Below are 144179 nucleotides of genomic sequence, written 5' to 3' on the forward strand. Positions count from 1 at the left end.
TAATGCAAGATCTCAAGAAGCTTTCAAGTTCAACCTTAAGATCTCAAGAAGCTTTTAAGTTTGAACTTCATCGAGACTTCAAGCTTCATTACTTTCAAAGGTTACTTGTCTCTTATGTTCAATGTCCTTACTTCACTATTGAGGTATGACTGACCTTAGGTTGACCTTTAGAGTAGGTCATTCTGGATACATAATTCATATGTTTTATATATGTGAGTTTAGGCTGTTCTAAGACTAGTCCTGGACCTTGTTCGACTAGTCCTAGCACTGCTTTGACATGTCTAAGAAATTCCTAGATATGTCGTAAGTTCGTTGCAAAATTTGAAAATTTTCTATTAGGCTTCGACTAGTCTTAGGGACTGTTCGACTAGTCGTATGAACAGTGTCGACTGTTGCTTCGACCAGTTGTAAACCTACGACTCAATGTACAGCGTTGAAATTCGGCTAGCTTCGACTAGTCGTGTGCAACCTACGACCAGTCGAAGGAGACCTTCGACCAGTCGTAGATCACCTACGACCAGTCGTGAAACTGCCAGATCTTATCGCGCCTGAATTTTCAAATATCTGTTGGTTCTACGACCAGTCGTAGAGGTCTTTAGACCAGTCGAAGACGTGATTTCTTCACCTATAAATAGAGCACGAATCTTAGAATTAAACAATGAATTTCAAGCTAATTTAATTCGGCCTTCTAAGAGATAAGTCTGTGCTCCATTTTAAGCTAAGTGTGCATATTTAATATTCTCTTTCTTTAGCTTTTCTTATTTGATTTTGTTTTTATATTCCAATCTTATTTGAAAAGAGGAATTGTTGTATTCCGTATTCTTGGAATCAAAATCAAATAGAACTACGCCCAATTTGGTTTAATTTAAAATCTATTAGAATCTAGAACCATTATAAAGTGAGTATTGGACATTGAACTTTGACATTCAAATCTCTACTCCAACTTGGTTCTTCTGGGCTGTTACAACGAAGGAGAAAGTCAGGTATTTTACGTTTGTGTAATTTACTTTCATTTAGTTTTCTTTTGGGATTTGCCAGAAAAATCTCATTGTATTGGTTATCTGAGGAGAGCCAGGAAAACTCAGAAGATGGGTTTTTTTAATTGTGTAAGCCCACAGAGAAAAACACAATTGTGAAGATTTTGGGTGAACCTGAAAAACCTATCTTTGATAGTGAACGTTGATATCCCATGTGTGACGATATTAGGAGTGGAGTAGCGCTGTGTGGCTGTTGTTGAAAAGTTGGTGTACACACAGGCGAACCACTATAACTCTGTCTTGTGATTTGAATGCTTGCTTAAGTTTTATATTTCTTTTCATTCAAATTTGTGGAATGTCTGTGTGGATGTGAATGTTGTAATATTTACATTTCAAGCACAATAGGAATGTTGTAATAATTTAGTTTTAAATTCATGCAATTTATTTCAATTCCACTCTATTTATTTATTCCTCTCCGGTTTGAGTTATTGATACAGAGGACGTTCTAGAAATAAGGTTATCCTGCCATAAACCCTTGGTTTTTATGGTGTAAGGTTGTCCTTAGAACTAAATTCATATCAACCTCTTAATTCTTGTTTAGTGAGGTTGTTTTTATTTCAGCATTGTGATTTGATTTAGTTTATTTGGCTATCTATCTTTCTTTATTCCACTGTTAAAGTTTTATTTTGACATCGTCCTTTTCACCCCCCCCCTCTAGGACGTATAGCTAGGCCATTTCAAGTAGTATTAGAGCCTAATAGCTCGCTCTTATTGCTTTTTATTTAGATTTATTTCCTGAGCTAACGATCTAAGCTATTTAAAAAGATGTCAAATTTTGATAGCCTATCAGTCACTAGGCCTCCACCCTTTGATGGCTCCAATTATGCCTATTAGAAAGCCAGGATGATGATCTTCCTCAAATCAATGGATGAGAGTGTGTGGCAAGCCACAATGACTGAATGGAACCCACCTACCACTGAAGTGACTGGTATCGATGGTTCAAAATCAATGAGAGTAACTCCTTATTTCTCTTGGATCACCCTTCAAAAAAATGAGAGTAGTGCTAATGCAAAAGCACTAAATGCAATCACTTGCGCACTATCACCGAATGAGTTCAAAAGAATCATATCCTGTGATACTGCAAAGCAAGCTTGGGATATATTAGAAATGACACATGAGGGTACTACAATTGTTAAAAAATCTAAAGTCCAACTCTTCACAACCAAATTTGAAGAAATTCATATGGAGAAAAATGAAATGTTCATGGACTTTTACACAAGATTAAATGACATTGTAAAATCAATGTGGGGTCTTGGCGATAAAATCCCAGAAAGTAAAGTGTGTGCAAAGATACTACGCTCACTTCCTGAATGGTTCAACTCTAAGGTAACCGCGATCCAGAAACTTCGTGATACGGATAATATGAGGGTAGAAGAACTAGTTGGTTCTTTACAAACCTATGAGTTAAATTTTAAAGCTCCTAAAAATAAATCTATCACTCTTAAATCTTCTAAAGACAACTCTGATTCTGAAGATGATATGGCTCTTTTAGTAAAAAAGTTTTACAAGATTTTCAAGAGTAAAAAGAGGGTTGATTTTGAAAAATCAAATGATAAGAAAAGATCAAAACCTAAATCTAAAACTTGGAAGTCTTTAAAAGATAGTCAATGTTACAATTGCCAAGAATATGGGCATTTAGCAAACAAGTGTCCTAAAAATGACAAACCCAAAAGGAAGGGTATGTTAGCTACTTGGGATGAATCGTCTGATTCTGAAGCTTCTTCTGAATCAGAAGATTCTGAAACCGAGTCAGGCAGTGAAGTTAAAGCCCTTATGACTCTAGCCAAATTCACTTTTTCAGATCATGATGATTCAACTAGCGAAGAAAATCTGAATAGTGATTATGAAAATGAAGATGATCTTCAAGATGCTTACAATGTCCTATACAAGGAAAGTTGTAAAATTGCTGTGAAATTGAAACTTCAAAAAGAAAAGTTTTTTAAACTCAAAAAATGTTTTGAATCTCTTGTTTTATAAAAATTTCAAATTTCAGATTGTTTTAAAAAATCAAAATGCGATTTAGAATTCAAAACCTCCCTGATTGAAAATTTGAAATCTGAAAATGAAAAACTTAAAAATGAAGTATCTTCTCTTCTGAGTTTAAAGGATACATGGAGGTATGCCCAAGGAGATCCAAAGTTAGAAAAACTTTTATCCGGATCTAGAAAATGTGGCGACAGATTTGAGTTAGGCTACGATAAAAATGTTCCTCCTAAACAAAAGAATACTCCTCCTAAGTTTGTGAAAGGAGAACCTCTAACTCAAAAGGGAAAAATACTAGTCAATGTTTTTCTAAAAATTCAAAAGCTTTTCAAAAAACTAAAAGCAGCTATGTCAACTTAAAAAATCAGAACAGAAACCCACTAGTTGAAAAGATAGTGGATATACTCAAGGAGCTCTTAAAATCTAACTCAGTAGGTCATCCTTATAACAATAGACAGAAGAAGACCAACTATATTTCCAAACCCAAAACAGTTTTAAAATGGGTCACTAAGGTTGCCTACTTAGTTGCCCACACCGCTTTCAAAGCAACAAGCCATTCAAAGTGGTACCTAGATAGTGGATGCTCCAGGCATATGACAGACGACAAGGCTTTATTCACCGATCTTAAAGATATGACTGATGGGTCAGTTACTTTGCGTGATGGAAGCAATTGCAAGATTATGGGCCAAGGTACGGTTCAACTCTATAACCTTCCTTTGTTTAAAAATGTTTTATATGTTGAAGGACTGAAACATAATCTTCTAAGTATATCACAAATTTGTGATAATAACCATGGTGTTCAGTTTTCTAATCAATGTTGTGACATTCTAAAGAACAAGGGTTCAGTAATATTAACTGGACGTAGAACGTCTGAAAACTGCTATATTATTAGTGAGTCCAGCTCATCTAATCAATCGCGTTAAATGGTCCATACAGACGAGACTGATTTGTGGCACAAACGTCTTGGACATGTACGCTACCGAAATCTATATAGATTAAGCAAACGAGAACTTATAAGAGATCTACCCAAACTACAAAAATTAGATAAAATATGTGGTGAATGCCAGATTGGCAAACAAACGAGGAACTCACACAAAAAGGTGAATTCCAATACCACATCAAGACCACTTGAGCTTCTCCATATGGATCTTGTAAGACCTACCAGGATGGAAAGTCGAGATTGCAAAAGATATCTTGGCAATAGTAGATGACTTTACCAGATATACATGGGTTGTCTTCTTAAGTGATAAATCAGAAACCCTTGAAGAAGTGAAAAATGTTCTCAAAAGGATTCAAATTGAAAAAGGTTCTCAAGTCAGTAAGATTCGTAGTGATCATGTATCTGAATTTGAGAATAGCGGTTTTGAGAAGTTCTGTAGTGACCAGGGAATATTAAATGAATTCTCAGCGCCCAAAACTCCACAACAAAATGGTATAGTTGAAAGGAAAAATAGAGTACTTCAAGAAATGACTAATGTCATGTTGAATAGTATGAAGCTCTCTAAGAATCTTTGGGCTGAAGCAGTCAATACAGCTTGCTATATCATTAACCGGGTTTACACTAGTAAAGGTAATAATAAAACGGCTTATGAAATGTAGTTTGATAAAAAGCCTACTGTCAAATACTTTCGAGTTTTTGGCAGCAAGTGCTATATTTTATAAGATTGTGAATATCTGGGAAAGTTTGATACGAAGAGTGATGAAGGGATCTTTTTAGGATATTCTTTAAACAGTCGAGCTTATAGGGTTCTGAACAAAAGGACTGGTGTGATTCAAGAGTCTATCAATGTAGTCATTGATGATCACTTAAACATACTAGTCTCAAGTTCAGATAATGATGAAGTTCTAGTAATTGATAAATCTGATACTTCATCTAATCAGACTGATTCTGAACTGAGGACTGTTAAAGATCATCCAACTACACAAATTCTTAAAAACCCTCTCATTGGTGTTCGTACCCGTAGACAACTAGAGGATATATGTAATTACGTATGTTTTACATCCCAGATAGAACCATCTAATGTAAAAGAAGCTCTTGCTGATGAAAACTGAATTGTTACGATGCAAGAAGAACTTAACTAATTTGTAAGAAATGATGTTTGGTATCTCGTACCTAGACCTAAAGATAAACACATCATTGGAATCAAATGGATTTTCAAAAATAAGTTTGACGAGCTTGGCAATATAATTAAAAACAAGGCTAGGTTAGTGGTACAAGGTTACACTCAAATTGAAGGTATTAATTATGATGAAACCTTCGCACCAGTAGCATGTCTTGAATCAATCAGACTCTTTATATCCATTGCATGTTTTAAAAAGTTTAAGATTTGTCAAATGGATGTGAAAAGTGTATTTTTAAATAACAATTTGCATGAGGAAGTCTATGTTGAACAACCGATGGGTTTTGAAGGCTCCAAAAATGCTGATCATGTGTATCGCCTTAAAAAGGCATTTTACGGTTTAAAACAAGCTCCTAGGGCATGGTACGAGAAACTAACAAAGTTTCTATTAAGCCATAATTTTCAAATGGGATGTGTTGATAAGACTCTATTTGTTAAAAAACATAATAATCACATTCTAATAGTACAAATTTATGTTGATGATATCATTTATGGATCTACCTGTGCTGACATGACTATTGAGTTTGCAGATTTGATGAAATCTCAGTTTGAAATGAGCATGGTTGGGGAATTGAATTATTTCCTTGGGTTGCAGGTAAAACAAAAACCTGATGGAATGTTCATTTCTCAATCTAAATATGCTATGAATTTGATTAAGAGATTTGGATTTGAGAATGATAAAAACTTTGATACTCCTATGAGTACAACTTTGAAACTCTCAAAAGATTTTAAAGGTAAAAATGTGGATCCGAAATTATATCGGAGTATGATTGGTAGTTTACTATATTTAACTGCTAGTAGACCCGATATCGCTCTAAGTGTTGGTATTTGTGCTAGATATCAATCTGATCCTAAAGAGTTGCACTTAATTGTTGTTAAGCGGATTATGCAATATGTCGCAAGTACTGTTAATCTCGGTCTCTGGTATTCACATGAGACTAGTGTTCAATTAGTTGGGTACTTGGATGCTGACTGGGCTGGTAATCTTGATGATAAAACATCAACCAGTGGTGGTTGCTTCTATATTAGAAACTGTTTAGTCTCTTGGTTTAGCAAGAAACAAAGTTCTATATCACTTTCAACAGTTGAGGCTGAATATATCGCAGCTGCTAATGCTTGTACACAGCTAGTTTGGATGAAACGTATGCTAAGTGATTATGGAATTAAATAAGATTCTATGTTATTATATTGTGATAATTCCAGTGCCATAAATATTTCAAAAAATCCAATTCAACATTCTCGTACTAAGCACATTGACATTAGATTTCATTATATTCGAGAATTAGTAGAAGAAAAGGTTATATCCTTGGAATATATTCCTATCGAGAATTAACGTGCTGACATTTTCACTAAACCACTCGACAAAAGTAGGTTTAACAAAATGAAATTTGATCTTGGCATGTGCATTTTAAAATGAGTATCTATGCCTATTTATATCATATTGTATATATTTATTTGATTAGATTTCAAATTTTGTATATATTGCTTGAAATCAGATTTTTTGGCCGGTATTTGACCAGTCGTGAGTATACACGACCATTCGTGCTACGACCGGTCGTGTACATCCACGACCAGTCGTGAATCACGTGAATCACTTCTTCTTCATTTCTTCTTCACTCTCCAACAGGCTGACGCACGACCAGTCGAACCCTTCCTTCAAAATCTTCAAGGTTAGTGCTCCATTTGCATTTTTCTTGTAGATTTGAGTCTAGATTTCTTCTATTTTTCTCTTAAAGTTATCTATTTCAAATTTTATTGAGATTTGGAATTTTTCTTAGGTAAAATCTGATTTGAGAAAACCCACTTCTTAATCCTTTGCAACTCTCTATTTCCTTAAAATCCTTGTTGCAAATGGCATCTAGAGGGAGAAAGACAACATCCCGTGGTCCATCTTCTTCCTCCAGATCAGCCCCTATCACTAAGCGTCATCTTCAAGCTCCCGAGGACGATCCATCTTATGTTCGAGACATCAGATTGGGTAATGTTATTGTTGAACATCCTGTTGATACTAATCATGTTGCTCCTTTGATATCTTTCTTATGCTCCAAGCTGTAAGTTGGAATAACTTATTACATTGGGGTGGGCCAGCATACCGGTCCATTGTTCAGTCCATTTTCGCATGCATATGTGATTTTTCATTGGAAAATTTATCTTTTAAGATACCCACAAGAGAAGGACCATTTGATGTTGATCGTCATTTGATTTCAGCTCTTATGGAAATTCCTGTGAATGATGAGGCATTCCTATCCATAACTTATCTGAAAAACCCTCAGTATCTGAAAAACATATGCTCACAAAAGATTTATGTAATTTAGATGTTCAATGGATACACAAAGGGAATGCGCTTCCCTCAAAGTATCTGTTACCCAAATACAGAGTTCTTCACAAAATCTTTGTGTCTAACTTGTATCCTCGATTGGGTAATAAATCTGAATTGACTTCCTTCATGGTCCATGTTCTTCATGCTGTTGCTAGCGGTGCTCATGTTTGTCTACCATCCTTGATTTGTCACTCTATTATTCAGTTTCGACTCCATCCTGATCACAGTGACATTCCTTTTAGATATTTGATGACTGTGTTGGCTACACATATGTTAGTCGATATGCCGGTTGGAGAGGCCCCTATCCATCATCTGATATTTAACAATTCCAATATCAATAAGCTGAAGCTTGATTTCCTTCCTGGTCAAGGTGTTAGTGGTGGCAATGCTGAAGTTGAACATGAGGAAGAAGCTAGTGATCTTCCTCCTGATGATATTAACATGAATGATATTTTTGAAGAACTTGAATTTGATTCTACAAATGACCCAGATTATGAGCCTTCTGAGTTTGATGCACGTCTGCATGCATTGGAAGATAAAGTTGAGAATATGAATGTTAAGATAGAAAACATGTCTATAGCTCATGATTTACAATTCAAGTATATGCGCAAATATCTTAGGCGCTTGAACGAGGGCATGCATCAACTTGATCCTTCCATCCCGACTCCTTCATCTGGCTCAGATTAGTTTTTTTTATTAGCTGGTCTGTTATAACTTTATTACTCTTGTGTTAGCTTAACTGGTTTTGAGATTGTTATTATCTTTGACTTAGCTCTGTTTATGAATTATGTGGGCTGTTTTTGCTGGTTAATCATATCTTGTCTTGTTTTTACTCATATATCTCTTTACTTATTTCTCCTCTGCCATTTGTTCTATGCTTCCTTTGTCCTATTGTGACAAAAAGGGGGAGAATGGATATGGATATGATGTGTCTAATGATTATGTTATGAGAAGGGAGTAGCATTATATGTTACTCAGGGGGATGTTACTTAGGGGGAGTAGTATGTGTAATAGTGGACTGTATGTTATGTTGAATATTGATTTACAGGTTTGCAGGATCATGTTAGTATATGCCGGTTGATAACAACTGGTGCATGATTCTTTAATCAGATATTCTGTGTTATATAACATATTTTGTAAGTGTGTTTTGTCACTAATTTGACAAGAGGAGATTGTAAGTGCTATAGTTTATAACCCCCTTTTGTTGTCAAATTTATATTGTCAAAGACACTGTTATGAAGCGTGCATATGTGAAGAATAATGCTCTACTCAAGCTCAGCTTTGATTGACAAGCACTGTTCACAAGTCAAGACTCGAGCAAGTGAGATTGTTCGACTTAATTCAAAAAAAGGATAATGCAAGATCTCAAGAAGCTTTCAAGTTCAACCTCAAGATCTCAAGAAGCTTTCAAGTTTGAACTTCATCAAGACTTCAAGCTTCACTACTTTCAAAGGTTACTTGTCTCCTATGTTCAATGTCCTTACTTCACTATTGAGGTATGACTGACCTTAGGTTGACCTTTAGAGTAGGTCATTCTGGATACATAATTCATTTATTTTATATATGTGAGTTTAGGCTATTCTAAGACTAGTCCTGGACCTTGTTTGACTAGTCCTAGCACTGCTTCGACCTGTTTAAGAAATTCCTAGATCAGTCGTAAGTTCGTTGTAAAATTCAAAAATTTTTTGTTAGGCTTCGACTAGTCTTAGGGACTGTTCGACTAGTCATATGAACAGTGTCGACTGTTGCTTTGACCAGTTGTAGACCTACGACTCAATGTACAGCGTTGAAATTCGGCTAGCTTCAACTAGTCATGTGCAACCTACGACCAGTCGAAGGAGACCTTCGACCAATCATAGATCACCTACGACCAGTCGTGAAACCGCCAGATCTTATCGCGCCTGAATTTTCAAATATCTGTTGGTTCTACGACCAATCGTAGAGGTCTTTAGACCAGTCGAAGACGTGATTTCTTCACTTATAAATAGAGCACGAATCTCAGAATTAAATAATGAATTTCAAGCTAATTTAATTCGGCCTTCTGAGAGATAAGTCTGTGCTCCATTTTAAGCTAAGTGTGCATATTTAATATTCTCTTTCTTTAGCTTTTCTTATTTGAAGAGATGAATTGTTGTATTCCGTCTTCTTGGAATCAAAATCAAATAGAACTATGCCCAATTTGGTTTAATTTAAAATCTATTAGAATCTAGAACCATTATAAAGTAAGTATTGGACATTGAACTTTGACATTCAAATCTCTACTCCAACTTGGTTCTTCTGGGCTGCTACAACGAAGGAGAAAGTCAGGTATTTTACGTTTGTGTAATTTACTTTCATTTAGTTTTCTTTTGTGATTTGCCAGAAAAATCTCATTGTATTGGTTATTTGGGGAGAACTAGAAAAACTCAGAAGAGGAATTTTTTTAATTGTGTAAGTCCACAGAGAAAAATACAATTGTGAAGGTTTTGGTTAAACCTGGAAAACCTATCTTTGATAGTGAACGCTGATATCCCCTATGTGAGGATATTAAGAGTGGAGTAGCGCTGTGTAGCTGTTGTTGAATAGTTGGTGTACACATAAGCGAACCACTATAACTCTTTGTCTTGTGATTTGAATGCTTGCTTAAGTTTTATATCTCTTTTCATTCAAATTTGTGGAATGTATGTGTGGATGTGAATGTTGTAATATTTACATTTCAAGCACGGTGGGAATATTGTAATAATTTAGTTTTAAATTCCTGCAATTTATTTCAATTCCACTCTATTTATTTATTCCTCTCCGGTTTGAGTTATTGATACAAAGGACGTTCTAGAAATAAGGTTGTCCTACCATAAACCCTTGGTTTTTATGGTGTAAGGTTGTCCTTAGAACTGAATTCGTATCAACCTCTCAATTCTTGTTTAGTGAGGTTGCTTTTATTTCAGCATTGTGATTTGATTTAGTTTATTTGGCTATCTATCTTTCTTTATTTCACTGTTAAAGTTTTATTTTGTCATCGTCTTATTCACCCCCCCCCCCCCCCCTCCTCTAGGACGTATAGCTAGGCCATTTCAAGTTCATCCCAATGTAAATGACCTTACGAATGGTGTGGATGGCATATATAATATCATGGTGGACTCGGGATAGGTTTCAATGCTACGCATCTCCCTCCCCACCTTTTCCTGTTGTATGGTACACTTAAAGTGTGGGATCTGCTTCATTGTTGGGCTCATGCCACAAACTAGTTGGAAAAACAAATGGACAGGATGGATTTCTCACAAACATTATAATGAGCCCCACCTAGCTTCTAATTGCACTCAGGTCACAATCCACATCCCTTGGATGGCGAGTCCTCCAAAAGCCTTCTAGATTGGACGACCTTTTTCATTTAAATATAACCCATGTATTTGTATCTAGTAAATAGGAATTTTAACATTGTACCCATGGTCTCGTCCATGTCGGGTGCAACTCGTCCGAGTCAACTTAGACTTAGTCGAGACGACTCAAGCCAGCTCGGACAACTTGCTAGATAGCTAGTTAGAGGTATTAGTTCAACTCAGTCCTGAACTAACTTGAATTCTATTAATCTCATGTTTATTTTCTTAAAATCAAATTTGCTCAATTTCTCCCCTAAGCTTAGAGATCTAGGTTTATAAAGTCTGTGGAGATGATTTACAGGCATTTCATGAATTTATTGGTTTAATAAAATAACTTATTAAAAAATAAGTTAGATATCCATCATGCAAGTGGATGTGGAACAATAACACAGCAAATCGCTCTAATATTATTCAATCCAAGCTTTCAACTACTCTCTCTAGCTGCTTGTAAGTTAGATCGCTTCCTCTCTCTCTCTCCATACGCATTGCACAATAATAATTTTTTTTACTAGGCTTAAACAAAGGTTGCTAATAAAATAATGAAAATATTTGCACGATTATAGATAGCCACATAGACCATTAGGGGTGTACATCGAGTCGAACTGAGTCGAGCTGGCCTCAGCTTAACTCGGCTTGAACAGTGGCTGACCTCAGCTCGAACTCGGCTCGGCTCGGTCCTCGAGCCTGACTGGCTAACTCGGCTCGGTTTAGTTAGCAACTGGGCCAACTCGGGCCGAGTTTGAGCTAAGATCGAGCCGAGTTCACCATTGAGGCATTTCCACAAACACCTGAACTGCAACTTCAAAATCCCACTATTTTACAAACAGGGGCAATGGTTTTATAGGTATTTTCTCAAACACCTTCTAAGTAACATAAAAACAAAAAAACAAAAAAAAATGTATTTTTTTCAGGTACATACCTTCCTTGCCACATTTCGTTGAGGCATTATATCAAATAGTTGGTGAGCAACATCAATGGCAAAGTAACCGAGTCACCGAACTAGTTGGATTCAAGCTGGATTCGATCTGATTCAAGTCGAGTCGAGCTGGGGCCTACTCGAACTTGGCTTGAACTCATTTTCGAGCTCAAAAAATCAGCTTGACTCGGCTCGAACTCAGCTTCGAACTGAGTCGAATCGAGTGAGCTAACTGAGCTAGCTCGATTCGAGTACACCCCTATAGACCATGATAATTATGTAGATGGAAAACTTCAATGTGGGTGAGATTTACCTGTCCATCAAGTGTATCACACCATGACAGGTCTTGATGTCGAACATCATGCAGTGATCTGGAGTTTAGGTGGGCCTTACTACAGGAAGTAATGTGAAATCTACCTAAAATTGTTAAAATCATGTAGTGTGGTCCACGAGTTTTGCAGAGTCCTTCGTCTTGGTGAGAAGAGCCATGTGAATGGACTGGATGGCGTATATAAACCATGGTGGGATCCTAAACACACAATGGGTGTCCCATCCCATCTCTTCCGTATGGTTTTGCATATATAAGTTTTATCCTATTTGGCTTGAAATTTGGTTGTTGGTAAAATGTATATGATGCTGGACATGCTAGAGTCTAGAATCTAATGCGGCTTTATTCGAACCTAACACCTTTGACCCTAATGCCAAGATAGACAAAGAGACGGATGATGGCCGTCTATGACCAAGAAGTTTATAGTTTGATCATCTATTCAACCACCCATGATAGAGACCAGGTGATTCGCGTATAGAATGGTTCATCCTTTTAATGATTTATATTTACCTTTCTATTGTAAGGACTTTTTCTCATCGTAATAGTAGAGATTAACTAATTAAATCAATGTGAGAATAAAACGTAAGAAATTACATTTATAAAAGATAAACGCTTACAAAAGAGAAAAGCTCTGCCAATCCAACGACTACAGCGTAGATGGTGATGTCTTAAATCTAAGGTCTTTTTGGTCCAATGGCTCGGGTGTAGACGATGGGAATTACACTAAAAAGAAAAATAAAAAGGGTCCAGCATAACAATGTACACGAATTGGATTATACTAAAAGTGAAACTAAGAGCTAAACTATATATGAGAAGCAATGTCGCACTTTGGAGTTGTGTTGGGTTAATCTGGCGAGGGGTAGAAGCTCTTCAATCTTCATCTTATTTATAAAAATTTTAGGCGGTAGCTAGAGAGAGATCTTTGTAGCCACTCATCACGTTTACTGATGTGGAAATAACCATCTGGGCCTATAAATGGTTGTGACTTAGTATACAAAGCCATGTGTGCTAGTCGTCATAACGCCACGTGAAGATGATCGTTATTGTGCGTTGTGAAAATCGACTAATTTAGCGTTGCTTCAGAACTCCTTAAGCAGTTTCAGTGATAAGAGTTTCTTATGTACAATGTTATGGTGCATTAACCAAATTTGTCACTAGCTATTGCAGTTCAATCAAACATGAGACCATATGTGTTAACAAACGACCTGTATTTCGTCAAACATGCACAATTAAGATAGTGTCAGGTGTGTCAAACTCATACTCGACTTGAGTTTGATTGAACGCTAGCAATCCCAAGTGCCAAATTAACCATAGGATTAGACCCTTGAAGGTTAACTTGGCTGTCTAGCCATCAATGTACAACAATCGGGTGATTTAAAAGGGGGGTTAGTGCTTCTAAATGGGATTTTTTTACCTTTAGCTAAGGACTTTTCTTTCAACGGTAATTGTGGTCCTCAGTTTTCTCAGTAATGCAATAATGGATGAAAAGAGTTAAAAATAAAGACTTATCGTTGGTTTTATTACTTTGGAATTAAGAACAGTATAATTAACGAGAACATAAAATAAGTAGAGAAAAATAAAAGATAAATACATGCAATCCTCTACATGAACAAACCTCTACATGAACAAACAATTGAGGCAAATGGTCAACAGGATGTGACCGGCTGATCTTCCAAGTATGGACTCAATTAATTGAGGATCCAACAATGGTAATCTTGGATATTTAAACTACTCATAGGTGTACTACATCAATGGTGCTAGACATTAGCGACCTAAGGTATGCTAAACACCTGACTTTCTTAAGTGAGGCTGGACAAAAGTAGAGGTCTTAAGGATAAAACCAAGATAAGACAACATTATGATGTAAAAGAGGTTGTGTAATGGCTCGGTTTGTGTCTCGAGTTGTTCATCGTGTGCTCCTATATATATGGAGAGTTTGATGCATTTGTAAATGTCCGATCTCCTCCAAATCTCCTTGTACTGAGAAGACACACAATTGAACTAAGACTCCCATTCTAGGAGCGGCTTCGGCCACGTCCTGGGATTCTTCAGGGCGTTGGCTGCATCAGGGATCGACTTAGATTGGATCATCAGAGTTTCCCAGGGGTAGAGACGAAACATAAGATCCATTGCCTGAACCTCACTCACATCCGTTCAAGGGGAAAACACTGGGCCCAAACACATGTAATTGCCTAGAGGCAATTCAAATACTGTCTTCTCGACACACTTGTAGATAAGAGCATCCATCACAACCATTAGATCGGTCAGGTTGAAGGTGGGAGCAAATGAAGAAGGGGCAGTCATTGTTGAAGATCGGATGAAGGGAATGGAGTTTTCAAAAGAGGAAGTTTGTGTTCACTCCCCAAGTATAGGGTTGTGATGTAGTAATAAACTCGGTAAGACCGAGGTCGAATCCACAGGGACTGAAACTTGTACGTTATCTGAAACCAAGTAGAACTAGAACTAGACTAAGATGCTATCTAAATCAAATAAAACTTAGGGAATAATTTGTGGAATAATTATCTAAAACTTAAGTAATTCAAAGGAAGGAAAACTAGGGATTCAGAGGATCCACTCGTAGAGATCAGGGAGATCTTTTGCCTGCATCAGGAATCATGGAAATCAAACTGAACTTACTTGATCTGGTTTTCAAGAGATGAAAGGTGTATGAATTAGAATGGATTCCATCACCAAACCATGCCCAGGAGACAAAGCAAACAACAGAATTAATCTAATTACCAATCAATCAACATGCCATGAAAGTTAGAAAGAGTACCGTCATCCGACCATGCCCATGAGACGATGGTGAACAATAGGGCTTCGACTTCATAAACATGAAAAGGAGAAAAGGAACATGCTCAAAGCTATCACGGACCCATTGTAATTTCAGTCACAATGGACCATTAAAGACTAGAAAAATATTCCTTTAATAATCAAATATATCAAATTCGGTTTATGAATTAAAGACACACAGGTAAAATCTCCCATCTCACTACAGCGTCACCTCTTAGCCCTAGCTAAGAGGTTTAGCCACACATGAAGGGGCTAAGTCTTAAAAAATAAAAGAAATATCAAGGAAGAGAAGAAGAAAAAAAATCAGGCTGCGTCACTTCTCTCTCTCCATTCCTTAGCTTTTTCTTCTTTTCTCCTTCTTTCTTTCTGTTCCTTCAAAGCCAAGCTCCTCCTCCAGCCACATCCAGCTTCTCCTTCCCGTGCTGCCAACAGTTTCCAGCCACGCCCTGTCTTGAATGCTCCTTGTCACGTTCCAGCGGACCTCCCTCTAAAACCTCTCTAGCCGCAGAAAACCCACCTGCTGCCTCCCTGCCAAACTCTTCCTTCTCTCTCTTTATAGGTGCTAGGGGCTGTGCAGGAGAGGCCTGGCCGGATTGCGAAATCCTTCACGGCAGAGTCCTTGCAGAACTCTGCTTCTGCAACAGGAGACGCTTAACTGATTACGTTTGGACTCAGTTTGCGAGGAGGAGTCTTCCCCTCTTTGAAATCTGCCAGCGTGGCGAGTGTAAGCACCCCTTGTATGATCAAATGGACGGCTTGGATTGCTGATCCGTTCACGGACGGCGACCCGCAACTTCCGGTTTTCCCGGACGCGCGTAAGGCGTACGCAGAGGCGCTGACGTGTTCGGTGGGCCCCACAGAGGTGTTTTCGAGGAAATCCACCCCATCCATTAGATTGCCCTCGAAATTTCGGTCAGAAACGGATGGTTTTTCATGTCCATTGGCTTAGAATCAGAGAAGAAATCATTCAAACATCAATTTAAACGTTGCAGGGCAGTCCACTTATGGCCTCTGTATCGCACACGTGTGCTTGCATGGATCCAAAATTTCAGCATGGGTTTGAAGATTTCATGGCCCTCTACAAGATGGACGGCTTAGATCATCCACTGGGATAATGTGTGGGGCCCACTAGCGTCCGAAAAAATGGACGCCGTCCGTCCGTTATACAGCGCTTAAAACAGAAATTTCTGTTTTGGAAGAAGACGCGGGTCAGCGCTGCTGACCCGCCTAAGTTGGTTCGATGCACCGCGGACGTGTATAGCTTATGTACACACACTGTGTAAACGGGGCCCATTGTGATGTTCCTACAAAATCCAAACCATCCATTTGTTTCCTCATCTTATTTAAACCGCCGAGACCAAAGTTGAGACAGTTCCAGATATCAGGTGGGCCCAGAATCAACAGTTTATGGGCTGATCTGTCAGTTGGGGTACTTCCATAGTGATCCAAGGGCTGAAATTTGATATGTACGGTTAATTTATGACCCTCAGGCCATGTATAAATTTTTGAGCCAATCAGATGGCGAGAACTATATGATCTTGCATTTTTTATCAATTTCGGGCCTCTTTAATGTGAATGGCCTGATTTCCTCGGATCTTTGATGCATAATTCCATCGATCTTCGTCCCCTGGAGTCCGTCCCTTGCCTTGGGTATCATCAGAGCGTTAAATCCATGGTTTAAGCACCCTTTTTCAGTTCATGCTTGTAAATATACTCTGCATCACAAATACAATTAAATCCGGCTATTAAACGGTATCATGCTTGTAAATCCATGAAATAAATGGGTCTGATATGCAATATTTGACCCTCAACAGTTTGGAGCATGAAGATGAAGTGAACATGAGAATGGAGTTTGAAACAACACTTATATTGGTCGAAAGAATGAAGCATTTATTAGGGCATCATTACAATTTTGTTAAAACCAACATGGATACACATGTCAGCACGAGGTTCCTCATTCACCTCGATAAGACGCGACCGTTACTGACGTATCACAACAAATTGGCCAAAGATAGTTAGCCTTTTAGCGATGCGTGTACGCAATTAATGCGTTACTTATGAGCGATTGTACGTCACTATCACCTTTATACCGAAGGAATAGTGATGTGGGGGACAAATGTGCATCCCCATTATTGTCATACCCTATTACGACCAATTAGAGGGAGTTACGTGTGATTTGTACATATATGCATATCGTGTTCAGAGATCTGCAGATATGTGCGGAGGAATTTTCTCGTTAAGTATATCCATGGCGTATTAGGTGGTGTCGTGTGCTACCAAAGCGGCTGATAGAGAAACTATCATGCTCAAACAGTTACATGACGGGTGGTAAGAGTGGCAAGAACGTGTGAAGCATTCAGAGAGTAGTAATGGTGAACGATTATGGTTACCATTGGAATGTGAGAAGGATCCAAAATAGTTGGATCAAAGCTATAAATAACAAAGCAAATTAAGAAGAAAGATTATCTTATACCAACCAAAACAAAGCAAACTTATCTTTCAATTATCATGTCAATTTATATTTCTTAGTGTAATCATTTACTTATCTTGTTAAGCAAGTTACATTTCATAGTGTAATCTTTACTTTTCAAGCCTGTTGTTTTACATTCCGTAGTGTAATCCATAACAGTAATCGAGTAGTACTAGTTGATAATGTTTTAAATGTAATTTGAGGTTATGCTAGTATGCCGAACTTAATTCATCCATCGAAAGAGGCAGTTCTTCATGACCGACTGTAAGAATCTCTTTCCATTTCATTCGAATTTGTATTGAAAAGTCCACTCGTACAGAAGGCAAAGGCGCAACCCATCATCAGAGGATGAACCCTACCCTCTAAATATCGCCTGATCGGATTTTACACATCGAGCAAGTTGCTGAATAGGCGACCGATCTCGGTCATACACTATGTGTCTGCCTATATTGGCACTTAGGGTCATTGTTGTTCGGTTTGAATTGAAGCCGCAATTTCAATTTTGGCACGCCCGTGCACCCAGTGCAAAAAACAACAACAACATAAGGACAATGCATTTATATTTTAAAAATAAAATGACTTAACATGAGTTTGCAAACACATGTATTTTTTTTTATATATATACTCAAACATATGGAAATGTTCTCTTACACTTTAGATCATCTCTCTTGTTGTCATCAACTTATCTCATTGAATTGCCTTCACTATAATCAGAGCATGCATGCTGGCCTCACATAATCAATTATCTCCAATCTTTCACAAGTGTGTTATGCTATGTTAGAGCATGCATCCATATAAACCCTTGGATCAATCATCATCCAACCATCCAGTGACTTCGAAAGTGGAGTACATGAAAGATATCCCTGGCGACAAGCTTTGGAGGGACCCACAGTAATGTAAATGTTTTATATCTACGCCATTCATTTATTTTGCAAGATCATTTTAAGGCACGAGTCCAACAATGAAGCACATCCAAAGCTCAAGTGGATCACTCCAAAGGAAACACTACACTAGGATTAATGACATGCAACATTTAAAACCTTCCAAAGGCCCGCTGTGATGATATCAATTATCCAACTTTTTTACTAGTTCATGCATGTGTAAAGGAAAGGAGTACACAAATATCAACTTCATTCAAAACTCATGTATTCTTAAGAAGTTTTCACCGATGGGCTTTCAATGTGCTTTAATTTTGGTGTCATGCCCTAAAATGAGCTGGCAAGATGGATGAGTGGCATAGATAAAACACATACATTACGGTGGCCCTACAATGTGGAAGCAACTTGCATATGGCCTGGCCATAGGAAGTTCGTGTGGGTGAAAGCTATATCGGGTCCACATAGATGCCCATGACAAATCCGCTCCATCCATTAGTTTCTTAAGACTACAAGAGGACATGAATCCAAAAATTACACAAATCCAAAACTCAGGTGAGCCACACTGCACAAAATAATTGGGATTGAATGCTCACTATTAGAAACTTTTGTCAAGCCATGGAAAATTTATATTAGGATGATATTTGTGCCCACAAATTATATAAGCGTTAATAACCCTATAAACGGTTTGGATGAGATATAAACATCATGGTCTAATGGTTTGGATATCATATAAACACCATGGGCTCTAGGAAGGTTTCGATGGTGAAAATTTCATTTTCTCACTATTTCGTGTGGTGTGGCCCACTTGATTTTTGAATTTGCCCAAGTTTTGGATAATTGTCATATTGTGATCTTAACAAATTGATGGATGGATGGAGTGAATTTGTCATGGGCGTCTTTGTGTGCTCCATGTGAGTTCCGACCATAAGAACTTCCTATGGTCAGGGGACAAGCAAGTCAGTCCCCACATCACCTACCACTAAGAATAGCCCTAGTTGTATGGAGGTTGATTGGGGAGTGGATTGCATGTGGATCCGTGAGTGGATTCTCATGAGGTCCATAGAGATGTTGTAAGTTAAGATATAAATGTCCAAGAGGGACGGGGGTATGAATATACTTAATTAATTTTTGGTAATCAATTGCAGAAAATATAATCACAACAATGATTAATATTGAAATCTTGATTTCAATTGAGTCGTAGGACAACCTTCACCTAAAATCTTAGGTATGACAACTTATTTCATGACGTCCTTGATATCAATAGTTTAATATGATAAAAACAAGAATACGATTATCAATCACCACAATACACATACAATTATAATGGTTCAGTGTTTAACACACACCTACTCCACTCCCAAAATTACTACTACATGTGATTTTGGCTTTCCACTATTTTCAAGGTTTTTATAGGCTAACTTCAATAACCTCTTACAATTTTTGTAATTTTCACAGGCTTATCACAACAAAACCTTAAGTGATTTTCACAGGCTTATCACTCCTCAACTCAATGAAATTTTTGGGCAATATCAACGAACCCAAACTAAAAATAATTTACTGAAATTAAAAACTCATCTTCTTGAAGACATAAGTCGAAGCGAAGATATTGATGAAGCTTTCGAAGTCGAAGCTTCAGTAGATGCAACAATCATTTTTCTTAGATGAAGATGAGCCAATGTATGCACAACCAATAAGGATTTAGGGATATATGATTTTTCAAATAATAAAACCCTAAAAGTTGTAGATTCAATACTCTAATATCAAGTTGAGTATAATGCATTCTCTAATTGAATTAATCACTGCTTGAGAAGATAATTGAATAAATTACAAAAATAATATAAGAATGACAATGCAAATAGCTTGAAAAAGAATAGGATTTCTCTATTTTGATTTTAAAAATTCTCTCTCTCTCTCTCTCTCTCTCTTTCGTACTTTGAAACAGTGATATGACCTCTATTTATAGCTAAAGATATAGATCTTTGATTAGCCTATGAATCCCTTCGGCCAGTTGGAGTTTCTCGATTATGTTCTAACATTTATCAGATTTCATGGGATTTGATTTTGAAACAAACTTAGGTTGGCCTGAGACAAACTTTGGCTGGCCAGAGATAGCTTCGGTTGGCTGGAGACAAGGTTTGACTGACCTAAGTTTTCGGGAAATAAAAAATATGTATTACTATAAACTTGACTTGGGTTACTCTTAGGCTGACCCGAGCTACTTTGGCTGGCCGAAGTTCCATCAAAATTAAAGTTATTGGTTGCTGGAAACTTGACGTAGGCTGATCTCGGGCTGACCCGAGATGGTTCGGCTGGCCCGAGATGGTTCGGCTAGCCGAATGAAGGGTTGGGCTGGTCGAACACCCTTGAATTTTCACGTAAAAATGCCATAAGATAAATTGTAGAAAACCATTAAGATGTACTTCATCCTAGAGTCATTCATAAGGTCTTCTTTACCTGTAGGTTGTCATACGAATGAGTCTTCTCTTAAAATCCTTTCGAGCCTTCACGCTATAGTTTTGAAATGTCAAAGAGAGATGAAGTGTGCTTGAATTCCATACCCTATAATTTTGTCTACAAAATTTAACAACCTACTTGTGTGCTTAAAACATTAGTACTAACGGATGTCTGTGACAAATTCACTCTGTTCATTTATTTCAAAAGACCATAATAAGACATGATTCTAAAAATCAGGTAGATCCAAAACATTAGCAGTGATAAACGTTTTGTATGAGATGATATTTATTCGTACAACTCATCTAATTGGTAATAAATGTATTAACAGTTTGGATGGCATATAAACATCATGGTTAGCTCTATGAAGGTTTCAATGGTAGGCATTGTTGTTTCCACTATTTTGTTAGTGTGGCCCACCCGAGTTTTGGATTTTCCTAATTTTTAGAATCATATTCTATTGTGGTTTTTAAAAATAAATGGATGAAGTGAATTTGTATGAACATCTCCGTGGACCCCAGTGAGCTCGGACAAAGAGATGTGTTAATGCCAGTTAGAGTTGGGCACAAGACGACTTGATTCGTGGACTCGACTCGTCCGACTCGTTCAGACCCGACTCAACTCGAATCGAGTGGGTAAGTCAATCCGAACCGAGTAGACTTCATCTAATCCGAACTCAAACTGAGTCAAGTTCAGATCACCTAATAATTCGACTCAACTCGACCAGAAATTTGGCTCGGTACTAACTTGACTCGATCCGAAACCCGACTCCTACATTTAAAAAAAAAATAGATTTGACGTTTCAGATTTGAAATGCCGTGTAGTTGATGGAGAGACTACAATTCTAGTAGGTGCACCTAGGTTCTGAGTCGTGATTTCAGCCCAGGGATCCTCGCCGCACTTGACCTGACTTGGTGCTCATTTGACTAAGTTAGTGATTGGGTCGGACATAGTACGGGTTAGTTCAGGCAAGACCTAAACTCGAATTGGGTCAAGCATGTTAGACTTGGTACCGAGTTGGGTCAAGTTCAAGTCAGATATATTTAAAAATTAGGTCAAGTCAGGTCAACCGTAACTCGTTCCGACTTGACTCGATACCCAACTTTATTGCTAGTGGATGTGTGGGGTTGATAGAGATGTGCATGATACTTCATAACTTGATTTGAAAGACGGTAATAATAGTTTAAAAACTAGAGTTGGGCATCGAGTCGAGTCGGACCAGATTGGATCCAACTCGACTCAGTCCGAAATTTCCATGGCCTGACCCGAATTTGATTCGATCTGGGACCAAGTCCGGGTCACTTGCCTCGATCCGATCTGGTCAATTGTTGGCTTGATCCGATCTGAGTCTGACTCAGTTAGGGAAATCGAGTCGGATCGGATTGGGTACGGTTCGGATCGGTCCTGATGTTTTTTTTTTTTTTTTGGTATGGTTCCGATGAGCCATGGCCGGCTGACGAGCCATGACTGCATAGCGAGCCAGTGCGGTCCACCAGCGAGGCAGGGCGGGCAAAATACTCCAAAATATAGGATAAAATAAAAAATAAAAAATAAAAATGAAACCTATGGTACCTACCTGATCAATGGAGAAGATGAACGATGATGGTGAGTGGGCTGGGCTACTGAGTTGGCGGATCTAAGATGGGTGTGGCACTCGTTCGGGTAGAGAAAGAGAAAGAAAATGTTAGCGGTTTAGGGTTTGAGTTCGGGTGAAGAACGGTGATGATGAGTTGCAGGATCTAAGATAGGTGCGGGTCGTGTGGCACTTGTTCGGGTAGAGAAAGAAAAGATGAGGGATTATGGTTCGGGTGAGGGTAGCTACTGCTGGGTGAGATATGTAAAAATTAAAAAATTAAAATACTACTTATATAAAGTCGATCGGATCGGATCGGATCGGTTTGGATTGACCATTAATCCGAACTCGATCCGATGTACGGACGGATCTGATTGGGCCAACTCGATCCGACTCGATCCCGGCCTTCGGTTCGGTTCGGATCGAGTCGGATCCGTTGGATCAGTCCTATGTCTACCCAACTCTACTAAAAACCATGCACATCCAAAACTCATGTGGGTTACGCTAAATGAAATGCTGAGAATAGAAACATCCATGAGAAATGGATTTGCTTGATTTTTAGGCTATCTTATTGTGCTCTTGCAAAACAGATGGAGTGGATCAATATTATATTTGCGTTTTCCCTTTCATCCGGGATTTTGTGATTTTATTAACAGGTTGGATGACAAAAAAATAACGGGGGCCAGCTAGATTTCAACGGTAGATATTATTATTTTCACTGTTTCCTGTGGTATGGTCGACTTCAGCTTTGGATATGCTACAATTTTGGTCTCAACCCTTCAAATGAGTTGCGAAGACGGATGGACGGCGTGGATAAACCACATACATTCATGGTGGGCCTGAAAGAGTTTACTCAGTACAATAAGAGCGTACTGGGTAACTCAGTACGCAATCCGAAGTCGTGGATTTGTCACGGACATCTCTATGGCCCCACACAGCCCAGGCACAGGAAACTCTATGAGCCCGGGGTCACAGGCAATCCACTTACCAGTTGCATGGTCGCGAGGCAATCCGCTTCCCGCGAGTTTCCGCCACTTGGCTAATCAAACGTGAATTTCTGCAATACTTATTCACGGACGCGGATTTCCCGCGGAAGTGCGCAGGGAACGCAGGTGGGGCCCACTGGGATGTTTTTGAGAAATCCTCACCGTCCATCCGTTTTATGAGTTCATTTTAGGACACGTTACCAAAAATGAACCGTATAATGCTCAAGTGAACCGTATAATGCTCAAGTCGGCAGAAAATGTGATAAATGAACGTCCACAGTTAAAATATTCGTGGGGCCACAAAAGTTTTGAATCATGCTAATATTTTTGTTTTCAGTTCATCCCAGTAGGAATATAGTTATTAACGGCATGGATGGCATGTAAACATCACTGTCGAACCTAGGAAAGTTTCAACGGTAGGACTTTCCCTAACTACCTTTTCCTTTAGTAAGACCCACTTGAGTCTTGGATCCTGTTCAAGTTTGGTCTAATCGCATAAAATTAGCTCACAAAATGGATGGACGGAGTGGATTACTGACAAACATCACGGTAGGCCCCACCTATGTTCCCAGCGCAGGAACTTCCTGCCAAAAGGCTTTCGCAGGAAATCCTCGTCGCTTATCCACGGAACTTTTTGATGTTCGGATTTGGCATAAAAAATCAAACAGATCCAAAATCTTAAATGGTCCACACCACGGGAATAATAGGCCTGAGAATGCCCACCATTGAAACTTTTGTGGGTCATCGTAATATCATAAGGTCGGAAACCCCAAAATATAACACTAACCAAAACTTACGCGGGCCAAGAAGGTTTCAATGGTAGGCGTCTCATCCCCAGCGTTTACTGCTGTGTGGTCCACCAGATATAGGGTCTTCTCGATTTTGGGCTCAGGTCCTTAAATGAGCGAGAGCAACTGGACGGAACGGATGTCCCACAGACATCATTGTGGGCCACGTTTTTATTGCACGTGCTCCGATTCGCGTAGCGGACTACCCACCGCAACACGAAACGCCACGTTGGCAATCTGCGATGGTCCGATCTGACGAATTAGATAAAAACACGTGTCCGCGACCTGCCCTTTCCTCACCCTATATAATGATTTGCAACTCGCCTTCTCTTAAGCTTTCTATCAGGAAACCGATCCGAGAAAAAGCCTCGCCGCCTCTGTTGATCTCCTCTAGATTAGGGTTTTTTCTCCTCTTTCTTGCAGATTCTTCAATTCAGAGGTCTTTTTCGTTTCTTTTTCTTTGCTAGGGTTAGGGTTTACAAGAGAGAAGATGAGTTCTTCAGCTTCAACGAAGGGAGGTCGGGGCAAGCCCAAGTCCTCCAAATCCGTCTCTCGATCTCAGAAGGCAGGCCTCCAGTTCCCCGTTGGAAGGATCGCCAGATTCCTCAAGGCTGGAAAGTACGCGGAGCGTGTTGGTGCCGGTGCTCCGGTCTATCTCTCTGCTGTTCTTGAATACCTTGCTGCAGAGGTGAGTGGAATCCGTTCTCACTTTTTCGTTGAGAGGCTGTAAGGTGATCTGTATTGGTTTCATTGAAATGTGTCGTGCCCATCCATGAGACCTAGCCCTGGGACTGTTTTTTTTTAGCGCAGGCCATGGTCCACGTGGGGCCCTTCTGATGAATTGCCTGAGTGTTGTGAATCCGCTACTGCTGCCTGCTTTTGCCATTTCCGTCATCATTATCATTCAATGTAATTTTTGTTTTGAAAATTGCAGGTCCTTGAGCTTGCTGGAAATGCTGCGAGGGATAACAAGAAGAATCGGATTGTTCCAAGGCATATACAGCTTGCGGTAAGAAACGATGAGGAACTCAGCAAGCTCTTGGGGACTGTTACAATTGCAAATGGTGGGGTTTTGCCTAATATCCATCAGACCCTGCTGCCAACAAAGCAGGGAAAAGGGAAGGGAGAGCCTGGATCTGCATCACAGGAGTTTTAGGATCTTTAGGGTTTCTCATACAGTTACATGATTGAGGGTAATTTGTAATATTTCATTTTGGACATTGGAAATGTATGCCTGAGTGTGAAGTCTCAGAATGAGATTGCTTCAAAAAAGACAGTTGGAAATGTACGCCTGGTTTTATGGAATAGAAGAAAGATAAATCATTTTGTGGTTGCCTTAATAAAATTCATGTTCAGTGCTATTGTTTTTATTGATCTGTATGGAATTACAATGTATTTCTATGGATCATTTGGCAGAAAGTGAATCCTGTCTAAGCAGAAAATGTCTTTCTAATTGGAGTAGAAATTACTATGGTTGTGTTATAATCTTGGATGTTTTGGGGGCTTTGAAATGGAAATGAAAACTACAAATGTGACTAAGATGAACCGTGATTGTTAAGTACAATCATATGATTAGAGCTGTTGAACAGGTCTATGATACAATCATGTAATTTGAACCTTCCATTAAGTCTAAAATGCATTTTAATGGTATCATACAAAAATCTCACTGATTTGGATGATCCAATGCATTTTAGTGGTATCATACAAAAATCTCACTAATTGGATGATCTAATGCATTTTAGTGATATCATACAAAAATCTCACTAATTGGATGATCCTATGCATTTTAGTGGTATCATACAAAAATCTCACTAATTGGATGATCCTATGCATTTTAGTGATATCATACAAAAATCTCACTGATTGGATGATCCTATCCTTATTTGATTTGGCCTAATTTTCCACAGCCATACATTTTTGAATCCATGAATGGGGTGGGGTGGTTACAATTGCCTAACAAAAGTGCTTCTTTGGAATAATAAGCAATCTATGACAGGCCTCAGCAAATAGATGGATCATATGTTGATTGGACCCACTTGTGTAAATTATCTTGAGTGTTCATATTAATGACCATTGGTCAAATGGTTCATGTCTCTGAGATTGCAAGTGATGCTTGCATGATAGCCCAAGAAATGTGCTCTGAACCTAAATAACAGTCTAGATCAATGGATTTGAGTGTCTAAGTGTTTGAGTGCAACTAGGAGCACTACAACTAAATAGTGATTTGAGATCACTAGAGCATCTCTCCTTTAATTGCATGTGAGTTGGCAGAATTATTATCATTGAATGCATTAGGTGTGATATTTTAGTTTTGCGGTGGAACTGATGATGCCGAGAACTTGCTGGAATATGATTGCCATTGCCATCATTTTTTCATTCAATTCCTTGGTGGATTAGGTGTCTTTGATGGCATATGATGCCTGTGATTGATTATTATGCAGTGTGATTTTTCCTCATTTTGGTTATTATTTCTGTGAATTTTTTAAATTTGTCATTTTCTTTTGGGTTTTGGGCACTTTTATCTCAGGTTTCTTTGTAATCAGTTATGGTACTTTTATTCCACCCCCCAGTTTCTTGTTTTTATGTTGGTGTTTTTCTGTCATTTTCTATCTCCTGGCCCTGGGGTCCCCTCCTTTGTTGTGTGGCTGGGAAGACAAGAAACTGAAGTCACCCTTTTGGATATTTTGTGAGGTGGTGGTTGCTTGGAGTTTAGCTTATGAGATAAATAGGCCTTTCTAGAAGAAGTTTTTCCTATGTTTTGAAGAACTGGATGTTGAAAGATATGGGCTTGGCAATTTACTACAGCAGTTTGATACCTCAGCCACGACTGAAGTCATTGAAGATTAGAGCTGTAGATGCTTATGAATCTGTGGTTTTGCGATCGCATGTTCTGGAAAGAGTGGATGAGGAGCTGGTGAAGGGGAATGAGAGGGCTGCTCTGTCTCTTGTCAAGGATTTGCAGGGAAAGCCTGGGGGGCTCCGGTGCTTTGGTGTGGCGAGGCAGGTTGGCTTCAGATTTTATTCTTTATACCATGTGTTTAATCTTACCTTTTAATAGTTGGTTACACTAGTAGATGTATGAAATAGTTGATGACTATTGCTCTTGGCTTTTGTTCTTGGCTGCTCCTGTCAACCATGATTTATTTTATTTATTTATTGTATTTCTTTCCCATGATTGTAGCTGCTAGGATTCATGGGTATGTTGTCGTAATTTGTTCTTACTGTATTCCCCATCATTGCCTTCAACCTGAAAGCTATTCTTGCAACATGGGTCTGTTGATTTCTTTCAACTGGGTGTACATTGCTTGACTGAAAATAGCAGCAAGAATGACATTATATTGAGAGGGCCAGTTTACTTGCTGAGTTTCCTGGGATGGTTATCTGGATTGATCCTACCAATGTTTGGATTTGGGAACAATTCATAGCAGCATCTAATTTCAATTTTCAAACAACAAAAAACAACAAACAATTTTGGGAATTTTCAAGAAGAATTCATTATAAAATTGGGATTTTTTTTCTTTGAATGACATGATATTGATGAGGGCTATAGACTAGTTGCCAAATTTCCTGGGATGGTTATCTGGATTGATCTAACCAATGTTTGGATTTGGGAACAATTCATAGCAGCAATTAATTTCAATTTGAAAACAATAAAAAAAAATTTTGGTTAATTTTCAAGAGGAATTCATTATAAAATTTCTCCCTAAATTATAGTTATACAGTATCTTTGAATTGACTTTTTTGGATTCTTTTTTAAATTATTGGCTAATTTGTGAATAATCTGTGTATTATTCACAAATAAAAAGCAAGTGGTGATTTATTAAATAATTCAGGGGACGGAACATGTAATTTCCTTTGTTTCTGTACGGTGAATGAATTTGGGAAGGAGCAACTGTCTTGGTGTCTTTTGAGCTGTATATGGCTGATGTGCAATCTTTTTGACTGAGGCTATGGTCTATGGGTTGTCTCTTTATAAGTTATAACCTTTTCCTTTTGATTACTAAGAATTATCTTCACCTCTTAAAAAAACGATTTTAGTGTGATTATCTCCTACATTTCTGTTCATTTATGGTGGTCTTAGATTGCAAAGGTCTTGCAACAAGCATTTAAAGGCTATCTGCCCATCTCTCATTTTAATCCCTTGGTCCCTATTTGGACACAATTGCACAAAAGGTGTCTGCAAAAGGGGATTCAAGCTAGGCCCACCTGACAAAAACCAATTGGACCGTCTTTCGTCGAGTCGGCATTTTAGCACCTATTTTGTGGACTGGGATGGTGAAACAGGAGTTTGCAAAGTGCATCAAACGCACATTGAAAGCCCTGGTTTGGTTCAGGAGGGATTTTATACCATTAACGCCCCTCAAAAGGGTGCATCCAATTGGGCCCTTAGTTTGGCTTGTTGGGTGTTGAACCTAGATGTGTTGATACAGGTTTTCCTGGTCTTTGGCATTGAGGATTCGATTGAAGCAGAAACAAGTGTCACCAGCAAATTTTTATTGTTCAGGGGTGACTTTATTATTGAGGGGCTTAGAATGTTGTGACTCTTGTAGTTTTGCTTCTTCTTTAGATGTTTCTTTTTGCAAGTGAGAGATCCTAATACCTCTAAAAAAAGTGAGAGCCTAATGAGATAGTCGACAATCTCACTGCGTAAGGAGTACACAAGGGAGGAATTCTTTTTCAAAAATCCTTTTTTTAACTGTTTATGTCTATTGTTTTTAAAATTAATGAAGTTCTTAAGTCAATATATCCTTCATTTTTCAAAACAATACAACCACCTCCTTTTTTAGATGGAGGAAGTCTTTTTCCTTTCTTTTCTATTTTGATCCAGTTAGCTTTTCTTTGCCTTTTCAGCAATATGTAATTGCCTGCCTAGATTTCTCTCCAACTGCCTGCCTGGATTGTTCTTTTATAGCATAATTGTTTTGATCTTCCTATATATATATATATATATATATATAAAATATTCTTCACCTTTCGAAAAAAGAAAAGCTCAATATTATTAACCTTCACCTTTAGGGCTTGTTTGGGAGCTTGTATTTGGAATGCATAGGAATCCAAATCACAAGTACACTAGAATCAAAGTGATTTTGAATCCTCAATTGTGTTTGACAGCTTGTAATTGGAATAAATTTGGATTCTTTAGTATATTTACAGGAACCTGAATTTGATTAATTAAATCATCTTCAATATCCCAAATTAGTGTACGTATGTGATATTTGACAAAATGATTGTAATAAGCCCATTGAAATATGTACTTTGGCCAAAATGAGAAAATTTTAAGCCTCGAGTGGGCGACAAACGTAAGGATCACAAACGAGCGACTTGCCAATGCTTTTTAATCATCTGTTAGACAGCCAACGTTTGGATAATTCGAATCATTCTATTGGTATTATTTTAATGATGCACCCGACAATTGAATTGTTTGAGGGTAACATCAGTGTACCACATCTACAAGGGATTGCTAGCCCGGCAACACCTTTGTTACACGTGCGAATTTCCTGCCTTCCAAAAAAGGTATTTCATTCCAATTACACCGGAATCATGGCATGAAGGCGAGATTTCAAAACATGCCAAAATTATGTATTTCATTTACCTTTGTTCCACTTGCCTCTGAATCCACACTACCAAGTGATGGATTTGGGACAAAATCCCCCAAATCTTCTCAAATCCCCTCAAATACACCCAAATACAAGTTGCCAAACAGCACCTTATTTATCATGGTTTTGGGAATCCATATATAGTGCATGAACTGCTGACGTAGTTTCTTGGACTTGATTAGTGAGCAGTGTTTCTTACTAATTCTATTGGGCATCTCTAGGAATGAAGGAACCATCCATCTTGAACTCCTCTCTGTCTTATCTTGGGCCTTTGCATATTTCATAAAAACAGTAAAAACCCAGAAAGAAAGCCACAAACTTAAAGCTATTACGTTATTTGAGAATCTAAAGCTACTGTACATTTCAAATGTGTACATTGGTTTGTGAATATTAGAATGCACCTGTAAATAAGGGTGCATTTGGAAGCTGCTATATTTTCATTGAATGAATTGGTGATTGTGTTCAGTTCAGCTGCTGCATTACCTTGCTTGCCATTTCAAGATGGTTTTTGGATTTCCTTCCTTTTGCACAACACAACAACAACAACTTACATTTTCTATGTTCGGTAGTAAAGCCTGGAATTGTACCATTTCAACTAGTGAATGCATTAAAAAAAAAAAAAAAAAAACTTCTTCAAGGTCATACATATTCTTTATGGCCCTTGAAGACAGATGCAATGTATGGCTTCCAGATTATTCAATAAGTTGATTGTGATTGATGACACGCCTGTATGGCCATTGTGGCATAATCCTTCTTAACTAGAAGACTCCATATATGTGGACCAGGGTTTAAATCCTTGAAACTTGCCTGGGAAGTCCTGAGTTGGAGATTGGAGAAGTAGTGCGAGAACTGGTTGGCAGACTCTAAAGGCAAAGGTTGTACACACAAGGAAACATGCTGGTGGGAGATAACAAGATTACGAAGAACTAAAAATGAGGAAAATTTTAAAAGAGATGAAAATGCTAAAAAGGAAGTGAAAGGGGGAACAAGGCCAAATATAAGGTGTCTGTCATAGGAAAGAAGATTAGTGTCGAGTTATACGTACCAATCAATAATTGGCAAAAACCCTTGTTAGTTGCCAACAAATAGAGAATAAACACCCTCATAATGGACAACAGAATAAATTTACAGCAGCTTTCTAGTTTATTCAATTAGAGAAATATAGAAGAAGGATCACTCTTCAGAAATGTATGCAAAAGAATGCCTCAAAAGTTTTATTGTAATCAACCAATGGTGCAGAATGATCCATACATGGCCTATATCCTATGAATAAGCATTCTACAAAAGAATCCCACCGAGAAATTTAGCTCAAGTGACATACATGCCTTCATACCATAAAATCCCACTTGGCAATTTAACTCAAGTGACACTTTTGATGGTATGATTATTGTCTAGCAAAGCTTTAAGAGATCTATTGATTGGTGGAATTATACAAAGCTATTTGGGCTGTTTGGTACCTATGCTAGATAATTTTTATCATCATTTATTTTTTTTGCTGCCTCATTCACTTTGTTTTGTCAGAAGTGCATTATGCTAGAATTTTTTCTTCCTATCATCTCTTTCAGATCTTTCAAAATGGCCAACATATTTACTGGCATTTTAACCTGTCATTTTTAAGAACATGTCACCATGTAAATCCTGTATTTTGAAGAGTAACTATTGTATCCTTCGGCTGATGCCCTCTAATGTACTCGGGTTTTCGAGTCCGCAAATGGGGGTCATGGATGGACCATACCCCAAAAATCTCCTCAGTAGCCCCAAAAAACTCCTTGATAGGAGAATCCTAACCCTTCTGATTTGTGGCCTAGAAATAGCCAGTTGAGAAGAGGATACAGCCATGGTCCACATTCAACCAACAAAAGCACCAATATGGCAGGTATTCCAACCTGGGTGATTTTTGGTGATGGTTCATTTGTGGTGGGTCGGAACTGATCAATGGTCTGGATTACTGAACCATGGTTCCACCAATCGTTAGAACTGAAAGGTGAGTCTAGGTACCCTAGAACTGTGCAAAATCTTGGCTTAAGCTTCTATAACCCTTCTCATTCAAATATGCTCTACTTAATATAAAAAACATGGTACAGGTACCCCAGAGACTCTACACCTTGGATGAACTAAAGCTCAATGGCATTGAGACATCATCCCTTCTATCACCAGTGGACACGACACTCGGTTCAATTGAAAGAAATCTTCAATTTGCTGCAGTTTTAGGAGGGCTTTCTGCATGGGTTCTATTTGGTCTTAATCAGCTACAAATTCTATTGTTATCTGTGGGATTTCTGTTTCTATGGTCGGTTGACCTGGTAAGCTCTTTATTCTGTAGCTCTATACCATGTCTCTCTTTTGGAAAACCATTCGACGTAGAATCCTTGGCCCTCATTCGGCAGTGGAGTCCAGTGCTAATTTAGTTATAGTTTCAAATTGGTATTTACATAAAGAGTATAAATGCTAAATGCCCTGACTTCCTATACATTTTTCCGCACACAAATTCCCATGGGAAATGTGGCAGACTTTTTTACGTGATCAGGGCCATCCATTCTGCAATCCACACTGTAATGGGCTATGACCAAAGATCAGTCCAATTGGACAGTCCTAGCTGCTTGATTTGAGGAAAAAAGGCAAGTCCTTGGGCCCTGTTCTGATTGAGCAGTTAGGATGGTCTGATAGGCCTGATTTTTTGAACCATGCTCATGTATGGTGAGTCCACTGGATGAGTGGTTTGGGTCTTGTACAAGTCTGCCATACATTCCTGTGTCAGCTTGTGTAAAAATGTGTAGAGTTAGCATTTTGTCATACTCTTGCCCTCCTTAAAGCTCCTGGTAACAAAGGAAATTCTAGAAACAGTTTTTTGCTGGAAGAAACTGGTAAACAACCAATATCATGCTGCATTCTTTCAGGCTTTACCATTATTAGAACTTTTGGAGGGAAAAACCTGACGAAAAGGGCTCAAGATGATCTTATGTCTCTTTTTTTGAAGGATGTCCCACTCAGACTTGCACATTAATATTTCAGTCATCTATTTATTATGAAATGCTCATTTTGCAGTTGAGTCGCAAACTTATTTTTTATTTGGCAGGTTGTTTTTGGTGGAGGGGTGGGTAGTTTGGTGCTTGATACAATCGGCCATACCATCAGTCAGAAGTATCATAATAGAGTTATTCAAGTAAGATATTTCTCTATTTTACTATATATTGTCTCAGAGGAAATAATCTTCCAATAATCATTGTTTAAATAAATAGAGACCTAGGTGTCTGTGAATCTGTAATAGGTTTTTGACATGATTTGGATCTCAACATAACAACCAAACTTGCAGAATTATCAGGTGTATATACAGAATATGCCATCATGTCGTCATCATCATCGAACCTTATCCCAACTAATTGGGGTCAGCTATACAAATCATGTTACGCCATTCTAGTTCATCACAGCCCATATCTTCAGTTAAAGCATAGGCCCTCAAGTCTCAAAGGCTTTTCTTACTAACTCCACTCATATGTGCCAAACCGAAAAGGAAGGGGGGGGATGTGGTGGCTGTGGCTCCTCACACCCATTCTCTTATGTTTAAGGTTGAACTAAACACTAATAACTAAATTACAATTATACTCTCTTGCTTAAACAACTACTTAAAACATATCCCATGAGCCGAAAACACTACTAAACTTTACAAATCAAGCCCAATTGACAAATTTAACACTCCCCCTTAAGCTAGAGCATAGATATCGTGCATGTCCAACTTGGAGATGAGCTTATCGAACTGAGACTTCCCAAGTGCTTGGTGAATAAGTATGCAATATGATCATGTGATGAATTGACAATCGATGTTTATATGCCTTATTCTCTCATGAAACACTGGATTATTGGCAATGTATAATGGCTTGATTGTTGCAGTGTCAAGGTGTTGGGACTTGAACTACAAAACCCAATTCTTCGAGAAAAGATTTCAGCTAGATAAGCTTGCAATATGTGTGTGTCATTGACCTATATTCAGCTTCATCACTCGACTTGGCAACTACGTTTTGCTTCTTACTTTTTCAAGTAACCATGTTACTACCCTAGAAAGTGCAATAACCCGTAGTCAACCTCTTATCAAATATCAACCCTGCATAATTTGCATTTGAATAACCAACAACCTGAAGATGACCATGAGACCTGTATAGGATATCCTTCCCAGGTGAACACTTCAAATACCCGAGGATCCTCATAAATGCTTCTAGATGTAGCTCGTCATACAAGGGTCTACTAACAACCCTCCTTTAGGCCTAAGTTTGAGATTAGGGTCGGTTGGAGTATCTACATATTTGGCACCTAACATCCCCATCTCTTTCAACAAGGCACAAATATATTTTCTCTGAAATAGGTTTATTCCATCTTTAGCATAAATTGACTAACCACATTGATTGAAAAGGCAATATCAGGCATGACGATAGTCAAATAGATGAGCTTGCCAGCGAGTCTCCTATACATACAAGGATATGTTAACGACTCTCCTTCTTCAGGCTCAAGTTTGTGACTGGGGTTCATTGGGGTGTCTACATGTTTGGCACCTAACGTTCCCATCTCTTCCAACAAGTCACAAATATATTTTCTCTGACATAGATTTATTCTAGCTTTAGATCTTGTCACTTCAATGCCTAGAAAATATGGAAGAAGACCAAGGTCTTTGATTTGAAACCAAGTGTGAAGATGCAACTTTAGCTTCTCAATACCCTCAAAATCATCACATGTCACTATAATATCATTTATATGCACAACAAATATTATGTAGCCAGAGGTGAAGTGTGTCGAGAAAAGCGAGGATCTATTTTACTCCTCTTCAATCCAAATGACGCCACCACACGATTAAACTTCTCAAATCAGGCTTGTGGTGATTGCTTCAATCCATATACACTTGTTTAATTTGCACACTTTAGAAGGCTCCCCCTGAGCCATATATTCAGCATGTTGTTCCATGTAGACTTTTTTTTTTTTTGCAAGTCTCTATGCAGAAACACGCTCTTCACATCTTGTTGAAAGAAAGGCCAATAATTATTTATAGCTATTGATATAACAACCCAAAATGAATTGAGCTTTAGCCACAGGTGAAAATCCATAAAATCTACTCCATAAATCTAGTTATACCCCTTGGCGATCAACTTGGTTTTGTAACGATCAATTGATCTATCGAGTAGAAACTAATGCGTAAACCCATCTACAATTGACCGAAGTCTTACCCAATGGGAGATAAGTTGATTTCCGAGTATTATTAGAGGACATAGCTTCCATTTTTTTCATCCATAGTTCTTTCCTAAATTTCATCTAGCAATGCCTCCTGAACTAACTTAAGAATGGATACAACAGACAAGGTAAGAGCAAACTTCAAATATTTTATGGACATGTGGTTGAAGGTGATAAAGTTGGAAATCGGATGAGTAACACGAGAACGTTTACTTCTTTTTTTTTTTTTTTACTACAATAAGCAGATTGTTGGTAAGCTTAAGGGCGTGTTTGATTTTCCGGTGAAATGGTAAATGCGGTGTAAAAACGTAATAATTACTTTACTCTGCATTTACAACTTACCTTATTTGACTACTTACTTTTTAACACAAAAACCAAAAATATTACAAAATATCTGTGGGTCCCACTGTGATGCATTTCGCTTATCTACACCGTTCATCCATTATTCCAGTTGAATTCATAGCATGAGTAAAAAATTGAGGCATATCCAATACTCAATTGGATCACGTCATACAAAAAAGGGAATCGAATACTTACCGTTAAAAACTTTGTAGGGCCACTGTTTCTTTTGGCGTGGGCCACTTGAGTGTTGGATCCGCTTCATTTTTTGTCTCATGCTCCAAAATATTGTAATAAAACAGACTGACGGAATGGATATATCATTCGCATTACCTTGCAGTTCAAAAATTAAAATTACATCTTTTGAACCAATTTCATAGGCACAAATTCCCATGAATTTTCAAACGCAGTGAAATTGTAATAATTACTATTTCCCAGGTATTTCCCATTTCTTTGAAAAACAAACAGGCCCTAATAGACTCGAACTAATTAATAACTTTTGTAGGTGTAGTAGTCTATTGTTTTGTTTTTTTTTTTTATTTTTTAAGGATGACAATTTATTAAAGAAGTGGCAAAGCCAAAAAAAAAAAAAAAAACCAAAAAACAAGAAAAACCACCCCAACGGGCACTTAAAGCCCCCCCTCATAACAAAATGACCTCCACGGGATTGCCCATAATGTTCCTAAAGTACCTTCTATTTCTTTCCTTCTAGATGGCGCACAACCTCACTAATAAGAGTAATCTCCACTCTTTAGAAGCATCCCCACCTAAGTGCCGGAAAAAAATCACCAATGCGATCCAAAAGAACCCAAGTGATGCCAAAGAATTGAAAGATGAAAGACCACACCTCCCTGGAGAAACTACAATGCATGAACAAATGTGGAACTGACTCCTCATCCTTCAGGCAAAGAGGGCACGCATTGGTAAGGAAGAAACCCCTCTTATGAAGGTTGTCAATAGTCAACACCTTATTCCACCCCACTAACCAAGCAAAGCCATTGCTTTAGACAAAGCGCCATAGGACCAAGATGGAAAGTGTGCGCCTTAGCTACCACTCTGCTTTGGCCAATAACGAGGGAAGAGTGAAAAGATCTCATCGAAAATATCCCAAACTTATCCCTAATCCATCGCATTGAATCGACCCCATCCGATATCGAGACCCCTTTCACTCTTGAAGCTCTACCTCTCGGAGGGCTCTTCTGCATAACGGATTCCAAACCCCATGGTTACCCATGAGTGGGAAGCAACGACTGACAAAAATATCTGGATCCAAAGTAGTGAGGGCAAGATTCAAGGAAATGTCTTACAGGGCTTGCTCACCAGGCCAGATATCCTTCCAATATATGATCCTCACCTCATCCCCCCCCACCCAAACCCCCCGAACTTCCAAATCCATATCCCCAATAACGCTTCATTCATAGATGCCAACGGATGGATACCCACCCCTTGCCTCTTTTGGCCTGCACACATTCGACCACTTCATAAGGTGGAACTTCTTCTTAACTTCCCCAGCTACGAGCAAAGACATGAAATAAAAGGGAAAGATTAGAGCGTACTGTTACAGAAAGCACAATACGATTCCCGGATAATGTGCTGCTTTTCCACCCTAACAATTTCCTCTCGAATCTTTTAATAACAGGATCCCACAATCCTTTCTTCGCTTTTCCAATACACAATGGAAGGCTCAAATAGGTCGTCAGGAAGGATTCCACATGACAACCAAACACCTCATCTTGCAACTGAATGCCCAATAATGAAGGTTTTTTTTTTTTTTCCTTGCAAATTTACATCAAGACCCACCACCATTTCAAACCAGAACGAAGCCATACGATGATTCCTAACCTAGATCGCATCTGATTCACAAAATAAAATTGTATCATCTGCAAATTGTAGATGAGACACTTGGAAATCCCTTGATCCCACTTGGAAACCCCGTAAGAAGACCAGGGTACCCCTCTAGCTAGGATTCTGCTCGAGGCTTCTGCCACCACAACAAAAAGAAAAGGTGATAGTGGGCCACCTTGCCTTACCTTAGAAGACTTGAAGTAACCCTTTGACGAACCATTAATTAGGATCGAGAACTTCGCTGACTCCACATATTCACGAATCTACTTTCTCCATTTGACTCCACATCCCAAGCGGCCAAGCATGTAATCAAGAAAAGTCCAATCGACATGATCGTATGCTTTCTCCAAATCCAACTTACCCCCTTGCCTTATGTCACAAATTAACCACTTTGTTAGCAACAAGAGATCTTTATGGGATTTGTCTTCCTTCAACAAAAGCACTCTGCATTTTCGATATGACATGGCCCGAGGAACCCTGGAAGCGAGAAGCAAGAATCTTCACAAGTATCTTGTATGGAGCTCTGATAAGGCTAATTGGACGAAAATCTTTAAGACTCTTGGCCCCCCTCCTTTGGAATGAGGACGATAAAGGAAGCCCCCAATTCTATAGCTAGATTACCATGCATAAAAAAAAAATCTCTTACGAAAGCTATCACATCATCCTTAAGCATATCCCAAAATAATTGGAAGAAAGCTATAGGAAACCCATCAGGGCCCAACGCCTTATCCCTTCCCAAATCCTTAACTGCCTTTTTTACTTCCTCTTTTGAGATCTCCCTTTCCAGAAAATGGGCTTCTTCACTTGAGATCATGTCGATTGTGTGGATTTAGGAGGAATAGTTTGTAATACCTGATTTTTCTCTTTTTCCTGTAATATGTCTATGTGTGGTGGCATTTCAACATCAAAATTTGAAGGAAATACATTAGGCAAAGAAACTTTCATATATGTGGTTTTGACAATGCTCTCATTTTTAACATAGGATTGGACGTTTTTTTAAAAATGTAACATCAATGATCACAAAATGTTTATGAAGTGTAGGAGAATAGCATTGATAATCCTTTTGAGTACGAGAATATTTCAGAAAAATGCGTTTAATAGAATGAGGAGCAAGTTTATCTTGATTTGACTCAAATATATGAACAAAGCAAGTAAAAGTAAAACTAAACATTTTGGGAGGAATATAAAAAACTGATTGATCAAGAAAAAACAATGAGAATGACGTTTTACCATCTAAAATCGATGAGGACATTCTTGATCAAATGACACACAATAAGGATTGCATCACTCAAGAAGCATTGTGGGACATTAATTTCTAATAACAAAGCACGGGTAACTTCAACTAGATGTATGTTCTTGCACTCAGCCACCTCCTTTTGTTGAGGTGTGTAAGTACAAGAGGTTTGATGAATGATACATTAACTTTGTAAATTGGTTTGAAAATCTTGAGAAGCAAATTCCAATGCATTATCTAACACAAGCACACACAATTTTACACCAAATTGAGTTTTTATTTTATCATGAAAATTCTGAAATGCATGAAAGACTTCCAGACTATGTTTTCTTTGATATTACTATGTCATTCTAGACTAATCATCAATAAAGAGAACAAAGTACTTAAGTTAAAACGTAACAAAGTAGGGACTTGCACTGGTTCCCACACATCATAGTAAACTAATTTATATGGAACATCACTTCTTGAATCAATTCTAGATGAAAAGTTGACTCTATGATGTTTACTAATCTAGCATGCTTCACACTCCAAATTAGACACATTTTGAAAGGATGGAACGGGAGTCTGTAGGTTCTAGAGAGAAGGATGACCCAAATGACGATGCCATTGAATTGTCAAACCCTCAAGAAGCACTTCCACACTAAATGATTTTCTCTGCAAGTAGTAACTAGTACGAACCATTCCTCTCACAACCTCTACCAATCGTCTTATCCGTCTTAAGGTCCTAAAAGAAACAATACGAAGGAAGGAGGAGACTGAGTAGTTTAACAACTTTGTTAGTTTACTTACAGATAAAAGACAAGAATTTGGGTGCATATAGAACAAAAAACAAGGAGACTGATGCATTAGGCTGAGCTAATGTAATATCATAGGATGACACACCATTAGCTAATGTAACAAATATATTTTGATGAAACACAATCAATGGAAGAAAAAGAACTATGGTTACCAAAGATATGATCTGTCCTAGAATCAATGATCTAGGAAGAGGAATGAGATGACAAGAGGCATGCTTTACCAGACTGGGCCAAAGTGGCTGTAGAGGTAGAATGAACATTGTTGGACATAGAGCCACTAGAAGAGAGGAACCATGCATATTCCTCCCGTGGTAGTGTAACACTAATTTGAGACCTCTTGTTGATAATTTAGCCTTTAATCACTTGTCGATAATCTAACCTTTGATCCCATCTCTCCAGAGGAGGCCTTCACTCTTAAGGTCCCTATTTGAATTAAGGAAGTCAAGGAAGTTGTTTGGGAGTTGGGGAAGAATAAAGCCCCAGGTCTAGATGGTTTTCCATTTGCCTTCTTCCAATCTTTCTGGGATCTTATCAAGTTTGACTTGCTAGCTTTTGCTGAAGAGTTTCATGGCTCTAGTCGCATCATAACTAAGTTAGGTTGTTCTTTCCTAGCTCTTGTCCCCAAGGTGGAAGGTGCTGATAGACTAAAGAATTTCAGACCTATCAATCTTATTGGCAGTCCTTATAAGATTGTAGCCAAGATTTTAAGTCAAAGAACTAGGGTGGTTCTTCCTAAGGTCATTTCGCATTTCCTGAGTGCGTTTGGTAGGTAGATCCTCGACAATGCTTTGGTGGCTCATGAATGTTTGGAGTCTTGATGCAAGGCAGGTAGATAGGGTGTTATTGGTAAATTGGATCTAGAAAAAGCGTATGATCATGTGGCTTAGTCCCTTTTAGATTACATGCCATCTCATATGGGTTTTTGTGAGAAGTGGAGAAGTTGGATCTATTCTTGTGTTTCTTTAGCTAAGTTTTCGATGTTGATTAATGGGTCTCCATTGTTTTTTTTAAAGCCACTTGGGCCTCTGCCAAGGGGATTCCCTCTCCCCCTTCTCGTTTGTTGTGGTGGTCGAGGCCCTTAGCAAGATGTTATTTAAAAGCCAAGTCGAGAGTTTACTTGAGGGTTTCAAGTTTCAAAATTTCCTCAGTTTATTAACCATCTTTTGTTTGCAAATGATACCCTCCTGTTCTATGAGGCTTCTGAGTCTAAGGTGGCTAACCTTCAGATTGTTGTTAGATGGTTTGAGGTGGTTTATGGCCTTAATATCAACTTAGTTAAAAGTGAGCTTTTGGGTATTAATATATCCCATGAAGAGGTTGCCTAGTTAGCCGAGGTTTTTGGTTGCTTGGCTAGCTTCTTTACCTCATCTTATCTAGGCTTCTGCTGTGTTTAGGAAAGCCTGCTTTACTTCTATTTGGCAGGGTTATGGAGAGAATGGAGAGGAATTTGTCTCCTTGGAAAAGCAAGTTTGAGAGGAAGTTGTCTCCCTGGAAAAGCAAGTTTCTATCCCTAGGCGGTAGAATTAACTTATTAAAGCTTCCCTCTCCAATCTCCCCCCTTTATTTCATGTCCCTATTTTAGTGTCCTAAGTTAGTGTTGTGGCTCGGATAGACAAGCTTATAAGGGATTTCCTATGGCAAGGTGGCACGTAATAGGAAATTTAATTTGTTAAAGTGGCAATATGTTTGTAGAGGAAGGAGGGGTGATGATTAAATGCCTTGAAATGGTTAATAAGGCTCTCTTGGGTAAGTGGGTGTGGAGATTCAGAGTGGAGTCCAGCCTATGGAGAAGGGTCATTACTGCCATGTATGGTTTCTCCCCCATAGGTTGGTGGATTAGGGATTCTTCCATCTATAGTGCTTACTTTTTGTGGAAATCAGTGGTTGTGCTTGCCCCTTTATTGGCTGAGGGTCTTAGGTTTGCCATCGAGGAGGGGTCCAAGTTTAGATTTTGGGATGATGTGTAGTGTGGGGATGCCCCTCTTTGCATGTCCTTCCCCTCCCTTACCAACCTTTGTCTAGTAGCAAATATCTCTGTTGCTAGCTGTTTTTCTGCTCAGGGTTCTGGGGGTGTGGTTGCCTCCTTGTTATAGAGAGTTGAATGATTTAGAATTTGGAGATTTGGTTGCCCTCGTGTCTCATTTGCAGGGGATTGCGTCAGCTCCAGTCCTTGTGTGGTGCTGCAAGTTCGGGGTTGTTTCTGTGAGGTCACTTTATGAGGTGTTGTCCTGGCCTAATCCTGGTGCTACTCCTTGCCATCCCCAAAGTTGATGCCTTTGTGTGGCTGACTGGGAGGAATGGGATTCTAACCATCGACAAATTGCATAAAAAGTCCTTTGTCTTGCCTATGCTTGCCCTCTCTACTAGAGTGTGGAGGAGTTTGTTGATGATTTGTTCATCCATTGCTCCTTCTCTTGCATTGTGTGGTCCGGCATCCTTAGATTTGCGAATGTTAGTTGGGTGATGCAATATTCGATTGAAGGCTTGTTCTGGTAGCCCTCCTGGCACCATGGAGGGGTAGGCTCCCTTGGAGCTATTAGGTGCAGATTGCCCTTCTAGCCATTCTCTGGTCCGTTTGGCTAGAAAGAAATGATCGATGCTTTCGCAATATCAGAGGTTTTGCTAAAGGTGTCTGTAGCTAGGTTGCTTTGTATGCTAGGCTCCCTGAGGTAGTTTTGGCCGTTAGCTTTTCTAGGTTGGGTTTGTATAGGTTTTTGTTTGTATTTTTCTCTTTGTTGGTTTCCTCTTGTATTTTCTATCTTCTTCTTTGCTGCTTTGTTTCTCTTAGGCCGTTCAACCTTAATAGAATTGCATCATCTTTCAAAAATAAAAAAATAAAACACTAATATGATAATCACTGGTATTAGAGGAAGTGGAGGTGGGGGGGTTTGTCATCTGTAGAAACTTCCTCAATCACAAGGGCTTGATTAGGCCTTGGTGGTTTACGATGAAGATCCTAATAAAAATCCACAATATGATGTCAAGCCACAATGAGTACATGTACGGTTTCCTCTACCACTATAACTACCTTTACCTTCCCATAGGAATCTACCACCTCTGCCACCACCAACAACACCACCATGCCCAACACATCCACCATGGCCTCCATGTAAACCAGAAAAACCAGAAGAAGTGGCTAATGCAATTTTATTAGATACATTAACATGAATATTATTGGATTCATTTGCAAGAGAGATTCTATGAAGCATTATACAAACTTCAGCCTCTGAAGGAATGGATACACCTCCCATAATATGATCCTTTGTCGATTAATACTCTTTTGGCAATCCCAGACAAGAGTTTCACGGCTTTCATAAGGGTGATATCATAAGTAATGAGATGATATATGGAGACCTCTTTCCACATTCCAGTAAATTTTGCAAAGTATTCACCAAGTGGCTTATCTCCCTTTTTATAATGAAAAAATATCCTTGCATAACTAACAAGCCCAATAAATATTTTGTTCCAAGGAGTAGATCTTCCTCATAGGATCCCAAACATTTTTTGTTGTGTTCAAGAACACGAAATTGGAACTCACCTTAGGTTCCATGCTATTCCACAGCCAAGATCGAATCTACGCATCATCACGCATTCATTGTCTATACTTAGGATTCGTGAGGAAATGATCCTTTTTGCAGGCTAAGAGAAACGCCTCAACATACTTGGCCCATAAAAGATAATTCTTCTCATTCAGCTTCACAGACGTTATTGTCGCATTAAACAAAGATCCAAACATTTTCCACATGTGATGAGGGACCAACAACTACACTTTTGGGCTCCATAATAACCTTACTATCAATTTACTTCAATTTATGTGAAAAACACCACATAAATTGTGGCATTTTTTGTAATAAGATACGCACGCGACTGCACTTCTAGAATAACACCACATTGAAGTTTTTGGCTCGTCATCACTCGAATCCACATCAATATCATTCAGATATCTCACGCCCACCCTCCTTCCTATGTTTTATTAGGTTGAACTAAACACCAATAGCAAAATTACAATTATACTCTTCTTGCTTAAACAACTACTCAAAACATATCCTATGGGCCTAAAACACTACTACACAAATCAAACCCAATTAACAGATTTAAACAAAGCCCAATTGACAGATTTAACAACAGTAATAATTCTTCTTTATTCATTTCTGTTTGGACCACAGTTTCTTATTTTCTTGGAAACCTCATCTTTGCTAGTGTACTGTCTGTCTGACTCTTAATCCCCCTCTCTTTATTTTTAGATTGACTATTTTCCTTCTGTTCTCAATTTAATCGACAAATTTTCCAAACATGCACGAGAAAGCCCGAAATAGTTGGGAATTGCTAAAAATTAGATTTGTCTCTTCAACTGGCCAACCAAGGCACTTGAATCCACCAATTTTTGGTTGTGTTTGAAGACCAATAAGCTGTCAAGTGCTGCCTTGGACTCTCACTTTCTTATGGTTGGTGTGTAAGAGAAAGATCCTCACTATTGACAACCATAGGAAGAGAGGTATGTGCATCATGAATGGTTGCATAATGAACAGGCAATGCAGTCATTTGTTCATTCATTGCCTGTTTGCTTATGATATATGGGGAAAGATCTCATCTCTTTTGGGGTCTTGTGGTCAATGCCACAAACTGTGGAAGAGCTTATGGAAAGTTGACATGAGGGTGGCAAGGGGAGTAAAAGAATCGTGGAGGTTTGGCAGATGGCTATGGTGGCAGTCTTGTGGAGGTGTGGACTGAAACTGGATGCGACAAGATGAGCCACCCTGATGCTTTCTTAGGGTCAAACGCTGGATATCTAGATGCTAGTATGTATTTCAAGATGGGGTTTTGAATCAAGGGAATGGTGTAAGGGTTTTGTTGGGTATTTATCTTTGTTTTCAAGATGGCACATTGACATCCTTTAAAAAAAAAAAAAAAAAAGCTTAATAAAATTTTGTGTTATCCTTCAAAAAAGAAAGAAAGAAGACTAACATGTGTCTTTCTAGAAGTTGAATACTCCCAATAACAATTCAGCAACCTGACAATGTTATTATTTATTTATTTATTTTGCATTTTGTTAACTTGTTAAAACAAGGTTTTTATGGGCTAACCTTTTTCCTACCTGCAATATCATCATCATCAAGCAGGCCTCTAGTTCAAGTATGCTTGCTAATTCATTTGATTGAGCCGTGTTTTCCTATCAGTATTTAATTTCATAAGTTCCTTAAAGTCAAGCTAATAGCATGGGCTAATGTGCCTTGTGAAATAATTATTGAGGGGGTGTGTCTCTGCAGCATGAAGCTGGTCATTTCCTAATAGCTTACTTGCTTGGAGTTCTTCCAAAGGGATATACATTGTCAAGTTTGGAAGCTTTGAAGAAGGAAGGATCCCTAAATGTGCAGGCAGGGACAGCTTTTGTGGATTTTGAGTTTCTCGAAGAAGTAAGCTTTCTAAGGTCTCATTTTCTCTATCTTTTTCTTCTTTTGGGAATGGAACAACATCTGTCTAGTGTAAAACGATAACAATGATCCCTTTTTTTTCTTTCCTTATTTTGTTTACCAGAATCTCTAACATTGCATTTCAATGTATTTTGTGATTGTTGCAAACTGCATGCATTGCATTTCTGTCTATGGATAATTCAAGTATTGTCGCTTTCATTCTTGGTTTTAATGGTTTCTGGAGCTTGTAGCATATTCCTAGAGCTTTGCTTAGAGCACACGCACCTCTTCACATGGTGTCTGGAATACCCGAGCTGCCATGTATCAGGTGGGTGCCATGAACTGGTCCATAGATCATGTCTGTCAACTCATCAGGTTAGGCTATGATTGTATGAGAGCAATGGCTAGTTTGAAAAGAAAAGGAAACAAGAAAGAAAACGGATTTCAGCTGTTGATATTCAATGTACATGTGGCCCACTAGATGAATGGACTGGCCTGCTTTTTGGGACAGGTAATCTACTGGGCAGGACCTTCCTGATGCACACAAGTAGAATGTTGCACGCACCAGGTTGGTACATGTGTCCACTTGTAGAGGCGCCCGTGGGCTGAGCGGTTGCAGAACTCTTTTTCCAACTATAAAGAAGTGAATTTATACCCAGCAAAGCATACACTATCATTGAATGCTATCATTAAAAATTTGTTACATTACTGTATCAGCCATTATGCAAAGGAAATGGTCACACCCCATTATGTGGCATGGGGGTGAATATATCCGTTATGGAAAAATGGTCCATATCGGCTGACAGGGACTGATATGTCCCATATCAGTACCATTATGCAGCTGATATGACTGTTATAGGCAGATACAACCATAAACAGCCTATTATGATTATTATTTTTCAATCTCTCTCATTTTTCCACTTCTTTATTCATTTCAACCATGAAGGAATCATTTTGGTCTATTTTAAGGATTAAAACATGAAATATGAGAATTTGATGAACTAAAGGGAAGCAAACCATTTTGAAAAATATTGGAAGGCCAAGGTGAACCATCATTTTTTTAAAATACATTTTTCCATATTTTTTCATTGTTGTATTTATATTTAATGGTCTATAATCCACCAAATCATGTTTGATTTGTGTTCTATTAGGCCCTATCTGATCGACTTTCAGTAGGTCAAGATGACACTGCCTGACAAACAACATTCTTGCCAAAGAATGGTCCATTATACCATCAAATATATGTCCAAAAAAAGAGAGAATAATACTAGCGTGTATGGGGTTGGAAGCCGTAATATGCAACCGAGTATTCTCCGAACTTCTTCTTCTTCTTCTCTCTCTCTCTCTCTCTTCTCTATCTTCCATTCCTTTTATCTTCTTCCTCAAATATCCACTCCTCTACTTGGTATTAGAGCCCAAGGATCTCACGTTGATTGGAGCTGCAGTGACCTGCTAATGTCAGCAACCGTAAGTTTTGTATGGACAGTTATGCATCGGGAAGAACATGATCTGATAGAGTTTGATTTTAGAGGAATTATGGTGATTTTTGCAGGGTTTTTGGGACTAATTTGGCCCGTGTTTTGGCCATTTTTCAAGTCCGGCGGAAAAACACCAAGACTTCGTTTTTTCGCGATTTGTCCCAAATCAGTAAGTGTTTTTTGGGGATTTCTCCCTAGGGTTGGTTAGTTTTACCATACAAAGACATCCATGGGAGTTTTTTTTTTTTTTTTTTTAAATTTTATTTTATTTTATCAAGGGGAGATGTTTTGGTGTTCTCCGGACACTTTAGAGGTGCGGCTGCTTTGTTTTTGTCCCCCCTGGGGACCCTGAACAGACACCACAAGATCTGGTGTATACCTGGTATGCTCCCTTTGCATTTTATGGCAGTGGACTGTGTCTGTGCAAGCCTTTTTGGGAAGTTTTATGCTGGATCTTGAGTTTTCTCTCCTTCCTGGACCCATAGCCCATTGGTTGGAGCTTATGTTGTGTGGAAATTTGTCCTGTATAGTCTGGTGACTATTCTTATTCTCTATAAGTGTCTTGTTGCTCCAGATTAGTGTCTGTGAACCATATGGATGATAAAACCTCTTCTAGATCTGGTGCGGGGTCTTTTGACTCGTATCTCTTGTTGATTACAACAGTCAAGTTGGATGGTAATAATTATTTGCAATGGGCTCAGTCCATGAAATTATTTTTGGGAGGAAGAGATAGACTTAACTACATATTAGATAATGCTCCAGACCCTACAGATGGACATTACAACTTGGACCAAGGAGAACTACCAAGTCATGGCTTGGTTACTTAACAGTATGGATCTGTCTATAAGTAACTCAGTTATGTTTCCATCTTATGTAAAAAAGATATGGAATATCCTGCATGACATGTATTCAGAAGCAGGGAATTTATTAAAAGTTTTAAAGTTGATTTTAGATATCAGTAAGTACCAACAGGATTCCTTCGAGGTATGTGGGATGAGTTGGATCTCTATCATCCTCTTCCGTCCGAGTGCAAGAAAGAATATGACCTTGTTTGTAAACAATGGGAAGAAACCCCAAGCATGCAGTTCCTTTCCAGCCTTAAATTAGAATATAAAGGTGTTCGTGGCCAGATTGTTGTGATGGATCCTCTTCCTCCTTTGATAACGATTTATGATATGGTCCAGCGTGTTGCTACCTCAACTACATATACCTTAGTATCATTTGATAACTCTGCATACGCAGTTGATGACTAGTCTTCTTTTAATCCTGCATCCAGAGCACCTGGGCGTAGCGGTGACTTTGGTTATAACAATCATGGCGGGGGTGTGGTATGATCATGGTGGCTACTGTGGCCGAAGTGGACGTGGACGTGGCCGTGATGCATCTTGCAGTTACACATATTGTGGGGGCACAAACCATTCTGTTGATCAGTGTTGGAAACTTATGGGTCGTCCATCATGGGCAAGTGAATCTTTGGCTAATAGTTCTCCTTCTGATGCTGATCCAGCTTTGCAACCTACTCTTGGAGAACCTCAAGAGAAGTCTCCTTCAGGTGATACTGTCATTGTCTCCCGAGAGATCTATGATGCCTTTATGCGACTCCATGATCGTGATAATTTTGATGTTTCCGGAGCCATTGTAGCGAAGTCAGGTACTGCTCTTCATGTGTCATCTTCTCCTTCGTCTTGGGTCATTGACTTTGGAGCCACCTCTCACATGACTTGTAAGCCTCACATGTTTAATTCTTACATTCCTTTTAATCAGTCACATTTTGTCAATATTGCGGATAAGAACCAAACCCCCGTATCTAGAACTAGTACCATCAAGCTTTCTTTCTCCCTGTAGTTGTCGTTGGTTCCGTATGTTCCTAGTTTTCCCTTCAATCTATTATATGTTAGTTCTCTTACGAAATCGTTGAATTGTTCAGTGACATTCTTTCCCTCTCATTGTGTGTTTTTGGACCTCCAGACGAAGGGGATGATTGGTGGGGGCCATGAATGTGACAACATTTACTTCTTAGATGATGCTCTTGTGATAGAAACTAGTGTCTTATCCTAAGATAGGGAGTCTGTGTCAAGGTGGCATTGCCACTTAGGGCACCCATCATTGTCTAGATTAAAGCTCTTATTTCCTTCAATTTCTGTATCTAAACCTTTATGCTGTGAGACTTATGAGTTCCCCAAATATCACAAGACCGTCTTTCCTCCTAGTTCATTTGACAGGAAACCTAGACCTTTTGAACTAGTCCACTTTGATGTTTGGGGTCTTGCCCCTATTATTTCTCTTTTTGGATATAAATATTTTGTTACCTTTATTGATTATTGTACTCGAATGATATGGGTGTATCTTTTAAAGTTTAAACATGAAGTGTTTGATATGTTTAAAATATTTTACAATGAGGTAGTTACCCAATTTCAATGGGGGGTGAGTATCTGTCGCATGCCTTTTTGTCTTTCTTGTAGGACCATGGTATTTTGTCTAGCAATTCGTGTCCATGGACCCCTTAATAAAATGGTGTGGCTGAGTAAAAGAACCATCATCTTTTTGAAGTCACCCATGCCCTCTTACTTGGTATGAGTCTTCCTAAACATTTTTGGGATGATGCTTTGCTTACTGCTATATTTTTAATTAATCACATTCCCTATCGAATATTGTCTCATAAGTCTTCATTTGAAATTTTGCATCCACACAATATACCCTTTCCATTACCCTCTAAAGTTTTTTTATGTACATGCTTTGTTCAAATTCTCAATGGTACTAATGACAAGTTGAGTTCATGGGCCACAAAATGCGTCTTACTTCGCTGATGTGATATGTATCCGCCGATGTGACATTCAGATTGCTAAGAGATATGTATCCGCCAATGTGACATTTTTTGATGGCATTCTGTACTTCTCTAATGAAGGCAGATCTTTACAAAGTCATCTTCTGAGTCAGGGGGAGCATGTGCAATCTACCTCCAAACCCCTTCTTGTCTCGTCTTGATGATGCTCCCACTCTGTTTGTCTCAAAACCCATTCTTGTATATCATCGACAAACTAAATCCTCCACTGCTCATCCGCCACTCATCTCATCTACTTTTATCGGTGGCTCAGGTATACACTTTTTGCCTCCTGATGATTTTCCTATTGCCTTGCGCAAGCCTCCCCGCTCATACACTAAGCATCCCATTAGCAATTTTGCTTCATATCACCATCTTTCACCTTCAGTCTAGTCTTTTGTAGCTTCCATATCCTCAACTATTATCCCGTGTAACTTGAAGGAAGCTGTGAGTAAACATAATTGGACTAAGGCTATGATGGATGAAATGTAGGCGTTGGAAAAGAACAAGACTTGAGAGCTAGTTCCCCTACCTGAAGGCAAACAGACAATTGGTTGTTGGTGGGTTTATACCATCAAGTACCTTCCCGATGGTTCTATTGATTGGTACAACTTATAAGGCACAACTAGCTGCAAATGGTTATACACAGACATAGCATAAACTACTTTGGGACATCTCTCATGTTGCCAAGCTTAACTCTATTCATGTGGTTATCTCCTTGGCGGTCGATATATCTTGGTCCCTATTTCAACTTGATGTGAAGAATGCTTTCTTGAACGATGATCTTGCCGAGGAGGTTTATATGGATCAGCTTGCAGGCTTCTCTATGGCTTCTAACAAACGCCTTATGTGTCGCTTGAAGAAGTCATTTATGGCCTTAAGCAATCCCCACGTGCCTGGTTTGATAAATTCCGTCGTGCTCTCATGGATTTTAGATTTATTCACAATCAAGCCGATCAATCCCTATTCATCTATCATCGCCCTACTGGGATCATGGTGTTGATTGTCTATATAGATGACATTGTGTTGTCCGGCGATGATACTGAGGGAATGATACAAATTAAATATTTTCTCAAGACTCGATTTGAGATCAAAGATCTAGGAATTCTTATGTCTTTTCTGGGCATAGAAGTTGCTCAATCTAAATCTGGTTCTCTCAAAGAAAACATGCCCTTGATTTACTCTTCGAGACTAGGATGCTAGGATGTAAGCCCACTACCACACCTATGGATCCGACTTACAAAAGCAGTCCTAGTAATGATGAGCTCCTCTTTGATCCTGGGACATATCGACGGTTGGTTGGCAGACTCATCTATCTCACTATTACTCGGCCCGATCTTTCGTATGTTGTGGGAATTGTAAGTCAATTCATGCATTGTCCTTGGAATACACATCTGACCACAATGTATCATGTCGTCCGGTATCTTAAGTCCTCCCTAGTCAAAGGTTTACTTTTTCAACCGCATGACTATCTTCATTTGTCTGGTTACTCTGGTGTTGACTGTGCTAGCAGTTCACATGATCAACGTTCTACGTTCGGATATTGTACGTTTGTAGGTGGCAACCTTGTCACTTGGAAGAGCAAGAAATAGTCCATTGTGGCGCGATCTGCTGCCGAGGCTGAGTATTGGGCAATGGCTCATGTGACATATAAACTTATTTGGCTTCGCTCCCTCTTACAGGAACTTGATTAACCTCCTTCGATTCCCATTCCTTTGCATTACGACAACCATGCTACCATTCACATTGCTAGCAATTCGGTGTTCCATAAGCGCATGAAACACATTGTGATTGACTGTCATTTCATTCAGGAAAAAGTTGTTATGAAGGAAATTTCTACTCCTTTTGTTCGCTCCAGGGACCAGTTGACTGATGTTCTTACCAAATCTCTTAGTAGGGATGGTCTTCTTCGTATCACTGACAAGTTGGGCATGATCAATATCTATGCTCCAACTTGAGGGGGAGTATAGAGAGTTATATGGATGTACTTTTATGTATCTTTTTGTGTATGTCACAATTCTCCCATGGAGTACTTTATTGTACTCTAGTATTATAATAAAAGAGTGTGTGGGGTTGGAAGCCCTAATAGACAACTACGTATTCTCCAATCCCATCCCCCCGCCGTCTCTCTCTCTCTCTCTCTCTCTCTCTCATCCATTCCTTATATCTTCTTCCTCAAATCTCCACTCCTCTACTTTTACGGGGGTTTACAGGGCTGAGCCAGCCGGCCGATACCATTACGTCATATCTTGATTACAATATCATCTACATTTCATAAAAATTGAATCTTTCATTTATTTTTTTATTTTTTTAAAAGCAGCTTGTCCAAACCAGTTCATCTGCCAATTCAATCCCATTTAGAACTGTCTTTTGCAATTCCTGATTTCTTTGTCGGACTGCACAGAGTATGTGCCAATATCTAGCCAACCCAGTTGGACTCACTGGTCTGCTACAGTCAAAACAGTGCATCATCACTCCTTTCATAGGCGGTGAAGGTTCACTGTCACGATTGACTGCGAGCCTCTAAAACTGTGGAAGGATTATCTTATCATTTCAATGGTAATTCTTAAGACTTACGAGATTCATAGCATGGTTTGAAGACCCAAAAACTGGACTCAACTCGATATCCAGCCCAGTTTGCTTGGCCTAATGATAGATGTTCCTGCTCTCCCATTTGAGGTCGTGAGTTTGAATCTCACTGTTTACGTTTAAATCTTTTACAAATGAAGTTATTTGATGAGTGACTTGGTTTGAGTCTTGCAAAGTTGACCGAGTTCACAAGTCGACTCAAGGGGTCTTGCTGAGTCTTAACTCAGTCAAGCTCGGCGGCAAATTTCTCGGTGTCCCGGTTCTATTTCTTGTCAAGTCAATGAGTTTTAGAACTATGATTCATGGAACGGATATCAACAAGCAGATGAATCGAATGGGCATCAACAAGTAATTTGATCTGTGCAAACAACTCCCTATGCAGTTACTGCTTCTGTACTTCACTATCTTTATCAGTTTTTAATTTCCTGATTTTTCGATGCTATGCAGGTCAATACTGGAAAAGTATCTGCCAAGGTGAGAGCTACTTCTATTATATTTTTTTCTTGTAATTTTTAGAAGTTGCAGCTTTTGGGGAAAGTACAGTTGCACATATTATGGTTCTGTGCTTCCACAGACACACATTGTGATTTATATGGCAAGGCTGGCACATTTAGTTCTTGACACATCAGCACAGGCCACATGTACCGGCCTTGCCATGTGCTTGTGAGACACACGAGCATGAATCAGGTGTCCCATTGAGAGTTGATAACCTGGAAAGTGTCATTCAGTTCAAGTCATCACGCAGGCTGAAAATGCTTGAAGATGACATATGGACTCAAAATTGTTGCCAATGGTTCACATTATCAGCACGAGGTCCACCTAATGTGCAGATGGGCCTGATTTTTCTGCTAAAAATCTGGACGGTGGGGCCCGTCTGATTCACTTCTACTTGGTTGTTTTTCTTTTGTGAAACATATCATTCAAATAAAATGTTGATTATGCTTGTTCTTTTGGTCATTGTTCCATGCGAGGCCTTTTGCTCTGGTTTTGAATTTTCTAGAAGTATTTGGCATCTTGTATTCATCATACCATTCTGTTCATATGATGTACATTGGGTGGCTAGCTGCTTTGCCTTGAGCAATTGATGCATAAGACTGTCTGATGATTAGATTGGCCTGATCTTTGAAACATGGTATCTATGCAGTGGAATTATGATGCAGGACAATTAACCACTTACTCTAAAAGCTCGAACTGTTAGAGTATGGCGAATTAATCCCTTTATCTCATAGCCCAGGCCCCACATCGCATGGGTTAGGACCTCGGCCGAACCCCCTTCATGGGTCCCAAATCACGTGGGCCATCCACTTCGAGTGTGTCCCCACATCCCACAGGCTACCCCACTCGAGCCCGGTGTGAAATGCGCATTAATCACCCTCGGTGAGGAGTCTCGAACATGAGATCTCCCCAGTGGGCCCCAAATCACATGGGTCACCCACCCCGAGTGTGTCCCCGCATTCCACGGGCTACCCCACTCGAGCCCGGTGTGAAAATGCTCTTGTATTAATCACCCCCGGTGAGGAATCTCGAACACGAGACCTCCTGCTCTGATACCAATTTGATGTAGGACAATTAACCACTTGCTTTAAAAGCTCTAACTGTTAGAGTATGACGAATTAATCCATTTATCTCATAGCCCAGGCCCCACATCGCATGGGTTAGGACCTCATCCGAACCCCCTTCGTGGGCCCCAAATTACATGGGCCACCCACCTCAAGTGTGTCCACGCATCCCATAGGCTACCCCACTCGAGCCCGGTGTGAAATGCGCATTAATCACCCCCGGTGAGGAGTCTCGAACATGAGATCTCCCCCGTAGGCCCCAAATCACATGGGTCACCCATCCCGAGTGTGTCCCCGCATCCCATGGGCTACCCCACTCGAGCCTGGTGTGAAAACGCCCCTTCATTCAATTACCTATAGTGCGGCTCCAATCTCACACATGTGCCTCTTCCATGTGTGATGCAAGTACACTTGCAAAGTGAGCTTGAGCGAGTTCACATAGAATTTCTCCTTCTATTTCTATCCGATCTTTTTAAAGAAGGAAATGTTATCATTTCATGCCTCCCTGCACCTTTCCTTGATAACACCACCTATAGATACGAGTAGGGATAGGCAAAACTCTTACTTTTTTGGATCTTCTAGTCCCATGATTTAAGATTGAGGAAAGGCTAGCAGCTTATTACTTTGACCCCTGGATGATTGCTGATTTCACTCATTGAGAGTCTTATCGGTGACCCTACATGTAAAAGAAAAAAGGGGAGGAGTCTTTTCAATATTCCTTGATCTCAAGCAGACATATCAATCATGGAAAAATCAAACAAATAGAGAAAATCCGGCTATCGGAATCAAACTGATGTTATGCTCTAATCTTTGAGCTAGTGGGTTCACATAGTGTTTTAAGTATCAACGATATTGGCTGATATATCCCACGATATATCTTGTATCCCACCCGTGCGATACGAAATGCACAAGTAGTGGGATATATTCCACATGCTCGATTCGGTGAGCATTTTTTATTATTTTTTTCCCTTGTAAATCATGTTAAATCAATGTCAAATTATTACAAATCTATGATTTTTCATGTTTTGCATGAATCATGGATTGGGAGCTTTGATTTTGAGATTTAGAGGAGATGGGGTAAGTTGCGGAAAATTGGAAAAAAAATAATAATAATAATAAAATTCAATTTCTCACAAATCGGTTGCAATCTTTGTGTCCAAACATAAAATTAAATATGTATGTAACATGATCTAGTAATTATTCTTTTTCTTTTGAATGTATTACTTGTGTTTCCACACGTCTTCTTACATTTATAAATTATATGAATATTCTTGCATCAATTCAGTTATACAACAAATAGATTAGGACCTCATACAAACATGTATGTGCACTTGTTTTTTGTAATGTTTGGATTTGTGTGTATTGAAGTCTTTTTTAACAATCACTTAACTTTCTTTAAAAAATTCGACCAATTTCCCAATGTTTCCCCATGTTTCCAACAACAACGATACATTATGCAATACAACCGATATATCCCATGCGATAACTAATACGTATCCATATCTCAAGGGAGCGATACATAACACGATACCAATATTTCGAAGGGTTCACATAATAGAAATAGTGCATGGGAATTCGAGTAACTACTGGGATCATAAGTATTAGTAGCTAATATTAATAGAATGAAGAATAGAGTTTTATTCTATTAAAAATGATTAATTAATATATCATAATAATTATTCTTATATATAGTAATATAACTATATAGATTTTTTTATTGAAAATTCTTAAATTGAAGAGTGGTTTACGTTAATTCTTATCATATGTAGATTATTATTGTTATTAGAAATTTCTTTATTTGTTTACAACAATAACTAGATATCTATTGCCTCTTCTTAATCACCAAATCTAAGGGAGAACGCATCTGAACCATGAAGTGACACCTTTTCTCGGAGAATGGAACAACCCGCTTCTGTCTTCCATTGTAAACGTGAGTCTAGCGAAGTGCTTCTTGAAAGAAGCACAGGTAGAAAGGTTTCTACTGAATATGAAAAGAGACTGAAGATGCACATACGTTCTTGATGTTATTGGTTACCACAAGACCTTGAAGTCATATGCCTTTCCTGGTTTCCTAATATGCTGTTGAGACCTGTGTGTAGCCTGATCTGACAATTGGAGATGGGGCATCGACATGCTGTTTATTAATTTAGATACCTTTTCATGACCATTTCTGCCAGTTTTTAATTTATTTTTATTATCATTTTTTCTTGGAACTTCTTGAGCTGTTTTGTAGCTCCATCAGGCAAGATCATTACACCCCTTTAGTTTAGGCTAACATTTTCTCAATTTTGATCCATGTATGAGTGCATGATATCATTCCCAATATTGGGTTTTCGGGCTATCCTACCTTTCTGATTGAGTCTGTATCAGCTAGTGCACTCTTTGAGTATATTTGTGCTTGTCACGTTATTCATTTTACAGTTCTTTGTGGTCGACTATCCCATTTCTTCTTCTTAGCATCTTTCAGGTCCAGGGGGTACATGTCTTCATCTTATTATTCATTTTGCAGACTCTTTATAGGGAGTTTTGCTAAGCCCAAAGGCACGTCTACAACTGGCCACATGTCCAACCTGGCATGTGTGTGTGACATGTGGCCCGTGCAGCTCAGGCATGCCCTGCTGTATGACCTGGGTAGAAAATAAGGTTGGTTCACTCACTTTCCAGACCAATGTTGAATGTGGGCCATTAGCAACTTCAGACTGTCCACTGTTTCGTAAATGTGTGGCCCACCTGATTAATTGAGTGGGCAGACTCTTGGTGCAATCATTTATGAGGTGGGGCCCATCTGATGCACGAGTTGGATGCCTCACGCACGCAGGTTGGCACCACATGCCAGCTTACTGGCGTCCAATTTCTTCTATTATGGATTTCCAGCATATTCACAAACACTGGTATTTACCTTTTCCTAATTGTGCTTTTGTTTTTTTGGCCTTGTAGTGGGTTTTGGAATAAGTCAATGTTCGATTCTTCTATTATACACTATACTCTTGTAATCGATTGTTGGCTATTTTCATATTCAACTGGCCATTTGATGGCCATCAATTCGGTATGTATGGTATGGTTCAGTGCCATTTTTGGGTTACGGTTCATAATGTGAATATTTTGAATTGAGATGCATGAATGGAGTATGTGAAGTGGGTTTTTCATGATAATATAATGTACTCTGTCCCAGCCGTTCTGTTATGATACATTTCTCTGTTGATGATTGTATTTACTGTGTTGTACCTTGGAAGCATTGCTCTCGACATGCAATGGATTGTTCGTAGACTAAATTCCTGTCCTTCTCGACAGACATTGAACCGATTCTCATGCATAGCACTGGCAGGTGTTGCGACAGAGTACCTTCTATTTGGATATTCTGAAGGAGGCCTTGCTGATATTGACAAGGTTGGTTGGATTTTTTCACTGATGAATGCAAGTTGCACAAGTGTTACCATGGAGATGTGGCTGATGTGTAAGATATCCAAACCACTCATAGCACAAGCCCCATTATAGATGGGTCATGGACCAGAAATCAGGATGGTTAAATGATCCAAGTGCTTGATCTGAGGTTTTTTTTTAATTTTATTTTTTAGTCTTACATTGCCAGGCACTGTTGTGATTGTGAAATTAGGATTTTCCGATCATCTGACTGTCATACCATGACTGATATATGGTAAGGTGCACCTGATGTGCAGATCATCTACATGTCTGCCACATGTCCCGACGAATACTTGTGTGCAAAAGATTACATGCTATTATTATTCCTCCCTTCATATTAAGGGTCCCACTTGGTTGGGTTCAACCCGAACCAGACTGGCGCAAACCAGACATTAGGTCAGGTTGGATCGAGGTGGGATGGGCTCAGGCTGAAAATCCACACCCCAACCCTAGGTTGATTGGGCTTGGGTTGAGGCCTTGGGTAACCCAACCCAACTTACACAATCATATATGCTGTACACGCACGTGTGCGCACACGTGCACACACACACAAGTTATGACTAACATACATGATATGAACATAAAATCATGGCCTGCATGGAAATGGGTTGGCAACTCTAGACCCAACACAAGCCCTACCCGAGGCATTGAATTCTCCACCTTATCACAATTCTCGTTGGTTAGGCTAGATTAGGTTGGTAGGGTTAACCCCTGCAACAATGTTTTCAGTATCGCAAAGCATGTATCATACCCTTGGGATTTGGAAACATTATCGGGCATTGCATGGGAAATATCACATGTATTGTGCAATGTATTGCTGGGAGGCAATAAGTTTTTTTTAAGCCAATAATTTTTTTGGAAGGCAATTTTTTAAGAAGCATTGGGAAACATTGTGTAATTGGTTGATTTTTATTTTTATTTTTAACTTCGCAGGATGTTAAAAAGACATCATTACACATAAATATTAGGGCTAAATAACATCTAGTTGATTGAATTTTCTTAAAATAAAATTAATTTTTAATTACTTTTTGATAATTTTTAATTAATATTTTTTTCAAAAATATCAAAAATTTCTATCAATTTATAAATTAGCCTCCAATCACACTATTGTCAGTTTTCCACACTCTATTGCAAGTTAAAATGAGTAAAATGGGGAAATTTTTTAATTTTCTCAATTTCCTAAGTTGGAGGTTGAAATCCATGATTGAGCATGCGAAACATGCAAAATCATGGATTATCATCTTTGTTAGCTGATTCCATGTGATTTAAGTAGAAAAAAATGTCTAAATTCGAAAAAAAAAAAATTTATCGATTTCATTTTCGGCACTCCAACTTATCTTGATTTTCGTATTCAAATCCCTTTTTTCTCTAAACAATTTAAAAGGAGTGGTCGAAATCAGCTTAGGAAGGGAATGGAAAGAAATAATAATAATAATAATTAAGAGAAATAGTGATTTTTGACTCTCTTTTTCTTTTTTTTTTCTTTTTTTTAGGGGGGGGGCTGATGCTGGAGGTCATCGATATTTATTGTATCATCAATACTTTGGATTTTATGACAGCGATATCCACAAAATATCGCAATGTATCGATATTTTGGCAATACATTGCGATAGTTTGTAAAGCAGTGCACGATATTGGGAACTTCCGAGCTGTTTTGTATCAAGAAGTTGCAATACCAATAATATCGGTTGATACTATCAATTTGAAATCACTGTCTGTAACTAGTAAATTAATTCAGAAATCATCAAATAACACCATTAAAGTAGCACCTTGACTAGAGATATAACACTAACAAAATAAACTCTACAATCACTAACAAACAAATAAAATTAAAGAAATGAATAAATAACTCAATAATATTATAGAAGCAAAGAGTGTGGGCCCGAGTTGCACCTGTAATTCACATAACGCTGCTAGAAAATGGCCTATGTATCAGCTGGATGTTGACAAATGCATTCCTTCGTTTCATGGTGATCTTGAAGAGGAAAGATATATATGTATCCTCCTTATGGGCTTCCAATCTCATCAGAATGCGACCTTGTCTGTCGATTGAAAAAGCTTCTAAGCAGAAATGCAGCTAGCAAGCAACGTAATTATCTAATTGTTATCTTCTTGTTTGTGGAACAGTTGGATGGATTGCTTAAAGGTTTGGGCTTCACCCAAAAGAAAGCTGATTCTCAGGTGAGGTGGGCTGTACTTAATACGATCTTAATTTTACGACGTCATGAAGGAGCTAGATCAAAGCTCGCGAAGGCCATGTCTTTAGGAACGTCCGTGGGCTTTTGCATCAACACTATAGAGGAATCCATCGACAGTGGGGATGTATAATGCGACGAATGTTAGTTCCAGACTGCCATCTTCAAGACGACGAGTTCCTGCATTGATACAACAGATAAAGCCATGGATGGTTTAGGTATGTATAACAAGAGGAATGTTAATTCCAATATGGCACCACAAGCCTCTATGGCATGCATGTGGGATCTGGTACGTTCGTCAGAGAGTTTCCTCGGCATGTCTCCTTCGCTGAAAGATCAGATCAGACTGCCCATCAGGTCAGCAACACACACACATTGAATGTAAACCATTGGATATGGTTTTCCAACTTTCCATTCCCTTGTACATGTATTTTCTTGCCTTGATGGATGGACTAACTGCATTCATTTTTGGTGGCTTGAGAATACTCATGGTGGGGCCACCTTATGAATGTCCGGGGTGCTGCACACGTGCCAAAGTGGGTGGTGTGGCATGTGTTGCATGAAAATGGAGATCTGGAACTAGCATCCCTTGTATGACAATAGCTGAGGTGAGAATTGGCTGTCTCCTTGTTTGATTGTTACAAAGGCCAATCCACTGGTTTTTGTGGACTCTTTGTTCATGTACAGCCCAAAATATCAGCTGGGCCACATCAAGTGGTTTAGATATTTTAGGCTAATTTCACATTGTTCCCCTTGGTATGGCCCAACTTAGGTCTTGGATCAGGCCAGCTTTTTAAGCGTCACATCTTGATGAGGGGCACCTGATGAATGGTTGACTGGTGACGCAGGGAAGGACGTTATGAGGTCAATCACTGTCTTCCTCGGGTTCAACTACTCAGAATCCACGGAGCTCTCTGGATTCCTCACAAAGTTTCCTCGAATCCACAAGGGATAAAATAGAAATAATTTTTAATAAATTCGAAAATAAATTAATTGATGATAAAAACGAAATTACACTCCTTTAAATAACGAGTTCAAACCTAGGACGTTTTAGACTCAAACTCCTAAAAAACATGACTTATTATTAATAGTAAACTTACTATTTATAGAAGATCTCCATTCCTACTAGACTTCATGTTTTAGGTCAAAAAATATTAAGTGTCCAATTTGGCCTGACCATATTATTCTCCCAATTTTTTAAGCCCTTTTCATGTTGGGCGCGACTTCTACAACTCACAGGATCAAAAGTTATGATCGAATTAAAACTTACTATTTATAGTAAAAACGAAAATAAAATGAACCTTTGACTGTCGATCTGATGGAATCTTGCAAATCCGGTTGGTTAGCTAAAGTAGCTTCTCCTACCCCAAAATCATATATAATATGTTGAAAAACTCATTCATGTTTGCAAGATAAGACTGTTTTAAGGTTCTGACGGTCATGATCACTTCTGCCTCCAAATGGGCCTTCTCTGGTCCATCTTGGCCATGTAAGTGTCCATGACCCGCTCTATGTCAGATGGCATACATAATCTATAGTGGGGTCCATGCAACAAATGGAATATTTCCATTGCTTGTCTCACCATCTCCATTGTTGCATGTGGTGTGGCCCACTTGATGTATGGATCCTGCTGATTCTTTGTGTGAGGAAAGCAGTCTCCACCAAGAAAATCATCTAGCACAAAATCAGGCCTGTCCAGTCATCAGGTGGGCTACACCTTTTGAATCAGTGAACAACCAATGGTCTAACTCAGCATGCAGGTATCACTCGCCTAGCGAACAGGTAATCATGATTTTTGAGAAGCAATGATGATTTTCACGGTGGGACCTTCTGTTGTCATGGTATTGATGTCCTGTGTAAGTGGCTTGTCATTGTTTGAAGAACTTATAAGATATATGGCGAGATTTCCTACTACTCGGGGGGAGTGGATTGCGTCGGACCAGATCTGTGTGGGGCCTACTATGATGTATCTGTTTATCCACACTGTCCATCCCTTTTTTCAGATCATGTTAAGGTATGGGCGCAAAAATGAGGCAGATCTAAGGCTCTGGTGTACCATACAAGAGATGACTCTTGCATTTAATGCAACTAAGCTTACTAAATTTTGGGGGCATGCTTTAAAATGATATGAGAAAAGGGATGGACGGTGTGGATAAATAGAGACATCAAGGTGGGCCCCATGCAAATCTGGTCGGATGCTTAAAGGTCAGACCGGACCCAATCCGCTTCCCTAAGATGGAGGGAGAAGAGAACTAAAAAATCAACCCAATCCAAAACTAGTGTGGCCCAAGGAAGGTTTCAACAGTGGATGTTTCTCATGGCGTGGACAGTAGGGGTGTACATCGAGTTGAGCTGGCCTCAGCTTGGCCACTAGTTGACCTCGGCTTGAACTCGGCTCGGCTTGGTCCTTGAGCCTGACTAGGCAGCTCTGCTCGGTTCGGTCAGCAGCTCGGGTGAGTTCGAGCCAAGATCAAGCCGAGTTCGCCCGTGTAGCATTTTCATAAACACCTGGACTATACCTTCAAAATCCCACAGTATGTAAAACAGCAGCAATAGTTTTAAAGGTATTTTATCAAACACCTTCTAGGCGACATAAAAATCAAGAAAAAAAAAAAGTATTTGGTTTATGTACATACCTTCCTTGCTACCAGCCACACTTCATTGAGTCATTTCACCAAACACTTGGTGAGCAACATCAATATCAAAGTTAACTCGGTTCGTGTCTCTAGTAGAGAACTTCTTATTTATTTATTTTAAAACACACACCCACTTAAGCCGTAGTGGGATTTCACCACCTATGGTATCGAACCCAAGACCTCGTCTTGAAACTCCTCTTAGTCTACCACTCAGGTAAGGACTCGGACCCCAGTGTGTGGACAACTTAGAGTTCTAAATCTACCTGAAGTTTGAGCTCACATCCTATCATGAGCTGGCGCAGCAGTTGGATCCAAGTATATATAACACAGACATCACAGTCGCCCACACAGATTTTGGTTATGTGGGCTCCCTCTAATGGAAGGATGCCGATTGCCTATGGCTACTGATGGTGCTCTGTGGGTCCAACCATGATGTATGTGTCCTATCCACGTCATCCATCCATTTTTCTAGACCATTTTATGGCATGATCCTAAAATCGAGGCAGATCGAAATTTCACATGGACCACACCACAGGAAAGAGCGGTGATTATTGAACACTCACCATTAAAAACTTCTTAGAGGCCACAGAAGTTTTGGATTAAGCTGAAATATGTGTTTTCTCTTCATCAAGGTGTGTGTGACATAATCAACAGGTTGGATGACAAATAAATGCTACAGTGAGCCCCAGGAAGTTTTTAACGGTGGGCATTCAATCTTCACCGTTTTCTTGTGGTGTGGTCCACTCGAGATTTGGATGTCCCTCATTTTTGGGCTCATAATGATATGGGAAATAGATGGACAGCTTGGATAAAACATATATATCATCCAGGGCTTACATAGCACTGTCAGTGCGCAATCGGGGTCCCGGATTTTTGGGATCTGTAATATTTACAATGGATCTGCATGATGAACGACCGTGATCATTGCCGTTTGTGCTACTTAACCACATGGCGGGAGCTGTGTTAGAAAGTGAAGATGTGCAGTAGCCAACAACATTCATCTGGATCCTTACTCTTGGTCCGGTGGCAGATTCCCAGGAGTTTCAACACCCGGTCGAGGGTCCGATTAGGTGGTGAAATCCCGCCAATGCGTGAGAGCCGTAGAAGTTTTGGATCAAGCTGATATTTATGTTTTATAGGTTAGATGGCAAATATATATCATGGTAGACCCTACAAAGGTTTCAACTGTGGGCATCATTGTCACCACTGTTTGATGTGATCCAATCAAGCCTTCAATTAGCCTCCTCTTGGGTCCATGCCCTAAAATGATCTGGCCACATAATAAAGCACATACATCAAGGTGGGCCCCACAAAGCACCTGCCAGGACTGACTAAGCCCTAGTAGTGGTAGTACCCAACCTGCGCTCTGTTGGGGGCCTTGCACAAAACTTTAGGATCTAGCCTCCCGAAACAAACCAGAATTATGTAATAGTAATGCAATGAACTAAATCAAAACATAAACCACACCACACCAAGGATTTTTACGTGAAAAACCCTCTAAGAGGTAAAAACCATGGGACCTCGTCCAGATCAACAATCCACTATAAAGCAGAACATTACAACCGATCACAAGCACACACCGCTTGGATCAAACCTTCTTCACTCACGCAAGAAGAGAAACAAAGAAGACGGAGAGATCTTATCGATTATGAGGACGTAGAAGCACTGAAATATGGTAGATCACCTGTACAAGCATAGCCTCCCTTCTACAAGCTTCCTTTCTCTCTTTTTTTTTTTTCTCTCTCTCTCTCATACCTTTGATAACCCTAAGCCCTTTAGCAAACCCTTGTAAAGCTTTAAGAAACCCTAGAATACTCTGGAATTACCCTGGAATACACCACAATCCCGTATACACCCCTTTATATAAGAATAGAAAGAGATAGAATCCAAATAGGAAACAAAATCCACAAAATCTGCGTTTCCACAATCGCATCTGCAGAACTCTTCGATGATATCGAAGGTCTCTCGATGACAGCCTTCGATATCATCGACGGTCCTTTGATGATATCGAAACAGGACTAAAAACTGTCCAGCGACCAGGGGTGAAAAATCCGACAATTATCGATGTCATCAAGCCACTCTCGGTAACAGCCTCGATATCATCTAAAGTCCATCGATGATATCGACAAGACCAAAAAATTGTCCAGCGACCAGCGGTGAAAAATCCAGCAATTATCGATGATATTGAAACTGGTTCGATTTCATCGAACCCAACAATGAGGAGAAAATCCCCATCATGCTCTTGTACTCATGGCAACCAGACCGTCCAAATCATGGGTCCATTGTAGATGCGACAAGGCCTGAAATTTCAATATTCCAAACGTCCCATGTTGTAAGGTTTTGCAGTCACCATTCCTTTCCCGATCATCACATTTAGGGCCCGTTTGGATACCATCAAATAAGTTATTTTTTTTTACCTACAGCAGTAGATAAGTGTTTTATTTTAGGTAAGTTTCGTTTATGATTAGTTATAAATAACCTTTTTAAGTATATCATTATTTTAGTTATTTAAAAAAAAAAACTTTTCTATTTTTCATTAATTGCTAAAGAGAGGACGAAATGGAAAAAAGAAAAATCTTATAATTTTGTTGTTTGTCGAACATATATCTTCTTAATAAGTGACCCAGGGATGAACATGATGAGGTCAATCATCGTCATCCTCAAGGATAACTACTTCGAATCCACGGAGCTTCTCTGAACTCCTCACAGAGACTTCTTGAATCTAAGGGGAAAAAAATAGAAATAATTTTAAGATATATGAAAAAAACTTGTTGATTGATTGATTGATGAAATAAACGAGTCTACAACCCTTTAAATAGGGATACCAAGACTAGGAAGAAGTTTAAGAATTAAACTATAACTAAAACTCCCTAAAATTCATAGCTACTATAAATAGTAAATTTTCTATTTATATTAAGTGTCTTATGTGGCTTAACCACATTATTCTCCTAATTTTTCTAAAGACTTTTCATGTTGGGCACAACTCGTAAAGCTCAATGGATGAAGAGTTATAATCAAAATAAAACTTACTATTTATAGTAAAAACAGAATTGAACATGGAATTCAGCCGTCGATATGATGGAATCTCACAAATTCAGAGTGGGTAACCTGACATATCCAAGTTGGTTGAATAAAGTAGCTCGTCCTACCCTAAAATCATATATCGTACGTCAAGTAACTCATTCTGATTTGCGAGATATGCATGTTTTAAAGTTCTAACGGTCTAGATGACTTCTGCCTCTGATCAGGCCTTCTCTGATCCATCTTGGACATGAAAGTGTCCCCGACCCGCTCTACATTAGTCCCCTCCACTTCAAAAGAACTCGTCCTTGAGTTCTCGTGCTACTTCTGTTCATGATACTCGGTCTGGTGCGCCGTAACGATACCCGAATCAAAAGTTATGATCAATTTACGGTCCACCTTCTTTTAGTCTAATCATGTTAGGAATGTATTTGTAACATGTTCTACATCAGACCCCTTCGCTTGGAAAAAAACTCGTCCTCGAGTTACTCAAGAAACTTGGTTCATTATTCTGAGATAACTTTTGATGTCGATGTTTATTAGCCATTTTCTTGTACTTGCCATTAGGCTTAACTTGGCTAATATGGATCAGTTCCTTCACTGTTGCTTTCAAGAACTCACATTCCTTCTGATAATGTGGGCAATTAGGCAGACTTATCTCTGTGACAAGATTAATATGGTTTTGTATATCTCATATGGGAGGTAATTTATTAGGGAGTTCATCAAGCACAATCGCTTTTAACTCCTATAACACTGGTTTCAAATCCCTTGGGATGTTCACAGGCTCTATATATTCTTTCTTTTCAACTAATGCATATATATTTCTTATTTCCTTAGATTGTTTAAACAAAAGTCTGTTTAGTTATGAAAGATTGTTCCTCAACTTTAGAAGTTTTGGGTCGGTTTTTTATTCCTATAGAGACGAGGCCAATCTTTCTACTATCTTAAGTAAATATAAATGTGTTATCCTGACCTCTATGCATAGCAATAGCATTAATATTATTTTGTCACAGTCGACCAAGTAACATATGACAAACTTTCACGTCGACTATGTTACAAAGTGCTTAATCCTTATAAATTTTACCAATTGAAAATGAGACAGTGCATTATTTGATTACATCTATTTTGTTGACCTCTTTAATTCATCTAATCGTGTATGGAGATGAAAGCTTTTCTGTTTTTAGTTGTAGCTTTTCCACCATTATTTTCGACATGAGATTTTCACTGCTTCTGACATCGTTGATCACATTACAAACTTTCTGGCTTACAGTGCACCTCGTTTGAAAGATGTTGTCTCGCTGTAATTCTATTCCTACCTTTGGCATGTATAACAGCTTCCTCACGATCAAAGTGGTGGCCTGTGATTTACCATCATCTGATGGTGCTTTGCAGAAATCGAAGTTGTGTCGTACAGTGACCACGGGTGGTTGAGTATTACTTTGAGCTTGGGGCAGAATTAGCACATCCGTAATATGGTTGAGGGTTGCCTACAGCCCTTGCATGGTCAACTGACTATCCCGGTGGAAAGCTTCCATTCTTTCCGAAAGATAACAAATCCCTGGATCACTGTCCACAGGATTTTTGTTCATACCTTCGTTATTTGTCATCGGCCTGAAAGGAGTCCTCACTCTGATAACAATTGACGCAAGGATGAACGTGATGAAGTCGATCATCGTCTTCCTCAAGGATAATTACTCCGAATCCATGGAGCTTCTCTAAACTCCTCACAGAGACTTCTCGAATCTACAAGGAAAAGAAATAGAAATAATTTTAAGATATTTGAAAGAAACTTGTTGATTGATTGATTGATGAAATACAAGTCTACAACCCTTTAAATAGGGATATCAAGACTAGGAAGAAGTTTAAGAATTAAACTATAACTAAAACTCCCTAAAATTCATAGCTTAGTATAAATAGTAAATTTTTTATTTATTGGGAATTTGTTCTGCGGAATCACACAGATCTCGATCTAGGATAGCAATCCAATAGCACCAAGCAATCACAAGAGAACACAAAGATTTAACGTGGAAAACCCTTTCGAAAAAAAACCACGGCACAAAGCGACAAAAATCCACTATGAAAATAGAAATTACAAAGAAAAAGGACGTACCTGATTCGAACAACCTCGAATCTCATCCTTGCTACACCCTTTAGAAACCCTAAAAATCTTTTAGGAACCTTTGGAATGCTTTTAGAAAGCTTTATAATGCCCTAGAATAGCCATAGGAATCCCTATTTATAGTTTAGGAAACTCTACTTACGTACCTCTTTGAAACCACATCAAATTTACGCAGTCCGCACAAAATCCACGCATAATCTGCGTAATCTTTTACTGGTCGAGCCAAGGCTTCGACTGGTTGATTGGACCCTCGAATGTCGAGCAGCGTGGAATAACAAAAAAACATAGCCGCTGGACTTCAAGTCGGGGACCCTCGACCGGTCGAGTGGACCCTCGACCGGTCGAGCAGCGTGGAAAAAAGAAAAATACAGAAGAGTGAAAACATCTTCTGACAACAATCTTCACCATGTCTTCATTCTTTAATCGTGTAGCTTTTTAACCTCTTCTCTTATCTCTGCATCACATCATACCTTCTCGTGTACACTCCGTCCTTCTTTTTTGTCATTGCTAAGCCCAGAGAATTGCACATAACTTAAAATTCTTTGCTGGAACGTTCTAGGTTAGCATGTCCGGAGGATCAGAATCCACGTGCCCAACCACCTTTGCTCCTGTCTTCTCAAAAGGAAAGACGTAGTCTTTTTACCATCTTACTGCTACCCAATATTGTTTACCAAGGTATTTACTCACAATACTGATAGCCTGTGAAATAACCGGTCTAATCCAGACCATGACATGCACTGCCAACTGTATTCGAATAAGGCTCATGAGATATATCCTGCTTTTTCTCATCTGTTTTAGAACATGTCCCGAGGAAAACTTGAGGAGAGACGTATAGGGAACGCTCTCCGGCTTTGCCTGGTCCATCACATCTTAGATCAATACCTACTCAAGGTATTTTGCCTGAGATAACCAAAACCTACTCCTCTTTCAGTCTCAATGCCGAGAACCATCTTTGCAGTACCCCGATCCTTCATCCTGAATGTCCCACTTAACTGAGTGTTCAGTACCTTGATTTCAGACAAGTCATAATTGGCGATCTACATGTCATCAGCATACAATTCATCACTCACCATGAAGGAATCAAACTTTATACCACTTCCTAAGCGATAGGTCATACTATGACCTCCTGCAAACTCTTTTTCTCAACCCCTTTAATTTCAAACTGCTCTAGTTGCTTTATGTAGTTCTACTCTTCCAATTTTTTATACAGAAGTACAGACTCCACATCCATCTTTCCAACTCAAGATCGCATTGGCCATCTAGTGCCAATCATGAATCTAATAGACACCTGTTATACCGTTGGCGCGAATATCTCTGAGAAGTCGATCCCTTCTCTCTGAGCATAACCCTTCACTATTAACCTTGCCTTATATCTATGTTTTATCCTCGTGAAGATCCACCTGCATCCAACCGCTTTCTGGCCAACTAGAAACTCCATCAGCTCCCATGTTTTGATCTGGTACAATGAGTCCATCATATTACTCATAATCACCTTCCACTTCTCAACACCAGGCTCACCTAGAGCCGTCTGAATAGAAGACGAATCCCCTGCAATATTGGAGTTGTCCATGTACCTCGCCGATATCTTACGATTATGCTGTGTGATTCTTTTCACAGGTGGCTACTCTACCTGCTCTTTATCTCTATCTATGCATCTCAGCCTTCCTGCCTTGCCCGTTCATGTGGCCATGCCCAGCATGCCACACATGTGTAGAGGTGGAATCTGCTACAGCCACTGCAGCTCCACTTTTTGAAGTGCTCTCGATTAACCAGTACATGTTACCGAGTCGTTGTGTTTTCATGATTACCCGTGCCCCTTTAGATACCTTAAGAGCACCATCAATACATGTGAACTTGCAGCCCATTGCCTTAAGTACACTAGGAGAAATCAGATTCTTCTTCAAATCAGGAACGTGCCTAACATCAGTCAAGGTATGCTCCACCTCATCAACCATCTTGATGCGCACCGAACCAACAACTACAACATTACAAGCAATGTCATTACCTATAAATACTTGTCCACCATCGCACTCCCTGTAACTAATGAACCACCTCTGATGAGGAGTCATGTGAAAAGATGCCCCTATGTCTAGAATTCACTCGTCCTTATGATCATCGTATGGCCATCTGATCGTAGACACAGACAAAACATCACCGTCACATCCACTCGATGCATCTGACATGGCAGCATTGGCCTCCCTGTACGAAGCCTCAGAATCTTCTCTCTTAGATTTAGGATTTGTACAATCCTTCTTTACATGTCCTTCTATCCCACAGTTTTAGCACTTTACCTTTCCTTTGCCCTCGCCCTTGAATTTTGTAGAGCCCGTATCCTAGACCGTACCGTTCAGTAGGCTTCTGCGGTCCTCCTAATCGAATTCTTGCAACCCTCGACCTGTAATCGGCACTTGCACGCAATCGTAAGTTGTAGCCGTAGATCTAAGTCAGCTCAACTTGAAACTTATATCCTAGCTACCGCGCCGTCGCCGCGACTCACACACCGATCCAATACCCTAACCAGAAGATATGTGCCCGCGTTCATTTCGAGGAAAATACCGCGCGTTGCGAATTCCAAGAGAATCTCTATAACCTGTCACATCAATTAATCAATCAATCAAGTACACACCATACCACAAGTACAAGCAACCCATCCCTTTCCCATTTCTAAAGTCAACTCTCTCTCTCCACCCATCCCTCTTTCACCCAAATTTCAACCAAGCCCATACCTTAACCATCTCTTCCTTACAACACCCATTCCACCCATCCCTTATCATCCCAACACTTCTCTCTCTCCCTCATTTCTCAAACAATTTCCCAAGCAACTAAGAAAAATCCAATGTCCAAGCTTCCAAGAGCAACCCAAGTGTGGCCCACTTCTCTACCACCCAATCTATCATCTCCACCATCAAAACTTCATCATCCACTGTCAAAAGTTGAGCATAAGAACTAAGGAAGATAAGAGACCAAGAAGAAGGCCGATAGGTGGGTGATCCACCGTTGATTTTCATTTTAAGGGCCCACTTGTTGTGGGACCCACTTGATGTATGCATTGTATATGGGAGGGCCCAATAGTGGTGGGGTCCCTCCCCTTCACGTTTCTCTCTCTATCTCTCTCTTTTTGTGATGCCTTGTGGCCCATTGTGATGCAAAACGATCTTGACCGTCCGATCGTGAGGCCCACCTTGCCGCTGGTCCGTTGGACGGCCCAGATGAAGGAAAACACAAGTATCAGTTTCATCCAAATTTTTGGTGGCCCACGTGTGTGGGACCCACCGTGATGTATATTCCACGCCATCCATCTGTGATGCCTCACCGTCCATCTGGACGTGAGGCAGATCTAAACCTTGGTGGACCACGTGTGTGGGATCCACCGTGATGTGTGCATCATAAATCTCCACTGTCCAGCGTCCGTCCAGGGTCTGGACGCTGGATCCCTAAACGCTGGTCTTTCTCTTTTAAAATAAATAAATAATATATATACATATATATATATATAAATAATAATAATATAAAATATACTATATAGTATATGTGTGTGTGTTTGGTGGGCCCCACGTGGGACCCACCCACCGTAAAATGGTTTGGCTGGTACGCCAGCTATACCGTTGTTGTGTGCAGTGTGTGGGTTTGATCCACAGCACCTATCTGTGCGGCCCACCAGATGTAGGGGCCCTATCCTCACCATCCGTTCGTTTGCTGGACGGTGGGACCCAACCACACATGTGGGATCCCCACCGTCTAGCTAGGATGTGGACCCTAGCAATGATGTATGTGATACATCCAAACTGTTCATTCATTTGGTGATCACGTCTTGAGGCTTTAAAAGAGAGAGATAGAGAGAGAGAGAGAGAGAGAGAGAGAAGCAGATTCAGTTCTTTGGTGGGCCACGTATGTGGACCCCACCTTGGTGTATGTGATTCATCCAAACCGTCCATACATTTGGTGAGCTCGTCCTAGGGCTTGAGAAGAAAAATAAGACTGATCTAGCTATCAAGTGGACCACACTGCCATAACAGTGGGGATTGAACGTCCAACATTGAAACCTTTTGGGTCATAGAAGTTTTGGACCAATATGAAATTTGTTTTTCCTCCTAGTTCAGGTCTTTGTGACCTTATGAACAAACTGGATGGAAAATAAACGTTATGGTGGGCCCACTAGAGTTTTAACCGTGAAAATCATTATCACCACTGTTATTTGTGGTTTGGTCTTGATGATCTTATGATATGATTCATTTCTCGTATAATACTCTAAAGTGATCTCAAACAAAAAAAAAGATGAATGGTGTAATTGGTGCGGCCCACATAATGCGGCCCATTTGATGTATTTGAGGCCCACATATAGCGGCCCATTTGTTGTATTTAAGGCCCACATAATGCGGCCCATTTGATGTATTTGAGGCCCACATGATGCGGCCCATTTGATGTATTTGAGGCCCATTGGTGCGGCCCAAATGATGTGGCCCATTTGATGCATGTTGGCCCATTAGAGCGGCCCACATGATGCGGCCCACTTGATGTATATGAGGCCCATTGAGACGTATTTGAGGCCCATGGGTTGGGACCCAATGTAATGTATATAAGGACCATGAGCGAGACCCAATGAGCGTATGTGAGGCCTTTGTGTGGGCCGAATGTGATGTATATGAGGCCCATTGCGATGTGAGATTCCACCAAGATGTATGTAATGATGTTTATAGCGACTATGCCTTGAGAGCAATGATGGTTTGACGTCCACATTGTAAGAGCAATGATGGTTAAATGTCCGCATTGTAACTCTCCCTAGGGCCCATTTATAGGCCCATACTTGTAGTGTGTAGGCCGTCTAGGCCCATCTTCGTTATGAATAGAGTCCATCACCATATAACATGTTTAGTATAGTTCCATGACTCATGCTCATACACATCATATATATGCTTGATATAAGGAGTGACTGATCATAACATATGCTTTTGGGCATATTGTTTATGGGCTCCCTGATAGGCGAAGTTGCCCCACATGAGCGCACGGTACGCGCAGGATTGCTGCATGACTAATAGTGTGATTCATGCACTTCACATTTGTATGACATGATTACTGTACGCCCTAGCAATATCAGGGCTATGGCTTCCACAGGCACATCGTGGATGACAGGATTGGACACCGAAAATACTGTTACTAACATCGGGGCGCCATAGATGTCCCTGGGTGAAAATTCTTAAACCCGATGGTACTAGAAGATGACTCCAACATCGAGACCGAGTGGATATATGAGCGCACGAGGGCCGAATACCAGGAGGTCACGTCTCCCACTGTGTCGTGTTCGGTTGGAAAGGGGTGTGGCCTTACTCGCCTGAGGGTAGAGGGCATCGCTAGGCTGAGTATGACTAGCTCATGAATGGGTCCGCTATCGACGTGTCGGATAGGTATTGACAGACTATTGGCTAGGCGGATAGTGAATTTCTTACGCTCACTTGGACTACGCGCCTAGGAAAGGGGCAATGTCATTTAGAGTGTACTAAACCACGGTGATTATACAGAGTGAGAACTATACTAATATTTGATGCTCTAATGATGAGCTGCATTGATATGTGGATAAGGATTGGCATGCTTGAGTTGCATCTTGCATCGCATGGTCTTGATATGACCGATAACATTCATGTCTTCCACCGCATAGCCCTGGTACGGCTGATTGCATTCATGCACTCATCAGTATGATTCCACATTATTCTGATCTTGTATTCTGAGCACGTTCATATTACACATACACTTACACCACCCTCTAAGCTTTCTATAAGCTTATACACGATTGATGCCTGCAGGTGACGTTAGGACATAGCCGTAGCTTCGCCACAGTAGGAGCGTGCAGTCGAGCTTTATCAGTTTTTATTATTATTATCTTGTATTTCTCTTTATACGCATTGTATCTTAAAGTTTTTTATCATAGTGGATTTTGTGATTGTGTTCTTGTGGTTATTGTTTGTAGGTTATGCTTATGGTTATGCTTATTACGACTCAAAATCATGTTTGAAATCCTCCTTGTAGAATTCCAGGATCGAAACGTGGTGTATGGGTGCCGGGAGCTGAGAATGTGGTACTACGGAGGTTGTCGGTGCCAGATTCGGCAACCAAGAATTTTGTGAGCCTGATTTTCGAGTTTGAGGCGTGACAAATTTGGACTTATAACCTGAAGAACCTGTACCTTATTCAGAATTCTTACCTCTTGTAAGCAGTGCATTAGAAGATATCCTCATGTTGACGTTAAGCTTTCTCATAGCCTTCCCTTGAAGGGTTGAGATAACGGTGTCGACACTCAGGGTTTTATTCGTGAAACACATTGTGTCCTTGAATGACTCATAAGATGCCGGAAGAGAATTCAGCAACATACATGCTTGTTCTTCATCTTTTATCACTTCCTCTATATCCAACAATTTGCAAACTAATTTATTAAAATTGCTGATGTGAGCCTCCAGATCTCCACCCTCTACCATCTTAAAGTTATACCACTGCCACTTCAAGTATAGGCAATTTTCAGAGGAGTTTTTCGTATAGACATCCTCTAACTTCGCCCATAACTTAGCCGCAGTTTTCTCCCTCATGACATTATAGAAAACCTCATCTGTGAGACATAAATAGATCGATGATAAAGCCTTCTTATCAAGAGTATTCCATTCATCATCAGTCATAGTAGACTTTCGTTCCTCAAGAGCACCATCTTCGCCTTACTTGATTAAGGAACTGATCATCTTGATCTTCCATAACTTAAAATTATATTTCACAGAATACTTCTCAATATCATACCTAGTGCCTTCCATTATTGCTAATCCTGCAGATTCAGATCTGTGCCCCAACGATTGCTCTGATACCACTTATTGAGGATTTGTGATGCGGAATCACACAGATCTCGATCTAGGATAGTAATCCAATGGCACTAAGCAATCACAAGAAAACATAAAGATTTAACATGGAAAACCCTTTCGGGAAAAAATCACGGCACAAAACAACAAAAATCCACTATGAAAATAGAAATTATAAAGAAAAAAGACTTACCCGATTCAAACAACCTCAAATCTCACCTTTTAGAAACCTTAAAACTCTTTTAAGAACCCTTGGAATACTTTTAGAAAGCCTTAGAATGCCTTAGAATAGCCCTAAGGACCCCTATTTATAGTTTACAAAACTCTACTTATGCACCACTTTGAAACTGCCTCAAATTTACCCATTCCGCGCACAATTTGCGTAACCTTCGACTGGTCGAGCCAAGGCTTCGACTAGTCGTGTGGACCCTCGACCAATCGAGCAGTGCGGAATAGCGAAAAAAACATAGCCACTGGACTTCGAGTTGAACGGGCCTTGACCAGTCGAGTGGACCCTCGACTGGTTGAGTCAGGCCCTCGATCGGTCGAGCAGCGCGAAAAAGAAGAAGAAGAAGAAAAACATAAAAGAATAAAGACATCTTCTGACAACATTATGTGGCTTAACCACGTTATTTTCCTAATTTTTCTAAACACTTTTCATATTAGGCGCAACTCCTAAAGCCCAACGGATGGAGAGTTATAATCAAACCAAAACTTACTATTTATAGTAAAAACAGAATTAAACATGGAATTCTTTGATATGATGGAATATTGCAAATTCAGAGTGGGCAACCTGGCTTATACAGGTTGGTTGGCTAAAGTAGCTCGTCCTACCCCAAAATCATATATGGTATGTTGAATAACTCATTCTGGTTTACGAGATATATCTGTTTTAAAGTTCTGACGGTTTTGATGACTTATGCCTTGATCGAGCTTTCACTGATTCATCTTGGACATGAAAATGTCCGTGACCCACTCTACATCAATTAGTATAAACTAAGATAAGCTAGTAGTGGAATAAGTAGCTTATCTTACGCAACTTACCATCCAAACGCTCTTTAATGACCCGTGATTTTTGGATGAGATCATCCTTCGTTATGATTTTTGGGCTGTAATCTATTGAAACTGGAGCTGTGGTACTGGGTCCAACAAAAATAGATGGGTCTGTGTGAAATCTAGCCGACTCACCAGAGTGCAGCAGTGGGCCACATGTATGATAAGGCTTGAATCTACCGCTTATTCATGGGACAAACATCATTTTCTCTTTGGCCTTGATTCGTACCAAGGAAATGAGTACTTGAATGTATCAAATTCATAGATTTGCATTGAATATGGATTTGATAAATTTCATAGTCCAGTGTTAGCGAATCAAACCACAAATTCTTGGATTTTAAAAGCATTTCTTGTAGTGATAGAGTATTTATTACAAAAGGATATGTTTTTCTCTTTTCTTTTCTTTTACTTTTTTCGATAGTCTTTCATTTTAATTTTTATAGTTGGCCGCTGATTTTGTTCAGCAAGGTGGGCCACAACATGGATGGTCCAACCCTTGAAAATCTCCCAGATTGGGAGATTCAGGTGGCTCTCATTTTTGGGTTGAATGTGGACTATTGCTGCATTTATTTTCAAACCGTCCATTTTTAGGACACAGTATGAAGGGATAGAATTGTTTTATCTAGTACAACGTGGCATGGTCCATCGTGTGGGTTTTACACTGGTTAGAGACCTCGGCCTCCCAAGTGCTCTTCGAGCACTATAAGTTTTGATGCTCCTAATACACTTGGTGGGCCATCATGCAAAAATCACACTGATAAGATGATCTAATCCATCTTTGATTCCTTATTGCTTTACATAGCCATCTTTTTTCCAAGCCATGGATGGAATGGTTAGGATTGCCTGATAGAAGTGATTCTCTGTGATGGTGGCCAACTGATGGATGGATGAAATTATTGATCGGATACCTCCAGTACTCTAAGAGAGCTATAAGTTATAATGTTGCTGCCTGGAAATGGTCAGACAATCCCATTTACCAACTATCTATTAAGTGCAGAAAACAATTTGCGGGCCCATAACATCAACGGTTTCGATCACTGAACAGCGGGCCCCTTCTTATAAAATCTGAAAACCTCGACAGTACTGTATGTTATCTCCTGCCTGAGTATGCATAATATAGGATGTGGAATGACGTATGACACCCACCTTTTTGCATTTGTTTTATTCATGCCATTCATACATTTTCCCTTGCATAAGCTCAAAATAGAGGTGGACCAAAGCCGAGGTGAACCACATTGCAGGAAAGAGGGAAAATACTAACGCTTACCTTTGAAACCTTATTAAGGTTCTTTGTGATATTTATTTGGGATGTAACTTGTTCATAAGGTCATATAAACCCAAGATAAGAAATAAAAATATCAGTTTGATACAAAACTTATGACCCCCAAAAGTTCTTAAACGTAGGTATTTAACCCACATTGTTTCTTGTGGTATAGTCCACACATACATCACAATGGGCCCTACAGAGTCAGTTCACATGGCTATCTCCATTATCAAATATTAGCTATATGAAAATAAAAATATTAGCTTGATCTAAAACTGATGGCCTCCAAAAAAGTTTTGGACAGTAGGTCTACTTGGGTGTTGAGTTGAACCCTGTGGAGTTTCGGGGATGGCCAGCTCAATGAGTTTGCTGCTTACAAACGTGTGTTCGACCCTCTTGCCCGTCGTTATCCGTAGAGTTGTGCATGAACCGAGTTAGCTCACTTAACTCGCTTGACTCAACTCAAAAAAGCTTGAATCGAATCGGTCCAAAACTAAGTTCAAGTCGAGTCAAGTTGATTTTTGGAGTTCAAAAATATTTCGAGCCAAGTTCGAGCTTGTCCGAGCTCGGATCGAACCTCAACTCGAATAGAACTAGGATCGAACCAGTTTGGTGACCCGGTTATTTTGATATCGATGTTGCTCACTAAGTGTTTGATGAAATGACTCAATGAAGTGTTGTTTCAGGTGCATACATTCTTAGTTAGATCAGCCAGTGGCGAGGAAGGTATAGATATGAGACAAATCATTACTAAAAAAATAAAACATTATGTGATAAAACTATCCTCATATCTTGATTTTGATTCTACGTATTGAGTGTTCGTTGAAATACCCTAAACCCTGAACTTTTGCTGTTGTTTTGCATTACGTGAGAATTTACATGTGCATTCTATGTGTTTAAAAATATGCCACACAAACTTGAACTGGCCCAAGCTGCTGCCCAAACGAAGCTGAGCCAAGTTCGAGCTGGGGTCAGCTAGTGGCCGAGTCATGTCGAGCTATGCTAAGTTCGACTTGTCTGGACTCGCATACAACTCTGGACTTACCGACACGCTAGATAGATATAACTATATAAGTAAAAACTTCAAATATTGGCTATATGCGTACTACGCACCCATGCGGATGATAGCACATCTAGCGACAGAACTAGCCAGGCGGCAGTTCTTTTCTAAAAGATCGATCATGATTTCCAGGCTTCCAGGGACGAAATGAAGATGAAGAAAAACCCTCACATCTTCTAGGGTTTCAACGATCCTCAAAAGAGATTTCCTTTCTTCGTTTCTGTCGAATCAAATCTCTCGAGGTAATCAGAGGAATCCGTTATTTTACTCGGAATCTCGATATCGAATTCGATTCCCCCCTCGTTTTCCCGATTTTTCTGGATTAGGATGAGATCATCCGCGTCGAATTTAGGTTGTCTGCTCGTTTTCGCCATCGCATTTGCGGGAATCTGCGGTAAAGGAGTCGCCGGAATTCAATCTGAGGCGTATGTTACTCTTCTCTACGGAGATGAATTTCTTCTCGGAGTTCGAGTTCTCGGGAAATCGATTCGGGAGACGGGATCGACAAAAGACATGGTTGTTCTTGCTTCGTACGGAGTTTCCGATTACGCGAAGAAGCTTCTTCGGGTATGGTTTCTGTTCTGGGAATTAAAATTCAGTTTATGGTTTAATGCAAACGAGTTAACTGAGTCGACTTCTAGTAACACGATATTACAAAGCAGAGAAAGGTTGTATCTATCAATGAGGAAATACTAGGATACAGTATACTCAGGTTTTCAATTCTTACGAGTGGGCCCATGGTTTGATAATCCAGACCAGTGGTCTGTTGCTTCTCTCTGTGGATGAGCCATGCCACAAAAATTACTTTAATCGAACAGTCCGAACCGTTCAATTTTTGTCGCCTATTATTTGATGGTTGCTGAGTGATCACTACCAGCCTCGAACCGTTGTCCTTATGTCACAGCTTTAAGGCTCTGAACCTCAAGAGTCAAGACGGAGAAAGGCTGGCAGGATCTTCAAAACCAGGAAATCTTTCAAAAAAAATCTTCAAAACCGGGAAATTATGGGGACATGCTCTGCCCACTGTAGGTCGCAGTAGACCAATGGTCGAGATTACTCAACCATATCCATCATGAAGGCAATTCGGGGCCAATGTGCTTACCACAGTCAGACTCAGACCTCCTTATGAGGAGTGGATCCATGATCCTCTACGAGTTTTCAAATAACCTCCTAAGCCTGGACACTTCTATGTGGTCTCGATAATTTTCTTCCTTTTTCATAATTTTCTATTTTCTAGCTCTTGGCTTGTGAAAATACATAAATGTCCTTCTAAATTAGTCTCTGTAGACACCCCACCTAAAACAAAGATGAGCCACTCTTTGAGCTTCAGCTTGACTTCAATAAATTATCTCCTACTGACTTAGAAATCATTGAAAATCCAAACGGGTCGAACAACGAGCATACTCGGCACGTTCTGGAGACAACCAATGGACCCGATCGGCTAGCACCAAATTCAATAACGATTCGGTCACAACCGTGCATCCGAACTCTAGAACCCGAGGAACTCTCTGTACATAGCACTGATATGCGAAAAAAAAAAGGATAAAATGAACTCTCTCTACTTAAGGATCACTCTCTGTACTACTTAGTCTTCTCGAATAATATTGTGTTGAGGCGTAAAAAATTACATTTTCAAGATTGAGGAAAGCACAGTCGTTCTTGTACACAAAGTAGCCATGGTGTTATCGAAAGCAAATTTTAACTGATCATGATGATTTATGGTTCATTGGAAAGGTGGTTAAATGATATTCCTAACAGACTTAAGTTTCCTCCAATTTGAGTTTTGATGAAGAAGATCTGGTCTGTTTACCAAAACCAAACATTGCCGAGTGGCCGAAGCCGTAAAAACTCTGGTAGCACTTTAGACTAGTCAAACGGGATCTGATTGAAGTGATTTCAATTCCATTGAAAAGCTTATCACCCGACATTTTCAATGAGCCTAAGATCATTGAAAATGGACAATCAGTCAAATTGCAGATAATTGATTTCATATACTGAACAGTCGTACTTTCGACAGGTTAAACGAGGTTCGATCGGAGCGGTTCTAATCTTATTATGAAGCTTATCTGATTATCTTTCCAACAAGACTAAAATTATCGAAAACGGGCGGACAACGAACAAGATACAAGCATTTAAACAGTTTTTAGAAAAAAAACAAAAACTAATCATGACGATATATATATATATATAAAGATAAAGTCATTACCTTTAGCTTATATATATAATATATTAAAATATTTATCATATGTACGATATATATATATATTACTTTATAATTTAAACAGCGGGTGCCCACAACGCAATCCAACGAACTACGGCTGTTGGCAATAAATTGCCGCTGCCAACACCTATATAAGAAGCTTGTTGCCAAGGAAGGAAAAAAAAAAAAAACACAACGTAGGAAAGTGAGATAGAGAGGGAAAGAGCGAAAGAGAAAAAAAACAGAGGGCAAAAGACAAAGAAATAGAAAGCAAAAGGAGATATAGGAAAATACAGAGAGGGTTCGAGGGTTGGAGTTACCCGGAGGTGCCTTAAAATTTTCCAACATTGCAACATGCTTCTCGACATAGGATATGAAAAAGGTTATTAAAGAAGTAACTGAAGCTAAGAGTTTGTCTACCTCTATTTAGGTCGCATTCCACTCCACACATTCCAAGTGCATCAACTACATTTACATTTCCTTATATCTCATTCCGCATTATTCTTCCTCTTTTATTTTCTTTTACTTTATTTGTCTGCCCACGATCTTAAATCTTGCGAAGCAAGACTAGTTTATACTTCATCTTATTTACTGCATTTTTATTTTATTTGCCTACGTGGTGCTATTTAGCTCCATGAAGTAAGGCTAGTTTGTATTTCATTTTACTCACTGCATTTTTATTTTATTTGCCTACCCGAGGCCACTTGGCTCTGCGATGTAAGGCTAGATAATTTCTTCTTCTTTTTTTCGTTTGCTTTACCCTTATGGGTTATGTGAATCACGACTAAATATAAAATTGTCAAAATTTTGTTGAATCCCTAAAAACTGTTAAATCTTGTGAAGTAAAGACCATACATTATGTGGGCGGAAAAGGATACCTAATTCCTTCTTTTTTCCGTCGCTAAGGCCCCTTACTCGGAATCTACAGTCGTAAACCAACCACAGGAGTCACTTGAGTTAAGGAATCATAAGATTTCCTGATCCTTAAGCGATTCTACGGTTCTTAGCCAATCGTAGATTTTGAGTTTCATTTGGCTAGTGGTGACTCCGAATTAAATATATTTTTACATCCAAGCCAACAACATACTCTGGTTACACCAGCAAATCAATACCAAAGCCGGGGGGGGGGGGGGGCGTTGACAGTCTCATCTTGACATATAGAGGGTTTTTAGGCAATTTCTTAGCCTCTCATTATTAAATTCCTTTATAATTTCTCATCTACCTCTGAAAATATGGAACTACCATTATAAAGTCACATTCTATTAAGACATTGGGTCTATATAGGTAATTTCCTATCACACTCAAGGATGATCATGATCGGACCATTGCTTATGACAATCTGGTTTACTAAAAACCATTAATCTAGGTTTGGTAACTGAAATTCTATTAATCCAATTTTGTAATGGACAGGCTAATCTGGTCTATGTAAACCAACCTGGGGTCATTTATAAATATACAGGTACAGAAAATCAGTCTCTTTTTTCTATTGAATTCTCCCTTTTTTACTCTCCCAAGTCGTCTTTGTCTGAACAACATATCAATTCATAGACTCATCGGTTTGTATTGTATCATCATCAGTTTGTCTCTTTTTTCTCTTGAATTCTCCCTTAATTTATATTGCACCCATGTGCCATGCATGGATTTAATTAGTTCATATTAGCTTCATTGTTTGGTAGAGGAATGTTATTGTGTGTGGGACAACTCTGACCATGTGATTGCATTGGGGTTTTGCCTGTTGCAACTGCACAGTTCTTAGTTTTTGAGTTAACCAAGTGTTTTGTAAGCCACAAGTTGGATGGCTAGCCTGATCAGCTGATTTTCTTAGTTATGGACCACCCTCATGGTTGTCAGCAAATTAAGTGTCCCTATCATCATACAAAAGTGCCACATGTGCCAAAGTGGCATGCATCTGTCAAACATCAGCATGCTTTTTGAAATTGAATTGTCTTTTGAGCATATAGGTGCTGCAAAAGGTTTCCATGGTGGCATAATTTTCTAAGTGTGACTGTTGAAGTTTTGACTGTTGTCTTTTTCTACATTGTTTATTGTTCTTTCTCTTATCATGTACTTGTTTTGTCTGCTAATTTTGAATTATGCTTCATTTGATAGGCTGATGGTTGGATTGTGGAGCTTATAAGTCTATTGGCTAACCCTAATCAAATACGGCCAAAGAGATTTTGGGGAGTCTACACCAAACTAAAAATATTTAACATGACAAATTACAAGAAAGGTAATTTCTTTTCTTTACTGACTTCCAACAATTTGATTGTCGTAGTTATTTGATCCTTCAAAAAATAATATAAAAATTGTAGTTATTTGCATTCAATCCATACATCATATTGGGCTTGAGGTGTTAGACATAACAGTCCTAGAAAACTCTGCATACTGAGATATCTGTATGGTGCATTATGAAAATGCTGAATTCGGAGGTGTTTTGTTGGGGCAGTTGCTGTCTGGGGCCCCTTTTTGGGCTTTCACCTTTGTATTCTTTGCTGCCATTGGCTCTTCTGCAATAAAATTCTGTCTACTTTTAAAAAAAATGCTGTATATACTATTAGATAATTATCTGATCATAAAAACATATGGTATAGAAAGGAAATTTTTTTTTTATCAAGACATTGTATTGATCTCTTTTCTCAGTACTGCTAAGAAATATATAGACAGTAGTAGCAAGGCCAAGAAATAGGATTAGGATTTTCCTTAGGTGTCCAACATGTCAATTTGTTTTTGTAGCTTGCATTTGGTTGAGTTTGGTATTATACTAAAAAATTGTTTTGTGCAGTTGTGTATCTAGACGCAGATACTATTGTACTGAAAAATATTGAGGATCTCTTTAAATGTGGGAAGTTTTGTGCGAACTTGAAGCATTCAGAAAGGATGAATTCTGGAGTCATGGTAGTGGAGCCATCAGAAACAATTTTTAAAGACATGATGAGCAAAGTTAACACCTTGCCTTCTTACACTGGAGGTTTTGATATTCCCTCATGCCTTTTGTTGATGACTATTTTTATTTTATTTTTTTCTGTTTCCCTGCATGTGAACTACACATTCCTTTTGGTGGGCTGTATCCATCATTGATTTGTTCTTGAAATAAGTAATTGAAAAGGTTTGATTAAATCTACCATTTGTAGAATACTGAGCTGCCTTTAACACAACGTACACTTTAGTGCCACACCAGACACTCAACACCACATAACCTTGTACACGATCTATAGGATGTAGGCTCATAGTTTTGGTTCGAATTAGTCTGTTTTTGCATTAAGGGGCCTGTTTGTTTTGTGGGAAAATCTTGAAAACCTGTGGAAAAGAGTATAAATCCCATGAGGATTTGTTTGGATACAAGGAATCTAATGCTTGGACATGGAAAAAGTAAAAATTATTTCCTTCAGCACTATTGAAAAATGGATTCCATATTTAGGAGTCTTGTTTGTTTTTTTTTTTTGCAAGAGGAAATTCCGGATACATTAAACAACGGTTACCTTGTATCTTACGCCAGAGAATCCTAACCATGGAAAAGACTATGAATATTCAGCAGAATCTACTGTTTACTTTACAATCCACATAATAGAAAACGTCATGTCAAAGGAAAACTTTTATTTTTGTTTGGAGAGTCTAGCTATCTCGATGAGCCCTTCTGTGACAGTTTCTTCTGTTTGTGGACCAAAAAAGAGGGTGAACTCGATTTCATTTTCCTAGCTTCTTCTAAGAAACAAGTAAAACTAAAAAAAAAAAAAAAAAAAACATGTTAAATTTCCTTTTCATATCCACTTGTGTTTCGGACTTTTAGTGTTTTAATTGTCTCCTGCAATTGACAAGGATACAAAGCAACCGGAATGCATTTAAACCTATTCTACTATTGGTGCATTGCCCTTTTCTCAATTTCGGATTAGTTCTTGAATATAATATGTGGGTCAATTATCTCCGGTAACCCAATTGATGAGGACATCACTTCACGTACACCATTGCGTACGTATCAGGGGAGGAGGCGAGCTGCACTGATTTCCTTGTGGCTAGGCAAGTACTCGTGATCATGCTGAAGACCCCATGTGCATGTGCGAGCATTTGGAAGACCCCACACTGGGAAGATGCACATGGGTTGATTTATGGAGTAATCCAAACCAATGAATTGAAAGGACGTGACGATCGGGCCGTTGGATCACATGATCGAGCCATTGATCGTGGATTGTCCACACTAGTTTTTCTTAGATTTTATCAACTTATCGAATTTGGTTTTGTTTATGTTATATTTGGACACCATTATGAGTGTTTTTAGTTGATTTTAGTTATACTAGGGTTATTTTCGTCAAAATTCACAAAACCAGGCATTTATTGTAATTTTTGAACTTTCTTGGAGCTATAAAAGATGGTAGGCATGTGACCCTCTCCCCCATTGGATTTTGTGATTAGAGAGAGAGAGAGAGAGAGCTTTTGCTTTCTTCTTCTTCTATCTTCATGAGATTTGAAAATACTTCCATACGATTTGGAAGGGAGATTGGTGTGAGGCTAATGTTCATCAACGGAGGTACAAGGTCTCCATCTATCCTCACATCATCGCCTCTTTTCCCTTCCATTAAGGTATTTTCTTTTAAGTTCTCCGATTCTCCCATCATAAGCTTTCATCTTCTCATAAATCCAACTTTCCCTTTATTTATTTACCTTACAAACCCTAACCGACCTAAACTCATCCATCCCACACCACACGTGTGCCCATACGGCCACACCTTGCCCTTTTGGTTTTCCATCATCCTTATATCAAAACCCCTTTTCTTCCATTCCCAAAACCATAACCCTAAATCTAAAATTTCTAACTTTCATACTTTCCCAAATTATCCAAACCATAAATTTTACCTTAGGTTGTATTAGGTCTTCTACTTTGAAATAGATTATATCTTATGCTAATTGGATGTCCCTACATCCATTAGATTCTAGTTTCCTTTTTATTTAATGATCTTGTGTTACGATGTTGGTAACTTAGGTTAGGATTATGCATGATGTTCTTTTGGTTTTCATGGTATTCGTGATGATTATGGCAATGTCTATGTTTTTTTATTCATTATCTTAATGTCGCTACTTGATCTCACATATTATTTGGTTTATGCATCAGTCCTGCATCACCAATTTTCTTTTATTCTAACAGGGGATCAAGGTTTTTTAAATTCATATTATGCTGGATTTGCCAATGCACATATCTTTGATCCAAACTTATCAGCAGATGTGGTAAATTCAAGACCAGTACCTGAAATGGAACGACTATCTACTCTATACAATGCAGATGTTGGTCTCTACATGCTGGCCAATAAGGTAACCAGTATGTGGCTTTTGGCAAATGATGATTTTCATTTGTTTAAAAATGTGCTACATTTAGTCTTCTAGGCAGTCATTGTTTTGCAATGAAGCCAGACATCCTTTTTTCTGTTTATCTCTGAAGCTGTTTTCATTTTATGATATCTCATTATAGGTTGTTGCTCTGATAATGGAATGCCATACCACTGCTATTGTTGCGTTTATTTGCATTTCAACTCAGAATGTTTTATGCCATTTGAATTTGATTTTTATTATTTATTTATTTATTTTTGCTTTTTTCCCCTGTTAATCTCTCCTGCCTTCTTACTCAGACATGTATAATGCTTCCTTCATATGTGAATAACTTGATCGACCTTGGTTATGATGACTACTCACCTCTGGATGACAGATGTTCTGACATTTGATATAGAGATTTGTTCAATTTAATGTTTAGTTCAAAGGGAACCATCATATGTAATTCTATCAGTTCTGACCAGACTGGTTCATATCCATCAAAGTGACTCCTAGCATTGCATACTGTTAGAGGCTTAGCTTGCCATTTGATTTGCATTACTGATCTTCCCTTTGCATTTACTGTATACACAGTGGATGGTAGATGAAAAAGAACTTCGAATTATTCACTACACCCTTGGCCCCCTTAAACCATGGGACTGGTGGACAGCTTGGCTTCTGAAACCTGTTGACATCTGGCAGGTACATGGTTCATAAGTCAATTATATGTGTTGTCAATGCACAGATATTTGGTTGTTCTTTATCAATGTATCCATGCATGTGCCACTAACTGGAAAAAAAAAGAGTCTCATGTGTCCAAATGGATATAAGCAATGTGGCGTTTACACAAGTTTGCAGAGGACATTATTTGAAGTTAAATATTCCAATCAGACAGTTGAAAGAGACCGAGATGGTTAATGCACCTCCAACTTTATGATTTTTTTCAAGTCTGCTGATGTTGCAGAATGTTCGGGAACAGCTTGAGGAATCGCTTCCAGGAACGGGAGGAGGCAGGAACCCTAATGAACAGCTTCTAGTCAAATTTCTCTTTGTCCTTCCATTGTGTGTGTTATTATTTTGCTGCTATAGATCATTTCTTCAGGTTAGCACCTTCAGACCAGCTCATTGTTTAAATTTTCAAGCTAGTTTAAGATGTTTGTCTGGATTAGTTCAAAAGATGAATTGATATTTTTGTTATTGTTGCAGCACAGGGATCTTTTTGATACCTTTTGTAGAAGCTCTTTTTGTAATCTCATTAAATGCATCTACTACAAATACAAGTCTGGCGGCGGACATGCTACCTACTCAACCATTGGTGTTACTTCACCGTCTATCATTAATTCTAATCAACAGGTGCCTTTTCTTTCTTAGCTCCAATCAACTGGTTATTTGTTTTCTTAGCAATGTAAGTATTTATTTGTTTTTAAACTCGGTGAGATCTCCTGCACAAGATTCGGCACCCAGATCCACTGAATTAACTTATCGAAGACTAGAGAGTGATGGAGGGAGGAAGAAGAGTGGAAACATGGTTTCCAGAATTTCCTTCTTTTTTTCTTTTTGAAAGTTTAAAAAAAATTATTGGGAACGCGCCAACAGGTGACTAAGAACACACACACACACACACACACAACCCAAAGAAACAGCCCCCAAAAGCAAAGACCCAAAGAAAACCTAGACCCTAAAGGGCAACAACTCAGAAAATACCCATAACCCAAACAATCCCCTCCTGCAACAATCCAATTGACATTATGGCTAGTATTATAGAATCATCTTCCATTCCTTTCTTCCCAGATCCCCCAGAGACTAGCCGACAAACAAGTCCTCCACTGATCTCTCTTTTCCTTTGAAATAACCCGCATCATGCCAGACCATAAGCAGCTCACTTGTAGATTGTGGCATCACCCAACACATGTTGAATTTGGTAAGAATACCATACCACACCTTGGAAAGAACCCAGCAGTGGATAAAGAGGTGGTTGACTGATTCCGAGTCCTTCTTACATAGAAAGCAAATGTTGGGCTGAATCATCTATCTCATCTGAAGATTATCTGCAGTTAAAAGCCTTTCACACCCTACAAGCCAGCAAATAGCTCTGCCTAAGGTAACTGCATTCAGCTGGCTTGCTGGGAGAGAGAGAATATTAATATAGTGGATAACCCTAAAAAAAAGGGGATGATTCTTCCTAATATACACTCGATGTGCCAGGCTGATTCGGAATCTGTTTCGCACGTTATCCATTGCTGGTTTGCGAGTGATCTATGGAATGCTATTATTTCCAGATTTTCTTTCTGTTGGGTTGTGCCGAGGTCTGTTGGTGATCTGTTTTTGGCATGGCATGAGGCTCATATTGATAAAGAAAAGTTGGCACCTTGGCAGTTGTGTTTGCTGGCTAGTCTCTGGGTGATCTGAGAGGAAAGAAACAGAAGGTGTTTCCACAATTTTAGCCATTCTGTTCAATGGGTTCTAGATAGGACTTGGGGCTTTGCAAAAGAGTGGGACATCTGTAATAGGAGTGAGAAAGCTTGTAGCTTGCCATTGTAGCTCGGTAGGGTTTTTTTTTTTTTTTTTTCCCTCTCTGTATTCTGTCGCCTTTTGGTGCCCTTTCAACATATTTTCAGTTTACTCGATTAAAAAAAAAACTGCAACTTTCAGCAAGGCTGCATTGGACCAAACATATTTGGAATATATGAATTCTCCATTCACTTTAGACTTGGACAACAAAGTATATAGAGATCTGACTGAAAAACTTCCAGATGGCTCCATCCTCCACATCAAATGATCCTTCTCCCCAGTGATCAGGTGGAAATGCTAGATGGCTCGCCTCATCATCTAACTGAAAGAGGCGGGAAGGAGGGGTCCACAATGTTGAAGTACCAGAAATTGAGGCACAATGTGCTGCTAGAATATTGGCATACAAAATATGCAGTATCACCTATCCACACATCTTTCCCAAAAGCGGAACCTCTCCTTGTCCCCAAGATTGAAACCCACCCCCTGCTCAAAACTTTACCTTGTAGAAAATGACGCCTCTCCAAATAGTTGAGGCCTGATACAAGGACAAATTCTTCATACACCAGCCACCAACCTCTCACCCATACTTGGAAGCAACTGAGACCCTCCATAGAGCATTATCTTCAGTCCCAAACCTCTACAACCATTTAGCCAATGGAGCTTCATTTCCTTTCAGAATCATTTATGCCCAAAACGATATTTTTCATATTCCTGGAAGAATCTCTGTGAATGGAAATCGAAGAAACAAGAAACCGGCTCAGCTGCTAACACACATGGAGTACCTTGTGAATTATACAATCTGGTGCTGCTTGCCATCATTACAAAGAGACTGTTAAGAAGCAAGTGAGACTTCTGGTGTCAGATTGCTTGTGGTTCGAGGGAACCCTTTTGTATATTTACTTTAGTTTCATTTATTCAATATGTTTCACACGGGACACCTCTGGATATGTTTGTCCTACCACATTTTTGTTTTAGTTTGGGTCAGGAAGACATGCTTATTGCACATTTATTGATCTCATGAACTTTGCTGCTAAGCCCACACACTTGTACAAGCCAGCTAATGCACACACTGCCACATGCCAGCATGGCACACAGGTGAATTATCCAAGCCATCCATCATGCGCACCTTACCATGTAGATGCTACTGCCAAAAGATAATGGCGGCCCGCTCAGTTGTTGTGCCTTGATTTAGAAGTAAGTGGACAGGTTAGAAATATTTTGGCTGATTTTTTCACAACCATAATTTTTTTTTCAATTAATTGTGGCCCAAATGTCTAATGGACTGACCTGATTCTTGGGACAGGGAATATACATGGTGGTACCCTTTTGATGGATGGCTTGGATATAGCAGCTTTGTGCCACGCTGGCCTGTGGTGGTGTGTGCAGTAGTGATTTGTACACGTGGGGTTAGCAAAGCTCTTGGCCTCATATTTGAGCAGAAATGGGTTTCCACAATTCCCTTTCCAACAGGGTTTCCTGACTACTTCCTAAGCTGTTGGGAGATTTTGGTTTTGTCATGTGGAATATTAGGAAGCTGGTTTCTCTAATTTGATTTTCATATTCATCTTGGAAATGGAGATCCCATGCAATTCTTTGCCTTTAAGCTATTATGTTCTTTTGTTGTGACAGTTCTCAAATGGCTCATATTCCAAGCTGCCTGCTTATTTGGGCGGCATCTCTGTTTTCATCTGCTTTATTGCAGCCGCGGTATCTCTTAGACTTGCATTCATTGTTGTTCCCCGACAAGTAATGCCATGGACAGGTTTGCTTCTAATGTACGAGTGGACATTTACAAGCTTTTTCATAATATTTGGAAGTTACCTCCATTTAGTGTATGAATGGGGAAAGGCAACAGCAACTCCAGGAGGAACCTTCTCCCCTCAGGGCCAATCTTCTGATTACGATTCAGGCAAAGGTACCTGAAGTTTTTTAATTTTTTTTGTTGATTTTGCTTGTTTCCTAGTAGTTTTTATAACTTATTTGTTTTATTAATTTGAAACACAGGTCATCAACGCCAGGTTTCTAACTGTGACACTGCCACATGGTTCTATGGAATTGGGATGGCAGTTCTGGCCGTTGCTGCTCCCTCGCTGCCGTGTCTGTTGGGAATAACTGCACTGTTTGCAAGGTGATTTTCTCAGCATTTTTTAGGTTTCCATGCACACATTGCATATTCTCAAGCACTAAAAAAGCATCGCCAAGAATCCATAATCAGGGCCATTTTTTTGATGCCGTCATATGAATGGTTCATATACCCAAGGAAAATGGACCATTGTAGCCATCATTTCACATTCAACAGGCAAAATTCACATAACACAATTTATGGGATGCGGCCCATCCATGTGCTCCATATAAATTGCCATGACTATTTGCAGTGTATATGGTGATAACCATGTTTCACAGAACTTCAGGAAATTTTAAATATTTTTCCATGAATTACCTTTGCATGCAAAGTCCGAAGAGTCAAATACCCCAAGTAGCTTGTTTAGCTGTTGACAGTGATGCACTGATAATTTACTTGGAAGGTTTCTGTCTTTCCATAGGTTAGGTTTGATGGTTGGAGGAGGGCTAGTGTTAGCATCTTTCATGACATATGCTTCAGAGCATCTTGCAGTCATTGCTTTTGTGAGGGGCCGCGAAGACTGTGATCAGCCCCAGAGCAGGAGTCTTTGTTTTTTATGTTGATCAATTGTGCCAACTGCAAGCATTGGTTGCATCCATTTTGTAACAGCAAAACCACATCTAATTTGTAACCTAGCAATTTTCCACATTCATTTGGTGCATTGATCAAGCTGTGTCAACATGCAGTAGTGTTCTTCCAACTTGTCAGCATTTCTTTTTAAAATTATTATTTTTTAACACACAACCCCACATGGGCACTTGAACTCATGGTCTCAATGTTGAAACGTGAGATGTCTACCAATGGGTTGGAACCCTGTGAGATGTATTGTGCATGATAATTGGCCTTCTGCACAAGGCAATGCATTAAAGGTGCGTGATCGGGTAGTTAATTAGCTGGGGATGGAGACTGCATGTAACCGACAGCTGGAGGAAGTTCCTGCAACCCTGACATGGCCTAATGAAAGAGCATCATGTGTACCGGTTAATATGGGCATTACAGTAGAAAGTAAAGATTCCCATGGGTGCGGCCCACCTCACCCAAGATCTACCTTGATGTATGTATTCTATATCCACTCCGTCTATCCATTTTGCCATATCATTTTAGGGCATGAGCTCAAAAATGAAGCAGATCCAATTCTCACGTGAGCCATACCATAGCAAACAATGGTGGTTGAACGACCGTTAAAAACTTCCTAGGGCCCATCATAATGTTTATTTTGCTATCCAACCATTTGATAAGGTCACATAAACTTGGATGAATGGGGAAAAAAAATACAAATATCAGCTTGATTCAAAACTTGTGGCCCGTTAATGATCAATCACCACTGGTTGCTACGGTATGGTCCACTTGAGAATTGGATATGCTTCATTTATGGGCTCATGCCCTAAAATGATCTAGCAAAATGGATGGACTGTGTGGATATAGAATGCATACATCAAGGTGAGCCCGTCTTAGGTTAGGCCGGGATCCGGATTGCCTACTAACACTGCCAGTAGCGAGGTGGTTACTGGACAGTGCTGTGGGCCCCACCAGGAAGTGTTTTATCCACGCCAACTGTCTATTTTTCGAAGATCATTTTAAGGCATGAGCTAAAAATGAGACATCCAAATCTCAAGTGGACCACACCACAAGAAAACAGTGGTGATTACATGCCCACCGTTAAAAAAGCTTTCAAGGGCCCATTGTAATGTTTATTTTTCATCGAAATGGTTGATTAGGTCACAAAGACCTGGACTAACGGGAAAATACAATATCAGTTTCGTCCAAAACTTTTGTGGCCCGAGAAGTTTTTAATGGTGGACGTTCATGAGATTTGGATCTTCCTCATTTTTTGGCTAATGCCGTAAAAAGATTTGGACAACATAGATAAAACACATAAATCATAGTGGGCCCCACAAAGCGCCATCCAGTAGCTACTGGCTATATCAGTCGGCAATCGGTGTCTAGGTCCGGGGGCCGAACCTAATCCGCTGTGGGGTGCTCTTTTGCACGGGTTGGCTACTTCCATGCCCGTCCTCAGCTGGTTACAGGCTAGGGCTCTGAGGGCCACCATGATGTATGGATTTTATCCACACTGTCAATGCATTTTTTTCCATTTTATTTTAGGTTATGAGCCCAAAAATGAGGCATATCCAAGGTTCAAGTGGACCAGAAAATGGAGATTAAACTCTTACCATCGAAAACTTCTTGGTTGCCATAAAAGTTTTGGATCAGGCCGATATTTATGTTTTCCTTTCATCCTGGTCTCTATGACCTCATGAACAGGTTAGATGGAAGATAAACATCCACATGAACAGGTTAGATGGAAAATAAACATCATGGTGGGCCCTACTAAGGTTTCAATGGTAAGCCACCACTGCTTCCTGTGGTGTGGCCCACTTGAAGCTTGGATCTGTCTCATTCTTAGCCCGTAACCTAAAATGACATGGCAAAATGCATAAACTGTGTGGATAAAATACATACATCACGGTGGCATCCGAGCCCTAGCCTATCCCGAGGTCAGGACAGGAGGGAGAAGTACCCACTCCTTTTCATTGGGCCACTTTGGGGAGATTCCTGCATCTTTTTGTTGCGGGTAATTCGCATCTTCATCTGGCGGGTCCAAGACAGCCTAGTCCGGTCATTGGACGAATGACCGCGATTTGGCTAGTGACCCCAACACAAGCCAGCTAGCAGGTGTCAAAACTAAGAAGCTTCGGATCAAACCAATATATGTGTTTTCCCTTCATCCAATCTAACTTTATCAACAGGTTGGATAGCAAATAAACATTACAGTGGACCCTAAGAAGTTTTTAATGGCCGACCCATTCAATCAACATTGTTTTCCTGTGGAGTGATCCGCCTGAGATTTGGATCTACCTCATTTTTCTACTCATGACCTAAAATGAGTTGGCAAAATGAATAGACAGCATGGATAAAACACATCCACCATGGTGGGGCCCACAGCTCTTTGACACCAGCTAGATGGCTAGTGTTGTGGTCACTAGCCAAACAGCATCTTCCAGTCATTAGGAGCAACAGGTCACTTTAAATTATACACATTGCCATTCTTTCCCACCACCATATAACATTGAATCCACCTCATCTGGAGGCTGACCACAAACAAAAACATTCAATAAAGGAATTAGCTTGCGATGAGAATAAATTCACAGCAGAATCCAGAAGCTGTGTCATTGCAATATTATCAAAAGCAGCAACTCTGTAATGATAATCAAGCAGTCAAGACTCCTTGGATTGCAATGTGGAACAGGGCATTCTATTCTGCTTGAGTGGTTAGCATTTCTATTCCAATTCCAAGATTAATAATTCCTACAATAGTAAGGCAAAGACACATCCCAAGCTCAACTGCATTTCTTACACTTGCAAGCCAATAATATGACATAAGCTGAAGTTCGTGCATGAAATATCGGGTGTGATCATCTTAAACTTAGATCAGGATCGTCTTCATCATCAAGCTCCTGTTCACTTGATGGCCTGATTCTCTTCCCATCTCTTGGCACTGTTCTACCCTTCTTTGGCTTTCCCCTGGAATAATAATTGTCATGATTCATGGGGAACATGCATGTGCGCTCATACATACACTGACATGAGCATGCATGTGCATACAGCTAACATCAGGTTTATGACGTACCCGTTGTGTGTGTGATTACCCTGACTGTTGATTCGTCTTAAAGGTCCATGCAGGGAGCATTGACCAAAAATCATAGTTGGGCAATCCTAATCATACAAAAAATTGTATGAAAATCACTCACTGATTCCTTTAATTTTTGTGACATTGCTTGCAAACCCAGGCACTGCCGGGCCCACCATGGTGTTTGGGTTATATGCACTCTCCGCCCATTTCATCAGCTCATTTTTAGAACATGCGCATGAGCAGGAGGGAGTTCCAAAACTCGAGTGGGCCACACCACAAGAAACAGTGGGGATTGAACACCCATGGTTGAAACCTTCATGGGGGCCCACAAGTTTTGGATCAGGCTGATATTTGTGTTTTCCCTCATCCAGGTGGCACTCACCTTATGAATGTGTTGGATGGCATAAAAACATCATGGTGGGCCCCAAAAGGGTTTCAACGGTGTGCATTTCCATCCCACTATTTCCTATGATGTAGTCCACTTGAGTTTTGGATCTCCCTTGTATTTGGGCTCATATCCTAAAATGAAGCCAGCAAAATGGATGGAGTGGATACAAAACAAACATCACAGTGGGCCCCCCAGTGCTTGGCTTGCAGGCAATCCATACCGTAATTTTTTCAGGCCATTTATTAAATGGTTAGGATTGTCCGCTCACACTGATTTTTTATTTCCAACCGTTTCATGGCCGTCTCCAACTCCCTTCTGAATGAAGGGTTTAAATCATTTACACATGCCAGGTGTACTGTGCAACAAGGGGGAGAAAGTGGATTGGGCTCCTTGTAGAGATGCATTTTCTCACACACGTCTGTATAAACATATATTGTAGATATAAATGACAAATGCTCCAGTGCTCTCAGAGCACTATGAGTTACATATCATATGTATATATAAATGAGAAATGCTCCAGTGCTCTAGAGCACTATAAGTAACAGTGCTAGTTGCAAAAAAATAATAATAAATAAATAAATAAATAAAATAATAATAAAATCTGAATGTGTCTGTGTAGTGCTCTTGGAGCATTATGAGTTACATATTGTATGTATATATAAATGAGATGCTCCAGTGCTCTCAGAGCACTATAAGTAACAGTGCCAGTTGCATTTTTATTTTTATTTTTGGAAAGGTTCTCCTAGTTCCATTGGTTCACTCGGATAGCCCAAAGATTGATATGAACTGTCCATTAAGTTGAGAACATGTTTAATGGGCTCCATGAAAAAAATCACACCTGTAACCATCATTGATATGGTATTATTTTCTATAGCCATCCTTTTCCCAAGCCATGGACAGGAAGGTTATGATTGCCTGACAAAAGTGACTCTTTAGAAAGATGAGCTGTCCACGATGGTCCCTAACAAAATGATGGATCAAATTGTTGATTAGACCTATTTTCGGATAAATGATCTTCCTGTCCATGTTTAAGGCCATTGATCAAATGGTTAATATTTTTCAGATCAGTGTGATGTTTCCATCATAGCGAATGAAACGTGTTCTGGACCTGATGAACAATTTAGATCAATGGATTGGACTGTCAGTGTCCCAATGAAACTAGAAGCGCTACATATTGTTTGACGTAAAACAGATAGTGGATTATTCAACTGTCTCAATTCTCGAGCAATCGCTCCAAAAACCCTGAGTTCCTTTTGTATATCCTATGGTGCTATGAGAGCATCAGAGCATTTATCTATATAAATAAAGACATTTGTCTACAAACAAACATATGCGTATGAATTTACACTTGTACATGCATGGTATCCCTATGCACTTGTAATTTGTGCAAAAACTGTACTGAATATATAGATATACAATTCATCTGCATGCATATGCAGCCATTACTATTTTGTCATAGATAATCAGTGCCAAATGCTTTGCCACAAAATAATTGCTTATAAATCCAGAAAGCTAGGACACTAAATTAAGCAGAAGTGCTGGGTGTGAATGCTGATATCTGAGTCATTATCAGGAACTAAATCTCCAGACACATGTTAGACGTGTACAAGATCCAGGCCATTCATTTGTTGGAATCTACAATGGTCACCCAAAAATCTTACTGGATGGATGATCTTAGCAACTGGTTGTCTGACTTGTGAGGATTATAATTTGACAATAAGAAAAGAATTCCAACTAATGGTAACACTCAAGGACAAAACTCTTCAATCAGCAGGTATGTTCATCAGACCAATAAGATTTTTGGCAATATGGGCCATCCATTGTAGGGCCCAACAGAAAATTGTGCATGCCACACTTAGGGCCCATTTGGGCGTATCTCCTGGGGGTTTCTGCAAATTCCTTTATTTTTGTTTCATATTTTCATCAACTCACCGTTGGATTTTCAGCACCCATTTCGACGTGTTGGGACCAGGCAAGGTTTTGCAAAAGTGCATCCAAACGCATAAGCAAAATGGAGTTTGGCTAAAACTAGTGTTTAGCTGTCAAAAGGCCCCTTTGAGGGAGTGATCCGAATGGGCCCTTACAGAGATTTGAGTGAAGGATGAAAAACTTAAATATTAGCATTTAGCACCCAATGCTTTTCCTTCAGTGTATTCAAGGAACAGTTGCATGTGCATGGATAATGTTAGTACACTTACTGTCCATTAGCAGGTGTGCCTCCACCCTTCGACCGACCTGGACCAAAATCTGCCCTTCCATCTACCACAATTACAAACAAGGCAACAAACTGTTATCAAATTCTTGCTTGAAGAATATAATGTCCGTTAAAGCAAGAAAGGCTCACCATCACGTCCAACTGCATGCTCTTCCACCTGACAATGAACAGATTGACATTAGGAACAACTGCATAATATACAAAATCCCACTCATCATTAAACAAAATAAAAATTATCAGCATAGCTCAAGAATCAAACAACACTAAAAATTATACTAGAGATATCGCACAATGCTGCATGGTGGGTTTTTCCAACATGTGTTGTTGATATGACAGAAAAGCTTTCCTGGCCTATGATGTGTAAACAGCCCATTGCAGCATGATCAAATTTGAGTAGAAATCTAAATCAGCAACGTTACGGTGTACCTTATTGTGTTGTAAGGAGTATCATTGGTCCAATATGATTTTATGGCCCACCCAAATGATGTTACACCATGGGCAAGCCACATGTACCTCTGTATAGCAATATACTTAAGAAGCTCGGATCAATTATGAGGTGCCCAGGCTACAGGACCAAACTTCTCTAGTTGTTCTCACATTGATGTGAGTTGGACATGCTTTCCAGCCTGTTATCCTTACCATCAACAAAGCTTATCCATTACTATATTCTGTCAGCTGGAAGGCTGACTTGATAGCACAGTGCTTTCAGTCGAGTGCCATGTGCAAGAAAATTGTGGGGCCTTGACGTTGAGCCAAGGAAGACTATTTAGGGCCTGATTTCAGTGAGATCTTAACAGTGGAAGGTTGACAGCGTGGGATCTTTTTCAGTGAGATCTTTTTACCCTCTTATTTGTGGAGGTGTGTGTTCCAATAAGAGAATCCAGGGTGACTAAGTTTGTGTGGCAGTATGACATCCCTCCCAGTTCACAGCGTTCGGTTGGTTAGTGGGTTGGAAGAAAGTCCTTACCATTGACAGTTTTCAGAAAAGGACTACGATGATCGTAAATATTTGTATTTTGTGTATGAATGACAAGGAGACAGTGGATCATCTTTTTGTGCACTGCCCATTTGTTGGGAGGATTAGGGCAGATCTCTTGGGCCATTTCCAAGCTTCGTGGTCATCACCGAATATGGTTAACTCTTCCTTATATTTGTGGCATGGATTGAAGCTTGGGAAAGAGAAGTTTGTGCCATGGAGAATTGCACTGATTGCTATGTGGTGGGTTGTGTGGGAGGAAAGAAACGCCAAGTCCTTCAACAATGTTAGGAAGTTGGTGGAAGCCACGTCCAACAGAATGAGATCACTGATCATCAAATGGGACTGATGTGTCCCCAAACTGAGGGATTGTAATTTTGCTTTTCTTGGGTAGCTTTAGGGTCGCTGTCTTGGTGCCCTCTTTCTTTTGTAGCTTTGTTTGGCTTCTTTTTTTAATAAAGTTTTCGTTCTCTCTAAAAAAGAAAAAGTAAAAAAGAGGACCATTTAGGGCGGTTTGAATGTACCAAAAATGTGGATGGCAGGATATGTACATCCACACTGCTCTTGGGGGAAGCGGGACTGTCCCGTTCTACAAAATGCAAGCATACCTGGCTGCAGAAAGGGGCCCAATATGAGGATGTAACAAAACGGATTTTTACATCTCATCCTTGTTTCCGGCAGTGGAGGGGCTGTCCGATCACAAAAAGAGAACCGATCATCTACTTCCTGTTGCAGGCTAACCTTTCCTACAACCCATTTTTACAAGCACTTTCACCCTTGGCAATATCCAACATTTTTGAAGGGCGAGAGTGGAAGCAAAAAAGAAGGCATGAAAAACTGAGTTGTACCTTCTAACCACTTGTAGGTGATTAGATCTCACTTTTACTTCGTTTAATGGGGGGAAAAGGTAGCCTTGGGAACCGATTTCCATTTCCCAGCTTTACCTCAAAAGCTGTGGACATTCGTTTCACCCAAGGGAGGCAATAAATAATTTCCCGGTGCAGAGAGACGACCTGACCATTAGAGGTCACTGTATATGGAATCCATGTAAAACTGGGACGCAAAACAAACATTGGGAGGAAAATAGAAATCTGCACTTTTCCACTTCCTGAGGATTCCAGGTTACCTTTCCAATCCATGCTTTACTTCCTCCATCCAAACACAACCTAGATGCATAGGGTCTATCTGTTCAGACCAGCTGATAGGCAACACTCAGAAACATTTGCATCTGGCAGTGTCTTGTGGGTTGTACCACAAAACAGCTGACAAGTAAAACATGTTCCAACTTCAATGTTATTTCCTTTTTCAAGATGACTACATTTAACACTCAAATGCATGTATTCAGATGCGCTTAAAAAAATTACAAAATAATAATAATAATAATAAATAAATAAATTAGTGGCTTCCCTGGTAGTCACATGCCAGCTGGTCCCCAGTGGAGGTAAACTAGGAGGGTTGATGTCAGGAGAGCAGCCAGTCATTAAACTTTGCCAAATAGCTCAGACAACAGTTTGATGATGACCGGGTCAGAATTTATTTCTTTCCTTTTTTTACTTTTTTACTTTTTTCCTTTTCTTTTTCTTTGAGAAAGAGAGGGTGAACAACCAAATAGGCAGATCATCAGATTAGAGAGAGAGAGCGAGCATCCAATAGAATTAAGCAGGGAGTGCCAATTCTGTTAAATAAATGAAGTCTAGGATACGTACTGCTGGTGAAGTAACCGATGACAAAGAGAACAGTCTATCTTCAGGCTGAAACTTCCTGGAACGCTTTAAGCTGAAAACAAAATTTAAAACCTTGTGTTGGAAATGAAAACAAATTTTAAAACCTTGTGTTGGAACTAAGTTATGATTGGATTGTTTCAGCACTAGGAAAATAAACAAGATTTAGTCTAAAAGAGGCAGTGTTTGGAAGCATGTAGATGAAAAATGGAAGATTTTTGGTAATAGCATATGTAGTAGAGCTACGTAACTATGCAAACCTAGCAGAGTTTTTCTGAAGACGGTGACAGAAGCATCATTAAATATGGGAAAATCTTACCATTTACAAACTCATTCGGCTAATGTTGGAAAAGGGTTAAATGACTAAGTTTAGGAAAGATTCAAAGTCTGGAGTCTGCTAATCTATTTAAGTGGAAAATTGCCAAGAAAAAGGGAGTGTAGACCAATCTTACTCAAGCAAATGGGCCTCCAGTTTCTCCAATTATTTCCCTGCAGAGTAGGCGAAAGTCATCCTAGTTACCGTTGTACAATGCAAGTTAAATTTGGGTATGGGTTTAAAGAGCATCTCTTCCCTTAACATGTAGAGAAACCATAGGGAATGATAAAAGACCATGGAGTTTTATTCTAACTTTCATAGGTATGTGGCACACTCTAACTAGGTTTCTTCCCATGTATTATAATTAGGGTGAACATTAGACTAAAACAGTACAAATACATGAGTCAGCCAACTTTCCTATTGACGTGAGGAATATGAAGCCCATTGCTAGAAGTTATTTTTAATGCTTGCCAAAATCTATTTCCATCAAAAGAAAATTATAAGGATAGAAATGGATGTGAAATCTGGAGGGTCCACCTTTATTTCGATCAGGGAATTATGGGGTACCGTATTTGTTCTTGAAATGCTTTAGGCTCTTCATAGAACCCCAACTGACCCATCCACAATAACCAGTTGAAATCATGCATAGCACGAAGAACATGCTGCGCTGGAGAGGGATGGAGCTTCACTTTCCAAAAATCAAGCTTTCTACTCATTATTGGTAGTCTCTGTCATATAAGCTAGCGTTAGTGCTTATCCTTTCATAGTCTACATATTTATGAACTTTGTTATCTATATACCAAGTCTCCGAATGGCATGCCTCAACACCTGTTTATATAGGAGCTAATGCCGGCCATTATGTATCACTGGTCCAAGATCCCTCTCAAGGTTGTTAGACAAATATCAGATGGTAGCAGCAGTGATAACAACCAGATATACACTTGCTATGTACTATTTCATATATATTTTTTACTTGGATTTTGGGTATCTGGTCTGAGTTTTTCAGTATCATGATGGATTATAGAACTTATCTGTGGGCATATGCGCATGGAGAATCAAAAATTAATTTCAAGCACCATTACATAATCTTTTTGTAGGCCTACAATAAGAAAACATTATGTCTTCAACCAGAGATTTGCCAAAGCACAATTGCCAATAATGCTACGAAATTCACTACTGCAATGGGTGCATGGTGTGGCTATCTGCCCTCAGAAGCCAGCACCCTAGGGTAGGATTCATTCTGAACCTGAATTTTATTGGATATTTTTCTTTTGAAAAGCCCAATTTTCTTTAATATATCTAGCATATGAAAGATAATGTTGACGTGGTTAATGAATATAAAAAGAAAATGTGCCAATAAATATACAAGATTGATGAATTGAACATTCAGCGTGTTTATTAATAAAAAAGTGATAAATTTTAACTCTAATAAAACACCAATGATCGAACTCTTCTACTTTCTTTAAGAAAAAAGGTCAAGTCTCAAATCAGGTAGACTAGATCGCGTGTAAAATTCATATGTAATCATTGATAGAAGTTAAACAAGGACAATCCAGTGTGGAACGGGTATTGAACCAGGAATTTATCGGGAGATTCACACACAAGCCCCAATCAAGAGAGAGAAATACCTCACCTTTCAAAAAAAGTTAGGGGCTGTTTGGGGTGAGGGATTTGGTACAGCGATTTGGGAAATCTACAGATTTCAAAATTTCCATGTTTGTTTTTTGTTGAGGATTTGCCAAATCCATAGCTTTCCCAAATCCACACCCCAAAAATCCATGGATTTGGGGCAAAACCAAATCCTCAAAACGAAAAAACTAAAGACTAATCAAATCCTTAAAATGAGAGACATTTTAAAGCACACAAGTAATTCCTTTGAAATAAATGCTCTACCAAGCAATAAATGCTTCCCAAATCCATGGATTTCAGTTGGACTCCAAACAATGGACTTTAGAATTTGCCAAATCCAATGCAAATCAATGAACTTGATTTTAAAAATTCCCATTCTCATTTCCTTGATCCCAAACAAGGCCTTAGTGTTTTGATAAATCGTGACTATTCTTCCAAGTCAACTAGAATTGGACGAATAGTCACAATTTATCAAAACCTTTTTTTTTTTTTTGAAAGATGAAATATCTAACTACATTGCAAATTAGAATTAATAATATCAAGGTTCAAATGTGTCTGCCTTCAAATATTTGAGAAAAAAAGAAAGAAAGAAAGAAACATATTGGACCGAATTCCCTTTACAAAGACCTAGCATAAACATAACTTTGATGTGGATTAGGATGCAAAAGACCTTCAAGAAATATTCTGAGCAACTTACTTGGTGGTGCTCTTGGATGATGATAGAAATCCTTCGAAACCTTTCAGAACATTCCCACATTGACTTGAATCGTGTAAGTAACTTGTCTCTAACTCATAAACCTTGGACATGATAATAGAGATTAAGGACTTCCACAAGTAGAATAAAAATGTCTTAATATGTTGGTAAAAAGCCTGCTTACAATTAATCAATAAAAATTCAACCAAGCTAGAACCAAAAAAACAAGAAAAGACAAGCATAGTTTACTTTTAGATTTTTTTATTATTTTTTTTTTTTTGAAAGGTAACAAAACTTTATTAGAAACCACACAAGGGCAGAAAAGAATACAACAAAAACACCAAACAAGAAAAAGAAATTAAAGGCCCAACAGGGCTGCTATCACAAAAGGATCCAAGCCCTTTAAACCCGAAACCCAATCCTTAACCCACGACATAGCATTTCGGAAGGATCGATCTACCGTATGCGTATCCGACTTGTTCTCAAAACACCTACTGAAACAATGTAACTTGGACATAGGCATGTTTTTTAGTGTCAAATATATACATGGCATAAAACACAACGACTTTGAGTACCTAATAATCTGAAATAGCAATAGTGATACGTATTCAAACAATATAACAATAAATTAATAAATGACAATGCTTTAAAAATCATTAAATCTAGGATCATTGCCGGTCAGTGTTTGACAATGGTCTGAGTCAACGAGTAATGACACAACTAAGAGACCAATGAGTGGCATGCCATCTCTGAAACGGGTTTCTAAATCTGATTACCACCAACTAATAACAGCTTCATACTTCTTCACATCTCATGGATTAGAACACTCCTGTTTATACCTAATCATGATTAAAAAAAAAAAAAAAAAGAATACATTTTCCAAGCAATTAGATTCAACATTAAAGAATGCTTGCTTCTTTGTAAACTCTGATCAACAAAAGCAAATGCCGAACAACCCATTGAAATTGCCTTTTACATTCATTTAGCCAAATTATGGCCAATTAAATTATCATATGATCCCTTGGGCCATGTTTGGTATGCAGTATATGGAAGTATTGAATTGTATTAATGCAATGACTACAGGTGGAGGTATCATCGGCTTTTACCATGGAAATAGGATTTGTCAATACGATGGTTGGAAACAAAAACTTAAACACCTGAAACATGTGTTTTCAGATAAACCTATGTTTGGAAACGAAAAATTAAAAAACTGTATACCGTGTTTAGGCATAAATCCATGTTTGGAAACCAAGCTCTGTGTAGCCCACCATGATGTATGTGTTTTATCCACGCCGTTTATCATTTTCACCAGGCCATTTTAGGGCATGAGCACAAAATGATGCATATCCAAAGCTCAAGTGGACCATGTCACAGAAAACATTGGGGATTGAACGCCTGCTGTTGAAAACTTAGGCATGGGATTGATTAAGAAAACCCCCATTGTCACTGCTCTTCGAAGAGAGGACCCTTCTTACTGAGAGACACGGTATAATCAATAGTGTCGTTGACCATAGTCCAGTCATGAACAGTCTACCGGTTCATTAAAGTTCATTAGATTTGAGTAAAGGCTGAAGGTCCGGCTCTTTCTTGAATGTGGAATCATTTTAGATCATACCCAGCTGAAACGTATGTGCGCGCTAGCGCGCAATGGCTTTGAAGCAACCAGATGAAAAACATATATGGGGGCCACAAAAGAATTGCATGAAGCCTGCTTTGTGATTTCCCTTCATCCAAGTCAGTGTGACCTTATGAACAGGTTAGATGGCAAATAAAATATCATCATGGACCCTAGAAAGTTTTTAATGGTGGGTGTTCAATCCCCTCCGTTTTCTGTGGTGTGGTCCACTTGAGCTTTGGATCTGCATCATTATTGGGCTCATGCCCTAACATGAGCTGGCAAAAAGGATGAACAGCGTGAATAAAACACATCATGGTGGGCCCCACAGAGTTTGGGATTCTTTTGATTTCTAAATCCCACACAATCCCTGTGCCTCCTCATCATCTCTTTGAAATTCCTCTTACAGTTGGCTAAAATGCATGGCACAAGAATACGAGATATATACAACTCAAACCCTCATCGCAACCAAACATTGGATGGTATTTAAATCCCACCAAATGCCATGCAATACCACTTAATTCCGCGTTCCAAACAGACCCTAAATGATGTTGTGTGAATAAGGATGTGATCTATCTACCATTCCAAAGCATTAACAATTTTTACTATGTGCCAATGCTCCATAGCATGGTTTAAAATTGGTCTTGGCATCTTGTATTGTTCATATAACACCTCGAACATTTCAATACCCAAGTATTGAAAGTTCTTGAGTGTTACCATGAAATTCAACTCATTATGTACATGTGCACGATACAAATCTAGCTATCCTGACCTTACATCCATTCTCTAACACGATTCTGATTGTTGGGAATAATCTTCATTCATAGATCAAGCCATCTGACCGTTGGTTTTAAGACAAGACCACCCATCGTGTGATTTGACAAATGTACCTTCCCTTAAATGAAATTGGTAACCGTAATGATTTAGATGTAAGTCCTTTTGTAAGAATTATTTATAAAGATACATACAACCATGTACAATCATTTGATTTGACAAAACTCTTAGATCAGCAATAATTACAAAAATGTCATTAACCTAGACCCCTGAATTCTAGATCACGTGGTTCCCACGATCCGTTTCATGTAAAAATTTATATCAGGCCTAATTATCATAAATTAACCATACACGTCGAATTTCAACCCTTAGATCATAGTAAACTAGCCACTTGACCTTTACATCCGCTCGTACACTTATCAGATCAAGATTCTGATCCGTTCATCTTGTTCACCCCATATGAATATGCTTAACCCACCATTAGAATTACAATCTAAAGAACTTACACGTACGAAAAAGTCACTCGAATCTAATGATATACATGTCCCACCCCTAATCACTCCAGAAACCCACTTTATGACCACCCATCTACGAAACTGACCGTACATTCACTTACATACATGGTCAGAATGTTAACAATCAAGTTCTCTTATTTTTAGCAAGTCATTTAACCGTCCGTCATGTTTAGATCCGCCAAACAGGCCATACGAATATCATAGTAAACCAATCACCATGAAGATCCTAGGGTTTAGGTCCAAATTACCTGGTAATTTGTCAATCAGAGGAGTACAAATGTTATTTTTAATTATGGAATGTGTTAACCACTAAAGGAGCTTCTTGGACATCCTTGGGAGATCGGGACCCAAACTGGACTAATGGAAAGAGAGTGAAAAGTAAAGATCACCTGTCAAATCTCATCAGATTTGGACAATGGAGTCTTGAATTACGAATGGCAGAAGTTTGGACAAAATAGAGGGGTAAAATTGTAAATAAAATGATACATATGCATGGCACCGTTGGACGAGAATTGTAGGTGAAGTTTCAACGGTGAATGTTCTCGATACACGATTGGACCCTGTGGCCCACCTGATTAACGGAATTATTTTATTTCTGACCTCGTATCCTAAAATGGTGTAACAAACTAGATAAACAGAGCGGATCCCCGAAAGGAACATTTATGTGGGCCCCACCTAATGCCACAGTAAATCACGTAACAAAGTTATGTGGTTCCAGGGACATTTAACCATTGGGAAGCACCCACTTGTCACGTGTGGTGGCCCACCAAAGACTTGGATTTTCTCAATCTTTTGGCCCAGGGCCCAACACAAACCCTCGTGCTAGTGGAGGGAGCGGATTTTCCTAAAAATCACCATGGTGGACCCACTAAATCATACAAACTGAACCTGTCAACACGGTCAAAACTGTGTTGACCCGTGAACCTCCAAAAAGGGAGAGTCACTCCCTGTTTCTCTCTTCCACCCGCAACGGACGGACAACGCCCGTTTTGGGAGCTACTGTGGCCCACCATCACCATCCGACGGGATGATCCAAACCATCCATCCAGTAGAGAAGCTACCACCGACCAATCCCTACCCATTTCCAACCACTGGATCGCACACGGGTGCACACCTGCTCGCATGGAAATCGACTGCGCGGGGCTGATTCTCCTCCCAAAACGGAAAGAATTTCAATTCTTTCTCTTCTTGCAGTCACATAGACAACTACTACTCTTTATCTCCACTGACTCCAGCAGAGAAACCGGAGTCGAAAACCTTCAGCACTCGTTTGCATTCTGCCCCGCACACGACGCCAAAACCGAAACTAACTCAAATACCTCCATAGCAAACCCAGGGAAAAGCCTCTGGTTCTGATCTGGATCGTCCAAAGTCGAGAATAGGGACTTCCGACCGCGCCCACATGGGCAGAAAAGAAAGGAAGATCCCGATGAGATGATATCCACCGGTTCCAAATGAAGTTACCGTAAAACGCGGTAGCTGCATTTAAACAGGGCCACCATTGATCGGCTAATTTAAAGTCCTTGCACCTAAGAACGTAGCCACCACCTTCCTCTTGTGGGCCCCATCCAATGAACGCGTCAGATTAGTCAGAAGAGATCGGCGGAGAGAAGAAGGGACATTCCAAAATTGGATGCCCATACGTTACGCAGTCCGATCGCACTAAACTATATTCTGCCTACACAGAAAGTTCTAGAAATCCAGAATTTTATAAATACATGTCTCCCACGCTGGGAGACACACCAACAAGGAAGGAGAAAGAAAGAGAAGGAAAGAGAGAGAGAGAGAGAGAGAGAGAGAGAGAAGTGCGGTAGAGAAAGATGATTAAAGAGAGGAGGAAGAACTCTGGGATCTGTCGGTTAATCTGGTTCGGGTCCAACTAGCTGCTCCTATCTGAATTCCCTTCTTTTCTTTTCTTTCCTTCTCATTGATAGGTTTCCAACCACAAAAACAAGCCGACTCCATCATAGGACGAGACCAAAACTTATATGTTGGAACTTATCGATACCTAAACTATTTATAATATAATTTGAACTAGGTGAATTAAAGTAGAAGGTGATACAACGACATAAGGTGAGGGTTTTATATTTTAAGCTTACATTAATTTAAGTTGTTATATTTATCATGTCTTTTACATGATTTCCTGTTATTTCATATTGCCTTTCACATGCCTTCATGTTATTTTATCTTGCCTTTCACATGCCTTCATATTACTCTAAATCTTCCCTGCAATTACATGTTTTATCATCAATTATTTGCCTTTGGCTTACAATATAATGTTGATTACAAGTGATCTTTCTGAATTTATGTGGGGCCATGGATACAAGAAATGCCCTTGCCTTATCAAATTTATTGAGTTGGCCCTGCCAATCTCCATATTATTGAATCGGCCATTGCTGCTCTTCTATTTGTTGAGTTAGCCAGTGCTACTCTTCTTTTATTAAGTTGACCATTGTCACTCACCGATTTGTTATGTTGGCCATTGTCACTGTTTGAGTTGACCATTGTCACTCTTTTCCTTATTATATTGGCCTTGTACTATTTATCTTTAAGGCTTCGGCATGTGTCTTGATATTCCAAAACCTCCATGATTCAGTTTATATTCTCTATAAGTGCAAGTGATGTGGTCAGATGTATCACAACTAGTGATTCAAATAATCTATCATGGATGTAATGCGCTCTGGGTAGAGACCCTCTTGGTCGTCACGTAAATCCATAGGTTTTGGGTAGTAGTGCACAAATCGATGTGTGTAATTCGCAAATGCAGTATCACATCACTTCCGGGATTGGATGTCGCAATACGTACTAACATACTAGTTTCAGACAATACTTCAAACCTCGCACCATAATTCTCTGCTGAACATTTTTCTTTCATTTTTCCACCCCTTTATCAGTCTATTTCAATCACTCCGGATTGAAGATGTGGAATCTAAAAAAGAAGAACATATAGCACCTGTGGTGTAGAATATCTGCTATCAAAATAGCCTCAGTGGTACATGTCAACACAATTATTGAATTAGTAGTATTTAGGAGTTAATAAATTCATTACTTCCCAATATTATTACCCCCAAAACTTCAAAGTCTTCTAAAGAGTGTTGATTTTATTTTTTATTTTTATTTTCTAAGCAAGCTAGGCTCGAACCGAAGACCTTAACGTTTATAGGAATTTGTAATTCATGAGTTCCCAGTGAATCCAGCACTACATTTGTTCCACGATCAGTTTATTCAATTCATTGCATCAGCTCTCTAAGTTCACAGCTCAACTTCTGTACAATTATCAAGCCAATTCAGCTTACTCAACGGAGCTCTTAGTTTCAATATTATGTTCAAATCTTCTAAAGCTTGGATTCTCGTCAAATCTAGCAGCAAATGCAGTTTGGGCAAATTTAGGGTTGAAGATTCATGAACTTTGACAAATTTGTGCAGATTGGAAATACAGAATCAGAGAAATTAAGGAATTCAGATCAATTCAGCGGTCACTTGTTCACAAATCCATTACATTCATGCCAATTGGTGAACTGATTCTCAACAAGGAATGAGTTTGGTCTGCTCATTTGGAAGCATGGACGGGAGTTCAACAGAATAGGCAACTATGGTTCGTTTGCCAAAAAAGTGCAAGGTTTAATCCTTTATATGCATAGCATCCAACCCAGCTCAAAAGCGTAACAAAACCAATTGAATGATCTCAGAGCAACTATTTCTCACTAATTTACCAATATATACTTAATGATATTTGCAATACTGTATTATAAAGGCAGGACCATACTGGGTGGTTGGACTTGACTGGACAACACTTGAGTCCCCACCAAACTCGGTCGATTCACTAAAAACCTGCTTTACCAAGGAAATAGTTTGAACCATCCATGTCAACTTGCCCAACCATCCAATTCTAATGCAGGGGCATTTTCACACTGGGCTCGAGTGGGGTCGCTTGTGGGATGCAGGGGTACACTCGGGGTGGGTGCGGCCCACGGGGGAGGTCTCATGTTCGAGACTCCTCACCAGGGGTGATTAATGCGCATTTCACACCGGGCTCGAGTGGGGTAGCCCGTGGGATGCGGGGACACACTCGAGGTAGGCGGCCCATGTGATTTGGGGCCCACGAAGGGGGTTCGGCCGAGGTCCTATACCCATGAGATGTGGGGCCTGGGATATGAGATAAAAGGATTAATTCCTCATACTCTTACAGTTTGAGCTTTTAGAGCAAGTGGTTAATTGTCCTGCATCAAATTGGTATCAAAGCGGGAGGTCTCGTGCTTGAGACTCTTCACCGGAGGTGATTAATGCAAGGGCATTTTCACACTGGGCTCGAGTGGGGTCGCTTGTGGGATGCAAGGGCACACTCGGGGTGGGTGTGGCCCACCAGGGAGGTCTCATGTTCGAGACTCCTCACCAGGGGTGATTAATGCGCATTTCACACCGGGCTCAAGTGGGGTAGCCCATGGGATGCGGGGACACACTCGGGGTAGGCGGCCCATGTGATTTGGGGCACACGAAGGGGGTTCGGCCGAGGTCCTAAACCCATGAGATGTGGGGCTTGGGATATGAGATAAATGGATTAATTCGCCATACTCTAACAGTTCGAGCTTTTAGAGCAAGTGGTTAATTGTCCTGCATCAAATTCAGTCAGTTTTTCCAATCCAGCATCTGAGTAAGGAGGTTAACCTTTATTTTATGTAATTTATTCATTTATGCCATGTTGATGTCGTGGGTTCGACTGGGTGGAACAGTTTGGACCATCCCGCCCACAAAGCAGGTTGAGGACATTAGACATCAAGGCAGCATGCCAAGGTTTTAATAGAGCAGACATGTAATTGAGACATCTATATTCTAATCCTCATCATTCTCTCCATTATCTTTCTCAGAGTGAGAGCCGACCACTACAACGCTCCCTTGGGAAACTTTTGCTCTGCATTTGCAAGTGAAGTTACCTGGCCTCCCATCACCTATAACACGCAAGTGTTCATCATTTGTTTTGTGGGAACTTCTGAACATTCTTTTCCTTATTGCTACGACTTCCATCCTTACAACCTTGTTGTTGCTCTATTTCTTCTGATAGACGTGAGGCTTCTCTACCCTTTTTCCAAAGAAAAGAGCTTCCTCACTCTACTTAGTCAAGAGTTCAGCCATCTACCGAGTCAAAGTCTCCTGATTTATAAGGATGTTTTCTAAATCCAATAATTGGGCTTTTTTTTTCTTTCTTTTTTTTTTTTTGAAAGGTGAAATTTTATTGAACAGAAGAAAGGAAAACACACAAACAGAGACAAACAAGGAAAAAACCAGAGAAGACCTAAGGCAAAAATACAACAACACCAGAGCCCTCGTGGAACAATAATTGGGCTACGCCAACTGTGGACGAATAACTACCATGAAGCCACTGAATTCCAGCCTCAGTCCTTGGATGATTATCTTGCATGTGTGAGTTTTGCTGATCTTGGATTCAGTGTCTAGGTGGAATATTTTGTTGCATATGTTTTTCACTTCCATGAAATATTATGAGATTGGCATGCCTCCCTATGTTAGTGTGCCAATCCCATTCTACGAAAGTTGTAGAGGACCATCATTTGCTTGAGAGAACAGTGTAGCAAATGAGACCAAAGCCTACTTTGGTACCTTGGCTTCCTAAATATGCTCTAATAGCTCCTTTGCACCGATGTTTTGATAACAAACATTGCCTTCCCAAATTGCATCTTGCATTATCAAAACACTTCCAAGTTCTCAAGAGTCTTTTTGGGTGGATTAACATCCGAACTATTTTCCATAGCACCAGCTTTAGAGATATGACTCCATACAGGATTTCTAGTAACCATACTTACTGTTGCTGAGTTTCACGATCCCACCCAATGAGCTACCCAGATCAGCCATTTCTCATTCTTCACTTAAGTTCCTCTCCTCCTTCCTAAAGCTTTCATGACTGACACTCCCAAGGACACATGGTGATCCCTAATCAATCTCGTGGGTCTCAATCCGCTACTTGAGTCCTAAAGTCACAAAACATTATTGCACTTTTCCGTGCGCTACCACCATAGTCACAACATCTACAACCAAATTCAAGTACGAAATCTCCCCACTGCATGATCCAAAAAGTTTCTCGTCTTCAAACCAATGTGTATCACAACACACTATGTTTGTTTGCAAATCAACATGCGGTGTCCACTTCTACCAACGTAGGCACGAAATACAGCATGGATAATTCAAGGAGTTGACAACATTGACAGTATGCAATCGCTAAGAAAGTAGCACAATACGCATGAAAAATATTGCAGAAAGCTCCTACTTGGTGACACCACTTGTAAAGTGATAATTTTCTTAATTATGATTTCCCTTATTTCGAGGAGACTGGGGACAATTAGTACAGGAGATAAAAATGGACAGAAAAACAAAGGGAAAGCTCTCTTATCATTATAATTTTGATTTATACAAGGATACTCATATATATGTAGGGCAAGGGAAGCATGTTGGATGCCCACACCAATGATACCAGGTGTCTTTTATACATGTGGTATGAACATGCGTGTAGCCAACTCATGCTACTACGATACATGTCATAGGACACTTGCATAGACATCAAAGCATATCTCCATGAACATGCCAGAGGTCATGACACCCCATGCATGTGTTAAGCATATATGATCACTTGCATAGGATCTTGATTTGATGGGGGGCCCTTATGGGGGGGAACACATGTCAGATATCTGGGTGCACAACATATATTAGAGATCCAGGCCATTCATCGGGCAGCAGGCACTGTGCATTCCACATACCAAAAATCAAGGTAGAACTCATCAAGTTAGCCAAATATAATGTTGAATTTGAATTGTTCGACTTTTTTTTCCCAACAGCCCATTATTCTCATAATACTTTGACCTGCCTAACCAGCAGCCAACATTACTTTTGGTGCAATGTACCATACTCGATGAATCGCCCGCATCTCCGATGCATGAGTCTGCCCTGATCAGTGCAACACATGTTCTGCCCCCTCACAAGAGTGGCCCCTCATTGAATCACAACCCTTTAATGTATATCATAACCCAACAAGAAGCAGTAGTTAGTATTGAAGTTTAGCACCCTGTAAATTTGAGTTACAACACCAATAGGCCATGTCAGGCATTTGGATTGACTACTGAATTGAATTGCAATCATTTTACTAATAAAGTGGAAATTTGCAATTTTGTGAATTGCGACTCTGTGAATACCTCCACTATAATCGACATTAGGGTTGCGTTCTCAATGGCAATTACATTATTTTTAAGTTGGACTTCAAGAAATGCAAGTGTAAATTGAGAGCTAATTCCGCATTATGTTCGCAATTCAATTCACTTGTGCATACAAACGCAGACCTATAGTCCACAAAACCCAAATAAAATATAAGTAATAATTACAAAGCTCACAATCAATTCACCAAACAAAACTAAAAAAAAAAAAAAAACGGAAAAGAAATGTTATGAAAAGAAAAGAGGAAAAAGAATCGATCTTTGTGAGCGAGAAAAGGGGGGGAATTTACCTGCTTCTCGATGCTACGGAGCTCTTCTTGAAGCTTCTTTCTCTTGCTAACGAGAGATGCAAGCATGGCCGATGGATTCGACGGGGCTGGTTGCACTGAAATTCGAAAAAAAAAAAATTAGAGAGAGAGAGAGAGAAATTTTCAAATTTGAAAAAAAAAATGGTGACCGTTGTCTACCGATAGAGAGAGATGCATGAAATTGGGTAAACGTTACCTTCAGATTCCATTTTCCCGCGAGATTTGAAATCTTTGGAAGAAAAGTACTCTCTCCGTGTTAGGGCACGCGAGTTCCGGTTTCTGAATAAGCTGGGCTTCGATTAAGCGCGGCACGCAAAAGGCGCACATTAGTCATATGACTCATATCTCAAATGTGAAGTAGTTTTTTTTTTTTCCTTCGGTGCCACGGTGGTGTGTTGACGTCACCAAGTTGTGTGAGGCCCACCAAAATGTATTTCTTATATCCATACCTTCCATCCATTTGGAGTGATCATTTTATAGAGAATGATTACGAAAATGAAAAAGATCCAAAGCTGAAGTGCACCACACCACAGAAAGCAACGTGGGACAATGATTCCCACCGTTGAAACTTTCGTAGGGCCCAGTATAATATTTATCTGTGATCCAACCTGTTCACGAGGTTACACAACCTCGACCAAGATTAAAAAAATAATAATAACAAATATCACGTTAATCCAAAATTTTTCAATAGTAGACATTCAATTCCTACCACTTTTTATGGGGTGGCCCACTTGGAATAGATGTCTCATTTTTTCGCTCAAGCCCTTAAACAATCCGTGGACGATAAGGATATAACAGCCCATAAAAACTATGTGATGTCAACTCACCATCCATGTTACACCAGCAATCCGCTCCTGCATCCGGGGTCTACGTGCAGGAGATCTGAACATCTCACCAAGACCGGATTAGGTGAGACACCCATCTGATTGAGGGGCTCGTAGTGATGTATGCACCTTAAATCCACACCATCCAACTATTTTGACAGCTTATTTTAAGGCATGACTTCAAAAAATAAATCAAACTCAAATCTTTAGCTGACACCCCACGGAAACAGTGTTGATTGAATTCCCACGGTTAAAAACTGCATGGATTCCACCCAAATATTTATTTACCATCTAACTTATTGTTAAAGTGGCAAACACCTACATGAATAGACCACACGAACATCATCTTAATCCAAAGCTTTTGTGGCCAATGAGAAGTTTTTAATAATTAATCACTACTCTTTCCTTAGTATGGTCCATTTGGAATTTGGATCTAATTAGTTTTTTTTAAAATCATGTCATAAGATGAGCTTTCAATTAGGATAGACACTGTGTATGTAGTCACATACATCACAGTGACCCCTAACTGTGGGGCTCACAGTGATGTATGTGCCTTAAATATACACCGTCCAACCATTTTGAAGGCTCATTTTAAGGTATAATGTTAAAATTGAAGCTAACTCAAATCTTCGGCCGTCCACACATAGGAAACAGCCATAATTGAATCCTCACCATTAAAAATATCAAGGATTCCGCTGGAATGTTTATTTTCCATCCAAGCTATGATTAGGTTACAAACACATGGATGAAGAGACCACACATATCATTTTGATCCGAGGCTTTAAGGCTCACTGTAAGTTTTCAACAGTTAATCACCACGATTTCATTTTATACTAGGGAGATTGGCCATAGTGACCTTGATTTATGGTCAAATTCTCTAAAGAGATTTAACCTTTCAAATATTTTGTAGGTGGCCTTTGACATGCCATGAAAAATTACTCGGACCAAAATGCCCTTCTCCTTGTTTTAGTAATTATACGGTTTTTTAAGGAATTAGAAGTTACGTCGTATTTAATGCCAAGAAACTCGTGGGGCCCACTTTGATGTATGTGTATAATCCATGCCGCTCATCCTTTTACCGTGTCATTTTAGGGATAGGGCCCAAATATCGGCCTAATCCAGAGCTCATGTGGGTCACGTAATAGAAAATAATGGTAACAATGGAACCCACTGTTGAAACTTTCTAGGGTCACAGTGATGTTTATTGTAAGACCCGTATCTTAGTCCGTACCGCTCTGTTAGCTTTCGCGGTCCTTCCGGTCAAATTCCAGCAACCTTCGCACCATAACCAACGTTTGCGCGCGATCCTAAGCCAGGTCCCTCACACCGACGTCGGCTCGATCCGAAACTTATGTCTTAGCAACCGCATCGTCGCCGCGGTTCCAACGCCACGACTCGCGCACCGAACCGATACCCAAGCTAGAAGATGTCGATCTACGTTTATTCCGAAGAAACACCGCATGTTACGGATTTCGAGGGAATCTCTACAATTAGTCTCATCAATCAACTATTAATGCAAGCCTTACCTCAAGTACAACAACCCATTCCCTCCTTTTTCAAAAGTCTACCCTCTTTCCACCTCACCATTCCTCTTTTTCCAAATTTCAACCACAACCATACCACTTTTACAAAACTTTCAACCCAACCCATCACCCATCACACCTCGCCCATCCATATCATCTCTCTCTCTCTCTCTCTCTCTCTCTCTCTCTCTCATTTCTCAAATCTCCAAGCAACTCAAGCCTCTCACGTCCAAGCTTTCCTCTCCCTCTCAAGTGTGGTCCACCTTCTCATCTTTCATCTCAACCATCTAAACCCCATCAACCTCCATCAAAGTTGAAGCTAAGGAGCATTGGAGTCTAAGGGACAAAGAAGAAAGAAGATAAGGTGGGTGATTTACCATTATTTTAAATTTTAGGGCCACTTGTTGGTGGGACCCAATTGGATGTATGTGATTTAATCAAGAGAGCCCATAGTGGCGGGGTTCCTCTATCTCACCGTATATTTCTCTCTCTCTCTCTCTCTCTCTCTCTCTCTCTCTCTCTCTCTTTCTTGTGATGGTGTGGATCCCACCAATATGTGTTATATCTACCCGTTCATCTACATCAGACGGCGTGGCCCGTCATATTGTAGGTGATGATCCACACCATCCACTGTTTGGATGGACCCAATACATTCCCTTTTCTATGTATTATATTTCATATAATATATATATGATATATATAATATATATGTATTGTATATATATAATATAAAATATATACATATAGGTGGGCCACGTCCAAGTGGGACCCACCACAATGCTTGTATTGTATGTGGACCGTCCAGCGTCCCTGGACGCTGGACGTGGAGTGGTAAAAAGAGGGAAGTGCTAGTTCACAGCTAGCTTTAAATAATAAAAAAAAAAAAAGGGAAGAAGATATAATAATAAAATAATATATTTTTTTGGCCACTCATGCAGGCCCCACCTTGATGTTTTTATGCAATCCAGGCCGTCCATCCCCTTCTATAGATCATTTTAGGCGTTGAGCCGAAAAATGATCTCAATCTGAACTAATGGTGGGCCATAGTATAGCGAACAAGTTTCCTACCATTGAAATACACCCCGGTGTTGCTGTACATCAAAAAACCATTCAATATTGGTCTCAATAGATTTGTATCGAGCCATAGGGGTCAATGGATGGAGTGGATCTTTCTGAAGCGGGCCCCACCTGTGAAAAACCACGGGAAAACGAATTTTTCAAAAAAAAAAAAACAAGCAGCAGGCGCTGACGCTGCTGCTGCTGCAGACGCAGGCAACGCCTGCGCCTGACGGACGAGCGGGCGGGCTGCCTATCACGGCCCCGCTGTGGGCCCCACTTTGATGCGTTTCGGCAATCAACACCGTGCATTTGATGGGTCCCCACGGACCAGCCATCCACCCCAAAAGTCAGTTGTATACGGAACTCCGGTGGGCCACATCATTTAAAATCATGTGAAGATATGCCTAAACATATAAAAACACTTGGTGGGGCCTACCTGAAATTTAGATGAAGCTGAAACTTGGTCTGGACGGTCAGCCAAGTGGGACGCACCCAATGAGTGGGCTGGATCTGAGGACCACATCGCGGTGGGCCCCTGACTGTGACCATATGGTCAGTTTGGATTGCAATAAACATTATCGTGGGCCCTAGTCCGCACGGACCATGAACAGCTTGGATGGTAAACAAATAAACATTCCAGTAGGCCCATTTTGGATGGAAAATAAATATTACAGTGGGCCCTATCCAGGCTCACGTGACCCTATGAATGGATTGGGTGATAAATAAATATTATAGTGGGCCCTACCCTGGTCTACATGACCTTATGAGCAGTTGGTTGGAAAATAAATATTATGTTGGGCCCTAGGTTGCTTGGAAAGTAAACACTATTGTGGGCCCCGGTCTGAATGACCTTATTAATGGGTTGGATGGGAAATAAACATTATGGTAGACTCCACATGGGACCCACTTATGTATGTAACCATACCCTCCATTAGAGTGGGCTCCATCATGATGCATGTGTTTCATCTAACTGTCCAACCATTTTGGAGATAATTTAAGGCCCATTGTTGAGGCCCATCTTGATGTATTGGTGGTCCTTGTTGAGGCCCACCTTGATTTGTATAGGGCCCATATTATGAGGCCCATTGTGATGTATGCAAGGCCCATGTGACTAGGCTCATGTTGATGCATTTGTGGCCCGTCATTGAAGCCCACCTTGATATGTATATGGGAGACCCATGTATGAGGCCATTTGATGTATTAGAGGCCCATGGGTCGAGGCCCAATATGATGAACATAATGTCCCTTGTAGTGTGACTCCACCATAGCATATGTATTAACATTCATAGCGGGCCACGCCTTGGGAGCAATGCTGGTTTGACGTCCACATTGATAATGTTGGTTAAATGTCCGCATTATAACTCTCCCTAAGGCCCACTGACAGGCCCATACCTGTGGTAAGTAGGCCGTCTAGGCCCATCTTCATTTTGATCAGAGCCCATCACCACATAACATATAAAGCATAGATCCATGATTCATGATCATACGCATCATATGTATGCCTGATATGAGAGGTGATTGATCATAGCATATGCCTTCGGGCAGATCGTTTATGGACTCCCGAATAGGCGGAGTCGCCCCACATGAGCGCTCGGTACGCGCAGGATTGTTGCATGCTTGGTAGGGTGATTCATGTACTTGTATTTGTGTGATCATGATCATTGTATGCCCTACCAACATCAGGGCCATAGCCTCCACAGACACATCGTGGGTGGCTGGGTTGAATACCAGAAATGTTTGGTTCTAGCATACGGGCGCCATAGATGTCCCTGGGTGAAAATCCCTAAACCCGATGGTACCAGAGGATGACTCCAACATCGAGACCGAGTGGATATATGAGCGCATGAGAGCTGAATACCAAGAGGCCGCGTCTCCCACTATGTCGTGGTCGGTTGGAAAGGAGTGTGGCCTTACTCGCCCGAGGGTAAGGGGCAATACTAGGCTGAGTTTGACCAGCTCGTGAATGGGTCCGCTATCGACGTACCGGATAGGTATTGGCAGACTACTGGCCAGGCGGATAGTGAGGTTTCTTACGCTCACTTGGACTGTGCGGCTAGGAGAGCGACAGTGCCATTTGGAGTGTATTGAACCCCGGTGATTATCCAGAATGAGAATTGTACTGATACATGTTGAGGATTGGCATGCTTGAGTTGCATCTCGCATCGCATGGCCGTGTTATAGTCGATGGCATTCATATCTTGCACCGCATAGCCTTGGTACGGCTGATTGCATTCATGTACTCATCACCATGATTCCGCATTACTCTGACCTTGCGTTCTGAGCACGCTTATATTGCGCACACACTTACACCACCCTCTAAGCTTCCTATAAGCTTATGCACGATTTATGCGTGCAGGTGACGCCAGGACGCAGCCATAGCATAGTAGCAACAGGAGCGTGCAGCCGAGCTTCTGGAGTTTTATTTCTTTCGTTACATTGTATTTTCCCTTTCAGACGCATTGTACTTAAAAGTTTTTGATCATAGTGGATTTTGTGGTGGTGTTCTTGTGGTTATTGTTCGTGGGTTATGATTTTGGTTATGCTCATTATGAATCAGACTGATGATTATAAATCCTTCTTGTAGTATCCCAGGATCGGAACCTGGTGAATGGGTGCCGGGATCCGAGAATGGGGTTCTACGGAGGCTGTCGGCGCCAGATTCGGCGATCGGAAATTTTGTGAGCCCGGTTTCTGAGTTCGGGAAGTGACATTTGTTATAAGTGGACACTACGTAAGTCTAAACTTTTTGGACTCATGGCGAGATGGCCGATAAGGTGGATGGAACGGATCACCCCATTATAGGCCTTAAGCTATTATACCAATGGCCATCATTTTGTTTGGTAGTAAAGGAAGTGAATATGTAACAACTACGACCCATATAACATCAGAACCACGACCCATATAACATGATAACTATAACCCATGACAACCATGACCCATATAATATGAGAACCACGACCTGTGTAATATGAGAACCACGACCCACGATAACTACAACCCTTACCACATTACAACCACGACCCTTATCGCATTACAACCATGACCTGGGTATGGGTCGTGGTTGCCACGAGGTAAGGGTCGTGGTTGTCATGCTATACGAGTTGTAGTCTTTATTTTATAAGTATTGGCAATTACCAACTAGTGGGGCCTACATTGATGTATGTGAATACTCTATGCCGCCCATCCTTTTTCTCGTGTCATTTATGGCTAGGTTCTAAATATCGGCCTAATCTAGAGCTCGTGTGGGCCATATAATAGAAAATAATTGTGACAATGACACCCATTGTTGATATTTAAACCCTCATGAGCTTTGGATCAGGCTGATATTTGGGTAGTAGCCCTAAAATGACACAGCAAAAAGGATGGGCGGCATGAATTATTCACATACATCAATATAGGCCCTACTAGTTGGTCCTTGCCAATGCCTATAAAATGAAGACTACGACCCTTCTAGCACAACAACCACAACCCTATCTCATGACAACCACGACCCTTTCCTCATGAAAACCATGACCCATACTCGAGTCGTGGTTGTAATGCAGTAAGGGTCGTGGTTGTAATGCGGTACGGGTCATGGTGGGTCATGGTTATCATGTTATATGGGTCGTAGTTTTCATGAGGAAATGGTCATGGTTGTCATGAGGTAAGGGTCGTGATTGTCATGTTATACGGGTCATAGTCTTTATTTTATAAGTTTTGGCAAGGACCAATTAGTGGGGCCTACATTAATGTATGTGAATAATCTATGCCGCCCATCCTTTTTGCCGTGTTATTTTAATGCTAGGATCCAAATATCAACTTGATCCAGAGCTCGTGTGGGCTCAAATATCAACAGTGGGTGCCATTGTCACCATTATTTTCTATTATGTGGTCCCCATGAGCTTTGGATCAAGCTGATATTTAAGTCATAGCCTAAAAATGACACGGCAAAAAGGATGGGTGACATGGATTATTCATATACATTAATGTAAGCCCTGTTAATTGGTCTTTTGCTAAGGCCTATAAAATGAAGACTACGACCAGTATAGCATGACAACCACAATCCTTATCTCATGACAGCCACGACCCTTTCCTCATAAAAACCACGACCCATATAACATGACAACCACGACTCGTACCCGAGTCGTGGTTGTCATGTTATATGGGTCGTGGTTGTCATGAGTCATAGTTATCATGTTATATGAGTCGTGGTTCTTATCTTATATAGGTCGTTGTTCTTATGTTAAATGTGGTAAGTGAACATGTAACAACCGCGACCCATATAACATGAGAACCATGACCCATATAACATGATAACTATGACCCGTGACAAACACAACTTAAATAACATGACAACCATGACCCATATAATATAACGACCACGACCCAAATAACATGACAACCACGACCCATATAATATAACGACCACGACCAATGACAACTACAACCCTTACCACATTACAACCACGACCCTTATCGCATTACAATTACGACCCGTATAACATGAGAACTATGACCTATGACAACCACGACCCAAATAACATGAGAACCATGACCCATATAACATGATAACTATAACCTATGACAACCACGACCCAAATAACATGACAACCATAACCCATATAACATAACGACCACAACCTATGACAACTACAACCCTTACCACATTACAACCACAACCCTTACTGCATTACAACTACGACCTGGGTATGAGTCGTGGTTGCCATGTTATAAGGGTCATGGTTATCATGCTATGCAGGTCGTAGTCTTCATTTTATATGCCTTGGTAAGGACCATCTAGTGGGGTCTACATTGATGTATGTGAATAATTCATGTCACACCCATCTTTTTGTTGTGTCATTTTAGGGATAGGATTCAAATATCAGCCTGATCCAAAGCTTGTGTACGCTCAAATATTAATAGTGGGTGCCATTGTCACCATTATTTTCTATTATGTGGCCCACACGAGCTCTGGATCAGGTTGATATTTAGAACCTAGACCTAAAATGACATGGCATAAAGGATGGGCGGCATGAATTATTCACATACATCAATGTAGGCCCCACTAGTTGGTCATTGCCAAGGCCTATAAAATGAAGACTTTGACCTGTATAACATGATAACCACGACCCTTACCTCATGACAACCACGACCCTTTCCTCATAAAAATCACGACCCATATAATAACCATGACCCATACCCGGGTTGTGGTTGTAATGCAATAAGGGTCATGGTTGTAATGTGGTTAGGGTCGTACTTGTCATGGGTCGTGATTGTCATGTTATATGGATCGTGGTTGTCATGTTATATGGGTCGTGATAGTCATGAGTTGTAGTTGTCATGAGTTGTAGTATTATGTTATATGGGTTGTGGTTCTCATGTTAAATGGGTCGCAGTTGTTATATGTTCACTTCCTTTACTACTAAAGGAAAAGATAGTCATTGGTACAATAGCCTAAGGTTAACAAAGGAGAGATCCGTTCCATCCACCTTGTCAGCCAACTCACCGTGGGCCAAAAAAGTCTTGACTTGGGCAGTGTCCACTTCTAACAAACATCACAGTGAGCCGGAAAAGTCTTAACAGTGGATTCCATTGTCACCATTATTTTCTATTATATGACCCACACGAGCTATAGATCAGGCTGATATTTGGACTTTAGCCCTTAAATGACACGAAAAAAAGGATGGGCAGCATGGATTATACACATACATCAATGTGGGCCCCACAAGTTTGGTCCTTGCCCCCTGATAAAAAAAGGGTTCCATACACATCACTTTATTGGCATTAAATAAGGACAAGGGCATTTTGATCCGAGTAATTTTCAAGGCTCGTCAGTAGGTCACGTACAAAATATTTGAAAGGTTGAATCTCTTAGGCAATTTGACCATACATCAAGGTTAGCACGGTCAACTTCCCGTGCTACTATCCAAATGAAATTTGGAAATGTTTCATTTTATATCACTTCTTTAAATAAGGTTTCAATACTAATGGATGTTCACTCCCCAAGTATAAGGTTGTGATGTAGTAATAAACTCGGTGAGACCAAAGTCGAATCCCAAGGGACTGATACCTGTACGTTATCTGAAACTAAGTAGAACGAGAACTAGATTAAGATGAAATCTAGATCGAATGATTTTTGAGGAATAATAGTGAAATACTAAGTTAAAACTTAAAGAATTTAAAGGAAGGAAACTAGGGATTCAGAGGATCCACTTGTAGAGATCAGGGAGATCTTATACCCGCATCAAGAATCATGGAAATTGAACTGAACTTACTTGATCTAGTTTTCACGAGATGAAAGGTATATGAATTAGAATGGATTCCATCACCAAACCATGCATAGGAGACAAAGTAAACAACAGAATTAAACTAATTATCAACCAACCAATTAATGTATAAAAGTTAGGAAAGGTACCGTCATCCGACCATGCTTAGGAGACGATGGTGGACAAAAGGACTTCCTGACATCATAAACATAAAAAGAAATGAACATACTCAAAGCTATCGCAGACCCATTGTAATTTTAGTCACAACAGACCATTAAAAACTAAAAACATTCCCACAATCAGATAAATATCAAATTCAATTTCATGTAAATAAAAAGCACAAGCACAAAGTTCTTCCCATCACACTACAAGCTTCACCTCTTAGCCCTAGCTAAGGGGTTTAGTCGACCATGATTAGGCTAATTCTCAACAATCATATGAAAGAAAACATGAAAATAAAAAATCTCTAAAACAAACTCTCTTCTGCAGACGTCCAGCCCCAAGTCTTTGATCCCTGCCAATTCCCCCCTCTCTCCCTCACTCTTTCTTCTTTTTATAGTTTGCTAGGAGTGGTGGAGAGGCCTGGCTGGAGTCGGTTGTATGCACAGCAACCGACTTTGAAACTTCTTGCGCAAGTCTATTTACGCAGCCAAGAAAACAGAAACTCCCATTTTCCTTGCTGATTGGTGAACAATCTTCCATATTTTGATTGATTTTCCCATTCCTACAAGATGGACGGTGTAGATTATCCATTACCTGCAAGACGTAGGCCCATAACTCTTCCCATCGGATGCCAGTCTGTGCGCAAACAGGACTGTGCAACTCTGTTATGCGCAGTGAAAAACGCAACTGACTTGCGTTTGAATGGTGTTTATGGCAGATGCATGGCCTGTCTTTGGGATCTGACTTCATGGTGTGGTTAAAGATCCCATTCTCCATCATTTGAACGATCTGGATCATTGATCCGATCGTGATTGAGATCAAATAAGAGCCCACGGAAGACGGCAGCACCTAGGCTCTGCGTGGACGCACGGCCTGTGCAGGACTTGCGCTAGGATGATGGTGGGGCCCATTTCTTGGTGTTTCTCGCAAGATCGAATCCATTCATTGGATTGTACATGGAAAACCGGTCGAACATAACCTTTTTCGTCCGTTTTGGTGTGGCCCAGCTGAGCTTTTTAGACCGCCGTCCGAATTGCGTTTGAACGATGAAAAACTGATCATGCAGCTCTCTTCAAATTCGCTCTTCTAGGTCTACATTAGCTGGGTCGTTGGAGTCTACTGAACGGTCCAGATCATCGAACCGATCCTGGCCACGAATGCAAAACGGCCCGGATCTTTTGGTCACGTGCGAACAGAGCTTTCGCACTTCTTGTGCTGTGATGATGGTGGGCCCCAATTAGTTATCTTTTTGAGAAATCCACTCCGTCCATTATGATCCTCTCGAAAATCCATTAGGGAATGGATGGTTTTGGATTGATTTATGCGTGGCACAGAGGAGTTTTCTCACTGCCGTCTATCTTCCGTTTTGATGGTTGAAATATGATATACGCTATCTCCTAAAATTCCGTCACCTAAGCTTTGGTAATAAGGCCTTTGAAATCCTAATGGACGGTCCGGATCTTCTAATTACATGATGAGTGGGGCCCACTAAGCAAACCCAACGCCGGACAGTATTAACGCTGTTGCGTTTGGAAAAGTTTGAGTTTTTGTCGGTCAGCGCCCGCTGACCGACTTTGAGTGCATGGGTGCATGGCTGGTGCACGTGCACACTCTGCACATGCAATGCACACGTGGGGTCCATCATGGTGTATGTACAGAATCTCCTCCGTCCATCTGGTTCTTCATATAATTTTAGGTGTTGAGACCTAAGATTAGGTATATCCAGAGATTATGTGGGCCCCAGATTGATAATCTGTGGGATGATTTGTCCATTGGGCCACTTCGACAAGGCTCCAGGGGCTGAAATTTGACGTGTACGGTTAATTTATGGCCCCCAGGCCATGTATGAAGTTTCGGACCGAATGGATGGTTGAAACCATGTGATCTTGCATTCTGGACCAATTTCGGGCCTCTTTAATGTGAAAGACTTGATTTCCTTAGATCATTGGCATATAAATTCTTCAATGTCGGTCCTCTGAAGTCCGTACTTTGCTGAAGCATCAAATCCACCCTTTTAGTATTCTTCTTCAGTCAACGCTCCTGGTTACATCCTGCAACAAAACACGATTAAAATCTTTCATTAAGCCCTATCATGTTCGTAAATCCATATAATAATTGGGGTATAATATGCAATATTTGACCCTCAACAATGGACACTACTTTCATGTATTAGCATGCATTACAATAGGCCCCACAATCAGGGGTCCCACCCACCTCATTGGATCCGGGTTCTCACCTAATCCGGTCCCCAAATCCATCTTACCCGCCCACCTTGCACGCGCCTCGGTGGTCGGCTGCTGCTGTAAGGTGGGCTGCACGTGTGTGAAATGGACGGTTAAAAAATAAGCCTTGCAAATTCGAACCACCGGATGACGGCCCACCATTGAACCATGGCACGTGCCAGGTGGGTCCCACCTGATGAGCATATCATGGAGGCGGATTGCCTGGTGACATGGATTTCCCTGGTGGCACGACTGTGGGGCCCACCGTGATGTCTGTGCTTTATCTTTCGTCTTTCCCTCTTATTTTTGGGCTTCAACCAAAAGAAAAGCGGATCGAGGCTCACGTGGTATCATAGGAAACAGTGAAGACAATGGACCTTCCTAGTCATCCAATCTGCTTTGACAGCTTATTGTTACACATCATCCTAATAATGAAGTAGATTTAAATCACAGGTGGACTACAACACAGGAAACAGTAGTGATTGACCATTAAATATTTATTATGAGCCACTAAAGTTTTTGGCTGATATTTGTGTGGTCCCTATTCAGCCGTTTGTAACCTTATCAATGGTTGGATGGCAAATAACCATTCACCTGAACAAAAAAAATAAAATAAAGTGGGATATTCAATCAACATTGTTTACTATGGTGTGGTCCACCTAACGTGATGTATTTCATTTTTTAAATAATACCCTAAATTGAGCTGTCAAAACTGATGGACAGCATCGATGTAAGGAACATACATGGGCCCAGAGTGAGTGAGGGATCCACCGAAGCGGACTGGCTGGTGTACCACACGCCAGAGACCTGGTTGGTGTGTTCACCTCAGAACGTTCAAGTTCTATGGGTCCAATAATGAGGTATGTGTTATATCTAAACCGTTCATCCACTTGGCGAGGTCTTCATAAGGCTTGATCCTAAAAATAAAACAGATATAAAGACAAGTGGACCACACTGTAAAAAACAGTAGGGGGTTGAACGTCTACCATTGAAACCCTTTTGGGGGTCAGAAATTTTAGATGAACATGATATTTGTTTTTCCTTTTCATCAAGGACTTTTTGACCTTATGAACAGATTGGATGGAAAATAAAGGTTATGGAGGGCCCTATGAATGTTTTAATAGTGAAAATCATTATCCTTCTGCTATTTGTGGTGTGGTCCAGTTGAGATTTGGCTATGATTCAATTTTTGTCGCATTTTCTAAAATGATCTTTAAAAGTGGATGAACGGTGTGGATATAATGAATACATCATTTTGAGCCAACAGTTAGTACAATTCAGACATCAAAGAGTGTAAGCGCTCGTCTTCTCACGTCATGTACCTACGCCAGCTATATCGCTGATGTGTTTTACACCAGCCAATTGGCTTCTGGGATCCACCCACCTCAGTGGAGCGAGGAATGCCCTGAAGCTGCGTCCCATATGATCGCGCAGACCTCTGGGAGGCTCACTGTCATGTAGGTGCCTCACATCCGCACCGTTTATCCGTTTTGAGAGCTTATTTTAGGGCATGTTCCAAAAAACGAAGCAAATCTAATCTCGGGTGGACCATACCATAGGAAAAAATAATGATAGACCATTAAATACTTCTTATGGACCATAAAAGTTTTGAATCAAGCTGATATTTGTATGGTCCTTCACCAATGTCTTTTTGACCTTATCAACAGGTTGGATGGCAAATAAGCATCCCACAGACCCTCAAAAAGTTTTAATGATTATTATTCAATCACCGCCATTTATTGTGGTGTCGTTTACCGTAGGTTTGAATATGTTTTTTTTTTTCAGCATTGTATCTGAAAGTAGGTTGTGAAAAAATATCACCTTGATTCAACACTTACACAGCTGCTCATGGTTTGCTTGAGCTTAAGATCCATCTTATTTATTGGCTCATTAGCTGAAATAAGTTGGCAAAGTAGATGGACCTCTTAGATAAAGCACAAACATGGTAAGCTACAGTAGAGTTGTGCCACCAGTCAATGCCATTCAACATTTGTCATTTACGGCCCATTAGGATACCACTCTAAGTTACTTTTTCCACTTGTATAAATAGACAAGTGACTTATTTCAGATAAATAAGTTTGGTTTATAATTATTTACAAATAACTTTTTTATTTAAAAATACTTCATCACTTTAGTTTTTATTTATTTATTTATTTATTTATTTTTCTACTTTTCTTAAACGGCTGAAAATAGCCACAGGGATAGATGAAAGAGATGAGAAGCTGAAAAAATCTTAATAAGTAAAAATTAAGAAAAGTTACTTAGGCAGGTCTTCCACTCATCTATCTATTTTGTTTACTAGTTGATTTTAGAATAATAAAAAGAAAAGAGACAATTCCAAAGCTCAAGTAGACCAGACCACAAACAAATGACACTCACCATTATAACCTTTGTAAAGCTCATCACAATCCAACGGATTCATCAGTCACACGGACCACGGTGAAGGGAAAACAAAATATTTGATCACTTTTGCGGATGCAAAAAGTTTTGGGTGGACGGTGGTGGTGCGGCGTGTGAATCCCTTCTTGTGGGGTCCGCTTTGATGTGTGTGCCTTACGTCCACATCATCCATCTGTTTTTAGTGTAAGGCATGATCCCAAAATTTAAGTAGATCCCAATAGTAGGTAAACCACATCTAGGGGTGTACATCGGGCCGAACTGAGTCGAACTGGGCTTAACCCGGCCCGGCCTGGTCACCAGCCAAACCAGCCCAAACCCGGCCTCCAGTCCGAACCCCGCCCGGTCAGCAATCAGGCGAGTTCGAGACAGTTTCGGACTCACGATTTGGACGACCTTGATTTTTTGACTCTGCTCGATATACTCCATAGGAAGGGCTTTGACAGATAACTTGAACGGCCTTGATTTTTGAGAAGGGCTTTTGTCATAGATTTTTGAGACTATGGTCTATCTACAAAGGAACCCACGATTTGAACGACTTGAATTGCTATAAATGGTTAGGGTAACTGAGGAAGAATTTAGGAATATATATATATATTTAGGAATATATATATATATATATATATATATATGCCGAGTCGGGCCGGGTCGGACTAGGTCGAGTCGGGTCGAACTGGAACCTATCCGAACTCGGCCCGAACTCAGTTTCGGGCCGAAGAAAATGGCCCGTCCCGACCCGAATTCAGTTCCGGGTCGGGCCGAGTCGAGTGAGATAATCGGGCTAGCCCGGTTCGTGTACAGCCCTAATCACATCTCAATAAACAGTAGTGATTGAATTACCCACCATTAAAAACTTCCCGGGGGTTACCAAAATGTTTATTTGTCATCCAACCGGTTAATAAAGTCACGAAGATATCGATGAAAGGACCACATAAATATCAACTTGATCCAAAACTTCTGAGCCCCAAGAAGTTTTTAATAGTCAATCACCACTATTTCCTATGGTGTGGTCCAACTGAGATTTGGATCTATTTCGATTTCGGGATCATGCCTTGAAATGAACTGTCAAAACAGATAGACGGCATGGATGTAAGGGACATACATCACGATGGGCTCCACGTTCAGGCATCCACCAAAGCAGTACCTTCCTTTGGTGTGGGCCACTGAAGCTTTGGACGTGCCTATTTTTGGTTAGGGCTCATCCTCTACAATAAGCCGACAAAACAAGGTAGATAAAACACAAACATCACGGTGGCCCACCCCCACTGGGTCGTGTCACCGACGACATCCACATCCAACGTATTGGATCTTGCGCCACCGGATCCATTGTCACTTTGTGGAAAGTAAGATTCAGCTGGCCAAGATTGGATCTGCCTCATTGGATCTTGCGCCACCAGACGCATTCTCCTTGGAGAATGTCCACAGCTGCTCAATTCCCTTTTTCTTCACGCGTTCCCACTTCCCATCGGGTGAGATTTCCCAGTCATCCAAATATGTAATCCATTCCAATTCCAGACCGTCCAATTTGTGGCCCATTTCGTGGATGAAACATAGACTGATAAGTCATATCGATTAGCTAATCCTAAAAAACTTCTTTTAACCGTCCATTTTATGATCATCGGTTGGATCATTAAGATCATCCAATAGGCATGCGACTGCACTTGTTGGCTATCCACTGCGTGATATCTAGGCCATTCATACGGTGGGGTGGTCCACTAATCAGGTAAGCTACACCTGATTTGGGTCGGTATTTTTCTTTTAAAAGATACATTTCTCTTTTAGATGTGCCACCCATTTCATGAGCGAACCAGATTGAGTTTTAGGCGAAGACATGGTCTGGGTGGAACCCCACATGATGAATGGTGTGCTTCTCTCGGTTTACCCCATGCGGCAACATTCAAATCAAACCCATTTTCATTCGGTGGACCCCATAAGATGTTAGAAATCCAAAGTCTCGTGATTCAGGCGCCTTTTAGGACCAACAATCAAAATTCAAATCTACGCATTATTAATAAGGAGTGGCTCTAATGATTATCATTTCCTAACCAATTTTCTTGGTGATTTTTCAACCCCAAAATTTCTCAGAAATTACATTTTACACCGCAACAGAGGTAAAATAGTAATTTGGAAAATTGTGGGGCCCGTTTGAAAATATTAAAATTTAGGTGCAGGGAATTGCTTATTCAATTAGAAAGATTTTTTGTTAGTGTGTTTATTATGGATTGATGTATATATTTGATAATTTGCTTGTCATGCATATACTATGTGGGACCCAAACTTTTCTCTTTATATATATATATATATATATATGTATATATATATATATATATATATATATATGAGGATACTCCTATAACGTTCCTTCTCACAAAAAATCACCCAATATATTTTGATTTTCAGGGTATTTCTTTAGTAAGCATGAGAAGCACAAGGAATTTTCTTATGGAAATCCTTTTTTTTCTTGGATTGTCGGCAAAGGCGGTCCATTGGGGCTGCCAAGTCTCCATTATTTTAAGACTTTTACAAGTTTGATTGAGTGAGACATGTGACTTATCCAAGTCGACATGGATTTGGTAAGACCCAATCTAGTTCAGTATCATGCCACCCTCTGAATTCCCTAATTTGATTGAGTCAGGTCGATGCAAACTTGACTCTGAGCAAGTCACAACTCAGCTCATGACAAAATGAGTCCATCCAAGTCATCGTGTTTTAGCCATGTCGATGTGTTGTTCATGTGCATGTGACTTGTTGTACCATGGTTCAAAACACCAATGTGTTGTAGTCATTGTCATGCCATTTTGTAAAACACTTGGGGTATAGTGGTCAATCAAATGCACCCTTACATTACATTATATGATCTTTAGATGATATAAGGTTATATATATTTAAATCCATTAAGGAATGTTTCCAACAATTTGATAGTTTTCACTAATCATGTAAGCACGTAAATTATTCTTCCCGAGCTTGCTAAGCAGGGAGGGACGTGATGAGGTTGATCACTGTCTTCCGCATGGAATAACTACTCAATATCCACGGAGCTCTCTGGACTCTTCACAGAGATTTCTTGAATCCACCGGGAATAAAAGTAAAAATAATTTTTAACAAATTTGAAATAAATTGATTGATGATTAAAAAAATTAAATTTCAATCCTTTAAATAATGAGCTCAAACCTAGGACGTAGCTTTAGATTCAAACTCCAACTCAAACACCCTAAAAACGTGACTTACTATAAATAGTAAACTTATTATTTATAGACAGTCACCATTCCTACTAGACTTCATGGTTTTTGGCCAAAAATAATAAGTGTTGTGGGGAAAAATGGATCAACCTATGGGAGCACGTCAGGTTGGAACCTGGTTCGCTCGAATGAACAAAAGAGGACAAGAAACCAACCGCCCGATTAAGGAGGCAAGTTAGTGCAACCTAGGTCGGCATGAACCAGGTTGGCATGACCTAGAACGGACCCATCAAGAAACAGTCCGAAGAGGCTATTAGGACTCATGAAGAAGTTAAAGGCTATAGAAATTGGACGTCACAAAGACCTTCTTTGTGAATGAAAGACCATCACTCTGGCCAGCGTTAGAGGTGTACATCGAGTCGAGCCGAGTCAAGTGGCCTCTACTCGACCACTAGCTGACCTCAGCTCGAACTTAGCTCAGCTCGGTCCTCAACCCTAACTGGCCAGCTCAGCTCGGTTCGGTTAGCAGCTCTGGCCAGTTCGAGCCGAGTTCGAGCCAAGATCAAGCCGAGTTCGCCATTGTAGCATTTTCAAAAACACTTGGACTGCACTTTCAAAATCTCACTATATTTGAGACAACAGCAATGGTTTTACAGGTTTTATCAAACACGTTCTAAGCAACATAAAAATCAAGAGAAAAAGGGTGTTGGTTTCGTATACATACCTTCCTTGCCACCAGCCACACTTCTTTGAGTCATTTCATTAAACACTTGGTGAGCAACATCAATATCAAAGTAACCGAGTCATCGAACTGGTTCGATTTGAGTTCGATTTGAGTTGGGTTCGATTCGAGTCGAGTCGAGCTGGGGCTAGCTCGAACTCAGCTCAAACTCATTTTCGAGCTTAAAAAATCAGCTCGACTCGGCTCTAACTCAGCTTCGAACCGAGTCGAATCGAGCCTTTTCGAGTCGAGTCAAGCGAGCTAATTGAGCTAGCTCGATTCGTGTAGACCTCTAGTTAGCGTACATGGATGAGTTTCCTCACATTCGTGAAGCTTGGCCAGCACGTCTCTAATGCACAGCCGTGTCTCTTAGCCAATCCCCAGGGAAGGTCGGCTAAACTCACCTCGGCCCCTGACTAATGTCTACGCCGACTCTTGTCAAACTGACCTTATATGAGTAAGATTCGTTCGAAGCTTTCTCTAAAGATTTCGGAAGTCAATTTGTAATAGACTCGGTATTCCCCCATAAGTTCAAGATCTGAATCCCTCTACAATACACATATACTAAATAGGGAGATCTCCTCTACATTACCGTATCTTCTCAACTATAAATAGGAGCACCCCTAATGGTGAAAGGTACACACAACCCTTAGCCCTAAACCATCAATCCTCGATTAGACCCAGATTCTTGATGTAACACCCTGAATTTCAAGGGTCGAGCAAAGCTCGACTTTCGAGATTTTGGACATCATTTATGCTTTGCAGAAGCTGGTTTCTCGGTTACTTCTACATTATGTAATTAAAAATATATAGGATTATACTAACTAATGTATCGTACTCCAGAATAAACATGATTAAAGTAAAAAATTAAATTGAAACGCATGTAGTATGATTATCCAGAGTATGAGTCCAGCTGAGTCCAATATACAATTCCAAAATCAACAAAAATATGGAAATGTGGCGTCTAGCTAAACCCAATCGCTCGACTCTCCCTATTGAGAAGTGCACAGCTTACATCGGTCCATCAGAAAGCTGGAAGTAAGAGAACTCCTCCTCATCTATGCCCGCCTGATCCAATGAATCGGCCTCAGTGGTGCTTGCATCTAAACTAACGTCTGGTTGGTGTTTTAAAACACTATTTCAGAGTGAGAGTGAGTGATCAACTCGGTGGTTCCATAAAGCATGGGTTACATATGTTATTAAGCGTATCAATATAAGAATGATAAAACAACGTAAAACAAACATTTCCTAATTACTCTTCTTGATATGAATAATGGAGTTTATGAAATGATGCATGCCCTCACCATACAACATTCCATCAACATGAGGCTCTGACCACCTGGTTCGCAAATGAAAATACTCCCTTAATACGTGGCTTCGACCACCTGGTTCGTAAATGACAACACTCCCTCAACACACGACTCCAATACCTATTTTGCCATATTCTAAGCTAATGCAATGCGGTGAATAAATATGTTAGCCGAGTAATTAATTATGCCCATTCATCCAGCAATTTGGGGAAGCTAAGACACATCCCTCTTAAACATCGATCTCAACTAAATCACTAGGCGTGGGACGGCTGCAGCGGTCTTGCAAATGTATTCTTTATCCATCTAGGTTCGTCACTTATAGATAAATATATACGATATAAAAGTTGTAAAAGTGATGCTCGCGGTCATTAAGGGGAGGCTCATCACCCCAGCGTAGACCGATAACATGGACACGGTGTCTCATACCACCATGTCCGGCTCACGAGTCTTGAGGATCACGGTACAATGGTTAATAATGGATATTCACAATGGTGAGGGGGTATCCTAGATTCAAATAGTCGCGATCATGCATGGTGAACATATAATAGATCAGCCGGTTCTTTAGGCAATTTCGGTTGGTACGGGCGAACAATAACGTAACCGGCATGGAGCGCGTGAGCGCCCTGTGTGGCCTAGTCACCGTCGATAGTCAATGTCCGACCCGTATTGTTCAAATTTACCCAGGGTGGTCAACATAATTCGGCCACTCAAATGCGAGAATTTACCAACTACCCGTACTATTCTCGTACTCCTATTTTTATTCAAATCATGTCACTAACTTTCATAACACATGGGTTAACATTTGAGAATCAAATTTTTATAAACTACACATTTATGCATTTTATCGAACACATAAACATCATTACACTACAACTTGTAATTCATTTAATAGAAATATAAGTATACCTAAGATAACAAGTAAACTTTACATTAGCAATCATAAATCATTAACTGGAATGGTAGTATTGATAAATCGCAACCTAAGTATTTATAGTTTGCACCTTTTAGTAGCACATCCGACTCAGACTCGCTCCTAAGAATATGTTTCCAAGGAAGAATTGTCGGCCGCTTAAACGAGCACATGGGTTAGTTAGGGCTTGAGAAAACCTATTTGAAGGCCTACATCTATAAGGAAGGTTTGTAGTCTTTACCCTATATCGTCGCCGGATAAGTTCCGACGGCGGGCGTAGTCGTGGTTAGCATTGCGAGTTGAACAGAAGTGGGGTCACCCTTCGTAACAAGCCTTCTTTCGATCTCTCTCTTCCTTATATCTCTCCTTTTTCTTCTCTTTCTCACCTTAGGGTTCCCAATTTCGTATTTGGAGGTAATAGAGTGATTTGGGAGTCATTTATAACTCCAGATGGTGTGTAAATGGCCCTAGGGCCACTTAATTTGATACTTATACCATATGGGTGGTCCTTTCAAACTAATGGAAAACCTATGAGGGCCCACGGGCTCATCTATACCACGTGGCAGGTTCTCTATCAATAGATCAACGTTAGGACACAGTTTCGATGCGATCAGATAAGTAGATTGGTCGTGGGAAGCCTGTATTCGATTAATGGTCAGTAATATTCAATCGAGGTCGCAGTTATACGGATATGTGCGGGGAATTATCATTACCCTACATGTTAAGTTTGGCCATAAACCAACGGTCTGAAACTCTCAACTTTGAAAAGGATTGTACAACTTCAATTACTTAAGTTTTAGGTTCTTCCCTACTAGGATATTTGCTCTTCTCATGCACCTGCCCTTCGACTCAAGTTGAGTAATCCTAGACACTATTCGGGTTTGACTCCCATGATGGACGTCGAGCCTAACAAGACAGATATTATTCTATAGTTTGGAAACTAGTGGCCCACTAACAAGTAGTCTAGAGCTCGTTTGGATAATCAAGGTATTTCTGGAATTAATTAGGTAGTAAGATTTCTTGTGCATAATGATTAGGGTTTGGATTAACTATGTTTATAGTGTGGCCTATTCACAATTAGTAAAAATGACGATTTAGTCATAATCACTCTAAACCATTGGTTTATAAGATAAATTGATAATTGGGTCACTTTGGTTTGTTAATTACGATTCGATTGCTAGTTGTCTTGACTTTGGGTAAATCTTTAATTTAGTTGTGGTCATCATGATTAGTATGATAGGTCAGCTAGATTTGGGCCCTATATGAACAAATCACGAGGTTATACTCGGTGCTTAAGTGATCAAGCGGATTCGTTGGCTTTTTACAGTTGATCAATCAAATTTGTGCAGTTCTTTACTGGTACCACCCGCGTATAGGCTCACTTCGAGTGTTAAGAGTCAATAAGTGACAACATATGCTAGTCATATCGAAGGTTTTCAAGGGTTTTTGGAAATCTAAAACAGTGAAAATTCGGGACGTTACACCTGACTTTAGCATCAGAGGGTCCCCTGCACTAGCCAGGGTGTTCCTTGTCCGTTCTTTTGGCAAGTACAAGAAGGTTTAAGAAGGGGCTAACCAGATTTCTGCATCAACAGTAAGTGTCCAATTTAGCCTAGCCATGTTGTTCTCATAACTTTTTAAAACCCTTTTCATGTTGGGCACGACTCCTACAACTTAAAGGATTAAAAGTTATACGCTAACTAAAACTAATTATTTATAGTAAAAATGATAATAAAATAGACTTTTGACCATCGATATGATGGAATCTCGCAAATCTGACATGGGCAACCTGGCTTAGTGGGTTGGTTGGCTAAAGTAGCTTCTCCTATTCTAAAATCATATATGATATCTCTAAAAACTCATCCCAGTTTGCAATATATGACTGTTTTAAGGTTCTGACGATCTAGATCATTTTCTCCTCTGATTGGGCTTTCTTTGTTCTATCTTTGTCATGAAAGTGTTTGCGACATGCTCTACATCACCTTAGTTACAAGAGGTGGAAGTGATTATGTGAATGTCGCCCACGGGCTTGACCCTTGTTTTGACATTGTACATCTCGAGGAGAGAGGGAGGAAACTCACACGCACGTCACTCTTTGGTACGGTATAAGGTGTTTATGATTTGATTGGTTATCCCTTGTTTCCTTAGTTGTGCAATTCCTTTTTAAAGGGTGCTGAAAATGGTATGTTTGGATGTTTGAAGTCGTCACTAGCCGATCAGGCTTTCTTTTATCCATAGTTTGCTAAAGTTTGCGGATTTGTCCAAAGTTCGGGGATCATGAAATCCCCTGACCTAAATGAATCCTAAGATTGTCTTGCATTCTTAAAAATCTAGGTAAGGGTCTCGAATACAAAAGAAGAAGGGGTTAGGCACCCTCTTCTGCCCGCATACCATGCGGTCTCTACTCTACAAGATATGCGACTTTCAAGAAATTTTTAGACCAGTAATGGCATTAAATATTTACCCGTGCTACGCATAGTCCTATAGGATGACCAAATAAGCACAAAATAAAATAAGTCCTTGCTTTGCTACATTGAATCAAGCGACCCCGGGCAAACAAGCAAGATAAATAAAAATATGCATAGAAAAACAACAGCTAAGAATGCGAATGATGATAGATAATATACTAGGAATGTGTGCAATGTACTATGTTCTGAGATTAATTGTGTAAGTGCTATAATGTATAAAGCACACTCTTGTTTGTCAAATTTCAATGAGACAAAACAACTTATGATGTGGTTCACATAATGTGAATCAAGTTTAAGAAGTAACTTCAAGTGATTAAGATGGAAAGTTCATGACATTACTGATGACTTGGATAACACAACTAGGATCTGAGCACTATGGTCAGCCTAATCGGAAAATAAAACACTTTAAATATTTTAATAAATGATATAAAAGATTAGAAAATAATGGATTTGCATCATTGACATATATTCTCAAGCGCCAGTGATTTTAAGTATTCAATATCTATAGGATAATGAATATCAAAGAAATATAATAAGTTGAGAACATCTCCTATCTAGGAAATCTGATTAATCTAGGGTAAGCCTATCCATCAATGTGGATCTCATATGATGAAAACATATGGATCTTACAAAAGGATAAAAAACAAAACCTAAATAATAGATAACATGCATACACCATTCTTTTCATCATTAAAACAATCAATCATCATAACTTAAAGAAATATTAAACCCACGTGCTTTCCTTCTAGCTTGGGCTAGAGGGAACTTAGAAAAACATAATTAAATTACAGAAATAAAAAGCAACAAGAAAGAAAGAAGAAAAATTGCAAATAGAAAAGATCTAAAAGGAAAGAAACAACTTATAAAGCTTTAATAAAACTAAAAACTCTAAATATTGCTCTTGAATGCTTCTAATGATGTTTAAGAATGCCCTAGGAGACCCTATTTATAAGTAGGGAACTCCAATTTTCGTACAAAGTTGAAAACCCTAGAAAATGCCTCAAATATACGTATTTTCTTAAAATAGACTTCTCGCTGCATAGTTCGTTTAAAACAGACTTCCTGCTGCGCAGTTTTTCAAAATAAACTTCATAGCTTTAGAATACACTTTTTTAGGACGATTTCAGGATTCTTCACTTCAAATCTTCGATTCTCTTCATTCTTCGCTTGGTTTTTTTGGATCTTTGACATGTGAATTCTTCAATCTTGATCTCTTAAGATCCATCCCTTGCCTTGGTGATTTTTTAGCATCAAATTCTTACTTTTTAACACCCTTTTTCAATCCAAGCTCTTAAATTCACCTTGCAACACATACATGAGTAAAATAGAATATTAAGATGATTTATGTTCAGAAAACCAAGATATAAATGGAGAAAATTATGCAATATTTGAGTCTCAACACATCCCCAACCAGCATTTTGCTAGTCCCGAGCAAAATAAGCGAAGAAAAATAAAAATAAAAATAAAAAATAATTCTAGAAACAAAATTAAAATGAAAATAAAATTCTAACTACACCACTTTCGCAAGTAATCTCGATTGCATTTAGCATATGCAACAAGCCTTTAAACCCCTAGGTTTCCCCTAGTGGATGAGTTATAGTCTCGTGAGTAACCCACAAACATTGAAAATAAGAAAAATATTTCAACACTATAAAATTTATACAATTATGCCTCCATTCATTATATGAATTTCAAAACAAAACAATACTTAACCTAAGTCTGAAGTTAGTTAGAATCTCAATTTTCTAATCCATTACATCCTTGAGTTCAGAGACCTAATCAAAATTTAGAATAGTTATAACCTAATATCCTTAGGTGCTTCGTGACACTAGTCTAACTTTGAGAAATATGCATGTTCACATTCTTGTATATAAAAATATTATTTTGAAAATGTTGAAATTTTTTTTTTTCATAAACCTAAAAAAAATAAACTTAAACTTAACTGAAACCTAAAAATGATAAAAATAATAATAAAATAAACTGAAACCCCCCAAAAAAAAACTTTCACATGGATGACTATTCACACCCCCCAACCTGAAATCTACATTGTCCCCAATGTAATGATAATGTAATGCAGAGAACAATAAAAATAAAAGAAAGGGTGGATAGTACCTGCCATGAAAAACTCACCTGCTATGTGACACTAAAAAAATTGAATATGATACAAATCCTACACAAATGCTCCGTCAGACTAGGAGCATCATTCTGAATATTCTGGCTCATGAAGAGGGACGGACTCCTCTCCCAAATGAAAGTTTTCCACATAAGGCTTCAATCTCTGACCATTAACCTTGTACACATTGCCATTACGTGGATTCTCAATTTCAATGGCCCCATGAGTATAAACATTCTTCACAATGAAGGGGCCTGTCCATCTTGATCTTAACTTTCCCGGAAAGAATTGGAGACGGGAATTGTATAATAGGACCTTTTGCTGAGGTTCAAAATTCTTCCTCAGGATATTTTTGTCATGAAAAGCTTTGGTCCTCTCTTTGTAGATTTTAAAATTTTCATAGGAGTCTCTCCTCAACTCCTCTAATTCATTTAACTCTAATTTTCTTTGTCCACTTGCTTGATCCATATCAAAGTTTAATTTCTTTATTGTCCAGTAAGCTCTATGTTCCAATTCCACAGGCAAGTGACAAGCCTTCCCATACACCAATCTGTATGGAGACATTCCAATCGGGGTCTTATAAGCAGTCCTATAAGCCCATAAAGCGTCAGATAGTCTGAGGGACCAATCCTTCCTATCTGGCCTTATAGTTTTCTCTAAAATGTGTTTGATTTTTTGATTAGAAATCTCAGCTTGCCCACTCATTTGTGGGTGGTATGGGGTGCTCACTTTATGCTTGATGCCATATTTCTTCATCAAAGCCTCAAATGTTCTATTGCAAAAGTGAGACCCGCCATCACTAATGATGGCCTTTGGAGTTCCAAATCTAGTAAAAATATTTTCCTTGAGGAATCGTATGACCACTTTGTTATCATTGGTCCTACTTGGAACTACCTCAATCCACTTTGAAACATAGTCCACACCAACTAATATATAAAGAAATCCAAAAGAAGATGGAAATGGACCCATAAAATCAATACCCCAACAATAAAAAATCTCCAATGGTAAAATTAGGGATAAAGGCATCATGTTGCGCCTGGACACTCTTCCCAACCTTTGACATCTATCATAAGCAACACAAAAAGTATGGGTGTCTTTAAACATGGTGGGCCAGTAAAAACCACATTGCAGGATTTTTGCAGTGGTTTTCTTAGCAGAAAAATGGCCACCACATGCTTCCATGTGACAAAAAGAAATAACATTTCGAACTTCATCCTCTGGGACATAACGTCTAAAAATTTGATCAGTCCCATATTTATATAAATACGAGTCATCCCAGAAGAAGTTCCTAACCTCGGTTTCAAAACGCTTCCTATCTTGTGACTTCCAATAATATGACATTTTTCCCGTTACAAGATAGTTCACTATATCCGCATACTAAGGCAATTTAGAGATCGCAAATAATTGTTCATCAGGGAAAGTGTCCTGGATATGTATCTCCTCAGTGGAATCATCTGACATCAATCTAGAAAGGTGATCGGCCACTACGTTTTCTACTCCTTTCTTATCTTTTATCTCTAAGTCAAATTCTTGGAGTAGGAGGATCCATCTCAAAAGTCTCGGCTTTGCATCCTTCTTAGATAACAAATATTTTAAAGCCGAGTGGTCCGTGAAAATGACCACTTTGGATCCCAGTAAGTAGGACCTAAACTTATCCAAAGCAAAAACTACTGCAAGTAACTCTTTTTCAGTTGTTGAGTAGTTCACTTGGACCGAGTTTAGAGTTTTACTCGCATAGTGAATAACGTAGGGCCGTTTATCTTTCCTTTGGCCCAAAACAGCTCTTATGGCATAATCACTTGCATCGCACATTAGTTCAAAAGGAAGTGTCCAATCTGGTGGACGCATGATAGGTGCAGTGGTAAGGGATGATTTAATTTTATTAAAGGCACTTGCACACTCATCTGTCCACTTAAATGGAATATCCTTTTGAAGAAGATTAGTCAAGGGTCTAGTAATGGCACTAAAATCCTTGATGAATCTTCTATAAAAACCAGCATGCCCTATAAGTGATCTAATATCTCTAACAGTTCGGGGGATAGGTAGATTAGCTATAATGTCGAGTTTTGAGCGATCTACCTCGATTCCATTTTTGCATATAACATGGCCCAAAACAATTCCCTTTTGAACCATGAAATGACATTTCTCCCAATTTAAGACAAGGTGTTTTTCTTCACACCTAGACAAGACAAGAGATAAATTGTTGAGGTATTCCTCAAAACTACTCCCAAATACAGAGAAGTCGTCCATGAAAACCTCAAGAAACTTCCCAACCATATTTAAAAAAATACTTAACATACACCGTTGGAAAGTTGCTGGGGCGTTACACAATCCAAATGGCATCCGTTTGAAAGCAAACGTGCCAAATGGACAAGTGAACGTGGTTTTCTCTTGGTCTTCCAGGGCTATCTCTATTTGGTTATATCCATAATATCCATTAAGAAAACTATAGAAGGAGTGACCTGCTACCCTCTCTAAAACTTGATCAATGAATGGTAGAGGGAAATGGTCCTTCTTTGTGACTTGGTTCAATTTTCTATAGTCAATGCAAACACGCCAACCAGTGGTGACACGAGTTGGTATGAGTTCATTATTAGAATTCTGCACAATAGTTATTCCAGATTTCTTTGGGACTACTTGAGTTGGACTCACCCAAACACTATTGGATATTAGGTAGATGATTCCCACATCTAATAATTTGATCACCTCATTTTTTACAACTTTCATCATGTTTGGATTGAGACGCCTTTGAGGTTGTCTAATTGGTTTGGCGTCATCATCGAGGTGGATCTGATGGGTGCATATGGAAGGGCTTATACCCTTTATGTCAGAAATGGTCCAGCCCAAGGCTCCTTTGTGGTCCCTTAGAACTTTCAACAATTAAATTTCTTAATCCTTCTCTAAAAATGAAGAGATCACCATAGGATAAGTTTTATTTTCACCTAAGTATACATACTTAAGCTCATTTGGTAATGATTTTAAATCAAGCTTTGGATCATTGGTTGGTGATGGCAGAGGTCGCAAGTCCTCGATAGATAGGATTTGAGTGCGCGGTCTCCATTAGTACATACTAATGTCCTGGGTGGTAGTACTTTCATTATCATCAGAAATTTTAGCAAGCACTTTTTCTAAATCAGAATTTTTCAAGTCTCCAATGACTTGAATCAATTCCTCAGTCAGACTAGGTTCTAATTCCTCTTCTTCTATCAAGCAGTCCATGAAATTCAACTCATGGATCTCATTATTATCAATGGGCTGCTTACATAGATTGAAAATATTTAGCTCTAGAGTCATGTTACCAAAAGACAAGTTCATCATTCCATTCCTGCAATTTATAATTGCATTTGAAGTTGCTAAGAATGGGTGGCTTAAAATGATGGGAACTTGAGCGCTAGCATTTACACATGGTTCAGTGTCTAGTATAATAAAATCCATGGGGAAGTAGAATTTCTCCACTTGGACTAGCACGTCCTCTAAAATTCCCCTTGGTACCTTAATAGAGCGGTCAGCGAGTTGGAGTGTAATCGTGGTTGGTTTAAGCTCGCCTAACCCCATTTGTTTGTAGACCGAATAAGGTACTAAGTTGACACTTGCACCCAAATCTAGCAAAGCATGCTCAATTTGAAAATTTCCAATAATACAAGGAATAGTGGGACTTCCCGGATCTTTGTATTTGGGTACAACCCTTTGTTGAATGATAGCGCTCACTTTCTCAGTAAGGAAGGCCTTTTTGTGCACATTTAATTTTCTCTTTACAGTGCACAAGTCCTTGATATATTTAGCATATGATGGAATTTGTCTAATGGCATCAAGCAGAGGAATATTGACAGTAACCTTTTGGAGCACATCCAATACTTCTTGATATTTCATGGGGACAGTTGGATTCCGAAGTCTAGATGGGAACGGAACTGGAGGCTCATATGACTTAGTCTCTTTATCCTTTTGCTGTTGCGGCTCTTGAACCATAGCCGGTTCATCATTTTCTTGAGACAGTGGCTCATCCTCCGGTATTTCTACCGGTTGCATTATCTTGTTATCGACCTCTTTTCCACTTCTCAAGGTAATGATGGCCTTAGCTTGTTCATGATGTAACTCACTTGGATTTGAGTCTCCAATGAAATGTGTGTTTCGAGGGTTTGGCACAGGTTGAGAAGGAAGGGTGCCTTTTTCCCTAGCATTTAGTTGAGTCTCAATCCTAGCCACAGCTATCTTTAATTCCTGATTTGATTGGATTAGAGACTGATTCATTTGAGCTTGAGAGTTCATGAATGTGGTCAATGCATCCTCCACAAATGATCGCTTTGGCGGGGGCACATATGGTGCATTGTTAGGTGCCCCAAAGAAGTTATTTTGTGGAGGCATTTGAGGTGCATTAGGCACATTAATTTGTGGTCCATTCCTCCAACTAAGATTAAGATGGTTACGCCAATTTGGATTGTACGTATTTCCCAAGGGTTGCATAACTGACCTTTGGTAATTATTTATAGCATTTGCTTGATCATGCTCATGCGTGATATTTTGTACAACTGAGATTATTGGACAATCCTTTGTGTCATGGTCTGTACCACCATAAATGCTACAAAAATTACCTAAGGAAGTGTTTGCTTTAACCATATCAATTTTTCTAATTTCCAAGGCTTCGACCTTTCTAGCCAATGCAGCGAATTTTGCATTAAGGTCGTCTTCCTCTCTTAGGACATACATTCCCGCTTTCTCCCTAGGAATGGGTCTAGTTTGGTCTAATTTAGCAGAGACATCCCATGTCTGAGTATTCTCTGCTAACATGTCTAGAAAATCCCAAGCCTCATTATGATCTTTGTCAAGAAAGGTTCCACCACACATCATCTCTATGAACTGACGGGTATCCATGGTGAGCCCATTTCGGAAAGCATCAATCACGTGCCATGGTTCATAACCATGATGTGGACAAGTCATTAGAATGTCTTTGAAGCGCTCCCAAGCTTGAAAAAATAGTTCATTCCCCTTTTGGGAGAATGACATGATTTCTTGTTTTAATGCATTTGTTTTGTGCTCGGGAAAGAACTTTTTCAAAAACTCTCTACTTAAGGCTTGCCATGAAGTGATGGTATTAGGTCTTAGAGAATTGAGCCATGCTTTGGCCCGATCCTTTAGAGAAAATGAGAATAACCTAAGCTTAAGTACATCCCTATTGCCATTGTTTACTTATAACGTCGCAATTACTTTCTCAAAGTTCTTGAGGTGCAAGTAGGGGCTTTCAGAATCTAAGCCATGAAATTTAGGAATTAATTGAATCACACCTGGTTTAAAATCAATATTCCCTGTGTGAGCAGGGAACACTATGCAAGATGGTAAAGTTGATCTTTCAGGGTGTAAATGTTCACGTAAAGTCCGTGGTTGGTTTAACACATTCCTATAAACTTCATTTTCATCCTCAAGAGGAGGATTATTTTGATTTATAATTGGATCTGGCAGATTTGGATTTGGATTATCAAATGGGTCTGCCATGAAATCCAAGTGATGTTGAGTGCCTCTTCTAAGTGAATGATCAAGGCCTGGAACTAGTCCCCCTTTAGAGGAGAGTCGATTGTTTTGATCCCTACTCCAACTGGACATAAACCATCCACACCACACAACAAATACCACTAATTCAAATCGCAAGTATGATACTTAAAATAAAAATAAAAACTTAAATCAACAACCCAGGCGACAGAGCCGACCATGTGGGTTCAATCCACAAAGCAAAATAAATCAACAACCCAGGCGGCAGAGCCGACCATGAGGGTTCAGTCCACAAAGCAAAATAAATCAACAACCCAGGTGGCAGAGCTGACCATGAGAGTTCAGTCCACAAAGCAAAATAAATCAACAACCCAGGTGGCAAAGCCGACCATGAGGGTTCAGTTCACAAAGCAAAATAAATCAACAACCCAGGTGGCAGAGCCGACCATGAGGGTTCAGTCCACAAAAAAAATTAAAAAAAAAATAATAATAAATAAATAAATAAAAGTAAAACTAATGCAGAAATTAAACTATGTTAATCTAGAAAATAGATTCAGCGGATGATCTTTGTGATGAAACAGCAACTATAGGACAACCATAGCACTTGGGTGATAAAATCCCAAGCAGGGCAACCTTATGTCATAGTTAGTGTTTGAAAGACCCAACTGAATTTATTTTCAAAGAAAAAGAAAAGAAGAAAAAAAAATAAAAAATAAAAATAAAAAATAAAAAATCTACAGAAAATCTGGAGGGTTTAGAAGAAAACTTACCTTAGCTATCTTGCACAAATCTGATCTATCTCAGTCTCTCCCCGGCAACGGCGCCAAAAACTTGATTGCTTGCCTCCAAGTGCAGAGGTTCATAAGTAATATCCTGTGAATACAGGGTCGATCCCACAGGGAGATGAATTGCGTGAAGGAAAAAATTAAATGCAAAAAAAACTAAGTAATAAAAAATAAACTGATGATTTGATTTTGGAATTTTTGAATGGATGTAATTCAACTGAATAAAAAAACACCCAAGCTTCAAAGTTCCACACATAGGTTAATGTTCCAAAATCATGATGACTTGGATAACACAACTAGGATCTGAGCACTATGGTCAGCCTAATCAAAAAATAAAACACTTTAAATATTTTAATAAATGATATAAAAGATTAGAAAATAATGGATTTGCATCATTGATATATATTCTCAAGCGCCAGTGATTTTAAGTATTCAATATCTATACGATAATGAATATCAAAGAAATATAATAAGTTGAGAACATCTCCTATCTAGGAAATCTGATTAATCTAGGGTAAGCCTATCCATCAATGTGGATCTCATATGATGGAAACATATGGATCTTACAAAAGGATAAAAAATAAAACCTAAATAATAGATAACATGCATACACCATTCTTCTCATTATTAAAACAATCAATCATCATAACTTAAAGAAATATTAAACCCACGTGCTTCCCTTCTAGCTTGGGCTAGAGGGAACTTAGAAAAACATAATTAAATTACAGAAATAAAAAGCATTAAGGAAGAAAGAAGAAAAATTGCAAATAGAAAAGATCTAAAAGGAAAGAAACAACTTATAAAGCTTTAATAAAACTAAAAACTCTTTAAAAAACTCTAAATATTGCTCTTGAATGCTTCTAATGATGTTTATGATCAGGGTCAAATATTGCATATCAGACCCCAGTAATTGCCTGATTTTACGTACATGATAAGGTTTAATGCCATATTTTAATCCTGTTTTTATTACAGGATGAAATCAGGAGTGTGTACTGAAAGATGATGTTAAGAACATGGATTTGGTGCTCCAAAATTACCAGAGCACGGGATGGACTCCAGAAAACTAATAGTGAAGATTTTACACGCCTGAGATCTGAGGAAAGCACGATAAAGAGGCCCGAAACGGGTCCAAAATGCAAGATCACATGGTTCTCACCATCCAATTGGCTCGAAACTCCATATATGGCCTGGACGCCATAAATAAACTGTACATAATAAATTTCAACCATTGGATATCTCGAGAAGTGGGCCAACGGACAGATCAGCCCATTAATCTTCAATTTTAGGCCCACCTACAATTTGGATATACTTCAAAATTGGCCCAGACGGTTTAAATAAGGTGAGGAATAGGATGGACGGATTGGATTTCTCGAAATCATCGTAGTGGACCCCGCATGGGTGGCGTGTGTATTAAAGACACGTGCGCCGGCTGCGCACCGCACCGCTGGGACGGTCAGCACCAGCGCTGACCCGTCTCTCTCTCTCTCGCCGCTGCAGCGTCTCCGCAGGCCGACCGCTGTCGTCGGTTGTGGGGCCCATACATTGTCCAAACGGACAATCCAAGCCGTCCACCAGAATTCCAGTGTCCCTAGTACCATAGCCTAGGTGGAGGTATTTGAGAAGACAGTAAATATTGGTTTTTTTTACCCTTCAAACGCAGGTTGAACGGTGGAACAGAAACATTCTGTGTACCACACCAAAATGAAGAAAAACTGTGGGTTTTCGACCGAAATTCCGAGATGAATTCGGTGAACGGATTGGATCTTTCAATATAAAATCCAAATGGGCCTCACCGTTGTCACAGCGGAAGCAATCCGCTGCTCTGTTTGCGTCTGCGAAATCCGGGTTTTGCGGGAGTTTGTGAACCCCACCGGTAGCACGTACGGCCGATCTGATCCGTCCATCGTGTAGAGGGCTTCGAGAGCTTCAAAACCATGTTGACATTCTTCTCTCATGCGTGCACACGTGCGTGATACAGAGGCCACAAACAGGCCGTCTTGTGACGTCCAAAACTGATTTTGTTGAGATTTCTTCTGTGGGTCGCGCTAATGGACCTTCAAAACCACCCATTCTTGATTGAAATTTCGTCCTGAATCCAATGGACGTGGTAGATTTTCCAGAAAATACCTCTGTGGGGCCCACCGATCACGGCTGCGAAAAATTGCACTT

General features: G+C 39.7%; 4 protein-coding genes across 15 annotated transcripts; 3 read left to right on the plus strand and 1 right to left on the minus strand.

The window, feature by feature from the left end:
* Positions 1 to 24323: 24323 nt before the first annotated feature.
* LOC131245902 (histone H2AX-like) lies at positions 24324 to 25322 on the plus strand. Its single transcript, XM_058245668.1, has 2 exons — positions 24324 to 24687; positions 24934 to 25322. Exons 1-2 carry the CDS (start codon positions 24490 to 24492, stop codon positions 25153 to 25155), a joined length of 420 nt encoding a protein of 139 aa, XP_058101651.1. The 5' UTR covers positions 24324 to 24489; the 3' UTR covers positions 25156 to 25322.
* A 1364-nt stretch (positions 25323 to 26686) lies between these two features.
* Positions 26687 to 58924, plus strand: LOC131245900 (uncharacterized). Of its 5 annotated transcripts, XM_058245663.1 has the most exons (7): positions 26723 to 27003; positions 31681 to 31899; positions 32673 to 32759; positions 44293 to 44439; positions 51772 to 51798; positions 56175 to 56270; positions 58431 to 58924. In XM_058245663.1, exons 1-7 carry the CDS (start codon positions 26770 to 26772, stop codon positions 58629 to 58631), a joined length of 1011 nt encoding a protein of 336 aa, XP_058101646.1. In that variant the 5' UTR covers positions 26723 to 26769; the 3' UTR covers positions 58632 to 58924. The 5 variants fall into 5 exon arrangements, with proteins under 5 accessions (XP_058101649.1, XP_058101648.1, XP_058101650.1 ...); XM_058245665.1 differs by lacking the exon at positions 56175 to 56270 and having other exon boundaries at positions 26700 to 27003; XM_058245667.1 differs by lacking the exon at positions 31681 to 31899 and having other exon boundaries at positions 26706 to 27003.
* A 29-nt stretch (positions 58925 to 58953) lies between these two features.
* LOC131245899 (inositol phosphorylceramide glucuronosyltransferase 1-like) lies at positions 58954 to 89312 on the plus strand. Of its 4 annotated transcripts, none has more exons than XM_058245660.1 (11): positions 76554 to 76726; positions 76811 to 77051; positions 80794 to 80914; positions 81467 to 81652; positions 83897 to 83985; positions 84574 to 84681; positions 84944 to 85081; positions 85186 to 85332; positions 88120 to 88405; positions 88495 to 88618; positions 89034 to 89312. In XM_058245660.1, the coding sequence occupies exons 2-11, from the start codon at positions 76812 to 76814 to the stop codon at positions 89173 to 89175; spliced, it is 1581 nt and encodes a 526-aa protein (XP_058101643.1). In that variant the 5' UTR covers positions 76554 to 76726; position 76811; the 3' UTR covers positions 89176 to 89312. The 4 variants fall into 4 exon arrangements, with proteins under 4 accessions (XP_058101645.1, XP_058101643.1, XP_058101642.1 ...); XM_058245659.1 differs by having other exon boundaries at positions 76555 to 76726; positions 83822 to 83985; XM_058245662.1 differs by lacking the exons at positions 76554 to 76726; positions 76811 to 77051 and adding an exon at positions 58954 to 59106 and having other exon boundaries at positions 83822 to 83985.
* A 2439-nt stretch (positions 89313 to 91751) lies between these two features.
* On the minus strand, positions 91752 to 110949 carry LOC131245903 (chromatin modification-related protein eaf6). Of its 5 annotated transcripts, none has more exons than XM_058245670.1 (7): positions 110808 to 110949; positions 110594 to 110688; positions 100189 to 100316; positions 97532 to 97601; positions 94979 to 95006; positions 94833 to 94893; positions 91752 to 92137 (listed from the first exon to the last, which is right to left on the minus strand). In XM_058245670.1, the coding sequence occupies exons 1-7, from the start codon at positions 110818 to 110820 to the stop codon at positions 92029 to 92031; spliced, it is 504 nt and encodes a 167-aa protein (XP_058101653.1). In that variant the 5' UTR covers positions 110821 to 110949; the 3' UTR covers positions 91752 to 92028. The 5 variants fall into 5 exon arrangements, with proteins under 5 accessions (XP_058101653.1, XP_058101652.1, XP_058101654.1 ...); XM_058245669.1 differs by having other exon boundaries at positions 100189 to 100361; XM_058245671.1 differs by having other exon boundaries at positions 100189 to 100289; positions 110808 to 110948.
* Between the last annotated feature and the right edge of the window lie 33230 nt (positions 110950 to 144179).

This window comes from Magnolia sinica, chromosome 5 (genome assembly GCF_029962835.1).
Source record: "Magnolia sinica isolate HGM2019 chromosome 5, MsV1, whole genome shotgun sequence".
Lineage (NCBI taxonomy): Eukaryota > Viridiplantae > Streptophyta > Magnoliopsida > Magnoliales > Magnoliaceae > Magnolia > Magnolia sinica.

Coding starts and splice junctions, on each gene's coding strand:
- LOC131245902 (XM_058245668.1), top strand. CDS start 24,490: ATGAGTTCTTCAGCTTCAACGAAGGGAGGTCGGGGCAAGCCCAAGTCC. Junction 24,688..24,933: donor TTGAATACCTTGCTGCAGAG/GTGAGTGGAATC, acceptor TGAAAATTGCAG/GTCCTTGAGCTTGCTGGAAA.
- LOC131245903 (XM_058245669.1), bottom strand. Junction 94,894..94,978: donor GCATGCAGTTGGACGTGATG/GTGAGCCTTTCT, acceptor TAATTGTGGTAG/ATGGAAGGGCAGATTTTGGT. Junction 92,138..94,832: donor GGCACACCTGCTAATGGACA/GTAAGTGTACTA, acceptor TTATTATTCCAG/GGGAAAGCCAAAGAAGGGTA.
- LOC131245899 (XM_058245659.1), top strand. CDS start 76,812: ATGAGATCATCCGCGTCGAATTTAGGTTGTCTGCTCGTTTTCGCCATC. Junction 83,986..84,573: donor TCTACATGCTGGCCAATAAG/GTAACCAGTATG, acceptor CTGTATACACAG/TGGATGGTAGATGAAAAAGA. Junction 84,682..84,943: donor AACCTGTTGACATCTGGCAG/GTACATGGTTCA, acceptor CTGATGTTGCAG/AATGTTCGGGAACAGCTTGA.
- LOC131245900 (XM_058245663.1), top strand. CDS start 26,770: ATGTTGAAAGATATGGGCTTGGCAATTTACTACAGCAGTTTGATACCT. Junction 32,760..44,292: donor ATCATAATAGAGTTATTCAA/GTAAGATATTTC, acceptor GTGTCTCTGCAG/CATGAAGCTGGTCATTTCCT. Junction 51,799..56,174: donor CTGGAAAAGTATCTGCCAAG/GTGAGAGCTACT, acceptor CCTTCTCGACAG/ACATTGAACCGATTCTCATG.